Raw genomic sequence first — 144,179 nt, 5'->3', positions numbered from 1 at the left:
AAGATGATCCGACATCCTTAGAGTATTTGTTTGTGGGTTTTCGTTAAATTGGTATTAACTGCCTTCTACACAAATTGTTTGTTAGTTAAACGCCTGCAGGTAATTTTATGTTCAGAGTTTTATGGGCATTTAAAAGTTACATACGAATATGACAAAGGATATTTTGGATAACAACTTATATACACAACGTCTCATTGCTGTTTTTGCATCTTCATCAGGTGAATGACAGGGAGAGAGAACATGATATGGTTGAGCGTTATTCGTTACACGTCAGATATATAAAGGAGACAGGTATAGTTAGAAACATTTTGTATTACATAATATAATACTATGGGGTAAGTAGGTTAACGTTGGTATATAATCAAGAGAGAGTGGGTAATGCGTACAAAGTAGATCAATGGGATCATTTATATACAGTAACTGTGTTTATAATTAAAGGAGTAGAAGTGAAGTGAAGAGGAAGAAACAGAAGAATCACATTTGACAAACTGTATATACTCAGTAATGAGACAATAACTAATGGCTCATACGCAGTAAACATTTCACAAACTGTTTGTTTGTTGTTTAACGCCGCACTCAGCAATATTCCAGATATATGAAGGCGGTCTGCAAACAATCGAATCTGGACCAAACAATCCAGTGATTGACATCTTGAGCATCTAAGTTCACAAAGTGAGCAAAGCCTATCTTACTGCTTTATATCAAACCATCTACTAGTTTCAATTGGGAATCATGTGTTGGAGGTTATACTTTTAGTAAGCAAAAGGCGTAAATTATGTCGATCATGTGGTAAGAAATCGTAAGGAGGATATCTTAAAACAAAATTAATGATAAAAGTGTCGTTTTGATGAATTAACTTTCCTTCGCCTCCAACTTTGTAAAATTGATCTTTGAGCGCTTCCTCCAGTTGTGAATGTTTGCACAGAGGAAGTTAGTGTGTTGCCAGGAGATGGAGTGGTTCGTGTTGTTGATGCTATGTTCCGGATAGGGCTGATTTCTGGTCAGCCTTCATCACCTACAAGGCTACCCACAGAACCCTGTGACGCAGACCACGGAAACCACCCTATGGAGCTGATTGAAAACGGGGTTCATCCACCAGCAGCCCTTGTTCTCTTCATTATTGTCGTGAACATCGATAGTTGTATTACTTTTATTAGTTTCTTTGTTTTTAAATGGAGACTAGTGAGTTGGGTTAAGTGTCACTATGTTTGTGACATAGTTTTCAGAATATCACTCTTATGTTTAAGCTCGGTAGAGCGGAGATTGTTTATTTTAACAATGTAACAATAACACCATGTAAAACAACCAAATGCTACAACAAACATCATGTGACAACAAACACCATATAACAACAACATGTAACAACAAAATCCTGTAACAACAAACACCATGTAACAACAAACACCATGTAACAACAAACACCATATAACAACAAACACCAACAACTAAACAACTGCAATGAATGGAGAGTCTCATTAACTTGAGGAACACGGTAGCGCCCATTGAGACATTATATTTTAAATCTATGGCGCGTATAGCCCTTTGTATTTTACACGATGACATTAACTGCCGGGCACAAGAAAGTATACGCCGCTGTCTGATGGTGGCTAAAAATGAAACAAACAAGAAATTTTTATTCGATGGTGATGTATGTGATACGAGTGTCATAGCTGTGTTTTTGGACCTAAAGTTTGCAGTGTATCGGAGACTGCTTTCAGCCAAGTACCGTTTTGAACGTTTGTAAATGAGTTAAATCCAATTTTCAACTGTACACGTTCTTTTGCCTGGCACTTTATGCCAAAAGAACATGGCACCACTAGACCTGCATACTAGTATATATGCCAGTACTTGACAAAAAATACAATGCACATATCACTTAACGAACACGCACGCACGCACGCACGCACGGACGGACGGACGCACGCACGCACGTACGTACGGACGTACGTACTTATATTGAAGACGAGTTAAGTTAAACACATCGCAAGGTAATACTTTTTACATATTGACGCTGAAATAGAAGATCCAATAAGCCCCGTTCCTGGAGTTTAATGCCTCAGCGCGGTCCCCACAACCCTCCCCTCATCAGACTCGCCATCTGTATTCGCTGCCATGTTGGCACCGTAAGCTGGCTTTAATGGGTTGGAGAGGACCCTCAAGAAGCCAGTTCAACCCCGGGCTCGCGGTAATTCTCTTCCACTGACAACAATTTCGTCGGATATTGAAGACAAAATAAACAAAGGGAACCTTTCTTCAATTTCAGATTCACCTTTGGTCTCCAACTGTAACCTGTATAAGTGACGATATCCGTCTCTGGCTGGTGTAACATGATCCTAGTTTATATGGAAAGCTGCCTGTTTAAATTGGATTCTCTTAAGCGTAATATATGGCTGTGTGCCTTCAAAAGGGATTCTAAATGAAGCAAATATCGTCAGCTAATTCAAGTTAGATTTGAAGCATAATTGATAGTTTTTCGTTCAAAGAAACCCTTTGTAGCATGAAAACAGTGGATCTGTTTTCTTAATGTAGATAATTGGTCTTGTTTTTTTCATCACACACGCATCATTCTATATAAGCTGTTTATCTAGACAGTGACATTTCAAACAGTAAAATAATGAAATTGTTCCTGAAATTGAGGAATACAAAATTGAATTCAACTTCATGTAGTTTTTGAAAAAAAAATGGAAATATTGTATTGAATTTGGTAACTGACTCTTTCAACAACAGCGAAAGAAGCGAGGAAATCTAATGACCTATCTACTGTCGGACCCGAGGCGTGTTCTGTTTTCAGTAGGCAAGGGAGGCTACTGGTAAAGGCCAGAACAACGCCCAAGCTGTAAAGTCATTGAGCGCGGGAACAATCTCGTCTGCTGGAATCAGGCAGACGACTCTTAAGACCCTATGGGCATCGACTCCTTTAATCAAAAGGATTTCCTTTATTGGGTCAAACTTCTAAACAGAAAAGAGGTGATTTCTCCAAATTATAGATTGTGAAATGACGTGGAAATATGTGTGTTTCTTGGCTTCGTAATCGTATCGTCGTCCTCAGCCTGTCAATGGAGGTAACGTTAGATCCAGCACTCTTCTGGGCCCTGTACTGTCAGTGTTTAAAGAGAATCCTTCCTCAACAAGAAGGTAGCTGGATTCTCGCCCTCTAACTAGGCAGTCTACAATCAAATTATGTCTCAATGTTTCCCCGTGTGTTGTCTGCTGAGCTAATCCCTTTCTTTGCCTGTTCTGCTTCTGTTCTGTGTCTGTGTGGAGAACGAGTGACCAAACAAGCAGACATGCTCATCGCATCACGGGGGAGGAAAGGATTTTGACGTTGGTTTCATGGTGATGAAGTTAGGTGGCGATTATTATAGATTTGTGGTTTTCTTGAGATTTCTTGATCAAGATATATCGAGTAGTAGTCGATGAATGTTATACATCATTATAAACCGCTGTATAAAAGGAAGTGAACACCAATTTTTGATGGTGGCTAAGATGAAACAAAAGCGAAATGGTTATTCGATTGTGATGTATTTTATACGGGTATCGTAGTTGTCGTTTGGACCGTACGTTTGTAGTGTTTTTCAGCCTAATAACGTTTTGGTAACGTTTGTAATTATCATTGTCAAATGCAATTTTCACGTGTATACTTTCTCTTGGCCAGCAGTTTACTTTGTTTTCCAAGTCAGATAATATCCGTGACTGAACGCTTCGATGTTGGGTGAGGTGAGTTAAAATTTAACGTCGCATCGGCATTATTTCAGCCATATAGCGACGCTTCGATGTTAAAAAACAGACCATCGCAGTTTGCTTTGACGATTCCTTCTGGTTGCCCTCGCTCTAGTTATACAATTATATTATACTGACATTTATGGCAGGCAGTGTATACACAACGTAGAGGTACGCCGACATGATACACTGGTAGTACACAAAGAAAGTGGGTATCATGTAATACTGGACATCTTTGCCGTTTAAGTCCGACATCAAATATCAACCATATAACGACGGCCTGTAAATAATCGAGTCCTGACCAGACAAACCAGTGATTGATATTATGAACAACGATCCACGTCGTCGGGTACGGTGACACACGAAGTCACCGAGCCGAACCACTTGACCCATGAAGTCACCTCTTACGACAAGCATAGATTGCTCGGGGCCACTTCTACCCCGGAATTCCATCGGGGGTGTAAATATGTTCGGATATAAACCAGAGCTTAAGCAACTTGATCCAGCCTGATTCACTGACATAACGTACAATGATGTTTGCGATTTTTGAGTAGACAAGCACCCAGTTGTAGAGACAGGTAAAAACCTTCAACTCTTCTTGGGCGCCATATTGACAAAATTACTTGTTTTTACAGTGTTATTCGTGGCTTTAACGTTCATGTTGTTGAGAGTTAAATCAGTGGACGCTTTTGTTTTCGGCAACAAGCCAACATGAGCACATTATCAAATAAACACGTTTCGTGTCAAAACAGTTCCCTTAAAGAAACTGATTTATGTAATCAACAAACAAAGGTTCACATTTCAACCAGTCAATCAACGCCTAACCGTGTAGCGATCTGATTTCAACATCTACTTGCTCGTTATTTGCATGTAAGTTACTTCACTGAAATCAACATGGATTGGGAACACGAATGAAATTGACTCCTCGAACAACCAACATTTCTTATTGGGAAAGGAACTTTTCTGTTTGGATATTTCATCGGCTAGACTGTTTTAACACGATAAACGTTCATCGTCTTTACTGAGCAAATAGAAACCCCTTTTTACTGTCCATTCAATCTCTTTCCCATCAATGCATTGATGTAAACAAAATACTTTTTGTCGAAATTAAGTATGTCTCGAAAACGATTACATGCTTTTTCTTAAGAATTACATCTTCGTATTTCGTTTACTTAAAAAACAGATTTCCCAAGTTATTAATTTCCGATGTTTTGCTTAAAGAAAGGAACTGCAAACAGGAACAAATTAAATACTGGGAAGATTAGTGTTTGCCGTTGGCGAGATATGACATACGCCGGTAAATACATTATTTACACTGCTATTTTAAAAAAAAATAAATAAAAAGAGTTTTTTTCATTTTTCTCTGATTGTTGTTCTTTCGTTCTGGTAACGTAAGAGTAATTAATTATCCCCGAGATCCTATTTACTGATAATCCATTCTGTTTTCATTCCTTTCGGTGAAGATTACACAGATTTATGCCTCGTATATCATATCAAGACATGGTGACAAAAAGATAATTCTCTTAATATTCATGTTCATGCATCCGATACTTGGTATTTTTATGTGTTCAGGAATATTTGAATCTGGTTCTATATAGTCTGTGATATCGCTTATGAAATCCAAACCGAATTCTGTCATTTCCTGATGCCCTGAGAACCTAAAACGTGATTGCATTTAAAGGCTCCGTGTTACAACACACGTGGATCGGAACGTGAATCTTACGCTATCACCACGCTATAATGTACATAGATTGCCGGGACCGACAGTTTGTCGAACTGATTTATATGAGAATCAACTTGAACTAATCAATGTTTACACTACATGATGTCTTCCAGCAGTAGCCATTACATGTCCGACAGTGAAATAAATATGTCATTTTATGAAATCAGCACAGGTGTGTTTATCGCAACGGTAATGCAAATCATTACGAAGATTAATGGAAGTAATGCATGTCCTTTTATCTGACGGCACGGAAATCTCAATTATCCAATGGCAGGCGAGGCATATCCACCACGTGATTTTACCATATTGTATATTTCACACGGAATGTGATCTTTTGCATGAAAGAGTGCCTTCAAAGGATGATAAATCTTGCTAATGAACAGTGTTCCACCATTGCCTCGTTAGTCGTCTATTTCATTTCCCGTAAGCCAAAAACGTGTCTTTAAACCGGAAAGTGGCTTGAGTTTTTTCAACAGTTTAATCGAGCGTGCCGTGGGAAGAAGAGTTTTCACACTTTAATCACGATGAAGTAGCGAGGACTCCCATGAGATGCACGTGCGCAAAGAAGAGTTTTTGAATTATTTAAATCTTGAGTCTCAAAGGAACTCCTTGTTACTTTCTGTCATCAGAGTCGGAAAGGACAATGCGACAACTGGGTAATGTGACACACTTCAGCATTGCAGCAGTAAAAGCCACTGGATTAGGAGTGTATGCAGCACGTGTTGACAGCTGCATGCACTGGTCTCATGCATCACGTGGTAACACACAGTTTCAATTATTCAGCTCAGGCGTAAAAACAAAACTCTTTTTCTCATGAGATAATATTTTTGCATGTTTATTCAGTTCCGCTTCCGCATCTATTTCACGAACTCTTTTTCGTTCCGACCCGATGACCCGTCCAGCGACCAACAAGGCTGCGAGGTCTTGAAGCCTTGGCTGGGCGGTTTTGTAGAACTGTGAATAAAATATTAATATTATTCAACCGACCTTCCCATTCTATCAAAAAGTGACGATAATTCGAGTGACTTGAAAATGCTAGAAACCCATCTGGACTAATACTTCAAACTAAAGCGGACACTTAACTACAGCATAAGTTGTTGTTTCCTTAGAGTTCATACAACAACAACATAGACACATATGCACTCCGCATAGAGCCTGATCACCCAGTCATCATAAGTCGGCTCTAACGACGAACATGTACTGACAAACCAAGGATCATAATCAGAGCGAGTCTGGGGTTCAAACCAACGAACCGCGGATTCTGACATGACTTAGGGACGCAACTCTGTGCATTTCAATATGGCGCCTCCCATTCCCTCCTCTAGTTTAGACCATCACCAATTCGACCATGATTGACAAGCAGAAGTTTACCAAAATGTCTGACAAACAAATGTGCAGATGTCAAAGCTATAATATCCCCACGGTAGCTTCAGTCTTTCCTCCGAAAACACTCAATGATAACTGAAATACTGTTCAAAGCGTTTAAACCAAACTCATTCACGTTATCATCACTGGCAGCACATGGGCGCGCACAGGTCTGCCCCACAAGTTATGCTTGGTGAAACACTGAACACCTAAAAGACAGAGAAGAGAGAAGGAGACGTTTTTACCTCATGTACATGTATGTTTGAGCCAGTACTTCAGAGAGCCGTATCCTTGAAACGTTTATAGATACAATGTAAGGATTGACTTGCCTTTGCATGTGTTTGTGACGTGTGACAATGGTGGGACAGGATGCGTTCACCTTTTCGCGAAGATCTGGCATCATCACTACTTGGTAGCGATTTCCGATATAAGAACTGATTTTTAGCACTGATTATCAATACAGTTAATTTCGACCGCTATTTTCGATTTTACGCTAACGGAATCTGTTTCGGCAGATAATTTTCTGGCGTTGGCGTTATATATTATGAATATTGAAATAATTTTGTTGGTTTTATTAAAATGAAATAGAGCCGAAACAAAAACTACTGTAATTAACAGGTGTATTGATGAACATTTCTCGTCTTTAAAGTAAACAATTGAATCCTTAAATTGAATATTTCTTTTAATCCCTCAAATCCGTTGTCATCACTATCTTCTATGGCAGAAAAGACGTCTTCACTATTTCCTAAGGTTATTCCAATACAAGATAGCCTCACGGTAACGTGTGTATTTGTGAACAAGCATCAATCATTTTGGAAAAAAACCTATTGTTTTCCAACGTTCACTTTCCCGGGATGTCAGCTCTATGAATAACCCAGAATATCACGCATTTTGCGAAAATCCAAATAAAACGTTTCCCAATTCGATTCAGTTCCGCAAGAAATCCGCTGCAATAAAAACGCCCACTCACAAAAAAGTGACCCTTTGTTTTCATTCTAATTAGGTCACGTGCCTAACGTCCCCTTGCGCCCTCTAGCGGCCGTTCCCATAACACATGGCTTTGAAGAACATGAACCCTTTGTTGTCACACACCACTCACATCAGCTGTGCAGGTTTTCCCTTTAATTCTGGTGATATCGTACACCTAGTCTTGGCACCTTGATTGTTTATTGAGTTACACAACACGACCGAGCCCAAAGCAGTCAGGTCATACCATGTAAGCAACGTCCCACGTTGTATTCCTCGCAGGTTCTGAATAGGCTAATCAGTGCACAGCACTAGATAGGAAACGCCATGCTACTGTAGCTCACCTCCATATTAATTAGATATCTACAACTGGCAAATAAACAACCAATAAAGTCGTTGCAAGCTTCGATATTCTGATTTAACTGTTATTCTGAATTAACTGTTATTATTCCTTTAAGATAGGATAAATCTCTTATAAAATCAAATTAGAAAACGTCAGGACAATAAGAGGGTTGTGATTTTGTTTTGGGACAGGATCTGAAAATATGACTATTAACGTTGATGAGATGCAGGCAGACATATTCAGGGGTGAGACCGGGTGAGACCGGGTGAGACCGGGTGAGAGGCAAAGACAAACGTTTGTCTGTGGAAGGAGCAGATACTATTTTCACGACATATAATACGTCCAGTGTCTTTTGGGTTAAAACCTGAGGACAATAATTTTCTAGGATCTTTTCCGAAAGAAATTATCCCTGTCTTTTGTGGGTAAGATGACAACCTCTGCTTCAATATTTAGTTTAAACGTTGTTGTTCTATCATGACGTCATATCTGGAGATTCGAACATGCGCTCGCACCTTGGGAGGTGTCAGGTAAGTTGTTTCCCGTAGATGTTATGGGGCAACTAAGATAAACGCAATGAGAGATATGACAATCGGTATTGGGAGAAAAGGAACAGATATTCGACGTGTAATGTTTGAGAATATGCGGGGAAAAACAAATTTACCCCCCCCCCCCCCCCCCTTTCATATAATGGACATTGCCGAGGTCGGATTCTTTTCAAGGAGTCATCATTATTTATTAACGGGTTAATATGTTTGAAGCTTGTGCATTTTATTAACATTCTTAAACTGGCTGAATATAATATTGAGATCTCATATGAGAAATACATAGGTCCTACTCGTCGTTTATTTCTTAATTAAATGTCTTAAATACATGGACTTGTTTCTGTGAAAATATTAATAATGAAGCACTTTAAACATAATTAGCATTTATTGCTTCGCATTAACCAACCTAAATAATTTTATGCCAAATGAAACAACACTTATTGAGCTACACAAATGTATGACCTATATCATGTTGTTTGTTCTATGACTGCGAAAGGTTATGTCGCATTAATATTGTTGACACGTACAAAGTTTCAACTCTCTGGTGCTTAAGCAAATTTGAATATTATTGTTTCCAGCTATTAAACAACAACAAAATTCAATTTGATGCCATTGTAGCAAATGTAGATTAGAGACAATGTGGACGTGTTTTGTGCAAAACCGTCTACAATGACGAAAGTTGAATGCTGATCTTGACGCGTTGAACACACAAGAAACTACTTTTGGTAATTATCATTCTCGTATTATCAATCAGTCGTGTGGTTTCTGTGAAATAAATGTTTAAAGTTGGTGTTTGTTATAATTGTTAATTATTTTTGGATAAACAAACGTTTGAAATGGATCATGATCATTGGTGTCATAATCGACAGAAACATGCATTCCTTTTTTTCCGCTTCATTGGTCCAGCAATTTCAGAGGAAACGATTTTAAAAGGTTTTCTCAATTTCCATTATTTTTCAATTTTAAGAAAAAATGCATAAATGGATCGGAACTACATTGAACAATCTTTAATGTCTTCAATTCGGGAAACTAGCAAATTACAGCTCTTTCGGTCCAGCAGGTTTAGGCGATAATCGAAGATGCTGACATTCGGGCGATGGACGACGGACGATAAACAACGGACAGACAGACAGTACAAAACTACCCTCATTTGGTCGGTCGTGAATGAATGTGTTTGTCACAAAAATATGGTCAAATATGGTCAAATATGTGGAAACAATTATTTACATTATCAGATCGATTTGGTCAGTGGTTTTAATGGACGTCAAAAGACAAATGAACGTCAAAAGACAAATTGACATATGGTAAGGGCCACCCACGCCAGTATTAATTCACGTAAGCCAAGCCATCCACCAATCCACCCACCGATTTGTGTAATGGGCCCCAGTTAAAGATGACATGGTTTCTCCAATGTTTTCCTCAGTCATCTTTGAGTGTGTTGTGGTCGTTATATTCTCCAATAACAATTACCCATGTATACAATAATACAACAATATGTGTATCAGGTTCGGGGTAAATACACCTGTATATACATGCTCATCAAATCTGTCAACATGTTATTGTTAATAACTGCTCTTAATAAAATCAAGTGAGGTGTTGTTGTTTTGACGTAGTTCTGTTAGTCAGATGTATCAGCGGGAATGTACTAGTCCATGAGTACGACTATAGCATAACTATATAACTTAATTTTCGTTTTTTAAATATTGTTTTTGTGAATATCAGTTCTTGTTTGCTTTCGCGTGGGGATTAGGGGTCAGGATATGCCCACAGTACCTACTGCTTGTCACCTTGGGGAGGGACGGGTAGGATGTGGAAAGGTCTTTGCCCCTGACCCAGGCTCGTTATTTTATTTGCATACCATGGAGATGGGACTGGACGATGATTGACTGGACTGCTCAGATATTTCTAATATGGGCACATACATTTTCGAATTTTTTCAAAAGTCAAATCATTAAGATGGAAGATCAGTACTAGTTCAAATATAAAACGTCAACGTCAGAGAATATTCAGTCTCGAAAATCTGCCGAAACTGATTCTACAGGGCGAAAAAGGCAGAGAGTGATGTTAATGATATGAATGGATTTCTGAAAACAAGTGAGGATCCCAGCTGTTCGTGAAGAGAGTAGGCATGTGTTAAGGTAGCGGACATTTTTACCCCTTTCACGACCACCCAGTGTTATCACACATTTTCAGTGAAGCATTCATATATATTTCACCGCTAACTTGACAATTTCATTTCCGCCAAGGGAATTTGATTCAGCAGTATTTTCGAAATACCCACAGCCACATTACCCAAATACCCACAACAACATTCCCCGAGCCAAATAGCCACAATCACTTTACCCAAGCCAAATACCCACAGCCACATCACTCGAGCCAAATACCCACAGCAACATTACCCAAGTCAAATACTCAAAACAACATTACCCGACCCAAATACCCACAGCAACATTACCCAAGCCAAATACCCACAGCCACATTACCCAAGTTAAATACCCGCAGCCACATTACCCGACCCAAATACCCACAACCACATTACCCGAGCCAAATAGCCACAGCCACATTATCCGAGCCAAATACCCACAGCGACATTACCCGAGTCAAATACCCACAACAACATTCCTCGAGCCAAATAGCCACAATCACATTACCCAAGCCAAACACCCACAACAACACTACCCGTGCCAAATACCCACAGCGACATTACCCGACTCAAATACCCACAACAACATTCCCCGAGCCAAATAGCCACAATCACATTACCCAAGCCAAACACCCACAACAACACTACCCGTGCCAAATACCCACAGCGACATTACCCGACTCAAATACCCACAGCCACATTACCCAAGTCAAATAGCCACAATCTCTTTACCTAAGCCAAATACCCACAACAACATTACCCAAGCCAACTACCCACAACAACATTACCCAAGCCAAATACCACAGCAACATTACCCAAGCCAAATACCACAGCCACATTACCCAAGCCAAATACCCACAGCAACATTACCCAAGCCAAATACCACAGCCACATTACCCAAGCCAAATACCCACAGCAACATTACCCAAGCCAACCACCCCCAACAACATTACCCGACCGACCCGCATGTCCGCGACGATGCGTCGCGATCACATCTGGGTTCAGTTTTTAATGTTATCATCATTGGTTGAAAATATATTGCTTCAAATTATGGCAGTGATAAGCACACAGTAATGAAAACAATTTTGCAGGAACGTTTTAATGTTGATTTAAATCAACGTTCAACAATACTAAAAACAATCTGTTATATTTGTTTATTTGCTTAAGTAAGCTAAAATAAACTTTGTTTATCGTATCCTGTTTTTGTGTCGTTGCTGTTATTTTCGCACCTGTACATCTTCTCTGTTTAAAACATTACGTACTTCTTTATGTTTTAATGACAAAACCCTTATTCACCAAGAGCCTCAAACCGCCCGTAAAACGAGCTTACCAGTCCTAAAAACGCATCTTCCACTGCCAACAGAAGTACCGTAGATATGTGAATAGTTGCTGGCATAAATAAAACATAGAGTGAAACCCCGTTAATCCGAATGGTTCCGTTGAGAGTCCAATCCTCCGGATTGACACATTGCCGGATTGGTGACAATTGTGACTTCAGTTATGTAATGACGTTCAGGTTTCCGGATTAACGGCGTCCGGACTAAAGAGGTTTCCTGTAATCCTCCCAAATCAGCATCTGTGCGTAAACTCAGACACTAATGGTAGCTAATGATGATACCTTCAGAGACAAACTCCAGTGTTATGTCATGTTTTGTATCGATTAATCAGTTTGAAAGGGTTCATTGCTGTTAGGATTGTAGCTCTATAAAAATGAATTTGCCTATCAGACAACCCTGGGAAAACATGGCACGTGCGGATGGCACTGTTTGTCCTAACGGTATGCCGAGCGGTAAGAGAAGCACCATCTTGCAACGCTAATGAATTGTAAATATATTTAAGGGATATGTTTTACATAAATAATAGAAACGCATAAAGACAAGAAATCAAGACATGCAGGTCTTTTGCGACAGGTGTTTAGTTTACATATTCTGTATAACTCTATAACATGGGAAGTTAAGTAGTGCTGTAGAGTATTCTGAGGAGGAGCAGAAAGTGCCTATTTAATAGAGAGTAAATGCGTTATTTACAATACAGTCAGTTACATGCAAACTTACCACGGTGGTTCAGTAAGTAATCGATTCTGGACCTGGTAGACGAGAGGGTGGCAGAATAAGCAGGATCCTGGTAGACGAGAGGGTGATGGAGTGAGCACTGACCCTGGCAGACGAGAGGGTGGCAGAGTGAGCAGGATCCTTGAAGACGAGAGGGTGGAAGATTGAGCAGGATCCTGGTAGACGAGAGGGTGATGGAGTAAGCTCTGACCCTCGTAGATGAGAGGGTGGCAGAGCAGGATCCTGGTAGACGAGAGGGTGTCAGAGTGAGCAGGATCCTGGTAGACGAGAGGGTGGCAGAGCAGGATCCTGGTAGACGAGAGGATGTCAGAGTGAGCAGGATCCTGGTAGACGAGAGGGTGTCAGAGTGAGCAGGATCCTGGTAGACGAGAGGGTGATGGAGTGAGCAGGATCCTGGCAGATGAGAGGGTGGCAGAGCAGGATCCTGGTAGACGAGAGGGTGGCAGAGTGAGCAGGATCCTGGTAGACGAGAGGGTGGCAGAGTGAGCAGGATCCTGGTAGACGAGAGGGTGGAAGATTGAGCAGGATCCTGGTAGACGAGAGGGTGATGGAGTAAGCTCTGACCCTGGTAGATGAGAGGGTGGCAGAGCAGGATCCTGGTAGACGAGAGGGTGTCAGAGTGAGCAGGATCCTGGTAGACGAGAGGGTGGCAGAGCAGGATCCTGGTAGACGAGAGGATGTCAGAGTGAGCAGGATCCTGGTAGACGAGAGGGTGTCAGAGTGAGCAGGATCCTGGTAGACGAGAGGGTAATGGAGTGAGAACTGACCCTGGCAGATGAGAGGGTGGCAGAGCAGGATCCTGGTAGACGAGAGGGTGGAAGAGTGAGCAGGATCCTGGTAGACGAGAGGGTGGCAGAGTGAGCAGGATCCTGGTAGACGAGAGGGTGGCAGAGTGAGCAGGATCCTGGTAGACGAGAGGGTGATGGAGTGAGCACTGACCCTGGTAGATGAGAGGGTGGCAGAGCAGGATCCTGGTAGACGAGAGGATGTCAGAGTGAGCAGGATCCTGGTAGACGAGAGGGTGGCAGAGTGAGCAGGATCCTGGTAGATGAGAGGGTGGCAGAGTAAGCCCTGACCCTGGTAGATGAGAGGGTGGCAGAGCAGGATCCAGGTAGACGAGAGGGTGATAGAGTGAGCAGAATCCTGGTAGACGAGAGGGTGGAAGAGCAGGATCCTGGTAGACGAGAGGGTGTCAGAGTGAGCAGGATCCTGGTAGACGAGAGGGTGGAAGAGTGAGCAAGATCCTGGTAGACGAGAGGGTGGCAGAGTGAGCAGGATCCTTGAAGACGAGAGGGTGGAAGATTGAGCAGGATCCTGGTAGACGAGAGGGTGATGGAGTAAGCTCTGACCCTGGTAGATGAGAGGGTGGCAGAGCAGGATCCTGGTAGACGAGAGGGTGGAAGAGTGAGCAGGATCCTGGTAGACGAGAGGGTGGCAGAGTGAGCAGGATCCTGGTAGACGAGAGGGTGGCAGAGTGAGCAGGATCCTGGTAGACGAGAGGGTGATGGAGTGAGCACTGACCCTGGTAGATGAGAGGGTGGCAGAGCAGGATCCTGGTAGACGAGGGGATGTCAGAGTTAGCAGGATCCTGGTAGACGAGAGGGTGGCAGAGTGAGCAGGATCCTGGTAGATGAGAGGGTGGCAGAGCAGGATCCAGGAAGACGAGAGGGTGATAGAGTGAGCAGAATCCTGGTAGACGAGAGGGTGGAAGAGCAGGATCCTGGTAGACGAGAGGATGTCAGAGTGAGCAGGATCCTGGTAGACGAGAGGGTGGAAGAGTGAGCAAGATCCTGGTAGACGAGAGGGTGGCAGAGTGAGCAGGATCCTTAAAGACGAGAGGGTGGAAGATTGAGCAGGATCCTGGTAGACGAGAGGGTGATGGAGTAAGCTCTGACCCTGGTAGATGAGAGGGTGGCAGAGCAGGATCCAGGTAGACGAGAGGGTGTCAGAGTGAGCAGGATCCTGGTAGACGAAAGGGTGGCAGAGCAGGATCCTGGTAGACGAGAGGATGTCAGAGTGAGCAGGATCCTGGTAGACGAGAGGGTGTCAGAGTGAGCAGGATCCTGGTAGACGAGAGGGTAATGGAGTGAGCACTGACCCTGGTAGATGAGAGGATGGCAGAGCAGGATCCTGGTAGACGAGAGGATGGCAGAGTGAGCAGGATCCTGGTAGGCCGGAGGGTGATAGAGTGAGCACTGATCCTGATAGATGAGAGGGTGATAGAGTGAGCACTGATCCTGGTAGATGAGAGGGTGATAGAGTGAGCGCTGATGCTGATAGATGAGAGAGTGATAGAGTGAGCGCTGATGCTGATAGATGAGAGAGTGATAGAGTGGGAAATGATCCTAATCGAGACGGGGATAAAGGGAGGAAGGATCCTGGTAGATGAGAGAGTGATAAAGTGAGGAAGGATCCTGGTAGATGAGAGAGTGATAAAGGGGAAGGATCCTGGTAGATGAGATAGTGATCAAGGGGGGAAGGATCCTGGTAGATGAGAGAGTGATAAAGGGGGAAGGATCCCGGTAGATGAGAGAGTGATAAAGGGGGGAAGTATCCTGGTAGATGAGAGAGTGATAAAGGGGAAGGATCCTGGTAGATGAGATAGTGATCAAGGGGGGAAGGATCCTGGTAGATGAGAGAGTGATAAAGGGGGAAGGATCCCGGTAGATGAGAGAGTGATAAAGGGGGGAAGTATCCTGGTAGATGAGAGAGTGATAAAGGGAGGAAGGATCCTGGTAGATGAGAGGGTGATAAAGGGAGGAAGGATCCTGGTAGACGAGAGGGTGGCAGAGTGAGCAGGATCCTTAAAGACGAGAGGGTGGAAGATTGAGCAGGATCCTGGTAGACGAGAGGGTGATGGAGTAAGCTCTGACCCTGGTAGATGAGAGGATGGCAGAGCAGGATCCAGGTAGACGAGAGGGTGTCAGAGTGAGCAGGATCCTGGTAGACGAAAGGGTGGCAGAGCAGGATCCTGGTAGACGAGAGGATGTCAGAGTGAGCAGGATCCTGGTAGACGAGAGGGTGTCAGAGTGAGCAGGATCCTGGTAGACGAGAGGGTAATGGAGTGAGCACTGATCCTGGTAGATGAGAGGGTGATAGAGTGAGGAAGGATCCTGGTAGATGAGAGAGTGATAAAGGGGAAGGATCCTGGTAGATGAGATAGTGATCAAGGGGGGAAGGATCCTGGTAGATGAGAGAGTGATAAAGGGGGAAGGATCCCGGTAGATGAGAGAGTGATAAAGGGGGGAAGTATCCTGGTAGATGAGAGAGTGATAAAGGGAGGAAGGATCCTGGTAGATGAGAGGGTGATAAAGGGAGGAAGGATCCTGGTAGAGCAAACTTTTGATCATCTTTTCGTGAAAACATTTTTATTTTAGGAGGCTTATTTGAACTGTGCACGGTGAGTAGTGAGGTGGATATTAGTAATTACCATTTAAATACATAACGTCAACGCCAGAGAATAACCAGTCTCGATTTTCTGCCGAAACAGATTCCACTGCTTTTAAGCAACGTGTAAAATGTGATAATATAGTCATGATTAAATAGAAGGCGGTTTACTCGAAAGGAACAAATATACGTGAATATACCCTCGCATACAATCTTTAACATTGTTTCTTTTTTTAAGATAGGTAATTAATAGATACATGCAGTATGCTTTCATACAGTTTGAATAATGCATAAACACATTTTGAAAGAAAGACATGTATCTTTTGCTAATAGTGTTTCGTTTAGGATTTCTTGTCGTTTACATTTTCTGCACTGCCTGGAGTGACATCTCCTTAGTCCGGACCTCGTTAAAACGGACAACCCACCAAACGTACGATTACTGCTTTGAACCCTTACGTGAACGGGGATTCGCAGAACGTAGGCCTGTTGACCAACAATATTCACACGAAGTCCCAGTGCGATATCCTTTGATGCTTAATCCGCTAGATCCAACACGATAGATATCACTTGCAAGGTTGGAGAGGCTTGAAATGGACACCGAGCACTATGCCGACGATACTAATTAGCGCTTCCTACCTGCTTCAAATCTGAATGTCTAAATGATCAGGTCTGAACAAATTGCCTGTGTATTTATGTATATGGAAACTGTAATAATATTTTGTAATAATACCTGTATTTATATATCCTGAATAATAATAATAATAATAATAATAATAATAATAATAATAATAATAATAATAATAATAATAATCTTGGATGTACATCAATGCATACGCTCATGTAGGTAAGGAATAATTTGGTGAACCCTGAATCATTTACTCTTTGCTTTTGAGACGACCCCCCTCGCGATCCGGATTAAACAAGGCACCTGCATGACTGATTTCGAGAAATATTCGCACGACGTGCCAATATGGGATTAAAGAAAATCAGTTGGTCACCGTCCTGCATATGAACCGTATGCAAGGAGACTGCGTAACCATGGTTTATTAATCCGAAAATGTGTTAATCCGGAACCTTGTTAATTAGGACGATTCCTGTTGGTGCGCTGCCGTCTGGATAAAAAGATTTTCACTGTTTATCATATGAACATGTATGTAGTGATGCATATTAATCATAGAAAGAAACATGAAGTACCAATTTGTTTCAACTTTTAGTGAGGTGGCGTTTCAAGCCGCAGACTGTGATGTTCCAGCGATAACATTCTGTATTCGAGTACCGCCATTAGCCCAGTGGATAGAGCATCTTCCCGGGGAACGGAAGGTCGGTAGTCATACCCCGGTCGCGTCATACCAAATGAAGTTAAAAGATGGTACGTACTTTTTGTTACCACGCCTGGCGGAAGGAATTATATCCTCTCCTTCTTCTTCTTCTTCTTCTTCTTCTTCTTCTTCACATACAAACGCGCAAACACGCACGTACTCACACACACACGCGCGCACACACACACACACACGCACGCACGCACGCACACTCACACGCACGCACGCACGCACGCACGCACGCACGCACACACGCACTCACGCACACACACGCACACACACGCACACACACTCAATATGTAAGTGCTATAATTTTGAACGCGATGTTAAACCTTATTTCACCTCGCTTCATCTGTATTCGAGTACGAGTCGTTAACACACGGAAGTTTTATGTTTTAAAGTTAGAGAAGTTAACATTAAGAAGTTCGGAAATGGAAATATTTTCATTTCACAATAGCGAGTGATTGAAGCAATATTTCGACGTAGCATAAAACGTTGTTCAGAGCTAAAATGATAAAAACAATGTAAGATAATTAGGTGTGTTCTGTGGAAGTTTTCAAAATAGAATACAGCGGATGGGACCAATGAAGAAAGATCCTTGCGAGATATTAAAAACAGAGAGTTTGAAATAGTGGCCTACGTTTCCTTAAATCACTGCCCACCGACGGAATTTGAAAAACGGCGGAGCCAGAATTTTATTCCAAGAGACATTTTTCTCCATCCGTGATGCCGTGGCCGTTGAGTTTAGAGAATTATTGGCAAAGAACGTTTTCCACTGATTCATCAAAGTCTAGAGGAAGATGTGAAAGCATTCGTTTTAGTAAATCATATTTGACATTTTTAAACACGATAGTCGGGAGGGATTGGGAGGCAGAGAAGCGACTAGAAGATGAACGACTTTATTAAGATTCATATCGCAGTCTGCGGGACAAAATTGCACAATTTACGTGAAAAATGTTAACCCTCATAAACTTCAAGCAAGGAAATTTGGCGTAAAACTCGTGATTAATGACAATTTGAATGCTAAACGCGGAGCAATAGCCAGATTCTGCGTCTCTCTGATGGCGATTTAAAGAACATTTCTTCAGGCAGGCCTGTTTGTGTACAAATTATGGGTAATCTAGCTACCCTCCCCTAGATAGGATCCAACCCATCACTCTGTGATCACGTCCGAGGGTCATCTATTTCATCCTGGACACTTGGTGTCCCGACTATTACAGATATCACCCCACGTTGCTTTAAATGCTCAATTATCTGCAGTTTATCCTTCGGTTCTTTGAAATTGTAGAGTCTGCAATTTCAAATGATAATGGATAGCAGAACCCGTAATAACGTCTTTGGTAAAATACCAGCACGAAATATAGGCTTCTTTGTCCGACAGACGGGAGTCGACCTACGTATAATGCGAATCCCTGAAGTAGGAAAACTTTCACGCCACAAGAACGGTATTTTGCTCAGACCTTGGGAATGGGATACTAACTTAATGGAGCGCTTCGGTTAGAACGCAACTTATCATATTAAGCTTCGAAACACTTGACAGATACACAGAAATAGGTTTGAAACAGCCCGTGTAACATCATGGTAGAATAATTATGACAGCTGGGTGGTAAGTGCAATCTTACAGAGCCGAGACATGACAACTGCTATTGCTTTGATCAGCGCTTGTCTTTCAGAATAACTACATGCTAGCATAAAAATAGGAACATTTCAAGACGCATCTGCTGCTTTTGTGTGTATTCTCGTCTTCAATATGTAGGATAATTATTTTGTAAAATGAAATTAATATATAATTCATTCCAGATAATATTTTTTGCATCCTTAATGCAGAATTATTGCTGCAATGTGTCAATTATTTGAAGTGTTTCGTTCTATAATTCCTACATTCATTTATATCCCTTTTCCCAATGCTTTCTAGTCAAAGTTGAGACCTTGGATGGTGCCCTGTGCGAAATTGTCACCTTGTGTCTGTGTAATTGGACGGGCGGGGAGGGGGTTTGATTTTGCACATATTAACATTGTTTTAAGCCATTTCTGATGTCCCTCGCCGTGATGTTGCTGGAATATGTCCCGAACGAATGCCAAACTGTTGCCAGTATTAAACATTCATTGTCTTGAAGCTTCAATAACATAATAATTTCGTAATTGTTTTCGAAGTAAAGAACACTTGAACGTTGACAAATTGACAAAATACAATCATACACGTAAAAGATCTAAAAATGTACATGGTTTCATCAGTCGGGGATACACCTGCACGTCTATATATCCTTCACGAGGTTTCATCAGTCGGGGATACACGGACACGACTATATGTCCTACACGAGGTTTCATCAGTCGGGGATACACCTGCACGTCTATATATCCTTCACGAGGTTTCATCAGTCGGGTATACACGGACGCGACTATATATCCTACACGAGGTTTCATCAGTCGGGGATACACCTGCACGTCTATATATCCTTCACGAGGTTTCATCAGTCGAGGATACACGGGCACGACTATATATCCTACACGTGGTTATCAGTCGGAGATACACCTGCATGGCTATATATCCTACACGAGGTTTCATCAGTCGGGGATACACGGGCACGGCTATATATCCTACACGAGGTTTCATCAGTCGGGGATACACCTGCACGATTATATATCCTACACGAGGTTTCATCAGTCGGGGATACACGGACACGACTATATATCCTACACGAGGTTATCAGTCGGAGATACACCTGCATGGCTATATATCCTACACGAGGTTTCATCAGTCGGGGATACACCTGCACGACTATATATCCTACACGTGGTTTCATCAGTCGGGGATACACGGACACGACTATATATCCTACACGAGGTTATCAGTCGGAGATACACCTGCATGGCTATATATCCTACACGAGGTTTCATCAGTCGGAGATACACCTGCGCGGCTATATATCCTACACGAGGTTTCATCAGTCGGGGACACACATGCGCGGCTATATATCCTACACGAGGTTTCATCAGTCGGGGACACACCTGCACGGCTATATATCCTACACGAGGTTTCATCAGTCGGGGATACACCTGCACGACTATATATCCTACACGAGGTTATCAGTCGGAGATACACCTTCATGGCTATATATCCTACACGAGGTTTCATCAGTCAGGGACACGCCTGCGCGGCTATATATCCTACACGAGGTTTCATCAGTCGGGGATACACCTGCGCGGCTAAATATCCTACACGAGGATTCATCAGTCGGGGATACACGGACACGACTACATATCCTACACGAGGTTATCAGTCGGAGATACACCTGCATGGCTATATATCCTACACGAGGTTTCATCAGTCGGAGAAACACCTGCGCACGACTATATATCCTACACGAGGTTTCATCAGTCGGTGACACACCTGCTCGGCTATATATCCGACACGAGATTTCATCAGTCGGGGACACACATGCGCGGCTATATATCCTACACGAGGTTTCATCAGTCGGGGACACACCTGCACGGCTATATATCCTACGCGAGGTTTCATCAGTCGGGGATACACGCGCACGACTATATATCCTACACGAGGTTTCATCAGTCGGGGATACACGGACACGACTATATATCCTACACGAGGTTATCAGTCGGAGATACACCTGCATGGCTATATATCCTACACGAGGTTTCATCAGTCGGAGATACACCTGCGCGGCTATATATCCTACACGAGGTTTCATCGGTCGGGGACACACCTGCGCGGCTATATATCCTACACGAGGTTTCATCAGTCGGGGACACACCTGCGCGGCTATATATCCTACACGAGGTTTCATCAGTCGGGGATACACGGACACGACTATATATCCTACACGAGGTTATCAGTCGGAGATACACCTGCATGGCTATATATCCTACACGAGGTTTCATCAGTCGGAGATACACCTGCGCGGCTATATATCCTACACGAGGTTTCATCAGTCGGGGACACACCTGCTCGGCTATATATCCTACACGAGGTTTCATCAGTCGGGGACACACCTGCACAGCTATATATCCTACACGAGGTTTCATCGGTCGGGGACAAACCTGCACGGCTATATATCCTACACGATGTTTCATCAGTCGGGGATACACGCGCACGACTATATATCCTACACGAGGTTTCATCAGTCGGGGATACACGGACACGACTATATATCCTACACGAAGTTATCAGTCGAAAGATACACCTGCATGGCTATATATCCTACACGAGGTTTCATCAGTCGGGGATACACGTGCACGACTATATATCCTACACGAGGTTTCATCAGTCGGGGATACACCTGCATGGCTATATATCCTACACGAGGTTTCATCAGTCGGGGATACACCTGCACGGCTATATATCCTACACGATATTTCATCAGTCGGGGATACCCGTGCACGACTATATATCCTACACGAGGTTTCATCAGCCAGGGACACACCTGCACGGCTCTGTATCCTACACGAGGTTTCATCAGCCAGGGACACACCTGCACGGCTCTGTATCCTACACGAGGTTTCATCAGCCAGGGACACACCTGCACGGCTATATAACCTACACAAGGTTTCATCAGCCCGGGATACACCTGCACGGCTATATAACCTACACAAGGTTTCATCAGCCCGGGATACACCTGCACGGCTATATGACCTACACAAGGTTTCATCAGCCAGGGATACACCTGCACGGCCATATAACCTACACAAGGTTTCATCAGCCAGGGATACACCTGCACGGCCATATATCCCTCACAAGGTTCCATCATTCGTGTGGATAACAGCAGTAATAGCCTTTCGTGATACGGTACGCGTGAAAAACACTGCATTGATTTTCCTCAGGTTAAAAAGTGACACCATTTGTCGCAGCGTATTCCAACCAGATTGTTACTATTTTCATCCATTCATTGAACGCGACCTTTTCGGAAAAGTCATAGCGACATTCGATCGGACTCAGATATTAAAACTGGTTCGAGTTATTCAACACGCGCTGTGATTTCATACACAGTAACAGAGACCATTTACATTATGGTTTCTGATATTAACAATCATATATTGGTATTGTGACGTATTTGTTTACTGATTAATACAACATACATATTTCCTCAATATGTATCAAACACGACCCGAAACACAAAATATTATTTATTCTTCGTCTAAACGGACAAAGGTCATCTAAACAAGCGTGCCTTGCCGAAGGCAACGGATGTTGGTGTGAATGAATGAAAGGTCAAGATGTATTTCCGGTGGGTCAAGTCAGTAGGTGCAGCCGCGAGTCATGTAGTTCCGCTACGCGACTGTGCCTCCAGCCCGAGGCGATTGTTTACCTGGCTACGTGTTGAAGGCCAGTGTTTACTCCCACGTGTCAGACATATCGCCTTGTTTACTTCGCCATGAACTTTGTCCAGCCCAAGACGTGGGTTTATTTTAAGGATGTTTTGAATCTGAAAAAGGTATCGACTACTTTGGCGATGTGCGCTTCCGTTTGGTTATTCACATGCAGCTGAATCCGCTGGAGTCCGCTCGTTAGTTGTAGGCTAGTGTGGCAGACATGTCAAAGTAACACTGTTTAGTGTAGACCGCCTCCGGGGTCTCGTGGTAGAGCGTCTGCCCGGAGAGCGGAAGGTCCGGGGTTCGATCCTCGGCCGCGTCATACCAAAAGACGTTAAAAGATGGTATTTGTTGTTACCCTGTCTTGCACAAGACATTAGGGGGCTAAATACAAGGACTGGTTGGCTCGGAGTCAGTATACTGTGTCTGAGTGGGGTATTCATGTCAAACTGCGGCATGGTATCTCAGTGAGCTAGCACTATACGTAGGCTTAATCAGCATCACCGGACTAGGACAAGCAGCTATACACACACACACACACACACACACACACACACACACGTCGCTATATAAGTGCAATAGTCTTGGACACGACGTAAAACCCCATTCCACGTGATAGATAACGTTAGGCAACAAACATTTACTTGTTTACACATATTGTGTGAGTGCCGGGTGATAACGGAAGACAGGACATGTGTATCCTTGTCCCGAACACCTGGTGTCATCAGTGATTTTCAGTGATCCATTCATATAAGTGTCGATTGTATTTCGCCTTTTACGCCCAATGGAATTTGTTGCGGCGGATAATCGAGACTAGCTGCTTTTTCGCTGGCGTTGACGTTATATATTTCCCTTACTTTCATGTGACTAACAACCTTTCAAAACATTACATGGAGACAGTGGTGGCCAGGTTGGCTAATGCTCCGGAAATTGTGCACCCCTTGCAAGTTCTTTGGTCTCATGACCGTGGATTCCAATAGCAGATTCGCTCGATCATAAACATTGGTTTGTCAGCATTACACCCGTGCTCTTGTGGTTCACCAAGGAAAACGTTTAAAACTATCTGTGATAGAACGGAAGGACTTTAAAAAACACAAGTCACTCGCTCACTCTTTACATCAAACTGTCAAGCTTTAGAATGAATTCATATCCGTACAGTACTGAGCAGGCGTTATTGGATATACATGAATAGGATTTTACCTTAATCCCAAAGCAGTTAAAGGGATTCAGACAGGGGCTAGTTATTGGTCATCGTAAGTATTGTTGTACATAAACGTACCAAGAAATAGAAGTGTGGACAGAATGAGTAAGTGTTGTTTTACGCCGCAGTCGGGAATATAAAATTTGTATTTTGTCTGTAAACAGTTGGGGCCAGGCGGTGTTGGCAGCATGAACAGCAACCCAGGGCGGGTCATGTTGCCACGCAAGAAGCCGTGTCACGTAGTTTAACCAAGTCCTAGATGTGGCCTTACGACAATTGGCTCATCAGAGCGCTATTTGTCTCTCAATCACCACGAGGTAATCGACAGGGAGACGGCACGGGGAATGTGTAGTCGCATCAGACTCAGTAGTAGCATGAGTAGCAGCTGTAGTAGCAGCTGTAGTAGCAGCTGTAGTAGCAGCGTATGTGGACTTTTTAATATGCGATGAGTGTAAATTACCAGGTCTAAATGCAGGTCACGCTGACCCCGCGTCGATTGGAATTGTCTCCCTTTCATCAGTGAAATACAATCCCAAACATCCCTGTTCGCCGAGCATTGTTCTCTTTCATAATCAAACAATATCTGTACGTATTTGAAGTTGGATGCCGATGTTGGTAATGGTGTGTATTTCGCACAGTACCATTATTATTTTTTATTGAAATATTTTTAATGGTTTTTCATCATGAAATCGACAAGTACACAAGACACATCCGTCGCAATGAACAAAATTGTCTTTTTCGACAAACATCGTCTCACCCGCACAAACATCGTAACCAACATGTATGGCGAAACAACCAGGTTAAAGAAAGGTGTGATTTGTGCTCAAGCTTTTTTCTACCCCCCCCCCCAAACACACACACACAAGCTGCTTGTGATCGCATTGCACTCTCATTTATCTCCGGCTTTGTGAACATCGTGTAGGTTAACTGTACTGTATGGGGTGATAGTACTTGTCTAGACGACCGTCAATTACTTAGGTAGAACCAAAACAATGTAATGACAATGTTTCTTCGACAACGAGGTTCGAGAGTGGCCTTCAACAGGGCATCATAATACTGATACTTTCTATTTGTATTTGTACATGTTTTTTTAAATGTTTTTGTTCATCGATAGAAACTAAAATGTATTAATTTGATTTAGAACTAAGCATAGTCACTTTAGTTCAAAACTAATGAGAAAATAACTTGCAATATGCACTGTATGCAAATACAAATTTGCACTGCTGTGAATCGAATAATTATTGAAAATGCACTAGAAATGCAGACTTATTTTTCTGGGAATTCAACGTTAATATTTCAAATTAATAATATCCATGTTTAATTCGAAACTGTTACGCGGGTATCAGTTCATAAACAATTCGGGGAATTAATTATTGATACAACGAACGACACATATTGTACATATCTGATTCCATTTGGTATTGGTGATTGTACGGGCATTGAAATGAAAAGGTCATAAATCACGGGCTTCATTAAATCTGACAGATCAAGAAAATACACTCTCAATCTCGCGCCCAAATCCCTTTCTCTCAGACAATTCCATGTTGCTATGGAAATAATTCCTTCTTTGTGCCGTGAACTGTCGTCTGTCCCACAACGATGTCGTCTGCTGACTCACAGCCATCTGTCGCGAGATGTGCACGAGACCTAATTGCAATTAAAACTGTCACGTGACTGTATCGGCGCGCATGAATACAGATCGATGCCAAACAATGGACAAGTTGCCTCTTTTTTATGACCTGTTTAACCTTCAAGTGTCACGTGACTAACAAAGAGATTGTCTAGAGACTTCTATTGTCGCGAAGACTAACAAACCACATTCCCGCACACCTCGGGAAATGTGTACCGAGTGTGACGTCACAGATCGTCTGCATTTGTTTGAAGCCATCTGTTTAACTTGCCGGCTGCCTCTGCCATGTTCCCGCCAGATGTGCAAGTATCGTCTGCTACTGGGTGCTGACATCTGCTGGTGATTTGGAAAAGAGACTCCACATAAACGATGCTTTGTTAGGAATGGGTAGCGTTTTTGTTGTCTGATGAGGCTCGTTAGCTTGAACCTTGGACATGTTGACGTAATGACCTATATAAATTCGGTCATCGTTGGTCAAAGTGTTGTATATTGGATCTCATGCCAAGGTGGTATGGTTGTTGAAGGGACATCGTTTTGTTTTATATAGTTGAAGATGAGTACATTTAATGGACATGTAGATTTTTAGGGAACAATCCATGTTGTATAAAAAAATTGATTCCTCAAGCTTTCATTCATGTCCGCACATTCTCCGTATTATTTAATTGTGAAAATGTTGACATACTCAGAAAAAACCCAGAGAACAGTAACATGCATGGCATTACGTTTATGACACCATAGCACATCTGACGTTGTGACGCAATACCATCACCAACATTGACACCAAGGTCGAAACCAACACCAACGTCGACATCAACACACAAAGACAGGATTTTGAAATGGTGCGGTCATTCATTGATTTCATATATATAATTTATATAAGCCAATGACCATATTTATATTTAGAGTCAAAATATGACAACTAAAGCTATAATGTATTCACTTGAACAATAAAAAGTCTGAAAAGTTTGTTGTGTTTTTTCAGTCGGAAACTTGCAAACGTTTTAACACCCCAACTTAAAATTTAAGTAATTCAGATTTTTATATGGCATCGAACATTTGAACAGCTTCCTTAGGTTGTTGAATATCGACAATGCTGTGACAAGAAATTCACATTTCCATCAGACAACGTATTGAAATGTGCATGTTCTGAAACTCACATTTCCCACATTGCCTAATCGTAATCCGTGAAACCACGGAACCCCTGCTGTTGCGATAAAAGCTGTGCGTTGAGAGTGGTAACCGACATGGGGCCTAGTATTCATAAAACATTTGCAGAGTGACGCACAATAACAGCATAAAGCGGACACCCACGCAGGGGGAGGTACTGTCAGAGGGGTTCAGTGGTGCCCCTTGGGAAGGGGTTGTTAATTAGATAAAGCTTATAAATATGCGGTTACTATGATGCATATCACACTGTAGGGAAATACATATCTAATTGTTATCTAAACATGACTGGAGCTGTTTTATTTCATGCTGACTATGCAGTTTGTTGTTTTTTGTAATCGACCACATCCTTTTGAGTGGTCTTTGGTGTAGTGTTGCCCACGATAGTTTTTTTCTTTTTATGGGCTGGTGATCTTACCGTATATCTTAGTTAAAGGGTAGCAGTGATACTTGGAAGAACATTCATGTTGAATGTTCGTGTCACCACATCACATGCAATGTCACCATATCAACACAATCCCTTTATTTCATTTAAATGGTGTCAATTTGCTTTAAATTTAATCAGTTCGCATGTCTTGTCATCACAGCACTTACAATGTCATCACATCACATACACTGTCATCATATCACTTCGTATATGATCACATCACATACACTTTCATCATATCACTTCGTATATCATCACATGCACTGTCCTCATATCACTTCGTATATCATCACATCACCTAAAATGTCATCACATCACTTACAATGTCGTCACATCACTTCGTATATCATCACATCACATACACTGTCATCACAGCACTTCGTATATCATCACATCACATCCACTGTCATCACCTCATTTAACATATCATCACATCATTTCGTATATCATCACATCACTTACAATGTCATCACATCATTTCGTATATCATCACATCACATCCACTGTCATCACATCACTTAACATATCATCACATCATTTCGTATATCATCACATCACTTACAATGTCATCACATCATTTCGTATATCATCACATCACATCCACTGTCATCACATCACTTCGTATATCATCACATCACATACACTGTCATCACATCACTTAAAAATATCATCACACCATTTCGTATATCATCACATCACTTACAATGTCATCACATCATTTCGTATATCATCACATCACATACACTGTCATCACTTAAAATGTCATCACATGATTTCGTATACCATCCCATCACATACACTGTCATCACTTAAAATGTCATCACATCATTTCGTATATCATCACATCACATCCACTGTCATCACATCACTTCGTATATCATCACATCACATACACTGTCATCACATCACTTAAAATGTCATCACATCATTTCGTATATCATCACATCACATCCACTGTCATCACATAACTTAACATATCATCACATCATTTCGTATATCATCACATCACTTACAATGTCATCACATCATTTCGTATATCATCACATCACATCCACTGTCATCACATCATATCGTATATCATCACATCACATACACTGTCATCACATCACTTAAAATGTCATCACATCATTTCGTATATCATCACATCACATCCACTGTCATCACATCACTTAACATATCATCACATCATTTCGTATATCATCACATCACTTACAATGTCATCACATCACTTAACATATCATCACATCATTTCGTATATCATCACATCACTTACAATGTCATCACATCATTTCGTATATCATCACATCATATACACTGTCATAACATCACTCAACCACTAGACCACGAGGGCGGCGACATACGCTATGAAATATTATAGATGGAACAGCAAGCATGTCCGAGATACAGACTTCGTCACGGTATGTTTGTCTGACTGTTTGTATCCGCGATTAACGTGCTGGATCACATTGTCTCTCCACCCTTCGTGTCGAACACCAGCAGCCCCGGCCAAAGGTAAGATATCGTAAAAAATGAAAGAAATTAAAAAACCAACAAATACTACAAATCTCCGCAATGCAAATCAATTTCAACCCCGAAAAACAATCCCATCTAAAAGTAATAATTCTATGTGGGACTGCAAACAAAAGGACACGATGTCACCAGGGAATATCTGTTCTGTGCTTGTATTGGCCACGAGATCCTATCATACCAAAGATTCTTGCGCCTTAAAGACGTTTTTACCTTCCCTGGCCTAAAACCTGGGACCGAGACATGCTGGGATGGTCCACCTGTTGGACCCACACAGTTATTAGTAGCATGCGACAACAGAGAAGGAGATTAAGCCAGTTATTTTTTCAAGGCTTGCCCTTTTTTTCTCAAAGAAACATTCGCGTGCTTTGGATGAAGGGCTGTCGATAAACAATGACGCGGTGTTAGTTTGGGGAGTTTTTGTGGGTGAAAACATTCTGTATTTGCTTGCAAGTGACATGACTTTCTTTATCTTAATCTCCGGTTTTATACGCACACTACATCTTTTTCGCCATCAGTGAAGACAGGTTGAATTTGAAATTGGACATTTTTTATATTTTTTTAATAATTGAATAACATTTTCTGAATCATTTTTGAAAGGGTGACGTGACAATAGAATTACACATTGTCCCAGCTGATACTTCCGTGTTATTGTATACACAAAAACCTATATGTTAACCGAATTTCAAGTGTTGCTACCAATTTAATAATGACTGCATCAAGGGAAAACCATTATCCCCAGCCCTTGCAACATTTCAACAAAACTGACATTGGTTTGCTGTCTTCTGGAATCGCCCGCCTCCGTGGTCTACCGGACAGAGTGACTCGATGTCCTGGCCGCGTCATACCATACTTGTTGTTACCCTGCCTGACGCTGGGCATTGAGGGTATAGAACAAGGAGTGTTCGGCTCGGAGGCAGTTTAATGAGTTTGAGTGTTATAATGCGGATTGATATCTGAGTGGGCTGGCACGATAACGCCGTCATGAGTAGGGCAGCGATACCCACATGCGCCTGCGTGCATTTCGCTATAAAAGTGCAATAATCTTGAACGCGACGTTAAACCCCATTTCACGTCACCCATTGTCTTGGTCCTTTGTAACAACTTGAATAGACTGCTTACTACTTGTGTTTATCAAATATAAAATGATAATTATATAGTGAGAATGCAGGGATCAAAGGGAAGTATCTACCAAAGAGGTTTTTTTCCATTTAATAAGTTTCAACTTAACGAGAATTCACTGTATATCCGGACAATGGCGTTCCTTCTTAAATCTCCGGATTAAAAACTTTCCGCATTAACGAAACGTGGTTACGAGTAATGTAACTTGTAATATACTTTAGAATATTTATTTCCACTGAGATCGCTATACATATCGGGATTCGGGACGACCAGCATCTCAACAACAAGACCCGGGACGACCAGCATCTTGACAACTAGACGGGACGACCAGCATCATGATAACTAGACTCAGGACGACCAGCATCTTAACAACAAGACCCGGGACGACCAGCATCTTGACAACTAGACGGGACGACCAGCATCAAGGTGACTAGACTCGGGACGACCAGCATCTTGACAACAAGACTCGGGACGACAAGCATCTTGATAAGTAGACGGGCGACCAGCATCTTGACAACTAGACTCGGGACGATCAGCATCTTGACAACTAGACGGGACGATCAGCACCAAGATAACTAGACTCGGGACGACAAGCATCTTGACAACAAGACTCAGGACGGCCGGCATCTTGATAACTAGACTCAGGACGACCAGCATCTTAATAACAGGACTCGGGATGACCAGCATCCTGACAACTAGACTCGGGACGACTAGCTCGGACGAGATAACCTCTTATCCATTTAGCTCGGACGAGATAACCACTAGCAGTATCTCTATGGCTCGAACACGGAAACTGATATCTCCCATTAGCTCTGACGAAATAACCAGTATCTGTACAGCTAGGATGCGATTATCAGTGTCTCTACAGCCCGGATGTGATAACCAGCGTTCAATACTAAGATCGAGATAGGATAGGTAACTAACAAGATTTCAGATAACAAAATTTTAATATTTAGAGACACACGTATCCAGGTTCGAGATACCCTAAACTTGGATCATCCGGATTCAAATAGCTTTGATTGAATCTAACTGTCATTTCACAATTAATTCCACCACATATCTAACGTGTGGTTTATTTCGATGACATGCTAGTTTCACCACACTCGCCTCAGAACTCTCAATGTGGTGGTCTTCACTTGTTGTACTTCTATTGTGGTTTAATTAATAATCAATAACGAGAAGAAAATTTGAAGCTGTAATGTTAAATCTTGCAAAATAACGGTCATTGTCAAGCATTTCCCATTTAGATCGATAACACAAAAATGTCATTCGCTGGTTTTATTGTGTCAAATCATTACCTCCTAGGATTGTTCCGTTTAACGCATACTCTTTGTTGCTTTCGGCTCATATTTGATACACGTGATTGGCTTTCTTCGTTAAGTGCGTCCAGACTTTCCCTGTGAGATCAGTTTGTGTCATCATGTCCGCCCACGAACGGCGATCATCATGCAACCAACGAGACAATATAGATAATGAATGTTCCATGTTGATCATGCCAGTTTACACCAAGCGCGTCCAAATCCATCGTCAGCTGCTTTTGCAAATTTAGAATAACTTTAATCTTACACAAGGACTGTTTTCAGTGTTGAAAAGTGAACAGTATTGAACAAAAAGAGGTTAGGAGTGAATATCAAACGCAAAAGCAAGCACTGTGAAATGGTTCAATATTGTATGGACAACAGCTTAATTCTCCACGTTTTACGCGCCGATCGCTATGTTCATCTTTACTCGGTCTCCACTCCGCAGGCTCCATATTCTCTCAGCTTCATGTTCCGCCATCCTTGTTTTTCACTGTCCTCTGTTCACTCTGCACTCTCGTCGCTCTGTCCAAGCCTCGCTCTTCACTATGTTCTGTCCTCGGTCCGCACCAATGTCTCACTCTCGGATCCGCGCTACGCTATCCACTCCTCATGTTCCGCTTTCCGCTCTCACAACCTCACATGCTCCGCTCTCTACTCTCCACACTCCGCTCTGCTCTCTGTACCTTACACGCACCGCCCCTCACTCTCCACGCTTCGCTCTCCATTCTGCACCTTACATATTCCTCTCTTCATGTTCCGTTTTCCACTCGCCACTCCCTGCACCTTACACGCTCTGCTTTTCGCTCCCCATGTTCAGCTCTCCGCTCTCTGCACCTTACACGCTCCCCTCTCTACTCTCTGCACCTTACGCGCACCGCCCCTCACTCCCCACTCTGCACCTTACACGCACCACCCCTCACTCTCCACTCTGCACCTTACACGCACCGCCCCTCACTCTCCACTCTGCACCTTACACGCACCACCCCTCACTCTCCACTCTGCACCTTACACGCACCGCCCCTCACTCTCCACTCTGCACCGTACACGCGCCGCCCCTCACTCTCCACTCTCCACTCTGCACCTTACACGCGCCGACCCTCACTCTCCACCTTACACGCACCGCCCCTCACTCTCCGCCCTGCACCTTACACGCACCGCCCCTCACTCTCCACTCTGCACCTTACACGCACCGTCCCTCACTCTCCACTCTGCACCTTACACGCGCCGACCCTCACTCTCCACGCTTCGCTCTCCACTCTGCACCTTACATATTCCACTCTTCATGTTTCGTTCTCCACTTGCCACTCTCTGCACCTTACACGCTCTGCTTTTCAATCTCCATGTTCAAGTCTCCGCTCTCTGCACCTTACACGCTCCCCACTCTACTCTCTGCACCTTACACGCCCCCTCTCCACTCTCTGCACCTTACACGAGCCCCTTTCCATTTTCTGCACCTTACACGATCCCCTCTCCACTCTTTATTTTTCAGGTGGATTCAAGTAGTCCGCTCGCCGCTCTCTTCGCATAGCTCTCCGCTCTTTTCTCCCCCCTCCCCGCTCCCCGCGCTTCGCTCTCCATGCTCCTCTTTCCGCGCTTTGCTCTCCATGTCCTGCTCAGCTTCGCTCTCCATGTCCCGCTTTCCATGTCCCGCTCTCCGTCCGCGTCTTGCTCTCCACGCCCCGCTCTCTGCGCTTCGTTCTCCAAACCCCGCTCTCCATGTCCCGCTCTCCGTCCGCGCTTTGCTCTCCACGCCCCGCTCTCTGCACTTCGTTCTCCAAACCCCGCTCTCCACGCCACGCTCCCTGCGCTTTGCCCTCCATGCCTGCACTCCGCGCTTTTCTCTCCACGCCCCGCTTTCTGCGCTTCCATCTCCACGCCCCGCTCTCCGCGCTTTGCTTTCCATGCTCCGTTCTCCGCTCTTTTCTCTCCACGCCCCGCTTTCCGCGCTTCGCTTTCCATGCTCCGTTCTCCGCTCTTTTCTCTCCATGCCCCGCTTTCCGCGCTTCGCTTTCCATGCTCCACTCTACGCTCTTTTCTCTCCATGCTCCGCTCTCTGCGTTTCGCTTTCCATGCTCCGTTCTTCACGCCTCGCTCTCTGCACTTCGTTCTCCAAACCCCGCTCTCAATGTCCCGCTCTCCGTCCGCGCTTTGCTCTCCACGCCCCGCTCTCTGCACTTCGTTCTCCAAACCCCGCTCTCCATGTCCCGCTCTCCGTCCGCGCCTTGCTCTCCACGCCTCGCTCTCTGCACTTCGTTCTCCAAACCCCGCTCTCCATGTCCCGCTCTCCGTCCGCGCTTTGCTCTCCACGCCTCGCTCTCTGCACTTCGTTCTCCAAACCCCGCTCTCCATGTCCCGCTCTCCGTCCGCGCTTTGCTCTCCACGCCCCGCTCTCCGCGCTTCGCTTTCCATGCTCCACTCTCCGCTCTTTTCTCTCCACGCTTCGTTCTCCAAGCCCCGCTCTCCACGCCCCTCTCTCCGCTCGACCATCTATTCCACTCTCTGCTCCCTTCACCCCGCTTTTAGATTTTGAGATCAACGTTTTCTCGAGCTGGTAGTAGGTGCGGTCCCACTGAACCAGATAACACTCTTTATTAGCTCTGAACCACACACGGACTGTTCAGTCGTTTTATGAGTTCATATTCAGTGCAGTTCCTGGAATACTGCTGTCACATATTCCAGCTCAGTTGTGTAGTCTAACGCCCCATCTCATTCGGATCCCACACTCCCGTGCTCAGGCAGCTGAACACTGATCATACAAATGCTGTTTTCGTGGATCTAATCGAGGCATTAAAACGGCGCCACCAGATTTCTTCTATTCAAAACGGACTATCCTTCACGTGGAACAGAAATTGGCTACATTGAATCAACTCCAGCATACTGAAAGTTAGGGACAAAAACCAGTCACTTTATTCAATGACTCCATTGAAGCAAATTACGTCCGCGACCATCTTAGCAATGCTGAAAAAACCTTGGTACAGTTTTTTCTCAAATTCAATAAGATTACGATGGCTGGACATCGAAGCGCTTCCACGCCAGAGCGGGAAGAAAGGGAACGCTAGGTCAATTAATTAACGTCTTACAAATCTATAGTGATAACTCCCTGAGAAGAAGACGTTATTGGAGTGGCTTATTGTTACTAAGATGTTGCAATCACAAGAATCTCTCAAAATGTCACTTTCTCTTTAAGATAAATTAAGAAAAGAAAAATGCATAGCCTACAAAACTGATGTAAGAGACGTAGGTCATCTTGCCCACCACAAACTGCTGTGTCAACGTTGGTGATATCGTGAGTGTTAATTGTAGACTAAGTGATCATAGTTTCTTGCGAATGTTTAGGACCAGGCCTGTGTGGGCGTGGAGAGCGATCTGGCTATGATCGCACTTCGTGTGGACAGCGTCATCCATGGTATTATATGGCCAAGTGATATCGATAATTAACTGTTAAACATCCTAAAAGAGATATAAAATCATCAGATATTGAAATAAACGTGCATGAGTCACGTCGACTGTTTTTAAAACTGTGATTAAAAAACCAAACTGAACTTAACAAGGAGATTATTTTTACAAAAGAAAAGCAGCTGGGAATGGTTGTTGTCAACGCACTGTGTCGTACACGGTCGCTTGTTACAGCGAATAATAGTTTCACAAAAAGACGTAATTTGCTTAATAGACTCTCTGACAGAGGGTATGCAATAGATGAACTATACCCCAATCTCTGTGGTTAATAAAGCATTGATCTCTTCACAGACACCCGGTGCCATCTTTCTTTATAAGCCACCTGGGCGTTATTACTGCATAGACACGCGGGTTTCATTTTTATATCAGTTTGATATCAGTATATTACGTCGTGTAACCTTAATATTGAATGGGGACACGGGTGGCCAAGTCGTCTAAGGCGCCGCGATTCGCTGTGCAGAGTTGCGTCCCTTGGGCACGCCAGTAACCCATGATTGTGGGTTCGAATCCCGGTTCGCCCCGATTATGTTTCTAAGTTTGTCAGCACCATACCCGTGTTCCAGGATTTCCCCGAAGTGGTAAACGTCTGAGACCTGCATCACTTCGGGCTTTCCTCCCACATTAAGCTGACACACCGTGATTAACTGGAAAACTCACTAATATTGAATTCATGCCAAAGGCGAATCCAGGGATAGACTATTTGTCGGTAATTGCTGGCAGTATATATGTACATTTTGTGAAAGAGTGTTTTGCCGTGCCTCATAATGTAGTTGAGTGCACCGATTTATTTTGTGATATTCTGTCAGCATTCGTTGTTGTGCAACCCTCAGAGATATATGTGACGTACATGTATCCTTGTTCTATAAACCCTGACACAACTATATCATAGATCAATCAGGCCAAATGAACCAACGTTATCCGTATGTCATGTATACCATTTTTCACACAATTGTATATATACAATAAGTATATATCTGTGAGATCGTAAACTTTATGGAGAGGGTGAACAAATGTACATAATTGGCGTTGAAGATATTCAAAGAATCTAAAACTGTCCAATCCTAGATAATCTCCAGGCATCTGGAACAACTGTTCGGATACGCTACTGAGGATTTCTTGGTTCCTTGAACGGCTGTTCAGATGCGAGGTGGATAAAGAATGACCCCGAGACACATTGACATAGATCAAGATGAAACTGAAAACTGGTACTTTTGGTGGAAGAAGATTAGGTGGCGCTGATACATTATATGGCACACATGTCATTGATGGCATTCACACATCACACATCCTAGATCCTACGATATGTGAAATTCTGGACTGTCCATGGGATTGCATGACAGGTGGGATGAATAACTACGTTGCCTGTTTGTGACGGTGCCACCGGTGGGGTAGGGTACACTTGAGATCATCGCTATTTGATGATGATTCATGATCACATATTTTTGAAGTAGTTGGAGTCTTACAATGGACTCTTATTATATATTGTGATTTTGGAAATCGTTTTGTCGCCTTCATGTCGAGCAATAGTTCAGCCGTTTCATAGAGCGTCAAGGTTGTTTGGTCATGGTTACAACAGTCCAGGCCTTAGTGAAGCTTTAATAAGGTTTTATGTTAGACATGTGGAGGGCATTTCCAAATTCCACCCATCAGTGACCATTATTATGCAATTCCCTATTTTGAATGATCAGGTGAACACTTGACTTGCCTTTGCACGTGTTTGTGACGGTTGGCACCGGATGAACAGGAAACGCTCACCTTTTCGCAAGCGCCTGATAATTAATGGTGATTTAAAAACATATATGATATTGTCAGAATGATACAGTGTATTGATTATGGAAAGGGTTTTGACGCTTATATTTACACGTCCGTTAATATCATCTGATTTACCACAGGTCATAACTTACATGTTAGCATAAACTGACCTACCATAGGTCACGGCTTACATGTTTGCATAAACTGACCTACCATAGGTCATGGCTTACATGTTAGCATAAACTGACCTAATACAGATCATAACTTACATGTTAGCAAAAACTGACCTACCATAGGTCACGGCTTACATGTTAGCATAAACTGACCTACCATAGGTCATGGCTTACATGTTAGCATAAACTGACCTAATACAGATCATAACTTACATGTTAGCATAGACTGACCTACCATAGATCATGCCTTACATGTTATCATAAACTGACCTTCCATAGGTCATGGCTTACATGTTAGCATAGACTGACCTACCATAGGTCATGGCTTACATGTTAGCATAGACTGACCTACCATAGGTCATGGCTTACATGTTAGCATAGACTGACCTACCATAGGTCATGGCCTACATGTTAGCATAGACTGACCTACCATAGGTCATGGCTTACATGTTAGCAAAGACTGACCTACCATAGGTCATGGCTTACAATCGAACATCCACCGACCTACAATAGGTCATGACTTATATGTTGACATATACTGGCATACCATAGGTCATGACACATGTTGACATACACTGTCCTTCCATAGGTCATGACTTACATGTTGACATACACTGTCCTTCAATAGGTCATGACTTATATGTTGACATACACTGTCCTTCCATAGGTCATGACTTACATGTTGACACACACTGGCATACCATAGGTCATGACACATGTTGACACACACTGGCATACCATAGGTCATGACACATGTTGACATACACTGTCCTTCCATAGGTCATGACACATGTTGACATACACTGTCCTTCCATAGGTCATGACACATGTTGACATACACTGTCCTTCCATAGGTCATGACTTACATGTTGACATACACTGGCCTACCATAGGTCATGACTTACATGTTGACATACACTGGCCTACCATAGGTCATGACACATGTTGACACACACTGGCATACCATAGGTCATGACACATGTTGACATACACTGTCCTTCCATAGGTCATGACACATGTTGACATACACTGGCATACCATAGGTCATGACACATGTTGACACACACTGGCATACCATAGGTCATGACACATGTTGAAACACACTGGCATACCATAGGTCATGACACATGTTGACACACACTGGCATACCATAGGTCATGACACATGTTGACATACACTGTCCTTCCATAGGTCATGACACATGTTGACATACACTGTCCTTCCATAGGTCATGATACATGTTGACATACACTGTCCTTCCATAGGTCATGACACATGTTGACATACACTGTCCTTCCATAGGTCATGACACATGTTGACACACACTGGCATACCATAGGTCATGACACATGTTGACATACACTGTCCTTCCATAGGTCATGACTTATATGTTGACATACACTGTCCTTCCATAGGTCATGACTTATATGTTGACACACACTGGCCTACCTTAGGTCATGACTTACATGTTGACATACACTGGCCTTCCATAGGTCATGACTTAATGCGAACACCCAAAGGTCATCACTGAAATGTTAACATACACTGACCTACCACTGGTAATAAGCTTCACGAGTTACAGAGATACAGCCTCGAATGGGACCAGGGGACTAACAAGATGCTCTTCAGTTAAGCGTATGTTGCAGTTGGACATGGGTGCGCGTTTGCTGTAACTGCTTACGCATCGATTTCAGTGTGTGGTTTAGCTAAAGACTAAAGCATGTTTAGCCAGAAATATGTGTCTAAATTATGACACTAGAGCTGTCTGCGTGTTTTTTTCCAATTTTTGTAATGCTTTTATCAATTAATAGGAAGGATTTAATAATTTCTTTCCATGGCATCGTCTTTAATTAGTCAATGGGGTCCGATACTTAAACTGATAGTGTTTAAACCATTAAACCATTGAAGAGATGGGATATGTGTTGGTCAATCACACAGGAACTACTTTACGTTTAAACTTGGAATAAAAGCGTTCAGACGTCTGCGGCCATAAACATCCGCAATGGAAAGTAGACCGACGTTTGGCTACCAAGTAGCGTAAGGCGATATTTGGTAATGGCGTTCTTTATGGCACCGATCTGATCCAACAAGGTAAAATATGGCGGCTTCAACATATCCAGCCACTCAACATGATTGAACTGATCTCAAAATTTGGTAGCCAGTCGATTTATGATCTAAGTGCTTTGACCGACGTAATTGAAATTGATTCGCATCGGTTTGGAACGATGTCTTTAGAAGGATAAAGTTTCGGTGGGGAGACTCACGATCAATATAACATCGCTATTTCCTGGCACAAATCTTATTAATTTGATCTAAGATAACCGCGCATTATTAAATTTTGCTATTTTTTAAATAATATTGCTTACATATTTCAAAACGTTTTCAGATAGAAGAAAAAGAAATAGCTCATGCAAAGGAACGTACAAGGGTGTGCATGAATTACAAACTACCTTTTCAAATGTCAAACTAATTATGTTTCCAATTTTTACAATCCAAATAAGGGAAAATCGTTTTTGGGTTTGTTTTTTCTTTGGGCTTTTTGTTGTTGTAAGATCACCGTTCTGTTGGAACACATGGCTGTTTAACGGATCCGCTCTCCTTTCCATGTCTTGGAACATATGGCGGTTTCACGAATACTCTGTTATGTGTTTGTAAATGGAAAACATGGCGGTTTGACGAACATTCTCTTATGTGTTTGTACATGGAAAACATGGCGGTTTGACGGACACTCTCTTGCTTGTACCGTGGAACACATGGCGGTTTGACGGACACCCTCTTGCTTGTACCGTGGAACACATGGCGGTTTGACGGACACCCTCTTGCTTGTACCGTGAAACACATGGCGGATTGACGAAGACCCTCTTGCATGTACCATGGAACACATGGCGGATTGACGTAGACCCTCTTACATGTACCCTGAAACACATGGCAGATTGACGGACACCCTTTTGCTTGTACCGTGAAACACAGGGCGGATTGACGGACACCCTTTTGCTTGTACCGTGAAACACATGGCAGATTGACGTACACCCTTTTGCTTGTACCCTGAAACACATGGCGGATTGACGTACACTCTCTTGCATGTACCGTGAAACACATGGCGGATTGACGTGCAGGCTCTTGCTGTGTCATGGAACACATGGCGGTTTGACGGACACCCTCTTGCTTGTACCCTGAAACACATGGCAGATTGACGGACACCCTTTTGCTTGTACCGTGAAACACATGGCAGATTGATGGACACCCTTTTGCTTGTACCGTGAAACACATGGCAGATTGACGGACACCCTTTTGCTTGTACCGTGAAACACATGGCGGATTGACGGACACCCTCTTGCTTGTACCCTGAAACACATGGCGGATTGACGGACACCCTCTTGCTTGTACCCTGAAACACATGGCAGATTGACGGACACCCTTTTGCATGTACCGTGAAACACATGGCGGTTTGACGGACACCCTCTTGCTTGTACCGTGAAACACATGGCGGATTGACGTACACTCTCTTGCATGTACCGTGAAACACATGGCGGATTGACGTGCACGCTCTTGCTGTGTCATGGAACACATAGTGGTTTGACGGACACCCTCTTGCTTGTACCGTGGAACACATGGCGGATTGACGTACACTCTCTTGCTGTGCCATGGAACACATGGCGGTTTGACGGACACCCTCTTGCTTGTACCGTGAAACACATGGCGGATTGACGGACACCCTCTTGCATGTACGGTGAAACACATGGCCGATTGACGTACACCCTCTTGCTTGTACCGTGAAACACATGGCAGATTGACGGACACCCTTTTGCTTGTACCGTGAAACACAGGGCGGATTGACGTACACCCTCTTGCTTGTACCGTGAAACACATGGCAGATTGACGTACACCCTTTTGCTTGTACCGTGAAACACATGGCAGATTGACGTACACCCTTTTGCTTGTACCGTGAAACACATGGCAGATTGACGTACACCCTCTTGCTTGTACCGTGGAACACATGGCGGTTTGACGGACACCCTCTTGCTTGTACCGTGAAACACATGGCGGATTGACGTAGACCCACTTGCATGTACCCTGAAACACATGGCAGATTGACGTACACCCTTTTGCTTGTACCGTGAAACACATGGCAGATTGACGGACACCCTCTTGCTTGTACCGTGGAACACATGGCAGATTGACGGACACCCTCTTGCTTGTACCGTGAAACACATGGCAGATTGACGGACACCCTCTTGCTTGTACCGTGGAACACATGGCAGATTGACGGACACCCTCTTGCTTGTACCGTGAAACACATGGCAGATTGACGGACACCCTCTTGCTTGTACCGTGAAACACATGGCGGTTTGACGGACACCCTCTTGCATGTACCGTGAAACACATGGCGGTTCGACGGACACCCTCTTGCTTGTACCGTGAAACACATGGCGGATTGACGTACACTCTCTTGCATGTACCGTAAAACACATGGCGGATTGACGTGCACGCTCTTGCTGTGTCATGGAACACATAGTGGTTTGACGGACACCCTCTTGCTTGTACCGTGGAACACATGGCGGATTGACGTACAATCTCTTGCTGTGCCATGGAACACATGGCGGTTTGACGGACACTCTCTTGCTTGTACCGTGAAACACATGGCGGATTGACGTGCACTCTCTTGCTGTGCCATGGAACACATGGCGGTTTGACGGACACTCTCTTGCTTGTACCGTGAAACACATGGCAGATTGACGTACACCCTCTTGCTTGTACCGTGGAACACAGGGCGGATTGACGGACACTCTCTTGCTTGTACCGTGGAACACATGGCGGTTTGACGGACACTCTCCTGCTTTTACCTTGGAACACATGGCGGTTTGACGGACACTCTCTTGCTTGTACCGTGGAACACATGGCGGTTTGACGGACACTCTCCTGCTTGTACCTTGGAACACATGGCGGTTTAACGAATATTTTCATGTTAGTCCCATGGAACACTTGGTGAATTGGCAGACACTCTCTTGTTTGTACCGCGGACCACGGTTTGAAGTATATTCTCATGTTTGTACCGTCTGTTCGTCACGCAGTACCCGAAGTACAGTACATGTTTTCAATGTAGGTTACTTTAGGCTCTCCTTCTGGCTTAGGACAACGTCAAACCGCAAGGGGCTATTGTGCATATCCATATCCATAACCGCTTCATATTATGTGTTTGTTCCAACAGATGATATATCCCTCTAGTTATGTACATACGACTTTGAAAAGGAAACACTAAGCCGTTTACTATAACTTAATATATAAAAAGTAGAAGTTATAAAAGAGAGGCTTAACTGATCGCTCATCACTTCGGGCTTTCCTCCCACATTAAGCTGACACGCCGTGATTAACTGGAATACTGTTAAAGCGGCGTAAAAGCCAACTCACTCACTCACTCACTGATCACTGGTCGATTGTCGATAGTCGAATTCATATTAAAGTTTCGGTTTCATTTCTGAAGAGCCAGGTACTTGACCCTATTCAACGACTCTTGAGTCCGGCTGCTAGTCAACATTGGTAGATTGAACTGCGGGGAATATTCGATTTAACCGCTTTATTTGACGGGAGACTAGTGATCTTTGAACCAATTCCCAACTTCACATTGAATCGCGAAGCGTTGACAGATGTCCAATAAAAAGTCACACGGAGGACAAACGACAGTCAACGTCTGACATCCACACTAGACAACAAAAGACGCACAGAGTGACCCTTTAGTTCCTTTGACATGAAGTACCAAATATTTGATAAAACATTCACCCTACCTACACAAAAATGTTGAAACCAATTAAAGAAATCTAACCATGGCCCGCGAGCAAATAAATCTGAATAGATTGAACAAAATAAGAGATGAAGAACATCACTACGAGGCTCATAATGTATCACACCATTCTCTCAGGGTAAATTGAATATATCTGATACACTGGGAACAACATACTAGAATTTCGTTGTGCGGTAATACAAATAGCTTTTATTTGTCCTTGTTAACACCTTGTGAAGTGCATCTGGGAACCGAAACATCGGCTACACAACTATAACTTTTAATGTTGTACTAACATGACTCTGAACACTGGATGTAACGAATACATTATTATTTTTAATTCGTTACTTTCGAAGTTAAGTGGTGATTTCACTGATATTCCTCCACAGTTCAGCCTAAACAGGTGTAGTTGTAAGAAACCGGTCATTTATTACGGGGGGGGTGGGGGGGGTAGGTCAGTGGTTTATTAACTAAAATACCGAAAACAATTGCCCCTGTTTCGTCGGATAACCGAGGTTATTCTCCGGCGTAGGCGTTCTATATAATTATTATGTTACACCCAAGCTGCTTGCCCATATTGTGAAATATTTGGCGAATTATTTAAAATTCATTCACAACTATTGCCCATTGCATCTTCAGATAATTGTTTGCACATTGAGTGCGTAGGGCAAGCTGTATTGCCCATTGGACGCATTGGACAAACGGTTGCACCGAGTGGGTGTAACATATATATGCAAAAGGCATACCGAGGTATGAAATATATATGTATGTATGCAAACTGTCGGCTTGTATATTGCATATGGCTTATATGTACGACGGCAACATACCAGATAGGGTTGTTTTGAGGTAATTCGTGACCTTACCCTCAGTGCTGGACAGACATACATCGTCATTAACGTTACACGTTCACAAATGCATGTTAGTGTATGAGGTTGCGTCGCAGCATTTAAGCCACATTTTACAGAAAACTGGATTAAATAGTTTAATTTGAAATTGATATGACAAAGTAATGCAAAATCGGGACGTCGGTTAGAACGAAATGCAGACTCCTCTATGACGATTTGATATAAATGCGTAGCCTAAGATTAACACTGTCAGGAAGTGTTCATGTTTTTCGCGAAGTGTTTTCATCGATCCGCATTTTGAAAATTTCTCATTTCGAAAACCAACATAATCAGCATGTCTAGTTTATTCTTGTCAGGACTGAAGATCCTAAATATGGCAAGACCTACTCCCGCCCTTTCTGTAGTGGACCTCTTCGTTCATGTAATTCGTTGTCAACTGTGAATCCACCATTCAAAATGTATATCCGTCGTACGAAATCGGACAAATTACGTCGAAATCTCCTAAGAAATCTGTTCATTTGCTTGAGCACAGTTAAATCGTAGCAGCTATCCTACAGAAGCCACTAAGGTTATAATGGACACTGAATCTCCCGCGGATCGCCTCTCTGTCTACCTCAAGAGTACGTGTCTATTAACCCATGTCACTCATCCGATATAAGGAGATCAGAGAAGTGAAATTGATGACTACCTTGTCGATTTGCTATCTACACATCTAAGACACGGTCACCCGGTGGCGACTGTATGACAATCACTGCTATAGACATCGTATATATGTATATTTAGTTGACATCAAACCTGGCTTATATGATACTGTGTAATGCAACAGGTTAGCGATGTCCATACATTAACATCAACCGTCACATCAGTGTTGATTTCATGTCCCGGGGGAATCAATATCAACATGATGTTCATTTCATTTTCGTAATGTTAATTACAGCAATCCAATTCAAAGTTGATATTGCTGAAGTTATTTTTGGTATCTAATTTCACAAAGTCGCTTGAAAACATGTAAATAAATCGATTTTCGATTAAAGTCCAAAAATGTGAAAGCAATTATTATTATTAGATTCGATCCAAAATAATATGGATCGTAAGGTAGAAGAATACTTGATGATGTCGGGAACGGGTTGGTTCGTTGTACACAGTATGGTGGCTGTGTTCTGTAATGAGATATGAATGATTAAGGGATTAATATTTTGTGATGTGTAACACCCAACAGCACGACCGCACAAAGAGACGGACCAAGAAGCAGAGCGACAGACAGACAGACGCTTGGCTAGAGTGGTAGAACGGTAAGAGGAGTAGTAATGAGTGAGTGAGTATGGTTTTACGCCGCTTTTAGCAATATTCCAGCAATATCACGGCGGGGGACACCGGAAATGGTCTTCACACATGGTACCCATGTCGGGAATCGAACCCGGGTCTTCGGTGTGACGAGCGTACGCTTTAACCACTAGGCTACCCGACCACCCAAAGAGGAGTAGTAAGATTATATACAGTCATGTATATAGTATTATGCTCCTAACCGTTCCTGACTCTAAACAGTTCCTCTAAATAAAAGCGACAAAAAGGTCCCCATAATCGTAAGAAATCTCTACCAAAAGCAGAGTCCATTGTACGATTCTGACTATCAAGAGCATGTGTTTATGTATCACGAGCCACTATTGATGAACCAGGGCCCGATAATGTAATCATGTTTATTCTGGAGCCCATTTCTGGTGTCCCCCGCCGTGATATTGCTGGAATACTGCTAAAAGCGGCGTAAAACCATACTCACTCACTGATGTGTACTCCTAATCAACTATCCCAAAGTACACTCGCGTGATAACATCTATATATTGTGTAATATATGTTGGGACCTTATTGGAACACAGTTGGCCAAACCCTTCCCAAGTTACATCACATCGCCCACTCTATACCCAAAGTTGGGTCCATGCGTACTTGTTTGCGGGGGTGGTATTCGTGTAAAAGTGAGCGTATCCTGCCCCACCGGTGGCACCCGACGCGCATGGCAAATTCGTCCAGTTCCTCTGAACAAATGTATAGACTTCCAAATATTATTATAAACAGACTAAATTCATCCTCTAAATCATATTTTAATGTGTTCATTCTCCCAAATTTCAATATTTTAGTACCTTTAAGGCATATTGTTATGTTGTAAATAATTTAAAACAATCACGAATGCATAAAAATTACTATAGCGTATGTGTCACAAGGTCGTACTAGTGAAAACTGTTTTTCAATGAGAACACTTTTGAAAATCTAATCTGTCGGTCGTGAGACGAAGGCAGCGAGCTGACAAGTGTATTATCACCCGGCGTTCAAATAAAACCAGCATCGTGTCCACACATACCTCAACCGACAGGATCCTCGGGCGTGGAGCGCAGAAGCTGTGCAGTGCACTCGCCAAACTCACGCTTGTTGTGCTGTACCACTATCTCTCGTAATTATGCTGATTGAATCCTTATGCTAGGAGGCAACGTGATACAGATAACTAGATGCCAAACGCGTTTGCAGCCATTGATGTATATCTGGGTTTATGAACGTGAGATAACGCTCATGCTTGTTTCCCCGCCGAAATGGACAAGTTTCAACAGCCGTTTTAAGCCATCGAGTACACATATTTCAACTAAAATATCCCCTTTCGCAAAGTGTTCAGTGTGTTTTCAAAAAGGGTTTCTAAAAGTACTGGATTAAATACGTCGTTGTGCAGAGTTGCATCCCTTGCGTCAGGATCCGCTGCTCTTGGGTTCGAACCCCGGTCCAGACCCTAAACAGCAAGCATTAAAACCCATCTCGTGGGTTTAACAAAGTACACACGTTTCATATCTGCCTGACTGGACATTCATCCAACCTGCATCTGTTCTATCGTGATGGACCTCCGTGGTTTTGTGGGTAGAGCGTCTGCCTGGTATGACCCCCCCCCCACACACACACACACACACACCCGCGTCATACTAAAAGGCGCTAAGAGTATATTAAGTATAATTATCTTGAAGGAGACGTTAAACCTCACCTCACCTCACCTCACCTCACCTCACCTCACCTCACCTCACCAATCGTGATAACACTGATATACAAAGAATGCTACAAAGAATATAGAAGTTATTATCCATAAAAAGAATCATGTCTTCAATTGAAGTAGTTTTAAATGAAATAGCGTCAGAACAAACTCACTCACTCACTCAATTAATATCCCCAATTATCTTAAATTTGGGGACACCCGTAGGTTTTACTCCAACAAAATTGAAGCATCAAGACTTATTTCTGTAAAGTTTGATCTTGTTTGATCTGAAGTATCCAACACTCACACAATCGTTGTTCAATAGCTTGCATTTTCAAAACCGCTTTGTTCATTGATTTATCGTATTGTAAACACTCAAAGGTAATCTGCAGATTTTATCTGTCGGCGAGATGTTTGAAGGAGGCTGTCATATCCCCTCTTTCACCTCTGCTTCGACGAAAACTCTTTGTTGTGGCAAAATGTGACTTTCCCGATATTTCAGCTGTTACACATTTTCATCCAAAGGTCATTTTCATCATGTAGTAACCGTCATCTGTGGAGATTTGCATTGATCATCATTTCTTCTGAGCATTTCAGTTGATGCTGCTGCGTGAGTAGGGTTTAACTCCACTTTGAACAGTATTTCAGTTATATCGCGGCATGTAAGCTTGATGTGGGAGGTAAGACTGAATTGATGCAGGTCTTAGATGTATCCTGGTTCTTAGTGGCGCTAAATCCAACTCACTCACTCACTCACTCACTTTCATGAATCGGTGCTTTCATTCTGTTGTGACGCTTCTGGTGAGTGAGTGAGTGAGTATGGCTTTACGCCGCTTTTAGCAATATTCCAGCAATATCACGGCGGGAGACACCAGAAATGGGCTTCACACATTGTACCCATGTCGGGAATCGAACCCGGGTCTTCGGCGTGGGGAGCGAACGCTTTGACCTCTAGGCTACCCAACCGCCCCTGGACGTTTCTGTGTTTTCATGCGAATATATGTATCTCCAGTAAACTGAGGTTTTTAATGACTTGAAACTCACTTCTGATCTTGTAAATGTAACGTTGTCATATTTCGATATGTCACTAACTCAAAATTCTCTCATGATCACTTTTCTACACATGAATATAATCAATCCTTGATTTTATAAAAAAAAAAGCCACAAACACCATTTACATGATGGAATAATCACTATCTAGGCCCTCAAATATAGATTGATTAAGTAATCAATAAACTTTGATATTTTAATCAATCTGCAATCAATAAGTCATTATTTCATTTATGTAAATTCTCTTTCGAATCCAACGCTAATACAATTTATGGCGTCTTGTTTTAGCTTTGTATAGAATTATCAATAAAGTCGATAGCGTGTTAAAACTATATTGTCGTAAAGTCTACGGTAATAAAATTTATCCGTATTACATAACACTTTGAAGGCAGATAATTACACAGCCCCAATTCATCTTCATTACTGCAGTCGGACTATCGAGTAAAACTTGAAATTGATGACTGTTCATAATTCCTGATTCACGTGGTTCAATATTCTTGCGTGTCAGTTCTCCTGAAATAGACACGCTCACGTGGCTTGGGACACTAAGGTAGAGACACTGCTTTCTAATCTTCAGACATATGCTTTCAACGTGTAAAGAGGCACTGAAAGATTTATTGTCTAAAGCCTCGACCTATCAATAAAGTATCTAGCCTACAGGGATCCTAGGCTTGGCGATCCCCGTACTGGGAAACTTACAGTGGTCAGTTTCAATGATGTATGGCGCGTGGAGACACGTCCGGGGCAGCGTTTCAATGTGATTTATTGCATAAAATGAAACATTTTCGAAGCTCGATTTGTGCATTTGAGGTTATGGTGTGCAAGCAAGTCATAAGTCAGAAGCTGCGTTGACAGGTGTTTCAGTAACACAGTGGTTGAGTCTGATTTGAAAAGACTTGAAAGTATATTTATTCTTCATGGCAAAGGGGTTTAGGCGTATCAATAGACGACTGGTCAATATATGTCAAGATTGACCTTACAGAGTTATGATTCATATCTCTCATATTTCATGCAGTTAGGCTCTGTTTTATTTAATCGAATAACGAAGTTTCAGTACGGGAACCTGTTTTGGACACGTAAGCATCATGTCTGCGCCGGCTGCTGTTTCACATAAGAAAAAAAGAACATATTTTACTAATATTACTTCCATACAGACGTAGATTAAAATCTAGTCTCTGAAATGAACACATGTTACAAAAAACCAAAGTTAAATAATCTTAATACAATATAATTAAAAGGAGCCCAGATACTCTCTTCGTTTTCAGAAACTACAGTAATCTAGACTTGCCAACTATTATAGATTTGCATGGGATATCTTGGATATATTTGTTTGATTAATGCAGAGACACCTCCTTGTCGTTCTCACGGTTGCATTTCCCCCAAGTTACTTTACAAGCTCACAACAGGTATAGTACACGAGCAATCTCATTATAATCAGATCTTTTACTCCGATGCGATAACGCTCTGGGTGAAGATTTGGGGACACACACAGAACACACATATTCATTCTATTGTACACCATTTTGGTTGTAGATGCCATGGCGCTCAGAAACGACAGGGTGTTTCAGATATCCACAACAGTAAGATTATGTCCATTCGGAAGTTGTCGTTTCATATCTTTTTCGACATATAGAAATTATACATGATACATTAATGCCTCGTTCACTTGTATCCAGAATTGAGAACCCTGTACGTCGATTGGCTGATAATTAAGACAGTTCACCCGACACTACGTCCTCTGAAGGTGTCCTCCGATCTTTACCCAGAGAGGTATCGTATCTCAGTAACTAATTTTGTTGAGATCGAGAACACGAGACAATTCGTTGTATCGGTATTCCTTATATCACAATCCCCGATGTCCGTTAATGTACGTGTATGTGCGAGGACCCGGTGTCTGCCCCTATAAAAATAAGGAAAAGAAGAATCAAACGGTCGGTTCCGTATTGAGTCGGAAGCGGGGGCCGAGTTCTCTTATGGGGCCTTTACACAGGATGGCGACCTTTGTGCCTCCCGTGTGCGACCATAAAATGTGCCAGGTCGTCGTTGGAGGCTCAAATGAGGCAGAATGGTTGCCGAGGTCGTTCCAAGGTGGTTCACGGGAGGTTCAGACATCGCCATGGACGCCATGGTCGCCGTGAATTTTTGAACACGTTCAAAACAGTCGCACAAAGGTCGCCGATGAATCGGGTTGTTCAAAGGAGGCAGAAGGGAGCCACAAGTATTGCCATTGTTGCAGAATGAAGGCACACTGGTCGTCGAATGGTCGCCAGGTAAAAGATGCGTTCTGTTGCAAATTTTTCCCGTCAATCTGGGCGATGCTTCTGTCTCCCTTGTGCCTCCTTTGGGCGACCAACAGCGTGCATTGAACGATGACTGTGGCGACCGCTGTGCCTCCATTCGGCGACCACGGCAACTCTTGAGACACCATGGCAATGCTTCTGCCTCTTCTCTGCCTCCTTTGAGCTACCTGTAATGTCTCCACTGTCTGCCTATAAATAGAGGGTTTGTACCTGGAGTGTTTCACTGTGGTTGCAGACGCTGAACAACGCGAGCAGTTACATAGAAACATGATTTTTGGGGTTCAGGCGACCATTGAGCGTCCTGGCAAGTTTTTGATCGCTCAAAGGTGGCACAAAGGTCGCTGCCCTGTGTAAAGGGGGCTTTACCTATTTAGGCAATGGATAATGTTCATAGAACGTTAACACAGAACTTGAATGATTAAACAACATTCAATTTGTTTTGATGGCTGCATTTAGAATATTCAAGAACTTTTAACTTCATTTTGAGTACTGTGCGAGTCGCACCTGCGTGATTCACGTGGAATATGTTCCCTGAATCTTTCGCACGTGCAGGCGTTATGAAATGCACGTTCAGCAGCGAGTATACAATTCCAGAATGACCAACTTTATCACGTTTTAACATCTATAACTTAAATACAAGTATTTCTTATGCCTATTATGAACAAGGTGACCCTGATCTAGAAACATAAATTAGTTATGTCTATCTCATTGTTCGTTTCATTCCACAAGCTACCGAATGACATGGACGCTATCGCGTGTTTGCTGTGTGAGGCAAGAGGCCGACATCCCCATGGGCACCAACTGAGCTCACCTTCTTGCAGATCTGCTTCTTTATGCATATGAATCTTTATTTCTGTTCAATTTGGCTACGTCAAAACAAGGTACTTCGGCCTAGAACTTTAACTTACGGTGTAGCAATGATCTGATGTCGTTCTGTAACCATTCCCGTCCACTGGTTTATCCACCTGAACTAGAAATAAAGACGGTCGCTGAGACCGCCTCATCTGGTAGTATTTAGATCTATGTATTAAGATTCAGAGAGACGAAACACTATCCACAAGACTGGACATCTTTCCGAAGCAAGGGCGTTAACTTTCCTCCCTTGCCGAACTAGGCTGGAATTCCGGAGTTACATTTTGGCTGGACCAACGAGTCTATAGTCCAATTAAAATCGCGTAACGAACAAGACATCCGGTTCGTAAACAACATGGATTTTAACGTGCAGATTTCGGTCGACTGCAAGGTTTGCAAAGCCTGTGTACCGTCAACTGGGTGGCTACAGACATTTTGCAAATCTTTTATTGTTTTTAATCAAGGTGCTCAAGTATGTTGATGCACTTCGCGGGGTAAGACCCGTTTTATTACAATATACATCTTGATTATCGATCAGATCGTCTTGACTGGGCGTCGTCATTTTGTTTGAAGCATATGCAATTGATACGAGAGACTGAATCTGATTGGTCAATAAGAGGGATATAGAAGGGACATAACTAGTAACAGCCACTGGTTACGCTGCGATCGAGCCTGGAAATTCCAGTCTAGTTCGGCAAGGGTGGAAACTGGACTTTCTGTAGTCAGTTAACTCTCTTGCCTCGGGAAGATGAAGACTGGATGACAAGAGGGATCACTTCAACTGTTCAATAGTCAACTTTCCCTTTATGTCGAGCAATATTGCTACAGCTCCAGCATGTGGTGTCCACATTACACAACCTTTTAGGTACAATCAAGCATGCTCTTTCTGCCAAGATTTCATAGAGCGTCATACGGCTCTTGCTCAGAAGATGATTGATCAAGGTTACAACATTCAAGGCCTCAATAAAGCTTTCAAAACGTTTTATGGTAGAATGTGACGCATCAGTGATAAACATGATTCCGAATTCCCTAATGTCATATGTTCCCGTGTTCTTTAGGTAAACAATTGACATATCTTTGCATATATTTGTAACAGGTATCACCGGTGTGGCAGAATACACAAATAAATTTGACGAATCACTGACAAAAATGATGTCCGATGCAATTTCCTATATTGACTTGTACCATATGTTCCCGTGCTTTTTTTCAGGAGAAAAACTGACTTGCCTTTTCATGTGTTTGTGACGGGCGCCACCTGTGGGCAGGATACGCGCTCCTTTTCGCGAACAACTGGTGTCATCACTGTATGCTAGTGATTCATAAACACATGCTCATGACATAGTGGGAATCGTACAGTCGACTGAAATAAATCTTTAAGGGATCATAAACAGATTCATACTATAACTCTTGACTTTTGTCAATATGTATTTGTGAAATGAAGAAAATGTATTGGTAAGATTGAATTGTATTTTCTATAACAATTTCAGATCTGAACCTGCATTTTGTGCATTAAAATCTGGATAAATGATATATGAACCATAGCATGGCTATAGTCGAAGGAATCATACAAATCTGCTGATTCCGGAAGAAATTGAATCTACTTCCGGAATCAGCAGAATTCAGTGATTGTTTTGATTCTACTTCCGGAATCAGCAGAATTCAGTGATTTCTCCACTGCACATTTTTGCTAAATATTTTAGGGTAGGCTTGTGATGAGTATAACAAGACATAATCTATGTTAGAGCGGTCGAATGTTGGTCTGAGAGAGCGTACGGTTTGGCTCCATAGATCGACAAGTGACCAACATGCTTCCACTGTCCGAGTAAATATTACCTTAAGACCTTAATGGTTAAATATGACCTTATGACCTTAACGCATGAGTATTCCGAATTGATCCGAGTGACCGCTGAATCATCGCGTGTCAGAAATTCGTTGGATATCATTTGTAACCATCATGCTGAAACAACGGAAAAATTGGATGATTTGTCCAGATTGGTCGCTTTATTCTCCAGTTAGTTTCTGGTGTGTCCAAGGGACGGGGCTCCTTAGGCTACTGTGCCACCGATGCCCGTGAGTGAGTGAGTGAGTGAGTGATTGAGTGAGTGAATGAGTTGGTGGGTGGAGGGTGCATGGAGTTTGTATGAATGAGTGAGTGAGTGAGTGAGTGAGTGAGTGAGTTTAACATTTTCGGTTTTGTCACAGCGTTTCAGCTTTATATGGGAGGAAAGCCACCCACTATGACACATAGTCTATTTTGCCACTTTCTTCTAACCACCGAGCACCGGTATCGTTCTGACAAATCAAGAACCACGACCAGGGCGAACATATGATTCGAAACAACGATCAGTGTTTCCTGGCATGACAAAGGGAAGCAATTCTGCACAGCGAATGCCGGCGTCTTAGACCGTTTGATTACCTGTACTATCTTGTGGACAAATAAAAGCAACAAAAACCCTTTCCATAATCAATAGAAATTTCTGCTAAAAGCAGAGTCGATTGTTGGATTCCGATTTATCGTCAGCATGTGTTTATGAATCAAATGGTAATAATACCAGGTGTTGGAGAAAAGGTGCGCGTATCCTGCCGACAGGTGGAGCCAGTCACAAACACATGCAAAGGCAAGTCAGTTTTTCTCCTGAAAAAAAGCACGGGAACATATGGTACAAGTCAATATAGGAAATTGCATCGGACATCATTTTTGTCAGTGATTCGTCAAAATTGGAAACGTCCTGCACATGTCTACCATAAAACGTTTTGAAACTTTTACTGGGGCCTTGAATGTTGTATCCCTGATCAAACATCTTCCGAGCAAGTGTCGTGTGACGCTCTATGAAATCTTGGTAGAAATAAGCATGCTGGATTGTATCTCAAATGTGGTGAAATATAAAACACCATAGGCTGGAACTGCTTGAACATACTGGACGTGAAAGGAAAGTGGACAATTGGAAAGATGAAGTCATCCCTCTTGTCATCCAGTCATGTTGGGAGTATTTTGTCACTCTGAATCTCTATGCATAGATCTAAATATGATACAGATGAGGCTGTCTCACTGGCCTCCTTTATTTCTAGTTCAGGCGGGTAAATCAGTGGAAGGGAACTGGCTATTTGATGGTTATTGAATGATATCAGATCATCGATATACCTGAAGCTAAAGATAAACTTGGCCAAATTACCTTGTTTTGACGTTGCCAATCGTGCAGAAATTTCGATTCACATGCATAGAGAAACAGATCAGCAAGAATATGATCACAATTGGTGCCCATGGGGAGGCCTACGTCTTGCCTAAATGTCTTACCCCAAAAGTTTACATGGATGTTATCAATTAGGAAGTCCAGCATTTCACATATTTATTGTGTTCAAATGGCAATGGTTTATTTTTACAAATTGTCCTGAACCTCTGAATACAGATACGTAACTACATCTGTTTTCATCGCGTTTTGTAACAAATACCCCTTACGTTTGTCAAATGGGATAGTGGTGTACAAAGTTCAAAAATCAAATGTTTGACAGAATGGAACTTTGTTCTTTACTGAGATTGCAAAAAAGTCAAGGACATCCTTTGAGTTTTTGATAAAAAAATTAATAAATTCCACTTGTCTCAAATACATTCGGTGAAAATAAAGAAAGTCCTTTCTTGATTTTATTAAGGATTATGGTCAGTCTTTGAGATAGGGATATGGTGGTACATATGATACTAATGATACACTAATTTATAAAGAAAAGTTGAGGAGCACTAAGTTTACGTTAATCCATTAAGTTCATCCAGTAAGACAAAATAAATTGCATTACCAGTACAACGAGGTTCCACATTAACAGATACTTCGTATTAGACGACAGTTGCACTGGTTATAGTCATGGCAATAAATCTAAGCAGCGTATATGTTATTTATTACCTGATATGACGTTAAAACAAAATAAACGCATATACCACAATTACAGTCCAGCTATCAATATGCCATGTACACACGCTGCTATAACTACCTGTCACTCATGTTTATTACCTGTCAAGCAGCAGAGCTTTCGTGATTAATGTACTGTACATACTGCGGGTTCCTACAGCCGTTGTAGACCAGTGTATCACACTACAACATATCTCCCCAACTGACAGGGATACAGGGACAGCGGAGGTGATGGCGTCAACTGGTTTGTCCACCTTAATCTGGCGATGATATGGACACCGTGTTTCGTGTATGGCTGTAGTGGGCAAATTACATACACTATAGTAGATAAGTCACATATACTCAGGATTAGTAGCGCGAGATGTGACAACTTCGGAGAGTGATATATGATTGAGATAACTGTGTTTAGCGTCGCTTTGAACAGTTTAGTTCAGGGCTCCGTTGCACAAAGCGATCACACAGCGCTACGGCTATCATAAGCCTGTGTTAAAGTATGGGAGTTACTATCATCATCTTGGCGCTAAATAGGTTTGTGCAACGGGGCCCAAATATATAACGGCGTGTCAGCATCATGTGTGAGTGAGTGAGTTTGGTTCAGCTGTATCACGGCGTGTCAGCTTGATGTGGGAGGAAGCCAGTGTGGTGTAGGCCTTAGACATTTACCACTTTGGTACAGCCTATGAACACAGGTATAGTATAAAGATATTTTATAAAAGGGAACTGGGACTCGAACCCTTGATTACTGGATTCGTGCACAGCTTACTGTGCCACCCTTAGAGAATACTCGTATAAGAATATATTAGGATATCAATGAAAGACAAATGTCGAGTGAGATTTACTGTGTACTTGAAGCAGAGTGAGTGAGTGAGTGAGTGTTGTTTAACGCCGCACTCGATAATCGAGTCTGGACCACACAATCCAGTGATTGACGTATGAGCATCGATCCACGCAATTGGGATACAATGACATGCATCAACAAAGTCAGTGAGCCTGAGCACCCGATCCCTTTAGTCGCCTCTTTCGACAATCATATAATTGTCTTTTACGGCAAGCATGGGTTGCTGAAGACCTATTCTACTCCGGATCTTCACGGAGAGTGAGTGAGTGAGTGAGCCAGTAAGTTTGGTTTGGCGGTGTCATGCCCCCGGGGTGGGATTTGGTAGCAGTTAAAGTGTCACGTCGAATACCCTGATTCTTGGTACACTCACAATATCACTCGCTCTGTCATTTTGTCTCATTTCAAGATCAAATTCAAACAGTTTGCAAAGTTTCTTGATGCTGAAAACTCAGGTGAGTTCATGCAGTGATGACCAATGCGTGTCACCTGTTCGCCTAATACAATTCGCCCAGAGAAGGTACACCCAAATTGTGTGCCAAAATAGTAACACAGCTATCGTGTAATCCTCAACTAACATATACTATATAATAGTACAGTAAACTACGGTCATAACGAACTCAAAGGGACCCCTAATATTAGTTCGTTTTAACCGTAGTTCGTTAAAAGCATATATGCAACATAACTAAAGCGAATAGTCTGGACAAAAAAAGTAAGTTCGTTATATCCGGAAGTTCGTTATAAGCGTGTTCGTTATAAACGTAGTTTACTGTAGTATACTATTAATGTCTCAACAAAAACTCAAGTCTTTTGCTTGCAGCGACTGGGTTATATTGAATACTCCACATCCGTCCATCTCCATCCTCCTACATATGGTCCCTGAAACCCTTGTGTTTGGGGAGACCAGGTCTGCGGCGTTAGGCGTCAATGCTACCAGGCTACCTGCACCAACCATCCACATGACAAGGGGGGTAGACCTACGTACACGTCAAGCACATCTAGGGCGGTTTAAGCATTGTGGATAAAGTTTTGTGGTTAAAATATTGGGGTTAAGGCCTTGGGTTAAGGCCGTGTGGTTAAAGTCTTGTTGTTAAGGCATTGTCGTTAAAGCCTTGTGGTTAAAGCCTTGCGGTTAAAGTGTTGTGGTTAAGGCCATGGGGTTAAAGCCTTGTGGTTAAGGCCATGGGGTTAAAGTCTTGTGGTTAAGGCATTGTCGTTAATGCCTTGTGGTTAAAGCCTTGCGGTTAAAGCCTTGTGGTTAAGGCCATGGGGTTAAAGTCTTGTGGTTAAGGCATTGTCGTTAAAGCCTTGTGGTTAAAGCCTTGTGGTTACGACCTTGGGGTTATAGCCTTGCGGTTAAATGCTTGTGTTTAAAGCCTTTTTGTTAAAGTCTTGTGGTTAAAGCCTTGGGGTTAAAGCCTTGCTGTTAAACCCTTGTGGTTAAAGCCTTGTTGTTAAAGTCTTGTGGTTAAAGCCTTGTGGTTAAAGCCTCGGGGTTAAGGCCTTGTGATTAAGGCCTTGGGGTTAAAGCCTTGTGGGCAAAGCCTTGCTGTTAAAGCCTTGTGGTTAAATAAAGAAACGTACAACTTAATGGATAACAACTTCCGATAACGGTGTAAGAATCGACACGTTGCTATATGCAATTAACCAATGGTTGTTATCCATAAAGTTGTACGTTTTCTTACTTACTTACTTCTACAATGCCAATCAAACAACTTGTGGTTAAATCTCTATAAGTGCAGTAATCTTCACGCAATCCCATTCACATCACCTCGTGTTAAGGGCCACATTGTCGTCATGTTGTAGCGAGAGCACACATTTCGTGGTATGATACGGTGCATTGTTTACTTGTATTTTTAGCCACCACAATTATTATTTTAAATAGTTTTTGACTTTCAAGATGTTGTCAGTCACATTGTCGACAAAATAGTTTTAAAACGCGGTGCAATTAAGTGATTCAGGCAGTTCTTCTAATTAAATTAATTAAAGCACCTTTCTGACATTAACTTGTCCATACATTAATGATTGTTTCATGTCATAGGTTATGCAAATTATTGATTTATCCGCAACAACCCAATGTAAAACTCATAATTGTAATTAATCAAATAGGATCTCGTATAATTGGTCTGCGAGTGGTTATATTTTGATAAATTAGTATTCTCGGCGGGAGTGCATGTACTCCATTATTTATTGTGTAACAGCTGACATCTCGCGTCTATTGTCGAAAAATTGTCGGAAATCCTGGCAGAGAGAGAGAGAGAAAGAGAGAGTGAGGGAAAGAGAGAGAGGGGAAGAGAGAAAGAGAGAGAGAGAGATAAAAAGAAGAGAGAGAGAAAAAAACAGAGGATAGAGAGAGGGAACGGGAGAGAGAAAGAACGAGAGGGAAAGAGAGAGAGAAGAGAGTGAGAGAGAGGGATAGAGAGAGGGAAAGACAGAGGCAGACAGACGGAGAGAGCGACAGACAGAGTGAGAGAGAGAGAGAGAGAGAGAGCGACAGACAGAGAGAGAGAGAGTATGCGTGTAAGCCTATTGTGGGAGGAAAGCCCGAAGTGATGCAGGCAATCAATGTTTGATTAAAACATCTGAAATTAAAACCTGTCAGTGACTATATGTTTATGTATGTTACTAGCCGTCTCACGGGGAAGAGTGTTAGCATACATTTAGTATTATCTACATATCGCAATGCAATCACGGGTATATACATTTATCTCATGTCTCTACGGCCATCCCGATTCTTTAGATCATCTCCATGCTCAGCTTAGATGATGTGGGCGGGCGTAAGGGCTTTTTAAAAAATAAAATAAGATGCCTTTGTTTGAGAATACTACTGATCAGTTGTCTATTGTATAAGATATTGGGAAAATGTTCACAATTAGAAGTACTGGCCTAAAGAGTTACAACCTGGTTATACGTTTGGATCTACTCATCAAATGTACATGCGTGCTGTCAGTGTTATAGGAACAAAATTGTAGAACGGCGTTAAGAGCCAAAAAGACCGGGGAAATCAAAGCGACAGACAGAGTTACCTCCCTTCGTGAATCCTTCCGATTAATTACACGATCATTTGTTTAGGAAAATTCATTATTTTTATTTCAGAGAGAGGCGGTTGCGTAGGGCCTACAGGAGATGAACACATAAACACACGCGCGCACGCACGCACGCACGCACGCACGCACACAGACACAAAACAAAACAAAAACACACACATAAGAAAATACCGTCAAACCGTTTAAACTGAATGTATACTGAACAAAAGAAGTTAGTGATCATGAATATGTTGGGGGTATGTTGTTGCAGTGAAAACTGAGCAAAAAATTTCATTAAAATGTCCCTCAAAGTATTCATGATCCCTAACTTTTTTGTTCGGTATATTTGTCACTTTAGAGAACCGAGATGTTTGAATGTATTTGCCTAGAATTCTACGAAGTTGCCCTGCTCCATGACGGCTTTCAATTTTATCAAAACGTGTCCAGGAAATAAAACTAGTCTAGACAATAATACTAGTCTAGGCAATAAAACTAGTCTAGACAACAAGACTAGTCTAGACAATAAAACTAGTCGAGTCTAAGCTCGAATTCTACATGAAATGATGACATGGACTGCATGTCAGTCAAAGTATGGAACACTGAACTAAAATACGACAGCACTAAGAACTAACAATCCGTTGACGCAACTTGACCTTCTGTATTAAATTGGCCTTTTTTCCTAATTCTATAAAGAGGCTTGAACACAGTTGCAGTGGGCAGGGTATGGCAGCGCTAATGAAGGTTTGTTCTCGCAATAACTTAGATCTCGCGTGACTTTAATTATGGCGGGAAGGAGATCGTGACACGAGACTGCTATTGACAACAGAGAATCTGTGCTTAATTTCACCGATGATCCCGACTGCATTCCATGGCTAAGTTTGAGTATGCACGTGTCCCGGGTAACTCTCGAGTCACGGGGTCAGCGTCAGCAACGGCGTGTTGATCCTACCGCACGACGTCGCTCAATTCTGACAAACGTATCTAATTTGGATTCCCGATGGTCTTAATTATTGCAATCAGTTATTGACACAAGATGTCCATCCATCAATATTGATGGCTGCTTCATTAAGGTGGACATGCCCCGGGCCATATCGATGTATCAGGAATGTAGCCATACTAATATACCACTGTATGTCAGTATTTGCTTTACGCCCCACAATATAACGGAAGGTCGGTGGTTTGGTCCCCTGCCGAGTCATACAATAAATGTCAAAAGATGGTACTTGTTGTTACCCTGCCTGGCGCTCGACATTAGGGTGATGAACAAGGACTGGTTGGCCCGGAGTTTAATTTGTCTGAGTGGGATATTCATGTTAAACTGGCATTGTATGGTGGGGAAGCGCAACCTGCATTAATACGGGCTGGTACAAGCGAGCACACTCACGCGCACACACGTCACTATAAGTGCAATAATCTTGACGTCAAATTCCTTTCCCCCTACTTCCTATGAATGGGTAGGTGTAGGTGGCCGAATGGTCAAAACGTTGGATTTTTAAGCCGAAGAAGGGGATCGGGTTCACACATACACAATCAAAAGAGGCGTAGACCCCTCACTCACTCACCAAACCATAGCAGCTTGTTGTACGGGTCATGTACCTAAAGAATGAGTGAGTGAGTTGGGCTTAACGTCGATGTGAGCAGTTGGTATGTCAGTAGCATCACAGTATGTATATGAGAGCCAAAAGTGATTTAGGTCGTAAATATTAGTTATAATTGTTTCAACACCGACGAGCACGTGAGTGTTCTGACACGCCAAGGTTAATAATCCGGTCGAAATGGGATTCGAATCTTGTTGATGTTGTGATGATTTTGTTTTTTGTTCAACGACGCACTCAGAAATATTCCAGCTATATGACGGCGGTCTGTAAATACAGTTGGACCAGACAATCCAGTGATTGATATAATGAGCATACATTCGAATCTTGAGTCAAGCGGATCAGTCTTACGGTGTAGGAATGTGACTGAGTACATTTAATTGGATTTCAGTCATGTACACACAATCGTGGCCAAATCCCACAACAAACGGTATATCATTAAACCATATACCACATTAATGACTCGTGCATACAGGGCGGATGTTGTTGTTTGGAATCTAATGTTATTTATTGGAAAGCTCTTAAGGACCATCCAAACGACCATGTGTGTTAAATTGACCTAAAGACTTCAAAGCATGAATTTAGGTCAAGAAAGTAAATTGTCTATGCAAACTATACGGCTTGCCCATCGACAGCCTTTGTTCGAGATAAAACAATGATAATATAGCTGCCTCGTTGAACTGAAGACATGCGGTAATTGCGACAACCGTAAAAATAATCTAACGACCGTAAACTGGCGAGTAATGTCGTAAACCCTACAGACCGACTCTCCAACGTTCGCCTTTGAGACTCGCAAGTAAAGTCAATGGAGCTAGCAATGCCATAAAGCAGCTGTTATCATTGTATAATGTTTAGAAAAATCAACCACCCCAATTGCGGTTTTTATGCGCGATTTATTCTTCAAGAGCGCGTTTTGTAACAAAGGCATGGCACTTGGTCGTGTTGCGAGATTCAGAAGCCTGATGCGCCCAAAACTCATCGTTGGTTGCATCATTGTACAGAACACGGATCGATGTGATGCAGCTGAGGAAGAAGGATGCAAATGAAACCGTCAAACTCACTGCACCAATTTAAAGAACCCAATGTTTTATACAAACATACGGGTGTCGTCCCTTCTAACCTGGTCGGGCTGTTCGAGGTGAAGTTATCTCATTAAAACTTTACAGATTATTTGATGAATATTTCAACATAAACACTGCTTCGCGAGGCTGTATGTCTCCAACCGCAATGCATGGTGGGAACCGCAACAAGTATCCCCAAAAAACCCTCAGCGAGAAAATTCAATCGTGGTTCGGAACCATTCCTCTATCTAAACAACGATAACTAATTCATCCGTCGTCCGAATGTAATCCAATTAACAGGTGTGCTGCAATCAGGCTTGGCTGTTCCTGTCATTATGAATTATTTCAGTGGATGGCATTTGGACATCCATGTCAGATATTGCGGAAGGAAATCTAAAATGGGTTAACCATTAACACTTTCCGTGACATAAACATGTTTAACTGACGGCAGTTCAATGAAACCTCCTCAGTCCGGATCCCGTTATAACGGAAACTCCACCTTCCGGGCGAGAACAGTTGGATTGTTTCCACTCCGGACCATCACATGTTAATCCAGAATATGTCACTGGAACCGCCACCACGAATGTTCCTGAGTTGAGGCTAGTCTGCCCTACAGACCCTGAAACAAATACATCCAATAAAGCCCATGCACGTCTATAATATTTGGCAAGTCCAGATTACTGCAGTGTCAGCCATAGGAATCACACCAGACTAACATCTTGTCTCTGAAATGAATATATTTTACAGAAAATAACTGTTGTTAAACTATTGTTAAAATATAAAAAATCAACAAAAAAAGGAGCCATAATCTAGACTTGTCAAATATTTACACTTGCACAGGCTTTATTGGGTATATTTGTTTCGTGGTCTGTTTGACAGACTAAGTATATCAGAGCACACAGCATATTTTGGGGTAAAGTCTGAAAGTTGCATTTAGGAAATGTATGTTATTAAAGTATAAGTATCCTTGTATTATATTTCACGACCTTTAGTTATTAATTGGGCGCAACTTCATAAACTGCAACCAATACATTTGTTTGGTATACATTTAAATAGATTTTAGCATTTTACCGGTGTCACCTATACGAGGCAGTCACAGATGGGAAGAATAAACTTCGTGACCTATTTGATTTAGATTAAATATTTGTTAGATATTCATGTACCATGGCAACAGCCGAGAACGATACATATTCAGTTACACAGTTGCTGAAATAAAAGGCTTTATATTAATGATACAAATATTTCGAAATCATTATAATTCATCAATTCTATCAACCGTATCTATTCTGTGGTCTTTGTGTCCACACATGACGCAGAGTGCTAAAGGGCACACGGTACAACGTTTCGTATATGGTAATTTGAATGCAAACATTAATAACACAACGAGAACCAGTGCTAGAAAAAACGCAGTGTTCTGAAACGTTACATTGCACTGCGTACACACACACACACACGCACATGCACACACACACGCACACACACACATATACACGCATACACACACACACACACATACATACATACAATAATATATAATTTTGCTTTGTTGATTAAATCAAACACGCCAGAAAATGTTTTTATTTCTTGTTTTACGCCGCTGACAGTAATATTAAAGTTATATCACGGCGCTTAGTAAATTACACAAACTATTGGTTGATACTATGAGCGACAATAGTCTATTCTTGCGATGCGACAGTCCATTGAGTGCTGGGGACTCTATAAGGGCGACATCTATCAGGTATCTCATGGTGAGAATCACCTGCATGGTTTCCTCCCTTATATGTGCCAGGATCCGCTGACCGTCGGTTTTGGGTCCAGCAGTGATTATGATTCTCAGGATTCATTCGTTAACGTCAATCACCTGCGTCACTTTGGGCTTTCTTGCCACGTTGAGCTGGTACGCTGCGATTAAACTAAAATACCTTTAACAGTTTTATGTGTTAAACCCAACTCACTCCCAATGGCTTCAGAATTGACAAGCGGAAGAACAGACAACTGTGTTAAATCAAGACTTACAGCCGTCAGACCAAATCTATGTGAATGATTCAGCGTTGCCTGCCACGAAATGACACACCTGAAACTGCGGTCTGATCAAAGGGAATATTTAACAGGTAAAAACAGCAAGTTGATCATAAAATACAATGACCAGTCTTTCAGTCACCAGATGAATTGCAGCATTGCCATCCAGATCGAGACTCTTGCATTATTACGCGTTTCTTTGTGTGGTGTTTGCAGAGTAATTCACTTGTTACAACCGCTGCAACAATGGCACAGGGTGGATACATCAAGTGTTAATAATTGATTACACGCTTCCGGGTCACCAGGTGAGATATGAGCAGGTGACTGACAGCTATATACACGAGGCGTACAGGCCAGTCGGCATGTGAAACTGTTTAGTCATAAGGGGATAGTGACACACGTGTTAGTCATATGTTTTTTGTTTGTTGTCATTGTCTATCGCAGTGTGATACATGTTTCAACTCTACATGTCGCGCAGACACTGTGCCTCGGCTGAACGATTATGTAACCAAATGTTGCAGTGTTAATGTTACCTGTAAAGAAATAACCACATAGGGTGAACCTAGTGTGCCTGAGGAAAATATATAACAGAAGGTTTAATGCTGGTTTGAACATTATTTCAATTATATCATGGAGTGTCAGCTTAATTAAAGGGAAGTCGAAGTGACCGACGTCTATCACATTGATGAAACCTTGAACACGAGTCTTTTGCAGGCTGACCGCCTCCGTAGTCTAGTGGTAGAGCGTCCGCCTTGAGAGCGGAAGGTCCGGGGTTCGATCCTCGGTCGCGTCATACCAAAAGACGTTAAAATATGGTACTTGTTGTTTCCCTGTCTGGCGCTCGGCATTAATGGGCTAAAACAAGGACTGGTCGGCTCGGAGTCAGTATACATGTTAGTCAGTATTCATGTTAAGCCTGCGGCATGGTATCTCAGTGACGTATCACTATAAATCGGCATCAGTCCGGACTAGTACAAGAAGAAACACACATACACGTACATGCATGTCGCTATATAAGTGCGATAATCTTGGACGCGACGTTAAACCCCATTTCACCTCTCCTTTTGCAGGCAGGCCAAAGATAATTGGGCCGAATCTGGTATTCGAACCCACGAACAACGGATCCTGGTATCTAAGGGACGGAACTCTGTACAGCAAATTGCTGCGCATTAGGCTACTCGGTCACTCTTATCACTGAAAAGCTACAGTGTATCTCGCATACTAAAATGAAAGAGCTTTTTAAATAAAATTGACCGTGGGACCAGTATAATTACACCCACGTTATTTTTTTTTATAAAACATGCATAATCGAAATATGTATAATTACATATTTCATATGAACTGTTGACGCATAAGCGTGGTGATATTCCAGGGATCAAATTGCAATCTATTATGCATGTGTCCGCAAGCGCCCACTGACACACGTATTACTAAGTGATTTGAAATGCATTATGCTATCAGGGGTGAAATTAGTCCGTTTATTCCGATGTGAATCAGACATAATTAAGGACAAAAAATGTAAAGGCCGCCAAGGTCACTATTAATCAGCGAGGCAATTTCACAGCCTTCACGGCAAACAATGCGTGAAGTGAGAGACTACATTCGTATTATACGTATTCCTTGGAGCGACTGCAATGACGAACACATACAGTCGACTCTCTCTAAGTGGAAATCAAGGGACAAAAGTACCTTGTAACCTAATTTGTCACTTGTGTGTTTCCAACTTTCTTTACAACTTTCTTAACTTCTGATATCACCTGAATAGACAGCTACGAAATTAAATTACATACAAAATACACAAACTGTCGAGTAAACGAAAGCATGCATTTGAAAATTAGATTTGACCAAACTTTATAAAAATATTATCAGGCTAAAACGTCGCCGAAACACTGCAAACCTAAGGTCCGAATCACAAGTATGATACCCTTATCAAATGCATCACCATCGAATAACCATTTCTTGTTTGTTTCATATTTTTTGCTCGGCTGTTTAGTAACTGTAAATAGGTTTAATAATGCATGCTAGATCTGACACCACCATCAGAAATCCATGCTTGCCGTAAGAGGCGACTAACGGGATCGGGTGGTCAGGCTCGCTAACTTGGTTCATGCGTGACATCGTATCCCAGTTGCGTAGATTGATGCTTATGGTATCAATCACTGGATTGTCTGGCGCACACTCGATTATGTATTGACCGCCGTCATATAGTTAGAATATTCCTGAGTGCGGCGTTAAACAACAAACATACAAACCACCAACCAGACAGTTCGTACAAAATGTATTTTTTTCTTTTCTTGTTGAACGAACACGTTTTCTATGAGAGATCCAGGAAAGTGTAACCCACGCGTCTGTATTTTTTACTGAAAACAGCATAATTCATTCCAAATGAGTCATTATGATTATATTCATAATGTCTCATTAAACTTAAAGTGCAGCCAGGCGATGAACATGAACTGTCACACATGCATGAAACGCTGTATGCCTCGTGCATATGTCTTTAGCATCCATCTGATGGCGTTACTTGATTCCGACACAGAACGCAGCACCCCTGACTCGTTCAAGCCGACTGAAGTATCGGGGGGTTTGGAATGTGAAGCCTGGCTGATTGTATGTCATTTTACACCGACGACATTTGTCGTGGGTCGTTGATCGTGGGTCGTGGGTCTTTGATCATAGATCGTGGCCCGATCCGGTTTGTCGATCGGTTTATAGGTCGCCATGACATAGCTGAATGTAAAACTACGACCTTAAACAACATTCATTCTTGTACTGGTGACACGAAATAAAAGCACCATAACCAGACACACTAATAAACAACACTGTTTTGCCTTTTGCGCCGAATGGAATCTGTTTCAGCAGGCAATCGGGACAGATTGTTTTCTGGCGCTGTCGTTCACACACAAACACACACATCTATCCATCTATCTATCCATCCATCCATCCATCCATCCATCACTATCTATCACTATGTAATTGCAGAAAAGGTTTGATTCCACTTTTGTATGTCTTTAAGAAGGGAAGTCAGTTGCCAATTCTTCTTCCGTTTTTCATATTTTATAAAAGCAAATTTAATTAAATGTATTTGAACCATGTAATCGTCTCTGAAAACTTTGGTGAACACATTATCATCATGAAATTAGTCTCTGGGGCAATCTAACCAATCTTGTGAGCTGGAAAACTAAAGAACGGACAGGCTAAAGTAAGGACGTGATAATTTAATTTAACAAATGGGCTTCAAGTTGATTACACAATAATTTAACTGACGTACTTCAGTTATTAGATGTATTGTGTACAATAAACACGTGCAGTCTGTGGGGAAAAAGACGGAATACCCTCGCGACCCGTTACCATCACTGTACACACACTATTAGTTGTAATATCAGATGAATGGACTGGCTTTTAGAAATATATTACACGTATTCACACTTCAGTTGTCAAACTTTGTTGACTGTATGTTTTGTGTCATTGAGCTTAATGGCACATGACCTACTGTTCTACTTTGCAGTATTGAAACTGTATGCTATTAGTCCGACCTTGCCACTTTGGGCAGAGGATGCGGCAGGGCATGCTAGTAACCCGGGATACTAACATGTAGTCCCAGAAATAAGGTATCATATTTAAAATAATTAGAATATATTTACCAAAAAAACATGAAATCCAAATGGAAGCCAGAACAATGCTGAATTTTTGGGATCCTTGAGTTGAAGAAATTTAGATTTGCTATACCATCCGGGACTTGAGTTGAATTTAATTTGAGTTTACAATTCTAGGGTCAGGAGACGGATTATATAAAAATTATATACATATATATAGAAACTCTAAACTCGTTAATTCGGGGAACATGTCGCGCTTTCCGTAGGTCGAGACACGCCCTTATTGGAATATAGCGGCGATAAGGATTCTATCAGAACCATAAAGTTACAAGGGTTTTCGAGACACAGGACTTCAAAGGTTTTGCTGTTTCAGAATACTCATTTTGTTTACAGTATTATCACTCGTATTTTAGCCATCAAAGCTGGACTGTTAGATGATTCATTGTTGTTTGAGGTATAGTCATCGCCAGGTGAAGCGATGCAGATGACTGTAGCTACGGGGAAATCAATATTCCTGTTCTCCGACAGTTTGTAAGTACCGTTATTATTCAGGGAAATATAGCAGCTTTCAGGTATAAGTGGGAGGTGTGCTGTATTCATTCCATCCAAAATTGTTGTCATTGTTTTGCAAAACATGCACTGATCCATAGGTTTATAACACTGTTCCGTGAACATTCTGAGGAATATTGTTTAAGCAATGCGGCGAGGTAAGGTTAAATGGGTTTAACGTTCGCTATTATTACTTATATAACGAAGTGAGTGTATCTGTCTGTGCGTGTGGGTGTGCGTTTGTGTGAATGCGTTCATATACTAGTCCGGACTATTGCCGCTTTAACTGTGCCAGTTCCCTCATCATACCACATGTTTTTTTAACATGAATACCTAAGATATCCAAAACTACTGACTCCGAGCTGACCAGTCATTGTTTTATCGCCTTAAAGCCGACCACCAGGCAGGGTAACAACAAGTATAATCTTTTATGCCTTTTGCCTTTTGGTATGCAGCGGCCGGGGATCGAACCACCGGTCTTCTTCTCTCCGGGCAGAAGCGCTATCCACTACACCATGGAGACGGACAGAATACATAAGTCCCTCAAAGCCGACCGCTAGGCAGGGTAACAACAAGTATAATCTTTTAATGCCTTTTGGTATGAATCGGCCGGGGATCGAACCACCGGTCTTCCTCTCTCCGGGCAGAAGTTCTATCCACTACACCGTGGAGACGGACAGAATACATAAGTCCCTTAAAGCCGACCGCCAGGCAGGGTAACAACAAGTATAATCTTTTAATGCCTTTTGGTATGAAGCGGCCGGGGATCGAACCAACGGTTTTCCTCTCTCCGGGCAGAAGCGCTATCCACTACACCATGGATGCTGACAGAATACATAAGTCCCTTAAAGCCGACCGCCAGGCAGGGTAACAACAAGTATAATCTTTTAATGCCTATTGGTATGAATCGACCGGGGATCGAACCACCGGCTTTACTCTCTCCAGGCAGAAGCTGTATCCACTACACTATGGAGGCAGAAAGAATATATAAGTCCTAAATACCCCGTTTTTGTCGTACAAGCCGACTTATGATTACCCGGTGGTCAAAATAGTTGACCTGACTGATTTTGTAATATCGCACCGCACATGCGTGGATCGTTGCTGTTGCTATCAACCACATGTTTGCCTGACCAAGAACACGATTACGTACATACCAACGTGGATTATTCCTGCGGGGCAAAATCACATTCATTACATTTAACTTTGAATTATCATAGGAAGTTAACGCTTATGTTTATGGTATCTGTTCTCGCGTAAAGATCTACCGTTATCCTGACGAAGGCGCCGATACCGTTATGATGTCTAGCCGCTGTATGTTTGATACTAAAACCGCACAAGTTCCATCATCCTGCCATCATGTTGACAGACAAACTGAAAGTTCACGTTCTCGAGATACACGTGTATTTTCAATCTTTGGAGGTCGTTAAAGGCAAGTTCTTTAATAGCATCAACATGACCCGTCTTCCAGCGTGAAGCATTAGGGTGAACTACGTGTGAAATTTGTCTTATTTCTTCTACCATTAATCTCCTGTGCCTTATCAGGTACTGCCCGTGGATATACGTTTCTATCTACACAGCATAAACTTCATCCAAGTATAGTAAGCCCCAGCAGCTGTAGCAACTTATCTTTCTGCGGTTTGTACGCAGACCAAATTGTGATTAAAACAGCTTCTTTAGATACGAACGCGGAAGGCTGTATGTTGACTATAGACGCAGCGACGGATATGTGATAATAGCTATCTGCCGCCTACTTCCCATCTGTGCTTTAATAATCTACAAACAGATGGCAAAATGTAAAAAAAAAAATTTACGAGGTTGAACCGGGTTAAAAAACTTCTGGAGCTAAATGAAGAGTTATACTTTCTTTTACGTTCAAGCGTTATGATGTCACACGCTAACGAGGATGGTTTCGCTCAAGTTTTGCAACGCCCAATACGGGCTATTTGTCTTTTTATATCTCAAGAGTGCATATTCGTTTTTCGTTTGCTTCGCGTTCAAACATATATGTCCAGGTTTTTGTGCGTCAGAAGATTACAACACTCGATAAGGGCTTGCTTTTTAATCAGAAACGTCATTGCCAGGGACGCCGATGTTTACTATATATCAACGTTCTATCACCAGTATTTCTTTTTATGACATAAAAATTCACAGCAAGGGTCGAACTTCTCCCTGTGGTCGCCCTGATCGTGGATTGATAAACAACACCCATGCCTTTCAGTACCCAGCGTTTTTAGGTGTGTAGCCCGGATTACCGGAACACACGATGCGTTTTATCAAGATGGTTCGATTTCGTGTTGATAAAAACAATGGCAACTATCTAATTACTTTTCCGTCAAGAAAAAAACGACGTAGATCTTACATGCGCCCATATCACCCGGTCTTCACAAAACCTTGGAGCTGTGATGTATTTCAAGCCGGCTGGCTCCAAGGCGAGACAGGGTGCTATAGACCTCACTATGCGGTTGAAAACTGCAAGAAATTGTTAAGCTACAAGAATGTAAATCGATATCCTTCGCGACTGTTAGCTGCCTTGTGCACAGTCTGTGTATAAAGATTCTGAATTGGTTTAGATTCCGAGTTAAAAACTAACACGTCTGCTGATGGTTTTTATTTTCATCAATTTCATCCAAGGAGTCCAACTGCAGTACATCCGCATAACCTGAACTTCCTTAACATGAAATTTAACATGAACGCTTATCAGCCCTTTGATTTATTACTGACACCCGCCTGTCTCGAACTACAGATAAGTTTTATATTACGATGAACTAGGGACTTCGAGTTAAAGAGGGTCCATTGTGTGGGCAATGCAGGTATACCATTGTACGTTTTCATATAGATATTCATTAGGCCTCGGGACGACGTGTGTGAGTTTTGTTTGGTTCATGTCAAAGTCATCAGTGCTGTTGCAGCTGTGGCACGGTACACAACTTGTAAATAAACAATCCTGCGTCAGTAAAAAACATGTTTTGATAGCAATAACAACGATCCACGCCGTTGGGTCACCGTGACACACAACGAACCAGGTCACACATCAACAGTAACCATCCAATCCTCATTTCAATCAGTTCCTACAACAAGCATTGGGTACAAGGGTCTTATTTTATCCCGAAATATACCTTAATGTGTTGTTCGATCTTTCAATGAATATTTAACAGCGCAGTTCTAATTTAAGGATCAAAGTTAATAATATTACAGTGTTGTTTGTATATGATAACCATTTTCTTAATTTATCCACACATTTTGCAATGCCACGTGGAATACGCGTTAACGAAGAGCAGAAAACCTGCTTGTGTTAGGATGAGGATTTAACATTGAACGTGCAGGCGGAGATCGCCCACTTCAGGTAACAACATTGCTTAATGTTGATGATGTTGTTTCGACGTCTCAGAAAACCACCCAGACATCCTCATCGACCCGATATTACCCCACCGCCTTCTGTCAATATCAAACTTGGGTTAAGTTGTGTTGAGTGGCCGAGTAATTCATACCCGCACGACGAGTAGTGTTCATTCCTCGCTCCACTACAGTACTAACGGGATTGAATGATAAGCAAACCCATTCAGGGCCTTTCATGGTGTCATTCAGCCCGGAACAAGGATTCGTGTATTCTCAAATAGGTGGCGCTGTATTCAATGTCTAGACAGTTCTAACTACTGGATCCATTCCGTGAACTCTAAATCTCACTTTTGATACCCTGTTGTTAAGTTTGGAACTTTTTTTAAATCCTTGTAGACGAGCCGTCAAATTTGATTATTCTTTAGATTTAAACACGGTGTCGCAAATCAACAGTTTGTCCCTGAACACCGCGTATAGACCCCAGCGTCGTAATTTACTTCCCACTGCCAGAATGTTCGACGCCAGAATGGAAATTGACAAATTCAATGACGTTGTTCTGTACTCTTTCTGACGGACTAATTTCTTTTAGATTCCATCCCGCAGTTGCTGGTGAATATCGCACTATATACACTAAGGATAACGGAATGCAGCCATTTAATCTATCTGTCGACATAGCAATTCATTAATAACCATCCTTGAAATATTAAGATTGAAATGGCTAAAGGCGCCATTTCGCAGTCCTGGAAAGTTTGATTCTATTCATTGAAAACCCACTCTGTCTGCCTTATCAAAGTTTATATCTCGACATCCAGTTTATACCTACTCTTATCACTAAACTGCGGGGCACAGTAAAGTATCAATGTTTAATGGTGACTGAATTTGAAACAAACAAGAGATGGGTGCTCGATGGTGTTGTATTTGAGGCCGGTATCAAGATCGCGTTTTCTATCTTAAGTTTGCAGTGTTTCGGCGACTGTTTTTAGCCTAATAACCTATTGATAAGGTTTGTAATGTTTTGGTCAAATCCAGTTTTCAACATTGTATTCTTTCTTTTGGCTAGCAGTTTATGTCAATGTCTCAGTTTCTAAAATGATACTGACAGCACCGTCCAGATCGAGATTGAAAATGGGCATGAGTGAGTGAGTGCGGTTTTACGCCGCTTTAGGCAATATTCCAGCAATGTCACGACTGGGGACACCAAAAATAGGCTCCTCACATTATACACATGTGAGGATTCGAACCTAGGCCTTCGGCGTGACGAGCGAACGCTTTAAACACTAGCCTACGACACCGCCCCGAAAATGGCATGAGATCCCGAAGTAGTTTTCTTTGAGGAACTGGTACGTGTTTAGGTAAAGATTTCACCACCCGAAGGGTACCGTTAGTTGTCAGGAGAACGTATGATATTGCACAAGATGCAAGACAAGTTTATTTCCAAATGTTTGGGATTGACGATAGTCGATGCTGTGACGCTAAGTTAACCCAGTTATTTGGTCCAGAATGCAAGGTGGCTTCCATTTGCCAGAACTACACTTGTTCTTGAATTTGATTCCGAACGTTAAATGTCTAGCGTTGAACCTTCATGTCATTTAGATTACTTTAGAAACGTCCCGTCCTTGGCGTGTACGGATATCTGCTTGAGTGGGTTGTAGCAAAACGCCACCCTGCACAGTAAAATAGGTCATAGCGTGTCTGTTTAATGCGGGAGGGAATCTCAAAGTAACGCAGGCAACGTGTAGAAATATTATCAAACTAAGAGCACGGTATGGCGACTTTGTTTACCGCCCTTGTGAACAGCTTTTACGTGTTGGGATTCGAACCCACGACAATCGGATTCTGGCAAGGGTAAGGGACGCAACTCTGCTCACCTGTTTGCAGCGTGTTACATGCCACGGGTTATCAGTGCAACATATATATGCAAATGACTGAAAACGTCTTGTTCACGTGTCATAGTGGTCATTTAGACGTGGAAAATAAACCAAATGATAAATGTAGTTTATTGCGGAAAGGATTAGACACACGAGTTGATCGCTGCCAATCTCTTGCTGGAGGCCCTGATGGGATAGGGTGGCAACTTCTCTGAACCTATAGCTTCTAATCATCTATCTTGCAGGATACACTAAAAATGTAATAAAATTTTGAAATTAATTGAATAAATTAAAGAGTACAGTAATTGTAGCAATCTTCAAAATTACAAAACATGTCGATAATAACAATTGTAACGTTATACCCGTAAACTGATGTTAACTATAGTGTCTTGATTACCTTTTCAATGATGAAGTATTCGAGAAATAATTTATAAGGCCATCGTTCCTTTTTGTTTGGTTTACGGATTTTGACTGAATAATGTGGTCGGTGGGTGGAAAAAATAAAATGCATTGTACAGGATTTTTTAATCATCTTAAATTTTTATTTGGATCGGTAGGTGATAAAACAAACAATAATCTTGGCCTGGTCTTGGTCCTTATAAATATTGGTAATCTAAAATCTAACAGCGGCAATTCATTGTCTTTTTTATCGTCAAAGCGATCTTTACCGTAGACGGTATAAAAAACAACAACTTCTGCTATCTTTTTTCGTCTGAATTTACCATTTTTAAAGAAGTCGGATCAGTAAATTAGGCAAAAATATAATCGAAGCCGGTTATTCTCTGATGTTTTATAAATATTATTGGCTTTTATTAACCCATGCCCATATAACTATGAATTATAAGTTGTTGACGAAACATTTATGTGAAATCATGTTCCATTTCGTCATTTCGTCATCTAATGAAAAGACGTATTATCTAATTTCATTCCTGCCTTAAAGGCGACTATGCTTAAGAGGTGACTAACGGGATCGGGTGGTCAGACACGCTGACTTTGTTCATGCATGTCATCGTATCCCAATTGCGTGGATCGATGCTCATGATATCAATCACTGGATTGTCGGGTCCAGACTCGATTATTTACAGACCACCGTCATGTAGCTGGAATATTCCTGAGTGCGGCTTTAAACAACGAATCAAACAAACAATTATCTCATGTCACCACATTTGCCTTTGTTCTCAAGGGTTTGTATTACCTGAAACTGTACTTCTTCCAGTGAGTAGCCATTGAATTGTATGGAAAGGCTTGGTGACAAGGTCGATTGCAGGTCATGTTTGATGGATGCTTAAAATGTACAAACAAGGAATGGTATTCGATGGTGATGTATTTGATACGGGTACCATAGGCCATATTACAGGCACCATATCAAGGAGTGTGTCAAACTAGGTGGTGTATACATGACGTCACAAGGAACATGGGGAGGCAGTTTCACAGTACACAGTATTGAGCAGGGCCAAGCAGGTGTTTTTACGTGTATACTTTCAAATTCCTGACAGATTATGTAAATAACCGATTGAAAGCACATTCCAAACTCTTCACGGATTCCCTTTCCAAGAATATTTGGTGTCAGTACATCTTCCCGAGGCAAGAGAGTCGACAGACTGTAAAAGTCAAATGGACTTTCAAAGTCAGTTGACTCCCTCGCCTCGGGAAGATAGTATTAGTGTTTCAGATCAGATTGCGCTGGACTGTGTACAGCTATAATGTGACGGCCTATACATATAATACATTTTGAAGGATGTTATTTCTGTTTGAGGGTCACGGGTGGCCCAGTCGTCTAAGGCGCCGCGATTCGCTGTGCAGAGTTGCGTCCCTTGGGCACGCCAGAAACCTATGATTGTGGGTTAGAATCCCGGTTCGCCCCGATTATGTTTCTAGGTTTGTCAGCACCATACCCGTGCTCGTGGGTTTCACCGAAGTGGTAAACGTCTGGGGCCTGCATCACTTCGGACTTTCCTCTCACATTAAACTGACACGCTGCGATATAACTGGAATACTGTTAAAAGCGGCGTTAAACCCTACTCACTCACTATTTCTGTTTGAAAAATATCAAAATTCCTGGCTTAGGTAGAATCAAAATTTTTAAATGATCATTTTAATTTTAGTACTCTCCAATGTGTGTTCCTGTGACAATAATTATTGCATGATATTGAAATCAAACATAAGCCAAATTTACATCAAAATTTGGATGTAATTATTTCCTTATTGGAAGTTCAACCTAATGTTGCCATATACGCATAAAGTTATACACTATGAAAACTTTCTCCCCCTAAAGCGAATACACTCATTAACGCTCTACCTACCTAATACATAAAGGATAAGTTAAGCTGGATATCCACGTATATTGCATTTCATCTTTGCCCGTAACCTCTGCCATTCGCATATTGATAGAAACTTATTTGAAGCCGGGGTCTTGAGGTGATGGCAACTTTAATTATTCACATTGTCATATGGGTTCCTCCGCGTGGTCGCTGGTGATGTTGATAGATAAAACTGCCTCAGACCTCACAAGCAAATGACACGGTTACACCTCAGACATTTCATTACCTTCTCAAAGAAAGGTCGAATATCTTCCTACTGATATATACAGCTATTATCAAAGGGAGATAATTTCTCGGCTTCAGGCGTCAGTACCCGTCGCGAAACAAATTAGAAGATTCTTTTCTTATTTGGCCTAGACAGAGACCATCGACATTTCGTGATGAAGTATGGCAATTTATTGAAGGCAAATTGATGTTTTTGCTGATAATGTCGTTCTGGAGGAGGAGACGTGACGAATGATGGGTAGTTATTATCTCAGTGACAGTCCAGTGCAAACACCTTTGTTAATGTGTACCTCGATGACATGTATGTGTTGTATCGGATTGTCTGTTTGATAGACTCGTCAATATCATCTCAGGTGTGAGTTGTGGTCACTTGCTACTGGTATGATGGATAGAAACTAGATACGTATGTGAGAGTGAGTGATTGGTCACACGGAGGTCTTTCCCGGCTGCACGGACAGTAGCGTCCATCTGCTGGTCAGTTGGGAGAAGAGTGACTAGCGAAGAAACTCCAATGACCGCACAGGCTACACATCCCCACCACCACTACACACCACCCCCCCCCCCCCCCCCCCCCACCCCACCCCACACACACACGAACACACACACACACACACACCCCACACACACACACAGACACACACAAACACACACACACAGACAGACCGACACCCCCCCACCACCACTACATCCCCCCCCCCCCACACACACACACAGTTGGACCGACACACACACACAGACACATACACACAGACACACTCACGCACACACACACAGAGACACACACACGCACACACAGAGACACACACACGCGCGCCCGCGCGCACGCACGCACGCACGCACGCACACACGCACACACACACACACACACACACACACACACTGGCAGCTAGCCCCTCTCGAATATTAAATGGTCGGTCTGTCCGTCAGCAAGTCCCAATTGGTAGACTTCAACTGATGCAGTGTGCTGCGGTTAGTCAAGTACCACGTTAGTCGAACCTACCATTGACAGATATAAGCAGACGTATGTACCCAGCTAGTGAAAACCACAGCATAGGCACGCATAGAGTATGTCACAGCCAGAACACACACATACATGTATAGAAATAGCAGTGAGGTAATAACAGTATTGTGGTGACGGGCGAGGAGAACTGATAGTGAAATGAAAGTAAAAGTAAAAGAATACTGATAGGAAAACCCTAAACATGGTCAGCTGATAGGGAAAGCCTGAATATGTCAACTAAAAGGTCAAGCCTGAATGTGTCAACTGATAGGGAAAGCCTAAACATTGTCAGTTGAAGGAGAAAGCCTAAACATTGTCAGTTGAAGGAGGAAGCTTGAACATTGTCAGCTGAAGGAGAAAGCTTGAACATTGTCAGTTGAAGGAGAAAGCCTAAACATTGTCAGCTGAAGGAGAAAGCCTAAACATTGTCAGCTGAAGGAGAAAGCCTAAACATTGTCAGTTGAAGGAGAAAGCCTAAACATTGTCAGCTGAAGGAGAAAGCTTGAACATTGTCAGTTGAAGGAGAAAGCCTAAACATTGTCAGTTGAAGGAGAAAGCCTAAACATTGTCAGTTGAAGGAGAAAGCCTAAACATTGTCAGCTGAAGGAGAAAGCTTGAACATTGTCAGTTGAAGGAGAAAGCCTAAACATTGTCAGTTGAAGGAGAAAGCCTAAACATTGTCAGCTGAAGGAGGAAGCTTGAACATTGTCAGTTGAAGGAGAAAGCCTTAACATTGTCAGCTGAAGGAGAAAGCTTGAACATTGTCAGTTGAAGGAGAAAGCCTAAACATTGTCAGCTGAAGGAGGAAGCTTGAACATTGTCAGTTGAAGGAGAAAGCCTTAACATTGTCAGCTGAAGGAGAAAGCTTGAACATTGTCAGCTGAAGGAGAAGCTTGAACATTGTCAGCTGAAAGAGAAAGCTTGAACATTGTCAGCTGAAAGAGAAAGCTTGAACATTGTCAGCTGAAGGAGAAGCTTGAACATTGTCAGCTGAAAGAGAAAGCTTGAACATTGTCAGCTGAATGAGAAAGCCTGACCATGGCCAACTGACAGGTAAAATATCGGTACGGCTGACAGTGAAACACATGATAGTTGATAGGGAAAGCTAACAAAGATGAGAAGGGATGCAATTAGGGTAATAATCATGACAAGGATACCAAGGAAAGCCGGGGAAAGCTTAGACCAGGACACACAAAAGCGGAAACCAGAACAGCGGGCACTGACGGAAGGCTGGGACATGGACAAGGTTTATGTTCAAAGTTTAAAGTACAGAAAGGTGTAAATAGGGTGTAAATAGACCATATCAGACATGTCTGACTATACAAGGACAACAACCAGATGTGATCAAACGCATAACAATATTTCTTTCGCCGAGGATGACGACATGTGAATGAACATGGTAGTTGATGTAACTCATCTACTCGGCTCTAGTGTTTGTTTGACAAGAAAACAGTTTTCACACTGTAATTATAGAAATATATCCCCTTGACGTCACCAGGAGGGACAACTATTCATGTTAAAATGGTTATGTAAGATTATATAGCCAGATATAGAACATCTTTTCTTCTTCACGCCTTCTGGGCCCAACGAAGTATCCAGTCACAAGCAAAAACAAGTACACATAATAGAACGAATGGCGCTTACCCTCTTTGAAATAGAACACCACTACACATGAGGAAGTGAAAAAAAGTCTACAGTCGGGATAAACACATTTGGAAGTGCATTTCTTAAACCTGCATATTGTCTGTTTCAAAGGATCCCAGGCAGCAGACTTAGCACTGTATAATCCTGCATCCCCTGGTGATACAGCGACAGATGCTAGCTGGCGTGCATCACTATATAGCCTTGGTCACGAGAGCACGTGTCGTCGTCATGGTTACAAATAAACTGAATATTCACGGTCATATATATAAAAGCCGTTTGCCTATATGATATGCCTAAGGAGTAAATAACGGTACTGTGATTGTTGCACGGGGTAATCCTTCGCAAATATTCAAAACAATTCATTAAAATGAACGTGATTTAATCTTGTTGTTATACAAGTCATATTGGAAATAACAGTGTGAATTTTCAATAACTTAATATTATGAAGCACAACAGAATGATTCACGAAGCTGAGATCGATTCCTGACAATTTCTAAACTATGGCTGGTGTTTCGCCTGCTTCAACTGTTTTCCGCTTATCAAACAGCTGAAAAACAAATGTCTATCGATTTCTAAGACCATAATTCAATAGATTCACAATACACGTTACAACACTTCACAATCAGAAATATGAAATCACTCAAAGTGAGTCAAGGCAAATTTGCATTGACATTGGCCTCTGTTTAGTAATAAAGAACAGTGTTTGACAAGCGCTTACCGGCGGGTTGGAAGGTGAGTTTCAATGATTCATACCCTGTTGTGGTGTACGCATGGTAACATACATGGTAAACGTTGTGTACTCTAGTGTAAGAAATACGCCAGGCGACGAGGCATGGGTGGGTGTTAAAAGCACCGTTCCATTAGCAACATTTTTATTTTTATTTTCTAAATGTACCGTACCTTTAGTAAACACTATCATGGTTCATTTGTCCGTAAAGATGGCATCACTTATTGGTCAAGATGTTATCCGTTGGAACTGTGTGTCGGGGCTGATGTGTAAATGAATACACTTTGTTCAATCTCATCAGTGCCCCTCAATATAATTTCTTTGTCTTTAAATCTCAATGGGGACCATGGTTAGAATTGGTCACCAGAACGCCGTTGATTGTTGTAGTGAGGTGAAATTGGGTTTAACGTCGCGTCCAAGATTATTGCACTTATATGTGTGTGTGGCTGCTTGTACTAGTCCGGACTGATGCCGATTTATAGTGCTAGCTCACTGAGATACCATGCCGCAGTTTAACATGAATACCCCACTCAGACACAGTATACTGACTCCGAGCCGACCAGTCCTTGTTTTAGCCCCTTAATGCCGAGCGCCAGACAGGGTAACAACAAGTACAATCTTTTAACGTCTTTTTGTATGACGCGGCCCGGGATCGAACCCTGGACCTTCCACGGAGGCGGTCGTTGATTGTTGTAAAAGGCCACTAAGTTGGAGCGGATGGCCAGGTTCGGTGACTGTGCTGATTGCGTGTCATCTTACTGTGACGGCATGTGACGGTGCTCATAATATCGACCACTGGTTTGTCTGGACAGATTTGATCATGAAAAAGTTGCCATTGTATGGATGGGATATGGCTGACTGTGACGTGAAACAATTCTTGATATTTCCATAATTGAAATAGCAGAGTTCAGATTATCTGTTGAATTATAGTGAGTGAATATGGTTTTATACCGCTTTAAGCAATATTCCATCAATATCACGGGGCGGGAACACCAGAAATGGACTCCACATATCATATCCATGTTAGCATTCGAACCCGGACTTTCGGCTTGACCAGAGAACGCTTTAACCAGGAAGCTATCCCATCGCCCGTTGATTGATAAGTTGTGAGCCTAGAAAATAAACGGTACATATTATGCTACACTTCTGAAGCAATTACAAGATGAAATTAAGACGCGGGAAGCCGAGAAAAGGTGTGCCCTTCCATTAGAACAATGCGCCAGTGCACAATTCAGCCTTTGCCGTGGTACACGAGTGTGGCGTTGAACTTTTTCGGCGCCGACATTATGCTCCAGATCTGGCTCCATCAGTCTTCCATCTGTTCCCAAACATGAAGAAAACTGTAGCTGAAACCCATTTCGACTTAAACGATGATGTCTTGGCAATAAATAAATGTATCAATGTGGATGGGATATGTCTTAAGGGCAAGTCCTTGTGTGAAGCTCACAATTTATTAACCCACCTTCGTACACAGTTTCATGCAATCAATAGAGGAAGCATTTCTCAGGCTGCAACGAACAGAAACACAGTCTCTAAGTAAACGAAGTATATGATGGAAAAAAGTCTCTTTACAATTATCTATTGGCTTAAATGGGTTTGCACCTCATTAACGCTATTTCGTCCATTAAGCATTTGGCAGCAGCTTCGTGTGAGTGAGTTTTCACACAATACATCATGGTTGGCAGATCTTGATTATTTTGTACGGAAGCCAAGTCTTGCGCAGACTTTAGACGACAACGCCACTGTCTCTAGGGAGAATCTTGGATTCGAACCTTCAATGAGCAGATCCAGGAAGCTCATGTGCACAGGGGATGCAGCACACATATAGCTGACCGAGAAACGCATCTATCAACACAGCACAGCCAATACCCTTGAAGATCCGGGGTAGAACAGGTCTTCAGCAACCCGTGCTTGCCGTAAAAAGCAACTATGCTTGTCGTAAGAAGCGACTAACGGGATCGGGTGGTCAGGCTCGCTGACTTGGTTGGTACATGTCATCGTATCCCAATTGCGTAGATATCAATCACTGGATTGTCTGGTCCAGACTCGATTATTTACAGACCGCCGTCATATAGCTGGACTATTGCTGAGTGCGGCGTTAAACAACAAACAAATAAACAAACAAACAAACAAAGCAGCGTCCAACATCCAGCTTGTGCTAAATTGAAACGTGAATGTGTCATTGTCTTTCCAGACAAGCCACCAGACTACGATGGCTGTATTTCAGTCTCATGTAGCTGAACAATTAAATTAGGTCAATACAACTGTTAACTAAATAAGGCCACTAACAGTGTTCATATTCCTAATAGGCAGTGATGCAGGGACATTAAGATCGGCCATGCGTCCACAATCAGTAATACAAGAGTCACGTGACAAAGGCTCTTCACAGCGTATCGGATTTGGAGTTAGAAAACCAGTGATAACGTCTTGTCAGCATCGACCCTGGCGCTAGGACACGGTGACACACCAGTAAGACAGGTCACGAGTACGTCATGCATTGAAAACATTTTTTTTAATTTCAAGCAGCACGCTACATGATCACCTGACACCATGTTGTTAACGCCGGGTACGAGCAACGTTCTCAGGGAGTAGGACTTGGATGGAGGGTACGAAAGCCGGTTCCTGTTTGTGGAACTGGTCGGATTTATCTTGCATAAAGAACCGAAGTCTCTCCCTTCATACATCAGCGTTAGTGGGTTCTATATGGCACACCACATCTCATCACCACCTTGCACTGAGATACAATGCTTTAAAGATGCTGGAATCCCAGGGGCGTCGTTATCGGTTTGCAGTATGATGTGAAAAAAGGAAAATTCAATTATTCAGTATTGGGGATTATGGAGGCAATCGCATGCAAGATGCAACTAAAAGCGTCTTGAACTTTCTTGTCATTTTCGACTTTTTTCAATGCAGTGTTGTCGTTTTTCTTTCCACGTCGACGGTAACGACCCCCAAATGATTAGCGACTTCTTCAGTGAACATTGCTCCATACTCGGAATTAAACGGACCGAGCAGCGCTTCTTTTCACAGCGTTGAAGTTAATATTTTTTATTCTTACTCATTTTCTAACAAATGTTTAAATGTTTTTTTTAGATTGCAAGGGAAATGAACCGCACAATAAAATTGAAATAAAACAAAGTGTTGTTTAGTTAAACCCGACTGAACACCGAGAAAACAGCGTGATATTTTTAAACAACACTCTCTAACCCGGCTTCACATTGGGTTTTGCAAGTAGAAGTTGTAACCCTGCTCAAGTCAAGAGAAGGCACACGGGGAAATCGTTTCTTAAGCAAACGAGGTGTGGCGAATGTTTATCTGAAGGTCTAACAATAACATAGTAAAGACCAAATTTTCGTAGATCGATCGTTTCTCGTGTGTGAGCGTTGTTCCTAGAGGGAAATGGGTGTCAGCGGTTGAATACAAAAGCGAGGGCTGTATTCATTGCGCTATTAGATTTGGGAGCCAGACGTGATGAATTTAGATTGCATGGAATCGCCTATCTAGTCTGCGAGGATATTCCCCAGCAAAACCAGCCAAAGGCGATAGGCATCTATACCGTAAATATTACAACGATTTCATCAGCCCCAGACAACTGGTGTGTCCATTTCAATTTATAATTGACAACGGGTGCTTGTAACACCACTTTGTTTGATCAAGGAATTTGCAGGGAACGTTTAAAGTGTCGCGGGTCAATGCTACACGCAAGGGAAGATGAATAACAGAATCTGTTGTGATATGGTATAAAATGTTCCAGAAGAACCTTAAGTAAGTGTTTTCTTAAATATTTACATTCGCGGATGTGTAAAGAATTATATACTGTACGTGTTTGCCCAGCTCTCACACCTTTGTCGTGTGTGTTTTTTCTGTAATGACAGGAACAATGATAACCGCTCAGACAGGCACGAGGTCGTGGAATACACGGAGTTAAATGTGGGGATATTGTGTGAGCAGGGTCTCACTTCCAGGCTGAATGTTTGCTTACAAATAGCAAATATTGAGTGAAATGGTTGCTATAGCACCAGGACATTAGATTCAAATGAGAGAACATAAATTGCACAATGTACATTTGCCAAACATGAGCACGAAACAGCCTGGATTGTCAATCAAGTATTTGTCTCATAAATATTCAACCTCGTCTCCAGCTTATGTCTCAATGAAAGCCAGTCCCAAGACACGGCATGTGAAACGTAACAGAACTACGAAGAAACATTGTTTTCGTTTCCGCTTTTCCCAGCTGATTTTTGTACTTGCCAAGGGCGGGTAACTCTGAACACAATGGCATGTTGTTTTGTGTTTTTTTACTTCCTCTGTGGCCCTTTCCAAGGATTAAAGTGGCACTGATTTAGCTGCAAACAAACGGAACAATAATTTGCTTTCCGTCTGTGTAGTCGAACTTACACTTAAATAAAATGAGCACGAAACAACCTGGATTGTCAATCAAGTATTTGTCTCATAAATATTCAACCTCGTCTCCAGCTTATGTCTCAATGAAAGCCAGTCCCGAGACACGGCATGTGAAACGTAACAGAACTACGAAGGAACATTGTTTTCGTTTCCGCTTTTCCCAGCTGATTTTTGTACTTGCCAAGGGCGGGTAACTCTGAGCACAATGGCATGTTGTTTTGTATTTTTTTACTTCCTCTGTGGCCCTTTTTAAGGATTAAAGTGGCACAGATTTAGCTGCAAACAAACAGAACAATAATTTGGTTTTCGTCTGTGTAGTCGAACTTACACTTAAATAATATACTATAGACTGGGAGTTTGTCATATGACAACACCTTACGCATACGGTGACCTGGAAGATTGGCGACCCATTCGTCAAAGGCGTCGGAATCCGCTGTGCATACTTGCCCGCAAGAATCCTATGATCATGGGTTCGAATCTAGGTTTGACCTGATTTGTTTCTAGGTTTTTGTCAGCACCATACTCACAGGTTCACCCAATTGGTAAACGTCTAAGACCTGCATCTCTTCGGACTGTCCTCACTCGTCAAGTTTACACGCCATGTTGTAACTTCAATGCTTTTCAAAGCCGTGTTAAACCTTGCTCATTCACTTACTCATTCGATGACCATTATGATAGAACCGTTCATGTGGATGTTTATGTTCATTGTTTACGGCCGGAAAACTACTCGTGTCACCACTGTCTCACATTCCCTGAACCATATTTCCCTTTCCCGGCAGTTAAAGTCCCAAAGAAGCAAGTCCCAAATGAAGCAAGTCTAGATGAAATTGATAATTAATATTTCAGTTATGGTGTGCCAGTTTAAAGTGGGGTGAAAGTCCCAACTAAAGCAGATCGTAGACTTTACACGTTTAGATGTGGAAGTAAAGAGCATGGATATGGTTCAGACAAACCAAGGTTAATAATCAGGGCTAATCTAGGATACAAGGCATCCGCGGATCCTGGCATAGATGAGGGACACAACTATGCACCGCAGGCAACCGTACTGAGTGAGTGAGTTTGGAACAACGTTAATAAGTATTCAGTTACATCACACCGTGTCAGTATTGTTAGGAGGAACACCCACACCTTTATGCAAGATAAAAGCATTGACTCTTAATATACCGTTGATGCCAAATATAATTTCACCCACGTTTGCTGAGGTTTACCACGCAGCCACCTTACGTTAATTGCGAATAGTACGGTAGATTAAAGAGGTCAGCTCAACAATACTGGGGTATTCAGAGCACGTATCGACGCAAAATATGACAACGCATTAGTGTTTACCCGTAGTAATGAAGGCGACACAACGTTTGGCGTCAGCGTGTTCTTTAGGCTCGTGGTTGGGGGAAAGGAGCGGACGCGTTGGTCCTCGCCCCCACGGGAATATTTTCTACTAATTTGTTCCTCAGTTAATTCATTACGTACGTTGTTTTCGTGAAATATGTCAAATTTGACCTTTGAAACCCGTGTCTTTAACAACAAGAATTAGCATCTTAAACTGTGTGGAATTAAACTGTTCTGACCCGCACTATCAGCTCTATACATAATTAGATTTCAAGTTTCAGCTGGAATCATCACTGACTCTCGAGGATGAGGGGGGAGGGGGTGTTGCTGAAGGTCAAAGCAGCACTTTAACTTTTGCAAAACAGCAAATAGAATTCTTCATTAAACAAAACTGACAAGCTTCGAAAACATACGGTCCATTTCTACAGAACAACGGATGATCGGGAGACCCAGGGCAAAGCTCATCGTTCGCCCAGAAAAGCTGCAGACAGACAAGTCAGTTTTACCGCGGCTTTTCGGATTAATGACGGATGTAAGCCCACAGTGACACAGCTCTTAAATGTTTATCACCTCAAACCACGAGCACGCCTATTCAGCTGACAAAAAACCTGGAATATTCATTCATTCAATTTGAGAATTTGGTGTTCGAACCCGTTAACATCGTATCCTGTGACGTCTAGGGGACGCAAATCTTTACAGCGACGGCGCCGTGTAAGTCCTCTTGACAACCCGTTCCCTACATGTGTCCAGGTGTGTTCACCTGGTGAGTGAGTGAGTGAGTTTGGTTTTACGCCGCTTTTAGCAATATTCCAGCAATATCACGGCGGGGGACACCAGAAATGGGCTTCACACATTGTACCCATGTCGGGATTCGAACCCGGGTCTTCGGCGTGACGAGCGAACGCTTTAACCACTAGGCTACCCGACCCCCCCCCCCCCCCCCCCCCCCTGTGTTCACCTGGTACACTGAATACATCGTTAAGCGATGCTTAATTTAGGTTACTTACTGTACATGGTTACAAAGTCTTAAAAAACGTTTTAATTTTGTTTGGATATGTTTATGAAATTTTGAGCTAAGGCTTCACTACTACTGTGTTCAGTATACAATATAACTGATATGGGAAGCACGTGCAATGACTTGCGTTACGGAGACTGTATAAAAGGCACCACGTTACAACAATTTTGATCACAAGCAATGAAGGTTCCTGACCACTGAGAGAGCTGCCAGTCGGCTCGCGTGTTGATGCTTGTTTCTACAAGACTCAATATACCGTTATACAACAGCATACACCATCTGAACAGTATCATCGTGATAGCAAATTAGATCAAATATTTACCAGACATATGGTCATGTGTTTATTACATACATGGCAGTTAAAGACAGTTCTATGATGACAACTGTGGAGGGAAACGGATAGTAGTAGCAGCAGCAGTAGTAGTAGTAGTAGTAGTAGTAGTAGTAGCTGTAGTAGTAGTAGTAGTAGTAGTAGTAGTAGTAGCAGCAGTAGTAGTAGTAGTAGTAGTAGTAGCTGTAGTAGTAGTAGTAGTAGTAGTAGTAGTAGTAGTAGTAGCTGTAGTAGTAGTAGTTGTTGTTGTTGTAGTAGCAGTAGTAGTAATAGCAGTGGTAGTAGTAGTAGTACTAGCAGTAGTAGTAATAGTTGTAGTAGCAGTAGTGATAGTAGTAGTAGTTGTAGTAGCAGTAGTAGTACTGGCAGTAGTAGTAGTATTTGTAGTACCAGTAGTATTACTAGCAGTAGGTAGTAGTTGTAGTAGTAGTTATAATAGTAGTAATAGTTGTGGTAGCAGTAGTATTACTAGCAGCAGTAGTAGAAATAGTTGTAGTAGCAGTGGTATTACTAGCAGTAGTAGTAGTAGTAGTAGTAGTAGTAGTAGTAGTAGTAGAAGTAGATACACACAAAAGGGAAAAAAAGAAAGAAACCGTTTAAAAACCGTTTCCATCGATATGACGGCGGGGCAGAAATTGGCTTTCCATATTGTACCCGTGTTGGGAATCGAACCCAGAACTTAAGCGTGACAAGCGAACGCTTTCACCACAAGGCTACCCCAGCACCTTTGAACCATGCAGCGGGCACCTCCATGGAGTGTAAATTCCAATATTTAGATAAATCCACATTTATCTGATGTATGAAAAAATGCAGTTTCCTTTGAAATGAAATTACCAATCGTGTTCACAGGTACGTTGCTATCTGAAGAGAAGACTTGTCAGTCGTACACTGCTGTTCTGTGGCGGTAGATATTGTGGGAAGAACATTCTGCTAGATACTGTCCGGACTCCAGCCATACCATTATCACAATGAGCATACTTTGGGATCCGATCTTATAAAAAAACAAGCCCATATATACATTCAACCCGCTGTGTCCCAAACTTTATCAGAAAAGAATCCGTTCATTTTATGCTGCGGAATTTGTAGCTGATGTGAAAGATTGGGCGAGTTGGCTCACAGAAGTGGATCTATCAGTAGGCAAAGGAAATACACTTTCGGTCAAAATTAAATATCCCCCAAATCGCTTAGGGCCCCGGTCGCGGACGACGGGGTGTTTGTATCATACAACCCCTCTGGTCATACAATCCCTCTGGTCATACAACCCCTCTGGTCATACATTCCCTCTGGTCGTACAATCCCTCTGGTCATACATTCCCTTTGGTCGTACAATCCCTCTGGTCATACAATCCCTCTGGTCATACATCCCCTCTGGTCATACATTCCCTCTGGTCATACAACCCCTCTCGTCATACATTCCCTCTGGTCATACAACCCCTATGGTCATACAATCCCTCTGGTCATACAATCCCTCTGGTCATACATTTCCTCTGGTCATACAACCCCTCTGGTCATACAATCCCTCTGGTCATACAATCCCTCTGGTCATACATTCCCTCTGGTCATACAATCCCTCTGGTCATACATTCCCTCTGGACATACATTCCCTCTGGTCATACAATCCCTCTGGTCATACAATCCCTCTGGTCGTACAATCCCTCTGGTCATACATTCCCTCTGGTCATACAATCCCCCTGGTCGTACAATCCCTCTGGTCATACATTCCCTCTGGTCGTTAATCCCTCTGGTCATACAATCCCTCTGGTCATACAATCCCTCTGGTCAACATTCCCTCTGGTCATACAATCCCTCTGATCATACAATCCCTCTGGTCGTACAATCCCTCTGGTCATACAATCCCTCTGGTCATACAATCCCTCTGGTCGTACAATCCCTCTGGTCGTACAATCCCTCTGGTCATACATTCCCTCTGGTCATACAATCCCTCTGGTCATACATTCCCTCTGGTCATACAATCCCTCTGGTCATACATTCCCTCTGGTCATACAATCCCTCTGGTCATACAATCCCTCTGGTCATACATTCCCTCTGGTCATACAACCCCTCTGGTCATACAATCCCTTTGGTCTTACAACCCTTCTGTTCATACTCCGCATCAAAGTACCTCGTGCAGAACATTTGCCACTCAATGGAGTTGAAAGGTAAAGCCCTGACGTTGAGTTGGAGTGGAGTTGGGGGTAGCAGAAAAGAAAAGGGTGTTCAACGTGACGAGCCGCCTCCAGGCTATTTCACTGCAACTGTCTCTTTGGGACTTTGGAACATGCAGTGACTTGAAGAGGGAGAAGACTAGTCACAGCAAGTTGGATTAAAATTCCACAATATCGTAGGTTTCTGGTAAGGCTAAAGGACGGAACTCTGTAAAGCGAAATGCCTGGCCTTAGACGACTGGTCACCCATGCCCTCTCATTAATTGTATGACATAGAATTATCTACACGCCGCCGTTAATGACTGCGTTAACAGGGTAAAACCTACAACGTCTAGGTCTGTACTGAAATTGGTACTAGATCGTGGAGCGTCTCCTGAAATATAAATATGTGCGTGTTTCGTTCCACGGTCGCCTTTAAGGGGACGTTTAATCCAAACACAGGTACATCGCGATCGAGGGTAAGCGTGTTTAGAAAAGTACTGTATCTTCATATGAGAGACAACTCGCACAGTTTTCTGTCTGACATAACCTAAAAATATCCCATCAGAAGTATGTTACAAATCTATATGTTCCAAACGGCATCATAGTATACAGTTACTACTGGGTAGACCCGTGGGTAGAAACGCATCTATCAACACAGCACAGCCAAGACCCGTGAAGAATCCGGGATAGAATAGGTCTTCAGCAACCCATGCTTGCCGTAAAAGGTGACTATACTTGTCGTAAAAGGCGACTAACGGGATCGGGTGGTCAGACTCGCTGACTTGGTTGATGCATGTCATCGATCCCAATTGCGTGGATCGAAGCTCCTGATATTAGTCACTGGATTGTCTGGTCCAGAATCGATTATTTACTGACCGCCGTCATATAGCTGGAATATTGCTGAGTGCGGCGTTAAACAACAAACCAAACCAAACCAAAACTTTGCTGAATCGTAAAACGGTTTCTCAAGGGAATAATGGCCCTGAACTGGGTTTTTCACCAATGTGACATATTTCATCCAGAATGATGTATCATCAGTAAGTTGATATTGCGTCAGGGCCGACATTTCTCAGTGAGTGGAGTTGAAATAATAACAAGATACGTTGACGTTGAGTAATGACTCGACCGCTGCCATTTCATATTCGTGCTTCATCCCTCTACATTCCCCTAGTTTTAATTCACGACTGTGACATTTCTTGGTATAATGTACGCGAGCATATTCTGTGTGCGCATTTGTGTTACATGCCATCGTACCTACAGACGGGACGTGGTGGGATTGTCGTAAAACGTGGGAACACATTCCTATACTACTTAGGGTACCAGTTAAAAATATGAATAGTATTTGAGCAAGTGTTTACTGTTCACTGAGCAGGGAAAAAATTTGTGCATCTCTCATACCTCCTTGACCACTTCACGCTGACATGAAAAATACCCCTATAAAAGGTTAAAGATGATTTATACAAAATACTAAAATTATACTAAATTATATTGTTTGTTTGTTGTTTAAAGCCGAACTCAGCAATGTTCCAGCTATATGTACATTATCGAATCTTGGCCAGACAAGAGAGTCTAACCACCCGATCCGGTATCGCCCCTTATGGCCAACATGGCTTTCTGAACATCCGCATAGAGGTGTAAAGGAATCGACAAAAGAGTCAGTCAACATTTTGAGAAGAACTTGCCTCTGACAATTTATATTTGTTCCCAAACTGAGCAACACTTTTGTTCATCTTTTTTCAAACTCAAAACCACCACCATTCCTAAACTATGAGGGGGCACGGGTGGCCCAGTCGTCTAAGGCGCCGCGATTCGCTGTGCAGAGTTGCGTCCCCTGGACACGCCAGAAACCTATGATTGTGGGTTCGAATCCCGGTTCGCCCCAATTATGTTTCTAGGTTTGTCAGCACCATACCCGTGCTCGTGGGTTTCACCGAAGTGGTAAACGTCTGAGACCTGCATCACTTCGGGCTTTCCTCCCACATTAAGCTGACACGCCGCGATATAACTGGAATACTGTTTAAAGCGGCGTTAAACCCAAATCACTCACTCACTCACTCACTAAACTATAACGTTCTGAAGGATGTTTCGACCTCAAAATCTAATCTCTTCATACGTCATCTGTGTTCATCTTGCCAACTGTAACTGTGTTGTGGTCATATTAATGTTCTTGACGTGACCAAAAAACTTTCAGACCACCTTTTTAGCCAGAAAAACTTCCTTTAAAAATAGTATGTACCATTACTGGTGGTGACCCTGTCATATCAAGCGACCATGGCTAAAGGGACGTAACTCTAACTTGTCTTTGTGGGTGGTTACAAGTACCTGTTCCCCTCGGTATTCCCACACGTGACACAAACGGCTCTCTGTGTATGTGGTGACGCAGAACAGCTATATACATTAAGTGTATTATTCATTGAGCGAGTGTGGTCCCAAAGCCAGTGACTCAAAAGTGTTCGGCCATAAATGAAGCCGATTAGTAGCGGAAGTACGTAACTAAAAGCTCTGCGATCTCCCCTCTCGCAGACCCTTCTCTTTGAAGTGACCAAGATCTAACAATGGCAAACATATTCTAAATTCTAACTCAAATAAAACACAACAAATAGCCATCGAGACTCTGCAAAAGAACATGGTAAAGCAATTAGACGGTATTGCTTAGTGAGAAGTCAATTCTCATTGCGGTATCTGCCGCGGCACAAATTGCAGCGGTAATCAATTTGATTTCAAACGAGGATTGAATTGAGTTAACCGGAGGCTTCTGGTTTTCCTTAACGGTAGACTTTGTGTTATTTGTTCTAAAATTGAAGTTGGCAGTTCTATCGAGGGAGTTTGCTTAAAAGTCACTTTGGATCAGCTATGATATAAATTAAAGCGCATTAAACTTCTGTTTGCTATATAAGGTATAAAGTTTGCAGTAAGATATTATTCGCATGATTTATTTAAAACGCCTGTTGCAATAAAATTGCGAAACGCGCAGTGTCGGTTTCTTTTAACGTCATATATAGCGTTTAAAAACCCCAGCTTGAATATTTACCATTAGATGTGAAAGGAGTTGAGAATATTTGACTATATGCATCGGTATTAATGCATTTGGAAACGCCAGAGTGTTTCAAAGCGCATTGCTGCTTTAGAAACACATCCTAATTTGAAAAGAAACTTTTGCCACAAACGTTTATTGGTCGGACACCGGAGTGAGTGAGTGAGTGAGTTGGGTTTAACGCCGCTTTTAACATTATTCGAGTTATATCACGGCGTGTCAGCTTAATGTGGGAGGAAAGCCCGAAGTGATTCAGGTCTCAGACGTTTACCACTTCGGTGAAACCCACGAGCAGGGGTATGGTGCTGACAAACCTAGAAACATAATCGGGGCAAACCGGGATTCTAACCCACAATCATAGGTTTCTGGCGTGTCCAGGGGACGCAACTCTGCACAGCGAATCGCGGCGCCTTAGACGACTGGGCCACCCGTGCCCCCTCGGACACCGGAAAATATATACAATTGCGTGTACTTCGAATATTCATTTTATCTACATGTCGATCAATATCATTTTCTCACAATGACGTAGCTGTAAAAATCTGGAAATATTTGACTACCCGCAGATGTTTGCCTTTTCCTCTAACGCATTTTCTGTCTCCACGTCGGATGTAATTATATTATTAAAACATGAAAATAAGTGACTAACGCACAACGTTGAATGAATCAGTCGAATTGTAATCTTAGGAAATACGTGTTAAATTAAATATTGAAATTAATAATACGGCATTTAAACTAATTAAATGTTTAATCAAACTTGCTGTCAGAGATACAAGAAAAAAATCACTCTATCGATCCGTCAATCAAGTCGAGTCCACCAATCAGTCAAGCAATCCATCCCTGCACGGATCCCCCCCCCCCCCTCTCTCTCTCTCTCTCTCTCTCTCTCTCTCTCTCTCTCACACACACACACATGACCTCTCAGCCAAACTGTATCGTCTTGATATATTCCGTGCTTTACTGCCGATAGGGTCTTAGGTTCACGTGTAATCTGAGGTGAGACTGTACGGTAAATGTTAATCTACAACAATAAATCGCTACATTGTATAATGTCGTAATGCGGGCTTGCTTCATTACTTTATATTCATTAAGTTACAGTCAGGGAAATTAGACGCTCAGCTACGCAAATACCTAATCAAACACATTCACCGTAAACGAATTCTGCCACTCAGAAAACAAAAGCGTTTCCCTATCCAAGCTTTCATCTACGTGAGCACAGAAAATCCAGCCAATAATTATTCAAATCAGAGCGCTACAGATGTGGTATACACCTCCGTCGACGCTCACCCCCACACGGCTTCGCCGACGGTAATGACCCTCATCAAAGGTTATTATCTAATCAGTTTCTGGTCAAGTGGCTATTACGTGAAACATACACTGCATCGCGAGTGATCGTTGTATCGATCCGCCGGTGAGACGAGATACATCACCGAAGTGTATATAAACGCTTGTCTATTGCAGGCAAAGAGCGATACACGGTACAGTTACACCAGCCAACTGTAAGCTTTTCTATGTACTGTGTGTGATGGGGATTTGTAATGAAATATTGACATGGGATAGAGTGAAGGATGTAAGCTACATCAGGGTGACGTGCAGGTAACATTCACGCGGTAGATGAGGCAAAATACAGGCACGCTACGTCAACATCCAGTCATTGATCGAAAACGTTTAATGATTTGACGTTTTAATAAGTACATCATGTTAAATCGCTGGTTTAGATGTATGAGTCAGTATTGATAGACGCAACGTACTCTCAAGGGGGTGGGGTGAGGTTGCTTTCCCACGAAGGTTAATAATACCTTCAAGTGTTGGGATCTAATTAAATTGAAATGAATATTTTACAAAAGAAAACAAACACAGAAAAAAGTGATATGATTAAAACACATTCCTACATCACAAGTGAAGGAAAACATTTCCAAAAGCGTGTATATTTGGCCTCAAAGAATATGCTAATTTCGAAGTAAGCCGGACTCATCCTACGTTGTCCGTGTCCATTTCAAATAACGCTTTTAGATATATTCTAGAATGACAAATCGATTCAAAATCCCACGGTTCATATACACCTCATCACTTGTCATCCAACTAGGAACTCACTGTAGCACTTAAACCACATTCTGTCATCTGTGTATACAAATTGTGTGATTCTTGGAACACCTTCGACCGCTTCAAAAGGAATGATGGTTCTCTTCAGGGACCACATCAACCGAATCCAAATCTGTCGCCCACTTCATGTATGCACGGGGACCAGGTCGTGCTGTTTCCGAGCATGCAATGGGCATGTTAGAGTCTTACACCTCAGGGACCTGTATTTGCCATTGTAGCAGCCGATCGACCTCAGACTGATGCCCTCTGATTAAAGGAAAAAGACAAAATCCCTGGGAAAACTGGGCTTGTTTTGCCCCAGATTCTATTCCTATCTTAAGCGTCTAGTATTCAGGGTCAGTTCCCCAGAGAGAGCATACGGTCTCTGTATGACGCAAACCACGCTGAGGACACCTACATCAACGACCCACAGCATCAACGGCGATGTCACCCTACCTCCATAGCACTTACAAGCCCGCTTTCTATTTCTTCTAACGTGTATTTTCAGTCATTCGCGATTCCTTACACTGGTACTCTCAGAGGGTTGTTGTCAATCCATTACTGGTAAAATCTACTGCCCTTGTCTCCTTGATCTGAGAAACGCTTAACCGCACCGTAAGAGCACTAATCCTTATCCTAAATCACAAAGATTAACATTTAAGAGATGCTTCTGCATTTCTCCACGCGACAACCAAGGAAGACAAAGTCCCTACATCACGCTAAGTGCGTGCGTTCTAGGTTTGATCAAACCCTCTCCAGTTTAATTTCAGTGTTTAAGAATAACCTTGACTAAATAATGTGTATTTAGATCTACGGGCATGTTCATTGAGTTGACCAGCGATAAATCATTGCTTTTAAATACGAGATACCTCCCAATTTACTAAAATAACCACGAAAGATTTTTTGTTCATTTTGCCTGAAGCTGGAACAGTGATTCTGTATTCACTATCGGCATTTCGGCTAAATAAATACCTCTTTTAGGCGGCCCTTACCAAGCAGTCCTTACGAACGAAAAGGGGTTTGCCATTCCCAACCACATTTGCTAATTAGCTTCGATTTATCGCGTTGAATCTGTCTTAATGCGTTCTTCCAGCTCCCTAATCAATTCCTTAATCACCTCTCTTGTCTAGTCTCAACCAAAGTTGCAATTTCACGCGTTTAACATGCTCTGTTGGTTAAAAATCTTCGTCCAAATCAACGGTTGATAGTCGGTCAAATGTTTGGAACGAGATCTAATTCTCTAGCCTTGTCTTACTGGCTTGATTAATGACGCGCTTGAACGTTACAAAACGAGAACCCAAAGTCCGATAGCAACGCCTCTTGCCCGTCTCCATAGGTCAACCTCTCGCGTGTGATTGAATTCGATAAACTGTTGCCAAACGCTGACAAAAGAGCAGCGAGCACAAGGACCCGGTTGTCCGGCAATTTTCATTTTGATTAATACATGTGCTTTATAAAGACAGTTGGATCAGTAGTATTCACCTATTCGTATATTTGTCTTGTAAATACGCCTTCAGCAGATGGTGTGTAGATGTAACTGAACGTCGTCAACGTTTTGTTGTGTTAGCACCTCCATCTTATATATGTTGCGTCGTGGTCTTCGACTGAAACTCGCCTCCATTCCATCGTCCAGATGTGGCGTTAAAACTCTTTAGAAGCTTTGTTTCAGGACATTGAACTGAAAACTGAATATCTGCGTTCAAACGGACACGGTAATACATGATGCCCCATTACTGAACGTTAAAGACTGGCTTTTATCTATTATGTCCCGTGTGGCGTGACAATGGGTTGCGCAAAGAAAATTATGCATACTTACGACTTAATGGAAATAACCGAAATATCATGATTTCATTTGAATATGGAAACGATGACTTCAAAATGGCTATGTTTGGTACAACAAGAAACTGACCCAATGAGGGACGATTCACGTATCAACATATTTACAGGTCGTCAGCAGCATTGTGGTTGTAGTCGTATTTCGTCAGGAGTTATGCTCGTGTATTGTAGCTTAGTGGATTTATATGCGTTTCAGAGGGGAGTCATTTATATTTCATTGTATTTCGTGTATTTAATAATGGGTTTATACGTACTTTTCACGTAACTATATTATGTACTCACCGCCAAAAGAAACGAGAAATATAGAAACATATAGGGAAGTATGTACGTTAAGAAGAGATGTTTCCGATGTGTGCCACTTAATGACAAAACTAACAATCAGTCTAGTATTACCACAGTCGTTATTCTTATTACGATATGCTGCACGTGATTTCCAAACTTTACACGCTAATCCTGCAGGAGTCAAATGATGCATCTCGAGTCATGGTCCTATGACGTCACATGTGATGCGTTCATGAGCTTCCGTTCACACACCATACTAGCATGTTCGTTTGTGCATCAAACCAATCTAATATCTCTTGAATATGAGTAATTCTTACTATATTGACCAACATATATGGTGTTTGCGTTTCCTTTGTCGGTGAGTATATATTGTAGCTAATGGATTTATAAGCATTTCAAAGAGGAGTTATAGATGTGTCATTGTTGGTTCAGCTGATTTAATAATTGGTTTATATGTACCATGCACATAACCATTTAAGATATTTTAAAATAGTATTATGAAATATATTACATTCTTCTCAATGGACTAGGTTTCGTGAGACACGAAGAATGGATATAACGAACAATTTTCAGCAATCGCTGTTTTGCTTGTGTCAAAGTATTGGTTTGTGTGTAAGCTTGGGTTACGTTATAGACAGTGGGTTTATATTTGAGGTGATGTGAAATGGGGTTTAACGTCGCGTCCAAGAATATTGCACTTATATAGCGACGTGCATGTACGTGTGAGTGTGTGGCTGCTTGTACCAGTCCGACCTGACGCCGATTTATAGTGCTAGCTCACTGAGATACAGTGCCGCAGTTTAACATGAATACCCCACTCAGACACAGTAGCCTGACTCCGAGCCGACCAGTCCTTGTTTTAGCCCCCATCTTTTAACGGGTTTTTTATATGACATGGCTGGGGATCGAACCCCGGACCCTCCGCTCTCCGAGCAGACGCTCTTCCACTAGACCACGGAGGCGTTCGGTTTATGTTTGAATGCCTTAAACATGCTCAATACTGGTTTTATATGCGTACGGATCACATGCCTACATAGGAGAGGGTTATATTTGTACGTCTTATTCCTAACTTATTATAGTATATGCGTATATGGTAGTAATCGTATACCTACAGAGACGAACGTTATGCTGTACGTACCTCATTGTAGTATATGTGCATATGATGGTGGTAATCTAGTTACATATAGGAAGGTTATGTGTGTACGTCGTCTTCTCAACTCATCGTAGTATATGCGTATAGGGTAGTGATCATATACCTACATAGAAGAAGTTCTTCTCAACTCACAGAATATTAATGTCATTGATGTTTTTTCCCATGTACACTGTTTCATAATTCAAGATTGTAAGTTTACTGAGGCCCAGAATAGTGCGAGCATAATATCCTCTTCCAGAAGTTCAGTTTGAACATAACTTTCGATATCCAGTTTGTCATTGAGGATGGAGAAGAATTCATCTCGATCATTTATAAAATATTCAGTGTTGAAGTACACGTCTGTCATAATCATAGGCATGTGTTCCACATTTAGAACATGTAATGATGTAATGGGTCGGGAATCTATCTTAAGGGAGTATTGGATGCAATACCTAAAATGAGGAATAGTTGGTGCCAGTTTCCATAATACATGTACAGTAAACTACGGTTATAACGAACACGCTTATAACGAACTGACGGATATAACGAACTCACTTTTTAGTCCCGACTATTTGCTGTAGTTATGCTGTTTATATGCTTATAACGAACTACGGTTATAACGAACTAAAAATAGTAGTCCCTTTGAGTTCGTTATAACCGTAGTTTACTGTAGTTTAAGTTTTGAGTGAAGGCTATATGTGTACGTCTTCTTCTCAACTCCTTGTAGTATATGTGTTTATGGTAGTGAGCATACACCTACATAGAACAAGGTTATATGTGTACGTCTTCTTCTCAACTCCTTGTAGTATATGTGTTTATGGTAGTGAGCATACACCTACATAGAACAAGGTTATATGTGTACGTCTTCTTCTCAACTCCTTGTAGTATATGTGTTTATGGTAGTGAGCATACACCTACATAGAACAAGGTTATATGTGTACGTCTTCTTCTCAACTCCTTGTAGTATATGTGTTTATGGTAGTGAGCATACACCTACATAGAACAAGGTTATATGTGTACGTCTTCTTCTCAACTCCTTGTAGTATATGTGTTTATGGTAGTGAGCATACACCTACATAGAACAAGGTTATATGTGTACGTCTTCTTCTCAACTCCTTGTAGTATATGTGTTTATGGTAGTGAGCATACACCTACATAGAACAAGGCTATATGTGTACGTCTTCTTCTCAACTCCTTGTAGTATATGTGTTTATGGTAGTGAGCATACACCTACATAGAACAAGGTTATATGTGTACGTCTTCTTCTCAACTCCTTGTAGTATATGTGTTTATGGTAGTGAGCATACACCTACATAGAACAAGGTTATATGTGTACGTCTTCTTCTCAACTCCTTGTAGTATATGTGTTTATGGTAGTGAGCATACACCTACATAGAACAAGGTTATATGTGTACGTCTTCTTAACTCATTGTAGAATACACGCACATGGTAGTCGTCATATACAGTAAACTACGGTTATAACGAACACGCTTATAACGAACTGACGGATATAACGACCTTACTTTTTCGGTCCCGACTATTGGCTGTAGTTATGCAGTATATATGCCTATAACGAAGTACGGTTATAACGAACTAAAATTAGTAGTCCCTTTGAGTTCGTTATAGCCGTACTTTACTGTATATGCGTATATTGTAGTGGTCCTATACCTACATGGAAGAGGGTTATAGTTGCCACGTCGACAACCATCATCGTGGGTTTATATCCAGACATCGTAGTCCTCTCTTACCTAAGTTGGTTAGTGAGGGTGAGTGCGTACACCACGTTGACGGCGTGGATATGGACCACCACGACGTGGACCATAGCACTTGATACTAATCACTGGACTCTCTGGTCCAGACTATTGTTTACATGCCGCCGAAGGGCAGGAGTATAGCTGGGTGTGGAGTTTGACAACAACCAAATACAGTAAACTACGGTTATAACGAACTCAAAGGGACTACTATTTTTAGTTCGTTATAGCCGTAGTTCGTTATAAGCATATATACAGCATAACTACAGCAAATAGTCGGGACTAAAAGTGAGTTCGTTATATCCGTCAGTTCGTTATAACCGTAGTTTACTGTACATACTTTTTTATAAAGAATTGTGAGAGCAGATAGTGCTACCCGTAGAGCAAAACACGCTTACCCATTTCGCGAACACTTGGTGTCATCAATGATTTTTCAGTGATCAACTCATATAATAGCCCAATGGTCCCTATTTCGGCCGATGGTCAAGATTTGAAATATATATACATACATGTGATAAATACAATCACAAAAGAGAGAGACGTTATATTATACGAACATCTGATTTATCCCCAGAGCAGGTAATTCATATCCTCGAAATTGTCTCCTACACAACAGAAGAGTATTTAAATCTAAAGTTTCAATGAGTGGAGAGTTTGACCTTTATATCGTGAATATAAACGATCTATTATGTCTTTTTCTAATCTGTTATTAAGACGGTCCATTACAAGTGTTGTTTTGCAAATGTGTTTTGACTTCGTTTTAGATATATTTTATATATTTATTGTCATTATTGTTTAGAATTTACAACTATTAATGACTATTCAGTGTAAATGGTGCAATATGTCTTACACAATGATATGTTTCCGTCTGCAATACATTGTTATCTATGAATCGAATAAAATATACAACTTCCATATCATATATATTTTCTTAGGTTATATTTCATGTTACTAAATCAATTTCTTCAGTTATGTGTACAGTTATTTTGAAAGCCATTATTTTTAAACGTGTCAAATTACAAAGTTCCACTACCCACATGAGAACGAAAATCTTAAAATCCAATAAAAACCGAAGCACGCCTTTTTCAACTTGATAAAATCGCTACTTTGACCATCATTATCTTCGCCTTGCTGGGTCCGTCTTTTTTTAGGAGCAAAAACAAACTCCGACGATCGACATTTAATTCGATTTTTCCTGGATTCGCAAGGCTTTTATCAGTTCTATATTCAAATTGTGTGTCTAACAAAATAGAAGCACAGACCGGGCACGCCTCCAGATCTTTTAAAATACGTATTGGGACCCTCATTAGCATTTTAGATCTCAAGTGCGAATCTTCAATTTGCGATCCTATCGCATCCTACTAGACCAAACAATTCACTTATGCAAAGCATAGAACTCTTTGTCTGTGGGGTTTATTACATACAGCAAAACTAATTTGATTTATCTTTTTAAAGTATTCTTTTTAAAGAAACAGTTTTCAACGCTATTTCAATTTAGGAAGAAATAAGGGCGTTCAAGTGTATTAATGAGCACCCAGGATCGGATAAGCTGCATATCCATGTTGTCCTTTTTGCTAGAGTTGGAAATTGAAATTATCTGCGGAATTATTTTACACTTTTTGTATGTGGCCTCAAAATGATAAATTTGTCACTTTGAGATATTAACTATAGACACTCACCCTTAAATTGACTACACCTGATATAGCAGGGCTTTATTACATTGTTTACGGTATGCAATTCATTTTCAAAGTTTGTGTCATTTTGGTATTAACTTTTTTTGTGAAGAGTGACCTGGATGGTTTTGACATTGACCGCAGCCGAAAAGATGTCCTCTTCATGTTCCAAACCGCCATCTTAAGCTGATTCAGTTTAGAAATATCTAATTAAGGTGTTGATTCCCGTGATCGATCTGAAGTCACCCCGGGGCAGAAAACTATCACTCACCCTTGTTACTGACGACCGGCCGAGTCTTCAGCCACATCTATCTTGTGCATCTTTAATAACTGACAGTCACCACCTCAGAAATATTGGCGCGCGAGGTCTGAACTTCTAAACAGGGAACAAGCCGGGAACCATTATGGAGAAACAATTCCATCACTTATCACCTAAATCTTATGTATTGATACTGTGATGAATTGTTTAATGTTGCATGTTTTTCTATTGTTTTGTTGGTAACGTATCTTGTTTGTGCTTGTCATTGACCTATGTATATTGGCATGATGCCATTCTTTATTTACATTCGTGTAAAGATACATTGATTGCTTGTCTTGATGGGTGACAAGTGCATGTAGATGCCTTGTTTGTCCTGGTCATTGAAATGTGTATGTAGGTGTCTTGCTTGTCTTGATCATTGAAATGTGTATGTAGGTGTCTTGCTTGTCTTCGTCATTGGCAAGTGGATGTAGGTGCCTTGTTTGTCTCGATCATGTGGCAATTGTGTGTAGGTGTCCTGCTTGTCTTCGTCATTGGCAAGTGTTTGTAGGTGCCTTGTTTGTCTCGATCATGTGGCAATTGTGTGTAGGTGTCCTGCTTGTCTTCGTCATTGGCAAGTGTTTGTAGGTGCCTTGTTTGGCTCGATCATGTGGCAATTGTATAGGTGTCCTGCTTGTCTCGATCGTGTGGCAATTTTATGTAGGTGCCTTAATTTTGACATGTGTACATACACTCTTCACAGAAAGAAACACACAGGTAGTATGTAGTTCATTGAAAATGACTTCACAAGAAATCCGGTATATAAATTGGATTTACGCTATTGGAAAATGTTGGTGGCCTGATATTCGACAAACGGTGCGTCAAAACGCAGCCATTGTCGATTTGCAATGTCTTAAACGGCATTGCTTTCACACTTGTTCAAAAATGTCATGGGGGAAAACAGTGAAGCAAAATGCACATGCAATTTATGGCATTCGTACCTCGTGGTAGTGATTATAAAAAGGCAAGCATTAGCCAATAATTTGTCATTCAATTGTCAACATTTTTCAAGTTTGAAAATGCCGAGATTCAGCGTTGCCGATCGGAACATCGCCATAGGACGTATCCAAAGAGGGGAATCGAAGTCTTCTGTTGCACGCCACTTCAACGGCCTCAACAGCACCATTTCCCGCCTTTGGGACCAATACACACAGTTCAATTTCACTGCAGACCGTCCGAGAACCGGCTGACCAAGAGTTAGTACCCCTGCACAGGATCGCTACATGCGACTGTTCCACCTACGTCGTCGCAATGCCACAGCTACGGAGACTGCAGGACGCATCCCTAGTCTGAGGAGGATATTGGACCAGACTGCCAGGAACCATCTTCGCGAGGCTGGAATCCGGCCCAGAAAACCAGTTATCGTCCCTGTTTTGCAACAGATCCATCAACAGCGACGCTTGCGTTGGTGCCATAACTTACAGCCTTGGAATTTGATAAACTGGAGACGAAATGAGCGTTTTGTCCCACAATGTGTTCGTGAATTCGAGAATTTCGGTGGCGGAAATGTCATGGTGTTGGGGGCCATGTCCAACACCACGAGATCTGACTTGGTTGTGGTTCAGGGGAATTTGACAGCAACTCGCTACATGAATCAAATTATCCAACCTCACCTTCTTCCAATCATTGACCGCCAGAGGGAACTGTTTCAACAGGACAATGCTCCAGCGCACACTCTCGTGTCACGGACGACTACCTTCATAATGCCAACATTAACGTTTTGCCCTGGCCGTCGAGATCTCCAGATCTCAACCCAATCGAACACTACTGGGATGAACTGTACGTGAATGTGAACGTCAGTACACGCCGAGGATACTCCCACAACTGGCCAACGCGTTACAAGCAGAATGGCGCAGACTTCCGCAGGACAGAATTCGTATACTTATCCAGTCAGTGCCGAGGAGATGCACAGCCGTGATTGCTGCCCGGGGCGGTCACACGAAATACTGAGTTCAGCCCAACCTGGTGGCCTTATGTGCTTTTGTACAACGACAATATGTGACTTTCAAGCACTAAAATTTCATATTTGTAACTATGATATTAAATTAAATATATCGACTTTATCAGGTACAATAAATTTACTTAAAATCTACCTGTGCGTTTCTTTTTTTTGAAGAGTGTAGGAACATTTATTTTTGTTATTGAAATTCGTATATAGATACAGTAAACTACAGTTATAACTAACACGCTTATAACGAGCTGACCGATATAACGAACTTATTTTTGAGTCCCGGCCTTTTGTTGTATATATGCTATATATCCGCTTATAACGCATTACGGTTATAACGAACAAAAATTAGTAGTCCCTTTGAGTTCGTTATAACCGTAGTTTACTGTATGTTGTTTTGTCTTTATTGACTTGTATATACGGATATAATATTATCTTGAAAAGTGAATGGCAAATAATGTAATTGTGTATAATAGCATTATTCCTTGACAATGTTTATTCTTTGTATACACACAAAATGGTAAATATAAAGCAATTTTTTGCGAACTGATCAAGCAAAGCATTTCTGTCTCAGTAACTAAAGAAGCTATCAGTGATTAAAACCAACGAAAGTCCCAGATGACCTTTAAGCCGTGTGCCTGTATTCATCAAGATTCACACCCCATCATTACAAGTTGCAAATGAAGGTCCAGACAAGAGACGTGGACATTTTTGTCTTTAGCGGGAAGCCCACAGTCTTTAAGTTAGCAGTCCGTTTGTGATTAGTGGTGCTGTCTGTCACCGCTACTTTGAGGTGTCGCAAAAAATCAATAGAAATCGAATCGTGTTGTCACGACTGATTGATTTTGCCAATCTCTCTGATCAATCAATCACATGTTCTCTTTTGGTACGATAGTAGGTTTCGGTGTTCGTGGAATGGAGCTTGTGTATTGTGGTATTCAAGTTTGAAATTGATCCCCAGGTCAGGATTTTCCGCTGATTTATATCAAGATGGAAACGCTAATAGACGTGATTTCATTTTCTATGTCAATAGGATTTGCAGACATCGCCTCGTGCTGTTTTCTCGGTTTGCAGCCACAGCTAGGGTGATGTATATCACGATAAACCACGAGAAGAGCTTTCTGCATTTATGAAAACTAATGTCTTTGTTAATGAAATCCTAATGAAGGAAAATGTGCGGTTTACTTGAACGTTTCATTGACATTGGCTTTCTGGTGTCCTAGCATTTTAGACAAATGCACATTAGAGTAACACAATACCGCACTAACCCTATCTCTAGTACTACAACATTTATAACTACAACTACTCTGTTATTATGCCCATATCTATAACCATTATTGCTTCTCTCCGCGTCCCCTGATGTACTTTTGTTGTCATTCCTACGACAGAGAGGGGGTGTGTGAATTTGGTTGAACGCCGCTATAAACACTATTTCAAATATATCACCGTGTGTTAACCCAAGTTTGGAAGAAAACATGAAGATGGTGCTGGCAAACCAAGAATCAGTATCAAGGCAATAACAAATGTGTACCACAATCATAGAATACTGGCACGCCTAAGGGACGCAACTCTGCGTAGTGAATTGTGGCGCCTTAGATGAATTGCGTACCCCGTTTCTATCAGAATGGAATTGTTGATAAAGATGATGGTTATTACTCGTTCTTATTATAATAAGAATATGTGTGTTTAATGTTTAATGTTGGTTTAACTAATGCACAATGCAACATAGAATAATAGTCAAAACGGGATATTAAGTTTGACATCCAGTCGTAAACCATGATTAATGTTATTAGGTTCATACTGTAAATGAAACGAGTTGAGAATATGAAAAAAAATACAGTGTTGTTTTTTAAATTAAGTTTCAAATTTCACGTTTGAACGTCAGTGAGTTTTTCACTAAGCTTTAAGTTAACGAGTTCCCCGCGTTCTGATCACACATGGTATATCGATCACCGCCGATGAACCAATTCCTAAAGATCAATAAACCCGATACCATCTGACAAGACGCTCGCTTGATTGATTGGACGGGGAATCAACCCTGACCTATGTGACGTCAGACGTTGGGCAGGACTTCAGAGGTTGGAGTTCATCGTTTGATCAAAATTCGTCACTAAAGTACTGTAGGCGATGAAAGGCAAGGGAGTTCCGAAACTTAATCGTAATGTTTATTTGCCAGAATGAAATACATCTCTGGTCAGTACTACAAAGGTATCGCTCTGACACTGAGGTGAAAGGCTAAGTATTTTTAGGTTTTTGCATTTGGAATTTTGACAGTATTTTACATGATGTTAGGTTTAATCAGCTGTTTGGCATTCTTATCAAATTTTCCAAAGAAGGATATTGAAAGAATTATTAATAATATGGATACAGTAGCAGAGTTCAACTCGGTGATGATTACAATTATGAGATGAAACCTTACATATGAAGACTGGGAACAAAAGAATAAACTATATGGCAACTTTCTTTGGGAAAACATATTTGATTAAATTGCGTTTGTAAAGCAACACTTTTATATTGAACGATAGGGAATTTCAATAATGTAGGTTTGTATTTTTCTGGAAATCTCAGTGTGCTATGTGCGTGAGTTTCAATTTACACCGACCTCTATAATATCTAAGGTATATCACCCGGGGTATCAATAATGGACTTCATACATTGTGGAGACACATCTTAAATGCCGCCATTCCATATACAGAGTTACTTTCCTTTGGAGTGTCAGGATCACATAACCGTGAGTTCGATTCCCATATTTTGATTTGTCAGCATCACAACTCGTGCTCGGGGGTCTCACCGAAATGAAAAAAGACCAGCATCAATTCGGGCTTTCCTACAACATCTGAAACTCTGTGATACAGCTGAGATACTGCTTAAAGTGACGTTAACCTAACTATCTCACCCACTCACTCACACGCACTTCACACATAGTACCCATGCGGGGAATCGAACTCGGGTTTTAGGTGCGACTAACCCAGGCTTAAATCATTAAGCTCACCCCAATATATATATATAATTTGATGATTAATTATTAACATTCAAACTTTAACAACGCCACGATTAGCAGAAAGTTGAATCGGTTTCTGGTGAATACAACGTGTTCAAGAGCAATAAAAACGATTGCATTTGTTTAACATTGCGCCTCGTCCTTCAGTATTTGATGATGTACTACCTCGCTCAGATACTTGAGGGAATTTCAAAAGAAAGCAAAATTACTTAGTCAAAGTCACTACCATATTTCACTACTAAATTCGCTCCCATTGAGTTGAATGTGTTGGTTACCCCAAGCGTAAATCTGCGCGAACAAGCCGTTTCCTTACTTCGTGAGGTCAAAGAATTCACTCGTAAAACTTTAATCTCCACCATTTCCTTGAATTCCGCCAACGTCGACAGCCATTAGACGCCCATCCGCCATATTCACATGCCGCCATGTACACATGTAAATGTCAATGAAGGTCAAGGTCGAACAACGGAATGACGTGAGGTGGAGCATAAAGGAAACTGACCGTGTATTTTTAAGTCTGGCTTTCAACCAGTGTCCATAGACCGACGGCATTCGCTACCCTGTCTGACGATTTTGATGTCCATTTCCTGGACATCGATCAATATGACTTTTCACGAGGAGCGTTCATTTCACATGTATATCCATCAGCCGCAACTGATGATATTTCGTGCTGATTTCAGTCTGTGTTAATTACTATAGTAAGACTGTATAATGTGATGGGGCGGTCGATTTCATGACGGTTACTTAGGATTGGAAAACGAGAATGGTGAAATCATTGTTACGTAACTGAGGCCCAGTTTGCATAATAATTATCCTTCCGTGACTCGCGGTAGTTAGGTTTGAAGAGCTAGGATTGAGCTTTTGTACGCAAAAACCTTTGATCGGCTTCATTCAATTTTTTTGGGTCAATACCACATGTAAATGATTGGAAACATTTATGCTTGCTTCATTTCCAAACGGTTATTTGGCAAGTCAATTTAGGAAATCTTGTTTTCCAATCTCCCGATGTTTATAGTGTTTCCAAAGCGTCCTTTAATGGCTGGGTTCATAGGCTATGTTTTCCTAGGTTATCGTGACCCTGACCTTTAACGCTATTGATCAGTCTTAAAATGTACTAGTTCCTGAAACTGATTCCGCGCGAGATGTTCAATTTCCACATAAATCAGGATAAATGACAGTTATGTACTGTTGCCTCGAAAACGATGCTATTTTTCAAAATTGAGTGCTATGATCAATTATCAGACATTTTCGGAAACAGTCATACTGCATTCCCCCTTTAATGCATACTACTCAAAAAAGGTTAAAGCGCGTCCGATTCCTCAATATGACTACAGTTAATCTGTTGTGGCAAAACTTAAAGAACTCCCTAATGTTCTTTCCGGTGACTATAATTAATGATTAACTATAGTCACAGACGTTATTCCAGTTTTAACATTATTCCAGTTATATCAGCATGTTAGCTTAATGTGGGAGGAAAGCCCGAAGTGATGCAAGTCTCAGGCGTTTACCACTTCGGTGAAACCAACGAGCACGGTGCTGATAAACCTAGAAACATAATCGGGGCGAACCGGGATTCGAACCCACAAGCATAGGTTTCTGGCGCGCCAAAGGGACGCAACTCTGCTCAGCGAAAGACGACTTGGCCACCCGTGCCCCTTGTAGTCACGGAAAAGATTATTAGGGGGTGTTTGTTTTGACAGATTAACAGACAATTAATATTTATAGAAATCAGAGAATCAAGAATCATCGTGGTCCAATGGCGCTGGTGTGACAACAATGATACTTTTTAGTAAGTGACTTTGGTCTATCGCCGCTTTGAACAGCGCCCAGTTTTATCACCGCATGTCAGCTTGACGTTAGCGGAGGGCACTACGTGACGTAGATTATCTAGCGTTTACCACGTGATGAGTGAGTAAGTATGGTTTTACGACGCTTTTAGCAATATTCCAGTAATATCACGGCGGGGGACACCAGAAATGGGCTTCACACATTGTACCAATGTCGGGAATCGAACCCGGGTCTTCGACGTGACGAGCGAACGCTTTAACCACTAGGCTACCCGACCGCCCCACCACGTGATGAAACCCACGGACGCTGTGCGAACAGACCAATAATAATAACCAGGCGAATTTGTTGTTTGAACTCCTGACAACCGGATCCCGACAGCTGTGTGTACACGACTATGCCTGTATTCTCCTTATTCCTGTTCACTGAACGTTTACCAACACTGGTAATGTATTTTTTGAAGCAAATAAATATATGATTCCAAAAATCCTAGAATTCCATAGTCACTATATATGTCAGTGCAGTGATACAAGGGCATTACAATGAGCTGTGTGTTAATTGGCGATATTTTTCCTTGGTTATACAATGATATGTACCCATTCCAGCACTGTTACGGTTACGAATCGATTTGAACATCCGGGTCATATTGTTTTTCAGCAACCAAGAGGCGACTAACGGGATCGGGTGGTCAGGCTCGCTGACTTGGTCGATGCATGTCATCGTAACGCAATTGCGTGGATCGATGCTCATGATGTCAATCACTGGATTGTCTGGTCAAGACTCGATTATTTACAGGCCGCAGCTGTATTGCTGGAATATTGTGTGCGGATATGTGTGCGGTGTTAAACAAACAAGCAAAACAGGATTCCACTAACGATCATAGGTTCCTGGTGTGTCCAGGGGACGCAACTCTGCACACCGCATTGCGGCGCCTTAGACGCATTCCAATTCAAGTGGCGAATGTGTTATGACATTTTCAGCCACGCTATACTGATTTGGCTAGTGGGGGTATTTTTTGTCAGATTGGATGTAATTATATTATTTTAAAATGGAAATAAGTAAGAGGTTGAATGAATCAATCCAATTGGAATGAATACTTGTAATTAGAGATTGAATAAATCGGTTTTAAAACAATGAATTTGTCAATGAAACTTCAGAGATACAAATAAAAGCGAGTAATAAAAATATATAGTTGCATCGGGCACAATTTTTGTCATTGACGCTTCAAATTTGGAAATGACCTCCACACGTCCAGCATAAAGCTTTACTGGGGCCTTGAATGTTGTAACCTTGACCAAACAACTTCTGAGCAAGAGTCGTAAGACGCACTTTAAAATATTGGAAGAATGAGCGTGCTCGATAGTGGTGAAATGTAAACACTAAAAGGCTGGGACTGTTACAATATTGCTCGACATAAAGGGGAAATTGACTTTTGGAAAGTTGGATTCATTCCTCTTGTCCTATTTTTCTCTCAGATGAAACGGATGAGGCGGTCTCACTGGTCTCCCTCATTTCCAGTTGGGGGGGGGGGGGGGGGTCATTGCAAATGATGTACTATTTGGCCACATTACAGTAAACTACGTTTATAACGAACACACTCATAACGAACTGTTTTTTTGGTCCCGGCCATTTGCTGTATATATGCTGTATATATACTTATAACGAACTACGGTTATAACGGACTAAAATTTGTGGCCCCTTTGAGTTCGTTATAACCGTAGTTTACTGTATATGATCGATATCAGATCATCGATATACCCTGAAGCTCAAATTAACTTGTTTTGGCTTTGCCAATCCGATCATATAAAGAAACAGATGAGCAAGAAGGGGAGCACAGTGAGTGCCCATGGGAAGATTCCTTCTTGCCTCAATGCCTTATCCCCATATTTTACAAATATTTTATCAATGATGAAGTCCTGGATTTCAAATACTGTATTCTAAGTAAACAACAGATGACATTTGCTTTCAATTTTGACAAAGTGACCTATATCTATTGTTACCACGTTATATAACAAAAGCTCCATGGGTCAAGGAATGAAGTATATCCTCAAGTTTATCATAAAGGATGGTGCTGTACAAGCTGAAAAATCAAATGTTGCGACAGACTTGAACTTGACAAATCAATCAATATTTCTGGCTATTGAACACTTCAATCAATACTTCCACCAATCAATTAGCAGCTGGACGTCCAAGCAATCAAGTGCTCTCTGTCTCTCTCTCTCTCTCTCTCTCTCTCTCTCTCTCTCTCTCTCTCTCTCTCTCTCTCTCTCTCACTCACTCACTCACTCTCTCTCTCTCTCACTCTCTCACTCTCTCACTCTCTCTCTCGCTCTCTCTCTCTCTCACTTAGATATACACACGGGCACAGATGAGTATAGTCCAGAATATGCCGTGTTAGTCACTATCGCATCGGAGTGTCTGTCACGAAAGACATATTGATCTGGATATCAATGCACTTTGCCAACTGTACTCTACCGGACATAGCTGATACTGTCACTTCACTAGTGGTGTTTATTGCAGTCTGACATGAAATGTACATGAAGGTTGAAAGGCACTATTCGATGTTTCTAGTTGGTGGCGTATCTGTAGCTCATCATAAACAACTTGCTGTATCTCATTTTGATCCTTTGGGGAACTCCCTATCGATGAGATGCATTATGTTAATTGAATCTCTTGTGAGCAGGAGTGGTCTAGGTGCGAGGACAGTCACTGGCCTCGGCGTGGTGATTCAACCCAGTTGTGTCTCCTCGGGGCGTGTCAATAATATAGGTAGTGACAATGGCAATAACACGATGACTCGTGTTGATGATGATGCAACTCTTGCCTCACTCAGGATGGGGGAAAGTGGGGGACTTCCTGTTGTTTTGAGCTAGTCGGGTGATGATTGTGAGTGAGTGAGTGAGTGCGTGACACGGGAATACTTGTTTAGTGGTTGAGTGAGGTGATAACACGTTGACACGTGATGGATCAGATTCAAGCCATAACACAAGGACACGTATTGGATTGAATAGAATAGCATTAGAATACGTAAAAACTGTTAAGCAGTTTGATCATAACGCTGATTTATACGTTTTGCCATCAAACTACTTTCTACATATAACGTCACTTAGAATATCTTATAGAGGTCATGACAACATTGGCTGGGGAACAATGAGACGCAGAAGAAAGACATGACATCAGCCTTTCTGGAATAGAACACTGGCTGTATAAAAATACACCGTGAATCATCAAGACGTTGAATCATGTATCAATTACGTATCAATAAAATACGACTACGTGACATTTCGTAGTTCAAACATCTAACTGCGTGGTGTATCAATACTTTCCCCACGGACGCCAGTATTCCCTTGATACAGGTGGCCAATTGGTGTTTCTCTGTGTTGCACAAGTTAATAGATTTTCGCTACAGCCATCATGATTAGGATGGCTAGATCAGCAATTCATTTTTCCTTCTGTACAAAGTAATGCTACAATTATGTAGCGACCTTGGCCAAAATAGGTCTATTTAATTATGTATCCTATACACATTTACACGTTTTAATGGAAACAATTCATTTGTCGCTACCTCATCAGAAGTCGAAAATATTAATGTCATTTGAGTATCTCTTTGTAGTCCGGCCCCTTGTACAGGGCTGCACAAAATGGCATGTTGTTATATCGTATCTAGGCGTTTATTGTATGTAGAACACGTGACCTGGATGTGTATTGCATGGAAAGATGGATGGATGAATGGGCGGGTAATACGATGAATTTATATGGACAGAAGGGTGATGGATGGATAGATGGATGAATGGATGGATGGGTGGTTTGGTGGATGGATGGATGCGTGGATGGTTGAGTGAATGATGGGTAGATGGATGGCTCGGTGGTTTAATGAATGGAGGTGGATGGCTGGCTAGACGGATGGCTGGATTTGATGGATGATGGATGATGGATCGATGATATGAAGATATTTTTTTCCGTAGTTCGAAGGAAGCGGATGTAATTTTTAGTGGCGGCTTCGGGGGTAAGTGGTCTAAGGTGCCGTAACCGCGCTGCGCAGACAGAAAAAACTATGTTGTGGGTTCGAATCTCTGTTCGTCCTCATTATGATTCTAGGTTTGTCAGCACTATTCCCGCGCTCGTGGGTTTCACCAAAGTGATAAACACCTAAGACCTGCATCACTTCGGGCTTTCCTCCATCAAGCTGACACACAGTGATATACTGGAATACTGTTCAAGACGGCGTTTAACCCAACTCCCTCAATCTTATACCACAGGGTCGGGACCATGAAGTTCGTCTTAAGCGATATAAAAGTTCGAGTTGAGGTGGTTCCACTGTGAATAGATAGATATATTGATATGAAAAGATAGACTGCATTATAGATGGATGGATGGGTGGTGGGAGAATAGATAGATAGATGGATAGATGGATAGATGGATAGATAGATAGATAGATAGATACACCGTGTGAGGCCTAGTTCTGGTGTCCTCGTCTTGATACCACGGTATTAACGTGTTCTCGGCGCTATATGGCTGGGATAATGCCATTGCGACATTAACTTTTAACTCAATCATTCACTGATACACACACTCATGTGATCTTCACTACAACATTACGGTTTGCCGTTCACCCTTCAACAGTTGCGGGGGCGGTCGGGTAGCCTAGTGGTTAAAGCGTTTGCTCGTCACGCCGAAGACCCGGGTTCGATTCGTGACATGGGTTGAATGTGTGAAGCCCATTTTTGGTGTCTCCCGACGTGATATTGCTGGAATATTGCAAAAAGCGGCGTAAAACCATACTCACTAAGTTATATTAATTAAATGGAGGAGGGATTATTCATTTGCCGGAAGGACAGAGCAGGATAATTCCAACTGACCCCTCCGGTGTGATTGATAGTTGACAGCCACTGACTCCAGCGAAGAATATCACTACTGGGGCTTTAAGCATATCTGTATCTTTTTTCGTAAATGGATCCTACAGGTTTATACCAAAATGGAAAGGCTATTCTCTGACACTAATGAGAAAACAATGTCGATCGGAATACATGTCATGAAAAGCTTTTCACGGCCTTGTTTTAAGATCTGAATAAATTATGAGTTGAAAATACGAGATGCTTCTCTAACTTTCAAAAACAACACACGCGAAACGTGATTGTGGCACATCCATAGAGCGTGTTGGAAGTGCCAGCATCACTATGGCGATGACGTGATGAAATATTCACGATAGCGAGGACACTCGTGTCTCGCACGTTAATGCACAACGAGACTGCACAGTGTTGACTTCATGTCCCACTCTTTGTCACGGTGGGATCGTTTTTTCATGTTAAATTTATTATGTGCCTGATTATCCTGTTTTCCCTTTTATCCGTCAGTTTCTGATTTTTCCTTCATTTTGAAGGTGTTGCTATGTGTTGACACATTTCAGGGGTTTTTGTTAAAAAATCTCTGTTTTCAGCGCCGAAGTCAGAAAAATATAGTTATATCAAGTGAAGGCGAAACATAGTTTGACGTGCTTACATCTTAAAGAACTAAAAACAGTGAATGGTAAAAGTTAATTGCTTTCAGCGCAAGCAGGTTAAACTGACCCAATTCGGGACTGGCCTTATTCCCTCACCTCGTGTTGGCAGGTATAAGTGTACTAACGATGATGGATTCCTATGTGTTTTATAAGATGAACAGAGTAAACTCGGTGGCAATATCTGCTTATAAATAAATGTACCTGCTGGAATCAAACAAACAATGCATTGAAATGAGAATCCCCTGCTAGTGTTGCCAAAACATAAATGAAACACTGTTGTTACTATCATTATTATTTCTATTATTATGATAATGATGATGATGATTATTATTATTGTTGTTGTTTCAGCACCTCGAATGGCGTAAAATGAAATAATGTATGTTAATACATATACATAAATGAAACATTATTATTGCTATTATTGCTATGATGATGATGATGATGACGATGCTTATTATTGTTGTTGTTGATGATGATGTTGTTTCATCACCTCGAGTAGCATAAAATGAAATACATGTATGCTAATACATAAATAAAAGATAATTATTATTATTATTATTATTGTTATTGTTTTATCACCACGAGTGCCTTATATATTTGAAATAATATATCATTTCAACACATACTGGTACATTGATGTACATATTTATAGACCTATGAAGATCCGCGGTAGAATGGGTCTTCAGCAACCATGCTTGCCGTAAAAGGTGACTATGCTTGTCGTAAAAGGTGACTATGCTTGTCGTAAAAGGTGACTATACTTGTCGAATGAGGCGACTAACGGGATCGGGTGGTCAGGCTCGCTGACTTGGTTTGATGCATGTCATCGTAGCCCAATTGCGTGGATCGATGCTCATGATGTCAATCACTGGATTGTCTAGTCCAGACTCGATTATTTACAGACAGCCTTCATTTAGCTGAGTATTGCTGGAATATTGCTGAGTGCGGCGTTAAACAACAAACAAACAAACAAACAAAACATATAGAAATACTAGTATATACATACATAGACGCACACACACAAATCATATTTATCACAATTGAAAAGTGCATTAATAAGTAACAACTTATCACTGCTCTGCTTGTTCTCGTGAATCAGCTTGACTGGCGTTACGACGTGCAGACTACGTATTGTATATTATCGATGGACAGCTGGACCCCAAGGTCGGGTGCCCAGTCTAGATCGTGACGTTTGTACAGTGCAGCCTCTGTGTCATTAGGGTAAACGGTAATTGCTGGATCAGGAAATGTGATTTAGCAGTCTGGCTGAAGGTTATTGTAATGTCTAAACTGCATGGACTGCATTTTCAACGGAACACACGCGTCTGCAGTGCAGTTAGAAGTTTGTGGAGCACCAGCAGAAGATTTGTTTGGTTTGGTTTGTTGTTTAACGCCGCACTCAGCAATATTCCAGCTTAATGATGGCGGTCTGTAAATGATCGAGTCTGGACCAGACAACCCAGTGATTGATATCATGAGCATCGAGTCACGCAATTGGGATACGATCACATGCATCAACCAAGTAAGAGAGCCTGACCACCCGATCACGTTAGTTGTCTCTTTCGACAAGCATAGTTGCCTTTTGCAGCAAGCATGAGTTGCTGAAGATCTATCTACCCCGGATCTTCACGAGTCTCTCTAATCATGAACATGGCGAGAGTGTGGTGATGCTCACTTCTTCTACCCAGCCACCCTGTAGTCATCCCGAGCTACTTACACACTGGTCAACAGTCCACTTGTGTCCAGCGTCTCTGTGTCCGCCACCCGCATGAAACACCCGTAAAAGAGCAGGTACACCCAAAATGCCCCCATGTACTCACTCCCCTCCCGCAACAACGACGTGTCAACTACGGTCCAGACAACGTTGACAACAGCCTCGTGTCGCCCTCCCTGGCGCAATAGCTAGTTCCAGAGCACTGGTCTTAGTTCCCCCTGAAACAAGATCGACCATGTGTAACCCGTTCTGGGTAGGAATAATCGATTAAACATTTTCAATCTCTCCTTGAGAATACATTTTTTAAAGTTACAGTGTGTGATATGGAATGTGTTTTGTTTTGTTTGTTTATTTGATTGTTGTTTAACACGGCACTGAGTAATATCCAATCTATATGACGGCGGTCTGTAAATAATCGTCTGGACCAGACAATCCAGTGATTGACATCATGAGCATCGATCCATGCAATTGGGATACGATGACAAGCATCAACCAAGTCAGCGAGCCTGACCAGCTGATCCCGTAAGTCGCATTATACGACAAGTGAGCTGCTTTGATCAGTATATATCAGTTGTATCAGGATGCGTTACCTTAATGTTGGAGGACCGACCAAAGTGGTGCAGATGTATGCTTTCTCCTTACATGTATGGGGGCGGTCGGGTAGCCTAGTGGTTTAAGCGTTCGCTCGTCACGCCGAAGACCCGGGTTCGATTCCCGACATGGGTACAATGTGTGAAGCCCATTTCTTGTGTCCCCCGCCGTGATATTGCTGGAATATTGCTAAAAGCGGCGTAAAACCATACACACTCACCTGACACGTATGTTTAACCCAAGAGCACGGGTAGGTTACCGGCCGACTAAGGATCTTTATCGGGGGGAATCTAGGATTCGAACCCATGACTAGTATACTTCTTCACAAAGGGTGGACGCCAACAAATATACAACATTTACATGGCTTAAAAATGATCTATTTAAAAGCAGAAACCAGGTGAAAATGTGTGGTTGGATCACGATTGTCGTCGGCTAGTCATAAAGCTGACGATACGGTAGACTGTCTGATGGTGGCGATATACCAGCACAGCCAGAGAACGCCTCTTTGAACTGTCTTAACACAACGTGTCGGCTTGATGTGGGAGGAAAACCCGAAGTTATGCATTTATCAGACGTTTACCACTTTGGTGAAAACCACGGCAACGGGTATGGTGCTGGCAAACTTAGAAACATGATCTGGGCGTAGGAGTAGTGGTAGTAGTAGTAGTAGAGTGAGTGAATATTGTTTTACACCTCTTTTAGCAATATTCCAGCAATATCACGGCGGGGGACACCAGAAATGGGCTTCACACATTGTACCCATGTCGGGTATCGAACCCGGGTCTTAAGCGTGACGATTGAACGCTTTAACCACTGGGCTACCCCACCGCCACAGTAGTAGTAGTAGTAGTAGTAGTAGTAGTAGTAGTAGAGTGAGTTTGGTTTTACGCCGCTTCTAGCAATATTCCAGCAATATCACTGCGGGGGACACCAGAAATGGGCTTCACACATTGTACCCATGTCGGGAATCGAACCCGGGTCTTCGGCGTGACGAGCGAACGCTTTAACCACTCGGCTACCCGACCGCCCCAATTTTAATAGTAAGAGTGGTGGTATTATTAACAGTAGTAGTAGTAGTAGTAGTAGTAGTAGTAGTAGTAGTAGTAGTAGTAGTAGTAGTAGTAGTAGTGGTAGTAGTAGTAAGAGTGGTGGTATTATTAACAGTAGTAGTAGTAGTAGTAGTAGTAGTAGTAGTAGTAGTAGTAGTGGTAGTAGTAGTAAGAGTGGTGGTATTATTAACAGTAGTAGTAGTAGTAGTAGTAGTAGTAGTAGTAGTAGTAGTAGTAGTAGTAGTAGTGGTAGTAGTAGTAAGAGTGGTGGTATTATTAACAGTAGTAGTAGTAGTAGTAGTAGTAGTAGTAGTAGTAGTAGTAGTGGTAGTAGTAGTAAGAGTGGTGGTATTATTAACAGTAGTAGTAGTAGTAGTAGTAGTAGTAGTAGTAGTAGTAGTAGTAGTGGTAGTAGTAGTAAGAGTGGTGGTATTATTAACAGTAGTAGTAGTAGTAGTAGTAGTAGTAGTAGTAGTAGTAGTAGTGGTAGTAGTAGTAAGAGTGGTGGTATTATTAACAGTAGTAGTAGTAGTAGTAGTAGTAGTAGTAGTAGTAGTAGTAGTAGTAGTGGTAGTAGTAGTAAGAGTGGTGGTATTATTAACAGTAGTAGTAGTAGTAGTAGTAGTAGTAGTAGTGGTGGTAGTAGTAGTAGTAGTAGTGGTAGTAGTAGTAGTAGTAGTGGTAGTAGTAGTAAGAGTGGTGGTATTATTAACAGTAGTAGTAGTAGTAGTAGTAGTAGTAGTAGTAGTAGTAGTAGTGGTAGTAGTAGTCAGAGTGTTGGTATTATTAACAGTAGTAGTAGTAGTAGTAGTAGTAGTAGTAGTAGTAGTAGTAGTAGTGGTAGTAGTAGTAAGAGTGGTGGTATTATTAACAGTAGTAGTAGTAGTAGTAGTAGTAGTAGTAGTAGTAGTAGTGGTAGTGGTAGTAGTAGTAGTAGTAGTAGTAGTAGTAGTAGTAGTAGTGGTAGTGGTAGTAGTAGTAGTAGTAGTAGTAGTAGTAGTAGTAGTAGTGGTAGTGGTAGTAGTGGTAGTAGTAGTAGTAGTAGTAGTAGTAGTAGTAGTAGTAGTGGTAGTGGTAGTAGTAGTAGTAGTAGTAGTAGTAAGAGTGGTGGTATTATCAACAGTAGTAGTAGTAGTAGTAGTAGTAGTAGTAGTAGTAGTAGTAGTAGTAGTAGTGGTAGTGGTAGTAGTGGTAGTAGTAGTAGTAGTAGTAGTAGTAGTAGTAGTAGTAGTAGTAGTGGTAGTAGTAGTAGTAGTGGTAGTAGTAGTAGTAGTAGTAGTAGTAGTAGTGGTAGTAGTGGTAGTAGTAGTAGTAGTAGTAGTAAGAGTGGTGGTATTATCAACAGTAGTAGTAGTAGTAGTAGTAGTAGTAGTAGTGGTAGTAGTAGTAGTTAGAGTGTTGGTATTATTAACAGTAGTAGTAGTAGTAGTAGTAGTAGTAGTAGTAGTAGTAGTAGTAGTAATAGTAGTAGTAGTAGTAGTAGTAGTAGTAGTAGTAGTAGTGGTAGTAGTAGTAGTTAGAGTGTTGGTATTATTAACAGTAGTAGTAGTAGTAGTAGTAGTGGTAGTAGTAGTAGTAAGAGTGGTGGTATTATTAACAGTAGTAGTAGTAGTAGTAGTAGTAGTAGTAGTAGTAGTAGTAGTAATAGTAGTAGTAGTGGTAGTAGTAGTAGTAAGAGTGGTGGTATTATTAACAGTAGTACTAGTAGTAGTAGTAGTAGTAGTAGTAGTGGTAGTAGTAGTAGTAAGAGTGTTGGTATTATTAACAGTAGTAGTAGTAGTAGTAGTAGTAGTAGTAGTAGTAGTAGTAGTAGTAGTAGTAGTAGTGGTAGTAGTAGTAGTAGTGGTAGTAGTAGTAGTTAGAGTGTTGGTATTATTAACAGTAGTAGTAGTAGTAGTAGTAGTGGTAGTAGTAGTAGTAAGAGTGGTGGTATTATTAACAGTAGTAGTAGTAGTAGTAGTAGTAGTAGTAGTAGTAGTAGTAGTAGTAGTAATAGTAGTAGTAGTGGTAGTAGTAGTAGTAAGAGTGGTGGTATTATTAACAGTAGTACTAGTAGTAGTAGTAGTAGTAGTAGTAGTAGTAGTAGTAGTAGTAGTGGTAGTAGTAGTAGTGGTAGTAGTAGTAGTAAGAGTGGTGGTATTATTAACAGTAGTAGTAGTAGTAGTAGTAGTAGTAGTAGTAGTAGTAGTAGTAGTAGTGGTAGTAGTAGTAGTAGTAGTAGTAGTAGTAGTAGTAGTAGTAGTAGTGGTAGTAGTAGTAGTAGTAGTAGTAGTAATAGTAGTAGTAGTAGTGGTAGTAGTAGTAGTAGTAGTAGTAGTAGTAGTAGTAATAGTAGTAGTAGTGGTAGTAGTAGTAGTAAGAGTGTTGGTATTATTAACAGTAGTAGTAGTAGTAGTAGTAGTAGTAGTAGTAGTGGTAGTAGTAGTAGTAAGAGTGGTGGTATTATTAACAGTAGTAGTAGTAGTAGTAGTAGTAGTAGTAGTAGTAGTAATAGTAGTAGTAGTAATAGTAGTAGTAGTAGTAGTAGTAGTAGTAGTAGTAGTAGTAGTGGTAGTAGTAGTAGTAAGAGTGTTGGTATTATTAACAGTAGTAGTAGTAGTAGTAGTAGTAGTAGTAGTAGTAGTAGTAGTAGTAGTAGTGGTAGTAGTAGTAGTAGTGGTAGTAGTAGTAGTTAGAGTGTTGGTATTATTAACAGTAGTAGTAGTAGTAGTAGTAGTGGTAGTAGTAGTAGTAAGAGTGGTGGTATTATTAACAGTAGTAGTAGTAGTAGTAGTAGTAGTAGTAGTAGTAGTAGTAGTAGTAATAGTAGTAGTAGTGGTAGTAGTAGTAGTAAGAGTGGTGGTATTATTAACAGTAGTACTAGTAGTAGTAGTAGTAGTAGTAGTAGTGGTAGTAGTAGTAGTAAGAGTGTTGGTATTATTAACAGTAGTAGTAGTAGTAGTAGTAGTAGTAGTAGTAGTAGTAGTAGTAGTAGTAGTAGTGGTAGTAGTAGTAGTGGTAGTAGTAGTAGTAAGAGTGGTGGTATTATTAACAGTAGTAGTAGTAGTAGTAGTAGTAGTAGTAGTAGTAGTAGTAGTGGTAGTAGTAGTAGTAGTAGTAGTAGTAGTAGTAGTAGTAGTGGTAGTAGTAGTAGTAGTAGTAGTAGTAGTAATAGTAGTAGTAGTAGTGGTAGTAGTAGTAGTAGTAGTAGTAGTAGTAGTAGTAATAGTAGTAGTAGTGGTAGTAGTAGTAGTAAGAGTGTTGGTATTATTAACAGTAGTAGTAGTAGTAGTAGTAGTAGTAGTAGTAGTGGTAGTAGTAGTAGTAAGAGTGGTGGTATTATTAACAGTAGTAGTAGTAGTAGTAGTAGTAGTAGTAGTAGTAGTAGTAGTAATAGTAGTAGTAGTAATAGTAGTAGTAGTAGTAGTAGTAGTAGTAGTAGTAGTAGTAGTGGTAGTAGTAGTAGTAAGAGTGGTGGTATTATTAACAGTAGTAGTAGTAGTAGTAGTAGTAGTAGTAGTAGTAGTAGTAGTAATAGTAGTAGTAGTAATAGTAGTAGTAGTAGTAGTAGTAGTAGTAGTAGTAGTAGTAGTGGTAGTAGTAGTAGTAAGAGTGGTGGTATTATTAACAGTAGTAGTAGTAGTAGTAGTAGTAGTAGTAGTAGTAATAGTAGTAGTAGTAATAGTAGTAGTAGTAGTAGTAGTAGTAGTAGTAGTAGTAGTAGTGGTAGTAGTAGTAGTAAGAGTGGTGGTATTATTAACAGTAGTAGTAGTAGTAGTGGTAGTAGTAGTAGTAGTAGTAGTAGTAGTAGTAGTGGTAGTAGTAGTAGTAAGAGTGGTGGTATTATTAACAGTAGTAGTAGTAGTAGTAGTAGTAGTAGTAGTAGTAGTAGTAGTAGTAATAGTAGTAGTAGTAATAGTAGTAGTAGTAGTAGTAGTAGTAGTAGTAGTAGTAGTAGTGGTAGTAGTAGTAGTAAGAGTGGTGGTATTATTAACAGTAGTAGTAGTAGTAGTAGTAGTAGTAGTAGTAGTAATAGTAGTAGTAGTAATAGTAGTAGTAGTAGTAGTAGTAGTAGTAGTAGTAGTAGTAGTGGTAGTAGTAGTAGTAAGAGTGGTGGTATTATTAACAGTAGTAGTAGTAGTAGTAGTAGTAGTAGTAGTAGTGGTAGTAGTAGTAGTAAGAGTGTTGGTATTATTAACAGTAGTAGTAGTAGTAGTAGTAGTAGTAGTAGTAGTGGTAGTAGTAGTAGTAAGAGTGTTGGTATTATTAACAGTAGTAGTAGTAGTAGTAGTAGTAGTAGTAGTAGTAGTAGTGGTAGTAGTAGTAGTAAGAGTGGTGGTATTATTAACAGTAGTAGTAGTAGTAGTAGTAGTAGTAGTAGTAGTAGTAGTAGTGGTAGTAGTAGTAGTAGTAGTAGTAGTAGTAGTAGTAGTAGTAGTAGTGGTAGTAGTAGTAGTAGTAGTAGTAGTAGTAGTAGTGGTAGTAGTAGTAGTAAGAGTGGTGGTATTATTAACAGTAGTAGTAGTAGTAGTAGTAGTAGTAGTAGTAGTAGTAGTAGTGGTAGTAGTAGTAGTAAGAGTGGTGGTATTATTAACAGTAGTAGTAGTAGTAGTAGTAGTAGTAGTAGTAGTAGTAGTGGTAGTAGTAGTAGTAAGAGTGGTGGTATTATTAACAGTAGTAGTAGTAGTAGTAGTAGTAGTAGTAGTAGTAGTGGTAGTAGTAGTAGTAGTGGTAGTAGTAGTAGTAAGAGTGTTGGTATTATTAACAGTAGTAGTAGTAGTAGTGGTAGTGGTAGTAGTAGAAAGAGTGGTGGTATTATTAACAGTAGTAGTAGTAGTAGTAGTGGTAGTAGTAGTAGTAGTAGTAGTAGTGGTAGTAGTAGTAAGAGTGGTGGTATTATTAACAGTAGTAGTAGTAGTAGTAGTAGTAGTAGTAGTAGTAGTAGTAGTAGTGGTAGTGGTAGTAGTAGTAAGAGTGGTGGTATTATTAACAGTAGTAGTAGTAGTAGTAGTAGTAGTAGTAGTAGTAGTAGTAGTAGTGGTAGTGGTAGTAGTAGTAGTGGTAGTAGTAGTAGTAAGAGCGGTGGTATTATTAACAGTAGTAGTAGTAGTAGTAGTAAGAGTGTTGGTATTATTAACAGTAGTAGTAGTAGTAGTGGTAGTAGTAGTAGTAGTAGTAGTAGTAGTAGTAGTGGTAGTGGTAGTAGTAGTAGTGGTAGTAGTAGTAGTAAGAGCGGTGGTATTATTAACAGTAGTAGTAGTAGTAGTAGTAAGAGTGTTGGTATTATTAACAGTAGTAGTAGTAGTAGTGGTAGTAGTAGTAGTAGTAGTAGTAGTAGTAGTAGTGGTAGTAGTAGTAGTAAGAGTGGTGGTATTATTAACAGCATTAACAAATTCATCATTTTGGGGAGACAAAACACTACAGGAACACCACGTCATGAAGCAGTGTTTAAACGTTGTACAGGGGGAACAAAGACACTGCCAACATCTCAGACAGTCTTTGTTGTGTGTTTTTAAATCCGGGTAACATGCCGCTTCCCGCCGGACAGGTGATTCAGCTAAACCATCTGTATTCAAAACTCGTCTTCATAACAAGGCCCAAACCACAAATTATAGTCCCCTTTCTGGTGAATGATATTTCATCTCGTTGGGGGTCTTTTCCGACGGAAGAAGGGCCTTCTGTCAAAGGGACACAATAGACCTTCCGCCACTTGCATACCGTTAGTGAACTAACACCTGCTTCCACTGGGCGCGTGGAGGTCAGGTCACACGTGATCACATCTGTCATGTATTCTTTGTTCCGATTGGCCAGGTGCAAACAACCGCGCGCTCTATCTTACAAAAGTTGTTTCGGAAAATAACGCGGATTTCGCGCCAATCATGGTTAATGGGCGGCCGTGTGTGAGAGTTTGCTTTGATCGCAACTAGGTTAGGCTTTCGTGTTTAACAGAGTATCTCTACCCGGACACGAGTTGAACTAATACAGAACGACGTCCTTTTTTGAGTGACTATCAACACATTTGGATAGTTTAAGTTCTTCAATATGTTTATGTACTATTATTGAATATATATTTTTGTGCATTGTAACCGATAAATACGCATGTATGTTATTCATTATTGATGCTTGTGGCGGCAATGTCGTCAGCATGTCTTAATGGGAAGTCTTCTCTGATCTTATTACAATCGGCAAGACTTGCGAGTCTCATAAGGTGGGGTAATATGGGTAGTCTTATTTGGGGGTCATCCACAGCTTCGTGCAAGCGTGCGTGAGTGGGTGAGAGGTGGAGGGGATGAATGATACTGTCCAGCGAAAACTATTTTTGCACAATAATTCTTTTCCTGTATTTCCGGGACAAGTATATTTTTGAAAATATAGGGGTCGCATCCCACCCCATTTTTTTAAGCATACTAAACATTTATAAAATCCGAATGTGTTTGGATAATCGAATATACTAAACATAAAAGAAAAACAACACTTTGACTATTTGATTTCCAGGTATAATTTCAACAAAATGCGCGAATTACAAATCACAAAATGTACTAGTACATTTCCATTAAAGAGCCTCCGCGCTGGCAGACTGATGCGGAAATGATTCGAAAGGTGTCATTCTGCAGGTTCTTAATTGGATTCCTGTTAAATAAGTGGATAATGTAACTCTTTGTTCATAATTCGAAAGGTGATATTTATAATTTCCTTATTGGAATCTTACTTTTCTCAAACTACTTGACCCTCGTGGGGATTTGTGAACTTGTGCTTAACGTAAGAGCAGACACAAACTGGGGATTGGGTGGTCACAGTGTGTTAAATCAAAATTATATCATTGCTATCTACTCAATAATCCCAGTTTCATTAAACTCGTAAACTGTTTTTTTCACTTTTCCTTATTTATCATGAAGTTTTATAAGTAGCAATTATTGATATATTTAGATCATTGTGTCAAATATGAACAATGAAGTTTTCAAAAACTCATTTTCTTTGAAGATTTTATTCCCCAAAGCAACAATCAGCCTTTATTTCCGTCAACACAAACGTTCCCGTATTAGATACGCGCCTTTTTTAACCGCCAACCATGAAAAGATCGTCTTTACAAAAGCCAGGTGAAAATCGCGCGCCAAACCCGACAGGTGCAAACTTCGCGCGCCGCCTGTAACGGTATGCTGCCAGCTCTATATTGTCGGGGTATTTTGCACTGAAATGTGTGAGGTTTTTTATAGCGTAATTCCGAGCTTTTGTTAAGATGGTGTTTGAAAAGCTCCCATTTTCCTCCAGATGTTCAATGCGCACGGCTGGCGACCGTCACAAAGGACAGGGGCACGCGACTGTCGCGTGTATAGGAATTAGGGCGACTCTCAACATCTTTATATTCCCTGATAAAAAAAGTGGGTCGTCACCGAATGGCTTTGTGGCAGTCTTAATGCTTAGTTTAACACATAGAAATCCCTTTTGGAACAAAGATAATCAATATCGACTTGAAAGGTGTTTGCCTCGTGTTAATCTTTCGTTTATGCGAAACTAATAAAGATTCCTTTTAACATTTCGCAATGGTACATTTTCAAGTAATTTATCAACATACATGGACTAGTGTTGTAACATTCATGACGTAACGTACGAAAACACCTCATACTTACTTAAACTGTAGATAAATGTGATCATATTATTTCATGTTTGTTGATAAAAATATGAAAACAATATATATCGATTATTAAGTCGTTGTAAATTGATATTGTAAGAGAATAACACGTTTGTATCTTTTGCCCTTCATTGTAAAAAGTATAAACAATTTTAAAGTCTACAAATTCGTCCCTTATTATCCAATTTTTTATACTATTGTGGTATTTCTTTTTAATCATAAAAAAAGTAGATAGAACACACTGAATATTCGAAGATGCTAAAGATCGTGAGGTTAGCAACGTTCGGATTGTTTGTTGTGATGCTATGTTGTTTGTAAACTCGTATTATCGCTTCGGTATCAAGGATATACAACTTCAGCTGGTATTTTCCTTTTTCACTTTGGCTTTGGATCTAAGCATAAGCCTAATCAAACATTCCGCACTTTAACACTGAAACCACGTCTTCCTACCATACGAATACCTGCCGTACCTAAACACAGTCTCTATGTATTTATTATTTCAAGTGCCCGTGTTTCTTTTAGTATGTCTTACCTGTGCCCACAGAGACCAAATGCCCCATCGCGCAATTCTAAATTCCTCTAGTCCTACGCATAGCTGCAGTCTTCGCGGAGGGCACGCGCCAAAATCTAGCCATGTTATCAATCCCTTTGTGTGTTTTTTTTATTGGCGGGCTGAAGCCTTATATCAAAGGGCTAAACGCAAACACTGCAGTTTTCTATAAATGTTTAAATATGACCCTTAACAACCCTTAAGGTAAACACACGCTCTTATTCGGCCAAAAAAGATCCTTTCACACAAACCAAACGCATTATTGAAGCATAATCAGCAGTTAATAATGATCCCACAAAACCTTTGATACAGCCCCCGGCTTAGGCAGATGGGCTGCGCTAATATGACCGGTCTTATTACATTCTATCTACTTAAATACTCTGCGCCAACCAGCTGTGAGTGTTTTTTCATACGAGTAAATTCATGTTTTTTTGTACACGGGTGCGTTTAGTTAAGGGTTGGTACATATGGATACAGAAGACAAGGGGCCTAGTCGATGTGACCGCTCACCCGCACCGTCCCGGTATTGTCATCCGGGATTCAAACATTGTCGTGCGAGTTTTCCGCCTTATTCCGCTCCGCGGGTAGTTAGGACGGTGTATAGACCCGGATATGCTCAATGAATACCCCTGGGGCTTATAATGGTGAAATAGAATACCACTAAAGATGAAAACGCCCCAAACACGTTACTCAAAGGATAGAAAGGGTATGGGTTGAAAATAAATCACCATTAACTATATACGTGTATATATATTTGAATAGGAAGAAAGACGGGTTGGAGAAAAAGACATGGTTAGAGAAAGAACTGAAGGGTGGGGGTAAGCGATAGAGGGGTTAGAAAAAGGGGGAGAAGTGGCAGAAAAAAGTTGCGGGTAAGAGAGAGGGGGTGGTGGGGGAGGGGGTTGTTTGAACGTCAAGCTACTGATTGACTGATTGAGAATTATTGATTGGACATATCGATAGCCAGACATATTGATCGATTTGTTTCACTGTATCTCTAATTGCATGATTGACTGAAAATGTCATTGGTTTAAATACCGATTTATTAATTTCAATTTCGATTTATTAATTTGAGTCAACCCATTTTCAAGCAACTAACACATTCCATATTACATGGACCTTTCCATTATGTCGAAGTTTTCGGCTCACGTCCTCAACTTAGATATAATGAGACCGCGGACTATATGAAGACTTATGATCAACTGTGACGTATTTGTAATGTCTGAGATCTACACGAGACTTTCCGAGACCCCCGAGACTACCACAGATCTTGCGTAACAGGTCAGTTTTTCCTCGCCCAAAGGCCAGTAGGCTGGATGAAGCCATTGACTAATGAATCTAAGTACATCAGTCCAGGTACAGTGATGGTTTCAAATCGCGAATGGATGAGGGAGTGAGTGAGATGTGTTTATCGTTGATTTGGACAGCGTGTCATTTATAACACGACGTGTTAGCATAAAGTTTTAGAGAGTTCGAAGTAATGCAGGTCGTTTACCATTGTTGTGACACCTACGTTCGCGGGTATGCTTCTGGCAAACGAAGAATCATAATCAGCGCGAATATGGGATTCCAACCTTCCATCATAACATCCTGGCACACCTAAGGGACACAACTTCCCGCAGTAAAAACGTTAAGGACATATATCACATACAAACATATACAAATATATAGTTTACTAAGTTTTCACAGTTAGGAAAATATACTTTGAAAAAAAATAGATGAGTGAGTGAGTGAGTGAGTGAGTGAGTGAGTGTTTGGGTGAGTGAGTGAGTGAGTGGGTGGATAGGTGGGTGGGTGGGTGTTTGTTTGGATGAGTGGATGAGTGAGGGAGTGAGTGAGTGAGTTTTACGCCACATTATTGAAATTTCCCGTCAGGGAAGCATCAGTTAGGAATCGAACTTCGACATGACAGGCGACCATTAGTCTACACCGCCGCCATCACCACATTACGAAGAGAGTTACAAGTGTAAGCATGCACAGACCACACGACTTGTATCTCACAGGAGTTGACAGACATTCTTAGCATTATACAGGAATTGTAAATGTATCGAGATGTCGTTAAATGTCTTGATTTTACTGTACAGGAATTCAGAAGCCATCTCTCGCACGTCCTATGGTGTCAGAAAGTACCTACTGAGGTGGAGATCCTCAGCGTAGAATACATTGACACTCAAGTCCCACAGGTGGACCGCTTATTAAATTATACAATACATTATTTAGCAAATAAGCATCCGGTGATCACATACGGCTGACTTGAAGTTGACCCCACCCAGAAAAAGCCGGCGTTGACCTCGGACCGGAAGAGCAGGTGGGGAATTGTGGGCATGAGACTCAATTGTAAGCGGTGGCAGACGACACAGCGACAATGGAGAGGGAGACACGCGCTGATGACAAGGGCTGGACGAGCAGACGACCGTGATGTAGACACAGACGACAGATGGGGGATACGCTGGAATGAATACCACCACACTGAAGAGCCGACCTAGGGGCTGTGTCACCAAATATGTTTATAGTTTTAAATTCGCGATAACAGTAGAGGTAGTTAAATGACGATATTTCCCAAATCTGACCATCAAATTTCAGTGAGATGTATATTCAACTTCTTGATAAAGAGCAGATGTTTATGACGCCGACAGGGGTTAGTGAAGTGAATTTTAGCACTTTTCTCGCAATATTACGGCGGGGGACATCAGCAACAGGATTTCTATTTCGTACCGTCAGAATCGAACCCATTTTTGTCGTGTAGAGCGAGCGCTTTAACCATTACACTAGCCATGCCGCCTCGCATGGCAGGATGAATGATAATGTATATAACAATTGTATAAATAAGTAAACAGACCTACAAGTTCAAGATATACAAACATACATTTGATATATTATGATATTTTATTTATCAGTATTATATATACTTAGAGGTAATACCGCCAGAAAAATAATTAATTATTAAATGATTTTTTAAATATTATTCCGAAATGTTATTGTGTATAAATTTCATTACAATATTTAAACCGCTCTGAAATTGGATAGTATACGGATTGAAGTTAATGTACCGTATTCGACGTAATAAGCGCCGAAGGCGTTCTCAAAATTAGAAATAGGGGGCTCTTATTTGAATATTATTTTGGTGGGGGAAAAAAACAGAGTTGAAAAATAAATTTCGTGGTTTATGCTGAAAGCCTGAAATGTTTATATACGACAGATATATTTTTCCAGAATTTAATTGCCCATAATTAAGGGTGCATATAACACACGAGTGCGTAATATAGGCGAAAAGATAAGTCTTGTGTACATTGATCAATCGGAAGGGGTGCTAATTGGGATTGTTCACTAGCCAATGTATTAGCAAATATCGCCTTGGGCGCTTATTAGACCGGGGTGGTTATTACGTCGAATACGGTAATCGAATTATGTTTCCCTTCCATGGACAAGGAAATCCTATTTTCGACGTCCTGCATAAAAGGACAGTTTACTTTTGAGACCGTCCCTGTGCTGCAATGTCTAAGGGCTTTACCGGGTGTCGGCCAGCAAAACAGCAACATCATTTGTGAGGTAGTCCGTCATGGATGTCTCCGAACACCTGCTGAACGCGCAATTTGGCGGCAAAGACAATATCATAGTGCCTAGATGTTTAAATGGGGCTTGGTGCCGCGTTGTGGTTAGTTTTGGCGCAAAAACACATTGGCGGGATATTTGTAACAATGGAGTGTGGGAGTCTCACGAACTGTAAAAGAAAACAGCGCAGACAAAAATAGAATCCTGTTCTTTGATGTTTAATACTACTCTAGAAGTCATGTTTGAACATCTCAGAGAGCACATATCTGATACTTCCTTATAAATCTATATGAAACCAAGATTAAACACAATAAACAATATTATTCTGAAAACGCATAACTGAGATGGTCAAGTCTGGCAGGACATGGGTTATTGTTTACAGCGAGAACCCAACAGTCCGGAAATCTCGTCTTGTTGCCTACCTTTGACTGGTTTAACAAGACATCTGTTGAAAAGAGAATTTGCCCGATGTGCTGTGATAATTGTTCTGAAGATGAGCTTCCCGTTTTGCTCAACTGTCCTTTGTATTCAGACATACGTTTTTCCTTAGATTCTTTAGCAGTATATTTTAGTGACGAATATAGTGTTATATATGATGTACAAACGTCCTGTTTGTTAATGTCCACAGGGACATAACTATTCATACTCCGACGTCGCGCATATGTATAATCTGAATGTATATCTCAGAGGCTATAATGTACATAGATATAGTCTCTCGTAGCTCCGTTGTGAAAAGACTGTGTACTTTTAGCTGATTAAATGTGCATACATTGTTGTATATAAAGTGAGATTTCCAAAAAAATCTGTCTGTCTGTCTGTCTGTCTGTCTTTCTGTCTGTGTCTCTCTGTCTGTCTGTCATTCTGTCTGTGTCTCTCTGTCTGTCAACCTGCTTCTCTGTCTGTCTGTCATTCTGTCAGCCTGCCTGCCTGCCTATCTGCCTGTCTTTCTATCTATCTGTCTGTCTCTCTGTCAGTCTGTGTCTCTCTGTCTGTCAACCTGCTTCTCTGTCTGTCTGTCATTCTGTCAGCCTGCCTGCCTGCCTATCTGCCTGTCTTTCTATCTATCTGTCTGTCTCTCTGTCAGTCTGTGTCTCTCTGTCTGTCAACCTGCTTCTCTGTCTGTCTGTCATTCTGTCAGCCTGCCTGCCTATCTGCCTGTCTTTCTATCTATCTGTCTGTCTCTCTGTCAGTCTGTGTCTCTCTGTCTGTCAACCTGCTTCTCTGTCTGTCAACCTGCCTATCTGCCTGTCTTTCTATCTATCTGTCTGTCTCTCTGTCAGTCTGTGTCTCTCTATCAGTCTGTGTCTTTCTGTCTGTCAACCTGCTTCTCTGTCTGTCTGTCATTCTGTCAGCCTGCCTGCCTGCCTATCTGCCTGTCTTTCTATCTATCTGTCTGTCTCTCTGTCAGTCTGTGTCTCTCTGTCAGTCTGTGTCTTTCTGTCTGTCAACCTGCTTCTCTGTCTGTCTGTCATTCTGTCAGCCTGCCTGCCTGCCTATCTGCCTGTCTTTCTATCTATCTGTCTGTCTCTCTATCAGTCTGTGTCTCTCTGTCTGTCAACCTGCTTCTCTGTCTGTCTGTCATTCTGTCAGCCTGCCTGCCTGCCTATCTGCCTGTCTTTCTATCTATCTGTCTGTCTCTCTGTCAGTCTGTGTCTCTCTGTCAGTCAACCTGCGTCTCTGTCTGTCTGTCATTCTGTCAGCCTGCCTGCCTGCCTATCTGCCTGTCTTTCTATCTATCTGTCTGTCTCTCTATCAGTCTGTGTCTCTCTGTCAGTCAACCTGCTTCTCTGTCTGTCTGTCATTCTGTCAGCCTGCCTGCCTGCCTATCTGCCTGTCTTTCTATCTATCTGTCAGTCTGTGTCTCTCTGTCAGTCTGTGTCTCTCTGTCTGTCAACCTGCGTCTCTGTCTGTCTGTCATTCTGTCAGCCTGCCTGCCTGCCTATCTGCCTGTCTTTCTATCCAGCTGTCTGTCTCTCTGTCAGTCTGTGTCTCTCTGTCAGTCTGTGTCTCTCTGTCAGTCAACCTGCTTCTCTGTCTGTCTGTCATTCTGTCAGCCTGCCTGCCTGCCTATCTGCCTGTCTTTCTATCTATCTGTCTGTCTCTCTGTCAGTCTGTGTCTCTCTGTCAGTCTGTGTCTTTCTGTCTGTCAACCTGCTTCTCTGTCTGTCTGTCATTCTGTCAGCCTGCCTGCCTGCCTATCTGCCTGTCTTTCTATCTATCTGTCTGTCTCTCTATCAGTCTGTGTCTCTCTGTCAGTCAACCTGCTTCTCTGTCTGTCTGTCATTCTGTCAGCCTGCCTGCCTGCCTATCTGCCTGTCTTTCTATCTATCTGTCAGTCTGTGTCTCTCTGTCAGTCTGTGTCTCTCTGTCTGTCAACCTGCGTCTCTGTCTGTCTGTCATTCTGTCAGCCTGCCTGCCTGCCTATCTGCCTGTCTTTCTATCCAGCTGTCTGTCTCTCTGTCAGTCTGTGTCTCTCTGTCAGTCAACCTGCTTCTCTGTCTGTCTGTCATTCTGTCAGCCTGCCTGCCTGCCTATCTGCCTGTCTTTCTATCTATCTGTCTGTCTCTCTATCAGTCTGTGTCTCTCTGTCAGTCTGTGTCTCTCTGTCAGTCAACCTGCTTCTCTGTCTGTCTGTCATTCTGTCAGCCTGCCTGCCTGCCTGTCTTTCTATCTATCTGTCTGTCTCTCTGTCAGTCTGTGTCTCTCTGTCAATCTGTGTCTCTCTGTCTGTCAACCTGCTTCTCTGTCTGTCTGTCATTCTGTCAGCCTGCCTGCCTGCCTATCTGCCTGTCTTTCTATCTATCTGTCTGTCTCTCTATCAGTCTGTGTCTCTCTGTCAGTCAACCTGCTTCTCTGTCTGTCTGTCATTCTGTCAGCCTGCCTGCCTGCCTATCTGCCTGTCTCTCTATCAGTCTGTGTCTCTCTGTCAGTCAACCTGCTTCTCTGTCTGTCTGTCATTCTGTCAGCCTGCCTGCCTGCCTATCTGCCTGTCTTTCTATCTATCTGTCAGTCTGTGTCTCTCTGTCAGTCTGTGTCTCTCTATCAGTCTGTGTCTCTCTGTCAGTCAACCTGCTTCTCTGTCTGTCTGTCATTCTGTCAGCCTGCCTGCCTGCCTATCTGCCTGTCTTTCTATCTATCTGTCTGTCTCTCTGTCAGTCTGTGTCTCTCTGTCAATCTGTGTCTCTCTGTCTGTCAACCTGCTTCTCTGTCTGTCTGTCATTCTGTCAGCCTGCCTGCCTGCCTATCTGCCTGTCTTTCTATCTATCTGTCTGTCTCTCTATCAGTCTGTGTCTCTCTGTCAGTCTGTGTCTCTCTGTCAGTCAACCTGCTTCTCTGTCTGTCTGTCATTCTGTCAGCCTGCCTGCCTGCCTATCTGCCTGTCTTTCTATCTATCTGTCTGTCTCTCTGTCAGTCTGTGTCTCTGTCAGTCAACCTGCTTCTCTGTCTTTCTGCCATTCTGTCAGCCTGCTTCTCTGCCTGTCTATCTGTCTGTTAATTCGGACCATTTCCCTGGCTTCTTACAGTCCGGTATAATCGGGTGTCACTGGACAGACACGTACATGTATTTATAAGTAGCAGATAGTATTAATATCAAACTAAATCTATAGTGATATCTTCAACAGACATGTATTTCCTATTTATCATGCATTCTAATGATACATACAATATTTACTATTGTCGCGTTATAATACGGGGCATACATGCAGCGGGACTAAACTGGTAATGGTTAAAAGATAACGCTAATCATAAACAGTCAAGAAGATCTCATAAACAACGATGTATATCAAATTATGATTTATGAATCAATATGATTATGAACATATTTCATTGCGGGGATTAAAAACCCAGCCCACTTTAATTAACAACGATGCATATCAATTTTTTATTTATGAATCATTATCATATGAACATATTTCATTGCAGGGGCTGAATACCCAGACCACTTTGATTAACAACGATGTATATCAAATTATTATTTATGAATCATTATTATTATTATTATTATTATTATTATTATTATGAACATATTTCATTGCGGGGGCTGAATACCCAGACCACTTTGATTAACTAATTAGTTAAAATTTACAACCAATGCCTTCCTCTTTCAAGCAGTAGAGAAATCAGAAACTTCAAAAGTGATGCGCGTTGTTTACGGAAGATATCCGCACTGGTAGAGACCACTCAGACAATTTCTCATTCTCTCGTCAATACTGTGAAGTGCACTGCTGCAACGTTTCCCTCTTGAACTGAAGGACAATCTGATTTACTTCCTCGCAATTCCGTTCCCTCTATCTCAACATTGATCTTTCAGGTCCAGATTTCAGCCTTCCATCAAATTAGATTAGTTTAAGAGTTGTACTTACTCAGTAAATAGAGAAAGTGTTTGAACTAGGTGGTGTACATAGGCTTATGTTCATAGTCATCTGCTGCGACGAGTCACATTACGTGGTGAGATGACGCTATGGAGGCTGATGACCCGAGACGGATCAATAATCAATCATATCACTTGTAACAAATCAATAATAGATATCCACAGATCTATAACTGTCTACCAGTAATAGTGTGCAGCGTCTATTGTGTCGTTGTTCGTGATGACTATGCTTAACAGCCGTAATGCAATTGCTTGTTATTATGGTGTGAGAGTTTTGGGTTTAACGCCGTTTTGAACAGTATTTCGGTTACAGCACAGCGTGTCGTCAAAACAAGGAAAGACGCCCGACGTGACGCCAATCTTAAATGTTTTACCGCTTTTGTGACGCCCACGAGCACGGGAATAGTGCTGACACTGGGACACTGGTCAGTAGGGTAGCCTAGTGGTTAAAGCGTTTGTTCGTCACGATAAAGCCCCGGGTTCGATTCCCCTCATTGGTACAATGTGTGACGCCCATTACTGGTGATATTGCTGCAATAGTGCTAAAAGCGGCATAAAACATATTCACTCACTGGTATACTGTGCGATGCCCATGTATTGTGTTCCCCGCCGTGATATTGCTGGAATATTGCTAAAACGGCATAGAACAATATCCTTTACTGCTGAATGTTATGACATTTTTGTAGCTACGGAAACCCAAGTGGTCTTTCTGTGCAGAGTTGTGCCCCTTAGCCGTGCCTAGGATCTGCTGGTCGTTGGTTTGAATCTTATATTCGCCACAATGGTGATCATGGCCTGCGAGAACGGTACCCGGGCACGTGGGTTTTGAGTGATAACCTTTTATGACGTCATTATTATCATAACTGCTAGTATTATTTAAAGCGGCGTTAAGTCAAACGTACTCATTCACACCTAACTGGTTGTGTTTAAGTAGTATGAAATCGTTGGAATATAGCTGAATTCCGTGTGAAATACAACCATTCACTCACTCAAAACAATTTCAACAAAACTCTCTCGGATTTACACACAAGATAGAAGAAGAAGAAGATTTATTGTACATGAACACCCAGGATACAAAACATGAACATGACTATGTTTATATTTTTTTTACAAATTCTTTGCTGTGAGTGGCTTATTTCAAATCCAATTACACAGACTACGCTGTAAGAAGCTTGTATATATTTGTCAGCGCTGAAATGGCGCTGTTAATGACGTCAATTTCACTCACTCACTGTCAATTTGTTGAGCTGATTTTCCCAGATTTTCTGAGAACCATATTGACCCAAACTGTCCACATTCCATCAATAACACATGTCGCTCAAGACTTTTAGCCTTGCGGAGAAATTTATATAATTGAAAAGGTCATATCAGTTCATTTGAAATTCACAATGGTTAGCATGTGTACAGATTTTTAAAATACGGTTAATTATATTACGTATAAACTTGGTACACTGGCTGGAGTCCAGCTTTCTTTATCATCCAAAACTGTCTCCCACAGGAGATATCGCTTGGATTAGATCAAGCGATATCTACACTGTAGATATCGCTGCAATGAAATTACATACTTATTACAATACTTTGCAGACCATTGTGACGTCACTGGTTACCATGACGTCACAATCAAATGACATCACTAATGGCTCTGCTACTGAAGCTGTTAGCAGTACTTTTTACACCGTAGACACTGCTAATTACTGTCTACAAATTGAAAAAGTTGGAAGAATGATGTTGGATGATAAATAAAATATCACCCTCGTATCTTTTGATATCAAATATATCATCACTCGTTGATAAAAGTGGCAAAAATCCTCGGAATTTTTCCACTTTTATCAACTCGTGTTGATATATTTGATATCAAAAGACACTCGGGTGAGATTCTCTCTTTAACACCGCATTGTCCTTCAAATACAAGTGTGGTTTTAATTCCTGCTTTTTATTAATGCCATGATTCATGACGGTGTAAACAAACCTGTACCACTAGCTGACCAGCGCTAAAGATATAGATATATATAAATCATATTTCACAAAAATCAATTCTCTTTTTAAAACCATAATAGATATACCCACCACGTGTATTATCTACTGCGACGAAGCGATGTCAATTTCACCTCCAGGAGTTCTATTTTCAATTTTAATTTCAAAATAGGCCGCATCGGTTTACAAGTGTCGTTTTGCCATCATTATACTTACATAAATACCTTTCTATGAAACATCGGCATCCTATGTAACTTGAAACCCGCGTTCATCGCAGAGCCTGCGTTAATATAAGGACGGTTCTCCACATGGAAAATGTCAATCAAATAGAGACTGTAATCACATCTCCCTTCAATGTACATGCCTGTCATTACAGAGTACTCGATACCACGTGACGCGCCGTCTAATGAAATTAAAATTCTCCACGAGCGTGCCTGCATTCGGTTGTGTCACTTACCAAATCCAAATGGCTATTGACATTTACAAAATGTCGTCTTGTATCTGGGTCACAGCGAGTTCGTCTAACCAGGACACTAGGCTAGAATAAGGCTGGATTTCCCCGGATTTGCTGATTCCATTTCTTTAAGCTTCTCGGGAGGGAATTACAATCGTCGCCTGTAGGAATGACCGCTTAAACAATAACAAGGATGACGGAGGTCAATATCGGTCATTACTGGTCACTGATGGGCAATCATCCCGCTGAGGTGGTTACCGTTCGTCCTTGCGTCTCCGCACGTCCACAGAGGCGACGAGTCTCTGGCCGGTAGATAGCACCAGCAAACGGACGTCATGTTTGCTCATATTCCAATAATGACTCGCGGCTGGATCCAGCGCTATCTTGAACCGGCATGAGCGTTCGTCATACCTCTTAAGATTATATATTCCTCAAGACAAATTGGGTTATAGCGCACTGTGTACGTCTTGGTATCTGAACTAAGGACTATATTTTTTAAAGAAAAGATAATACATTGTGGCAAATGTCACAAGGATGCTTTAGTTTGGCTGCTTGTACACGTAGTAGCAAGAAATAGCAGAGGTTATCGAAGAAATAATAGCAGCAGTAGTAATTGCAGTGGCAGTAGTAGTAGTAGTAGTAGTAGTAGTAGTAGTAGTAGTAGTAGTAGTAGTAATGTGGAATCGAACACGGGCGTGACGAGTGAACGCTTTAACCACCAGGCTACCTCACATCCCCGACCCAGTGACAGCAGCAGTAGTTGCAGCAGCAGCAGTAGTAGTAGTAGTAGCAGTAGAAGAAGTAGCAGTAGTAGAGGTGGCAGCTGTAGTAGTAGTAGTAGTAGTAGTAGAAGTAGTAGTAGCAGTAGCGGTATTAGTACTAGTAGCAGTAGTAGTGGTATAAGTAGTGGCAGTAGCAGCAGTAGTAGTAGTGGCAGTAGTAGAAGTAGTAGTAGCAGCAGCAGCAGTGGTAGTAATAGGAAGCAGTTTGTTTCTTTGTAGTAGTAGTAGTAGTAGTAGTTGAGCAGTAGTAGTGGCGGTTTTGCCAAAGTTCCACCATCCCCATTCTTCCCCCTGCCCCCCCCCCCCCCCCCCCCCCCCCCCCCCCCCCCAATTTGATCAATGGATGCCTTTAAGATAATACAATTTTGGAATTGAATTGTTTGTTTTTTACCTCCCGTGTTTGCATTCGTCACCACTCGCAAATAGCCGCAATCTGGACGAATCAATTCTGACTGGTCCACATTGGGGTGTGTATATTCATAGCATGCTCTCGATATATCAAAAAGGTTTATTTCATCACCCATCATATCTCCAAACACTGACAGATTGAACATATCGAACCTTGTATGTCTCACATCATGCTCAACTTGTATGTCTCCAAACATTACCAAACCTGAAATGTCAAACCTTGCCAATCTCACATCACGATAAATGTGTCTTACCTCGTCGTGCTAAATCTGTATATCTCCGGTTGAACCAAATATATATATTTGTCAATATATCAATATATCACGGAGAATGTATATATCATGCTGCACAGTGCTATGTGTTCAAGCCTTTTGGAATACAGGTTCTATGAGGCAACAGTAGCTCTCTGTCTGTCTGAGGAAATCTGCCACAAGTGGACGAGACAACAAGGGACACCCCATCTGTACAAGACATCCCGTCTGGCGACACGTTGGACGGGTTGGAAGTTGTCTCCCGCTGACATCATGGCGTGATTCACGGCTAACTGCAATCAATGTTGGAGCATATTTCTAAATTAGTTCCGCCGATCCCATCCAACGTAGAACATTATCCTTTAAACATATGAGTAATCAAATCTGTCAAAAAGTTCAATAGAATACCAACTCCCTTTAGAAACGTGTAACACGTGCAATTGATACGGTCAAAGGGGGGATAACTCACTTAACCTTTGGGCAAAGACGCTATGCAGCATGGCGATCCAGGACATTATCAAAGGACACCACTAGGAAGTCTGGGAGATTGCAGGAAGCGGCGGCGAAGTTCAAAAGGACATTTTATGCACGAGATTTCAGAGAAATCCGCAGTGGGGATCGTTTGACAAGTTCCATCATCATGTCGGTGTTATTTTAAGAATCGATGACAAACCACAGAAATTGTTACATTATTGCTATGCGTTCATTACATTTTTGTTCTTATATCAGTGAAATTACCACAACAGCTGTATTATATAACTGAGGCTATACAGTCATGTGTACACTGTACGATACAGTCCTGGGAATGGTGTGCTGATGCAGTGGCCAGTTTACAAGATGTGGAGTGTCCATGTACCCTCTTAAAGTATGAATGAATGACTGGATGGATGGATGGATGGATGGATGGATGGATGGAAGGATGGATGGATGAATGAATAGTAGCAGAGACCATAAAATATTATATGGTCTCTGGTAGTAGTAGTAGTAGTAGTAGTAGTAGTAGTAGTAGTAGTAGCAGTAGTAGCCGTTTTAGAAGTAGTAGCAGCAGCAATCAGTACTAGGAATAGGTAGTAGTTTGTTTGTTTGTTTGTTGTTTAACACCGCACTCAGCAATATTCCAGTTGTATGACGGTGGTCTGTAAATAATTCTACCCCGGATCTTCACGGGTCAGTAGTAGTAGTAGTAGTAGTAGTAGTAGTAGTAGTAGTAGTAGTAGTAGTAGTAGTAGTAGCAGGAGTAGTAGGAGTAGTAGTTCTTGTAGTGGTTGCTGATGTTGTTGTTATGATAGTAACAATTTGGTGCACTTTTATTGATGAGATTATTAAGTTGATACATATAAAACATATATGTACAATCTAAACGAAATTACTTAAAAATTGACAAAGAACGTCGATACAAAGCCTTGTATTCCTTATGTTCTTCATATCACCTGAAATGAATAGTGCATGAACGTTGGCAGAGTGCGTCGTGTTATCAACGTTAACTATCATATTGCCAAACTCGTAACACGAACCCGCACTTAAGTCGATGGCAAGAATCCGATATCACACACACAACGGAAACAAAGCAATCGCACTTGGGAATGGCATAAAAATAATTGTTCTTTGTTGTGACCAATAGCCATTGGTCTTGCTCTGCTGACCACGAGACTCACCTGTCCTGAGATATAGGGGGCGGCAACTGGGGGATGCCGGGGGTTTCAACATCGCTTCTCACTCTCCCCATCAAACCTCACCGTAAGTGTCACGTGTTCTCCCCATGTTCCCCCCTATTTATAACGCCCGTGTTTGACGGAGGTGGCTACGTCAACGAGTGTATCTGTTTATATCGCATCACTTTCGCGTACAATTAATCGGCTGCATTTATATTTTTCGTCATCGTGATCTTGTCCTCTACGTAATTAATCACTAGAGTAGCGTGAAGGATGAGTATCAATGAGTCACGGCTGTGGCGGTAAGACACGTGGTGACATGCCCCTGTTTCATATGCATGCAGTGGACCTAAATTACAATTGACTGGTGTTGGCTGTTGACTAATTTTAGTTGTGTACATTCAGAAACAAAGGAAAATTCAATCATTCTGTTACTGATATATACCTTCTTGCTAATAATATACACAGTCGCTGACATGTATGTACACTTCACTGATGTGGACACTGTTATTGACACATGCTAACGTTTATTGACATGTATCTACACTGCACTGACACAGACACTAATACTGACACATGCTAACGTTTATTGACATGTATGTACACTGCACTGACACAGACACTAATACTGACACATGCTAACGTTTATTGACATGTATGTACACTGCACTGACACAGACACTAATACTGACACATGCTAACGTTTATTGACATGTATGTACACTGCACTGACACAGACACTAATACTGACACATGCTAACGTTTATTGACATGTATGTACACTGCACTGACACAGACACTAATACTGACACATGCTAACGTTTATTGACATGTATGTACCCTGCACTGACATGGACACTAATACTGACACATGCTAACGTTTATTGACATGTATGTACCCTGCACTGACATGGACACTAATACTGACACATGCTCACCTTTACTGACATGCATGTACACTGCGCTGACATACACACAGATTATTGACATATGTTAACTTCAGCTGTACTTCACCAGTGTAACTGATATGTACAGCGGTACTGACACAGATGTACAGCATTACTGATATATACACCACTACTGACACATATGTACAGCATGACTGATATTTACACCAATACTGACACAAATGTACAGCATGACTGATATATACACCACTACTGACACACATGTACAGTATTAGTGATATATACACCACTACTGGCACACATGAAACAGCATTACTGATATATACACCAATACTGACACACATGTACAGTATTAGTGATATATACACCACTACTGGCACACACGTACAGCATTACTGATAAATACACCAATACTGACACACATGTACAGTATTACTGATAAATACACCACTACTGGCACACATGTACAGCATTACTGATATATACACCTCTATTGATACATATGTACAGCATTACTGATATATACACCTCTATTGACACACATGTACAGAATTACTGATATATACACCAATACTGACACACATGTAATGTACAGCATGACTGATATATACACCTCTATTGACACACATGTACAGCATGACTGATATATACACCACTACTGGCACACAATTACAGCATTACTGATGTATACACCAATACTGACACACATGTACAGCATTACTGATGTATACACCAATACTGACACACATGTACAGCATCTCTGATAAATACACCACTACTGACACACATGTACAGCATTACTGATATATACACCTCTATTGACACACATGTACAGCATGACTGATATATACACCACTACTGGCACACATGAACAGCATTACTGATAAATACACCAATACTGACACACATGTACAGCATGACTGATATATACCCACTACTGGCACACATGTACAGCATTACTGATAAATACACAAATACTGACACACATGTACGGTAATACTGATAAATACACCAATACTGGCACTCTTGTACAACATTACTGATATATACACCTCTATTGACACACATGTACAGCATGACTGATATATACACCACTACTGGCACACATGTACAGCATTACTGATATATACACCTCTATTGACACACATGTACAGCATGACTGATATATTCATCACTACTGGCACACATGTACGGCATTACTGATATATACACCTCTATTGGCACACATGTACAGCATTACTGATATATACACCACTAATGGCACACATGTACAGCATTACTGATAAATACACCAATACTGACACACATGTACAGCATGACTGATATATACACCACTACTGGCACACATGTACAGCATTACTGATAAATACACAAATACTGACACACATGTACAGCATCATTGATAAATACACCAATACTGACACACATGTACAGTATTACTGATAAATACACCAATACTGACACACATGTACAGCATCATTGATAAATACACCACTACTGGCACACATGTACAGCATCATTGATAAATACACCAATACTGGCACTCTTGTACAACATTACTGATATATACACCTCTATTGACACACATGTACAGCATGACTGATATATACACCACTACTGGCACACATGTACAGCATTACTGATATATACACCTCTATTGACACACATGTATATCATGACTGATATATACACCACTACTGGCACACATGTACAGCATTACTGATATATACACCTCTATTGACACACATGTACAGCATTACTGATATACACCTCTATTGACACACATGTACAGCATGACTGATATATACACCACTACTGGCACACATGTACAGCATTACTGATGTATACACCACTTCTGACAAACATGTACAGCATTACTGATGTATACACCACTACTGACACACATGTACAGCATCTCTGATAAATACACTACTACTGACACACATGTACAGCATTTCTGATAAATACACCAATACTGACAAACATGTACAGCATTACTGATATATACACCTCTATTGACACACATGTACAGCGTGACTGATATATACACCACTACTGACACACATGTACAGCATCTCTGATAAATACACCACTACTGACACACATGTACGGTAATACTGATAAATACACCAATACTGACACACATGTACAACATCACTGATAAATACACTACTACTGACACACATGTACAGCATTACTGATGTATACACCACTACTGACACACATGTACAGCTTCACTGATAAATACACCGATACTGACACACATGTACAGCATTACTGATGTATACACCGATACTGACACACATGTACAGCATCACTGATATATACACCACTACTGACACACATGTACAGCATGACTGATATATACACCACTACTGACACACATGTACAGCATTACTGATAAATACACCTCTATTAACACACATGTACAGTATTACTGATATATACACCACTACTGGACAAGATGTACAGCATTACTGATATATACACCTCTATTGACACACATGTACAGCATGACTGATATATACACCACTACTGGCACACATGTACAGCATCACTGATAAATACACCGATACTGACACACATGTACAGCATTACTGATGTATACACCACTACTGACACACATGTACAGCTTCACTGATAAATACACCGATACTGACACACATGTACAGCATTACTGATGTATACACCGATACTGACACACATGTACAGCATCACTGATAAATACACCACTACTGACACACATGTACAGCATCTCTGATAAATACACCACTACTGACACACGTGTACAGCATTAGTGATATGTGCACACTGCTATTGAAATATATCAACTGTTACTGCCATATAAATTGTTGCTAAAATAAAAATATTCACGATATTACTCTTTACTGACACACACATTTACTGTTATAATTGTATGCACCGATATTGATGCGTATGATATGAGTTAAGTGTTGTTGTGATGTTGGTAATGAGTCATGATATATGAAAGTCATCTTATTGAAAAAACATTAATCATTCTCTTGTTTATTTCATTATCTGAAATATGCATATCATTAGCATACGCACACATCAGGCACGTTACATGCCTGATAACACAACAAAAGAACAATAAGTACTTTCATCAGAATACTTACTTGTATATGTATATAACGACATACAACTGTCACCACTTATGAAGTCAAAAAAACAATGCATAGAGTTGGGAGAGGTCAACATGCATCTCAAATGTCATCGTCCACACGTACGTCATATGTAAGTTGAAAGTTAACCACGACCTCAGTGTCCGCAAATGGCTTCCACTGCCCCCTGTCGTGTCTATGTGCTTATAATGACAGGTGCAATTACACGTGTGACCCTTGGTCAAGGCCGCGTAATGCAGAGTCACGGTCAGCTGCTCAGGTCAAGTTACAGGTGGTGTGGTTGACACCTGTCATAACTTCTGTCAATGTCAGACATACTCCAGTAGTATCAGGTGACATCGGAAATTGGTCTCACGTTGTGTCCATGTGGGGAGTCAAACCCGGGCCTTCGGCGTGACAAGCGAACGCTTTAACCACTCGGCTACCCCACCGACCCCTTACATGTGTATGTAGTGATTATCTGTTTTCGATTACCAAATATTCATCGTCTTTAGGACAATCATCCCGACTTACTATCACGATAGAACTTGATGTACCCAGCCTTTAGACATTCACACATTGTACTCATGTGGGGAATTGAACCTGGGACTTCAACATAATGACCAAACGCCTTAACCACTAGACTATACCACCGGCCCTTCATTTCCAGCTACATGTATCATAAAGGTCCTCATCATATGACTTCTCTTTCGAGGAGCATAAAGTAGATCCCTGTAGAGATTTTATACCGTGTATAGCCTATTACTTTGCCGACAGTAGTAACGGTTGAGATGCACCGCCTCTGTGCGTCCGACTGGAGGCAGCAATTGTTTGCATCTCAGCGCTTGCACATTCTCCTGCAAGAATAACGACACAAATACAGGAAAGTGCACTTAAATGTGTATCCGCCCGCGATCTTACTCTACAATTATTCTCTCTTTCTCTCTTAACAATTTAAGGATTTGTTACCGCGGTAATCGCAAACGTTTATTTTACACTGTAAGAATTAAACACAAAGCAATAATGTATTTGTGTGCATGTAGTGTCTCGTAAGTTCCCTCCTCTCTCTCCCTTCTTTCTCTCTCCTCCCTATAGTTCCCTCCCAATCTCACTCCCCTTCTGTCTCTCTCCTCCCTATAGTTCCCTCCTCTCTCTCCCTTCTATATCTCTCCTTTCTCCTCCCTATAGTTCCCTCCTCTCTCTCCCTTCTTTATCTCTCCTTTCTCCTCCCTATAGTTCCCTCCCCTCTCTCCCCTTCTTTATCTCTCCTTTCTCCTCCCTATAGTTCCCTCCCCTCTCTCCCCTTCTTTCTCTCTCCTCCCTATAGTTCCCTCCTATCTCTCCCCTTCTTTCTTTCTCCTCCCTATAGTTCCCTCCTCTCTCTCCCCTTCTTTCTCTCCTCCCTATAGTTCCCTCTTCTCTCTCCTCCCTATAGTTCCCTCCCCCACTCTCTCCCCTTCTTTCTCTCTCCTCTCTCCTCCCTATAGTTTTCTCCCTCCTCTCTCCTCCCTCTCGTTCCCTCCCCTACACTCTCTCTCTCCCCCTCTCTCTCCTCTCTTCTCCCTCTCTTTCCCTCCCCTCCTCTCTCTCTCTATCCCCCTCTCGCTCTATTTGCTGATACGTATGTAAAGTTACTGTATGTGTGTTCAGCTGAGGGTGACTGTCGGTCCCATACTGATCAAGGGCACCGTGGGAATATGAATAATCTCAAGCATATATGTTACAGGTGTATTCTTTCTCTGTCAGACGCGCCTATATACTATATACTAGCGCCCACAGCACGGGAACACACGGGAAAGGTTATTTTTAGACGTACAATGAGTCGTGTTTAACGGTTATAAAACTCTGGTGATGCTGACAAAGTCTTCACTCACTCACTCGAGGCAGCCATCTGTGTATGTATTGTATCCAGCCGTAGAATGCAACATATGGTATGTAAACGCTCTATCGAGAACCATGTGATGTGTTGCTTTAGAAAACGATAATAAAATATTCATGAAGTATGTTTTTGACAAAATTGTTAAAGAATCGAACCTAACATGCCATGGACGTGTATACATTAACTATGACCAAAATAACAGAATAGTAATAAACATCAAATATGGAGTAATATCTACGAACGCGCGGCTGTTTATGTGTTTCCGGTTCACGAATCTACACTGAACAGGGCTGTAATTGCTTCTTATCAACGTGTCTTCCCCCCAAACACCACACCTGTTAGGCACCACTCACAAATACTTCACATTCTGTGGGGATGCTCTACAGCATAGTCAGCTTCACACGGGAAGAATGTAGGGATGATATGAAAGTATTACGTCAACATCAGCTCAGTTGGGCGATAAGGCAGATAAAGGGAATTGGCTTTGTTTGTTTGTTTGTTGTTTAACGCCGCACTCAGCAATATTCCAGCTATATGACAACGGTCTGTAAATAATTGAGTCTGGACCACACAATCCAGTGATTGATATCATGAACATCGATCCACGCAATTAGGATACGATGTTATGCATCAACCAAGTCAGCGAATCTGACCATCCGATCCCGTTAGTCGCCTCTTACGACAAGCAGGGTTGCTGAAGATTAATTCTAACCCGGATCTTCACGGGTGAAAGAATTGGCAAATGATGATGGTTCTGGTGCTAGTTAATTGTTGATATTCGAAAGTTGCCACTGTGATAAAGTCTAAGATATTCCTATTGTTATTGACACGTTTAATGTTGATTGAAACAAACGTTTCTTGCAGAACAAATCACATTCCACGTTTGTAATGGTAATTAAATTGGTCATACGTCAATGTGGTGCGGAGGTCAAGATGACACGGTTTTCAACAGTATTTATTAATATGTCGGCGTTTGGAAGGAAAGCCAAAAGGACCGCAGATGTTTTAAGTTTGTCATTCAAGAGTACCTAGTATCATATAATACGGGAAATTTGGATTAGAATAAGCGGATCCTGAAAGCTGAAGGAGGGAACTCCGCATGGTCTATACGGCGCTTTTTATTCAACCTTTACCCCACCAGTGTGATGTTGAATAGTGTGTTCAATAGGGATACTTTGCCTTCTCTTTTTGGGTATTCACATAATGATTACCACCAGAGATATTAGCGCTATGAAACACGTGGAAACATATGAACATGATCGAATTCATCATAGCACACATACTTTTCTAAAGTCACTTTCTACGTTTAACATTTCAAGGGAAGATAATTTTAATAAAAAAAGGTGAACAGTCAGCACCGAAATGATAAACAAATGTCTTAGTTGACATAAAACCACTTCCTTGTATCCATGACCCACCCATGAAGACCCTCACGAATCATGTTTATTTAAAAACCGTACGTATCTATAGCAGAGATCAAAGGACGACGAAACATGCCGCCACTGCCTCTACTTGATGATGATAGCTATAAATAAAACTAGCTATACTTATCTTCGTGTGTGTAGAAACTACCAGACAGGGAAA

General features: G+C 41.7%; 1 protein-coding gene across 1 annotated transcript; it reads left to right on the top strand.

Moving 5' to 3' along the window:
* The first annotated feature begins 43,859 nt into the window (after positions 1-43,859).
* On the top strand, positions 43,860-125,727 carry LOC125372027 (uncharacterized protein DDB_G0271670-like). The gene is made up of 4 exons (XM_048380896.1): positions 43,860-43,905; positions 44,505-44,577; positions 118,117-119,033; positions 125,501-125,727. The coding sequence occupies exons 1-4, from the start codon at positions 43,860-43,862 to the stop codon at positions 125,725-125,727; spliced, it is 1,263 nt and encodes a 420-aa protein (XP_048236853.1).
* The last annotated feature ends 18,452 nt before the right edge of the window (positions 125,728-144,179 follow it).

This window comes from Haliotis rufescens, unplaced genomic scaffold, assembly GCF_023055435.1.
Source record: "Haliotis rufescens isolate VD_foot unplaced genomic scaffold, xgHalRufe1.0.p SCAF_1, whole genome shotgun sequence".
NCBI classification, from domain to species: Eukaryota; Metazoa; Mollusca; class Gastropoda; order Lepetellida; family Haliotidae; genus Haliotis; species Haliotis rufescens.
The sequence above is the reverse complement of the archived record's forward strand: the minus strand, read 5'-3'. Positions and strand labels throughout refer to the sequence as shown.

Coding starts and splice junctions, on each gene's coding strand:
- LOC125372027 (XM_048380896.1), top strand. CDS start 43,860: ATGGACACTGAATCTCCCGCGGATCGCCTCTCTGTCTACCTCAAGA. Junction 43,906..44,504: donor CCTCTCTGTCTACCTCAAGA/GTACGTGTCTAT, acceptor AACACCCAACAG/CACGACCGCACAAAGAGACG. Junction 119,034..125,500: donor TAGTAGTGGTAGTAGTAGTA/GTAAGAGTGGTG, acceptor GCTGACTTGAAG/TTGACCCCACCCAGAAAAAG.